The 144,179-nt window shown below is 43.6% G+C and overlaps 2 protein-coding genes across 3 annotated transcripts; both read left to right on the forward strand.

Annotated features, from left to right (window-relative positions):
- The first annotated feature begins 578 nt into the window (after positions 1–578).
- On the forward strand, positions 579–57,018 carry LOC120991832 (sialic acid-binding Ig-like lectin 16). 2 transcript variants are annotated; one of them, XM_040420588.1, is made up of 13 exons: positions 579–707; positions 5,599–5,707; positions 9,710–10,060; positions 15,736–16,029; positions 17,146–17,175; positions 17,619–17,669; positions 28,608–28,856; positions 39,373–39,414; positions 39,891–40,139; positions 44,655–44,945; positions 45,889–45,991; positions 53,899–53,986; positions 56,013–57,018. In XM_040420588.1, exons 2-13 carry the CDS (start codon positions 5,647–5,649, stop codon positions 56,187–56,189), a joined length of 1,986 nt encoding a protein of 661 aa, XP_040276522.1. In that variant the 5' UTR covers positions 579–707; positions 5,599–5,646; the 3' UTR covers positions 56,190–57,018. The 2 variants fall into 2 exon arrangements, with proteins under 2 accessions (XP_040276522.1, XP_040276528.1); XM_040420594.1 differs by lacking the exon at positions 17,619–17,669.
- A 24,070-nt stretch (positions 57,019–81,088) lies between these two features.
- Positions 81,089–118,686, forward strand: LOC120986790 (sialic acid-binding Ig-like lectin 8). The gene is made up of 8 exons (XM_040415496.1): positions 81,089–81,187; positions 83,854–83,961; positions 85,117–85,482; positions 105,275–105,568; positions 114,728–114,929; positions 115,426–115,474; positions 117,061–117,123; positions 118,426–118,686. The coding sequence occupies exons 2-8, from the start codon at positions 83,877–83,879 to the stop codon at positions 118,540–118,542; spliced, it is 1,176 nt and encodes a 391-aa protein (XP_040271430.1). The 5' UTR covers positions 81,089–81,187; positions 83,854–83,876; the 3' UTR covers positions 118,543–118,686.
- The last annotated feature ends 25,493 nt before the right edge of the window (positions 118,687–144,179 follow it).

Raw genomic sequence — 144,179 nt, forward strand, 5'->3', positions numbered from 1 at the left:
GAATATAACTACTATAATACTGCTCCTATGTACAAGAATATAACTATTATAATACTGCTCCTATGTACAGAAATATAACTACTATAATACTGCCTTCTATGTGCAAGAATATAACTACTATAATACTGCTCCTATGTACAAGAATATAACTACTATAATACTGCTCTTATGTACAAGAATATAACTACTATAATACTGCTCCTATGTACAAGAATATAACTACTATAATACTGCCTCCTATGTACAAGAATATAACTACTATAATACTGCTCCTATGTACAAGAATATAACTATTATAATACTGCTCCTATGTACAGAAATATAACTACTATAATACTGCCTTCTATGTGCAAGAATATAACTACTATAATACTGCTCCTATGTACAAGAATATAACTACTATAATACTGCTCCTATGTAGCAGTATAGAAGTGATTGTAATGAAGAATTTGTCTGATTGGATTTGCTGTGTAAATCCCCTATTGCTTTGTTAGGTAAGGCAGGGGGTGGGCTTGTGGAGAGATTACTGACATATAATCTTTACATTGAGTAACACTTCAGTCTTTGGAACTTCTGCTTTTCTTCTTCTGTCCCTTAAGCCCATTATGTTAATAGAGCAGACAGAGAACTTTTTGTAATTGTACTGACAGAGCTGCGAGGAAACGCATGAGGATCTGGACGTCCATGGACCCCGTTTTACAGAAAAGGTAAAGAATCTTGGGATATTTATTGCATCGATCAGATCCATTCTGAGTGTGACTCTGAAAAGCAAAGTATCTCCTGAAATGTCTTCTCTTCTTCCTGTGTTTTTGAATAATTTTCTGTATTTGTTTGCCATTTTGTGTGATTTTCTCCTCCTTGATGATTTTAAGTGTTTTTATTAACTTTTTTTTAAATCAAAATAATCCTATGTAAAAATACCTGATTTGACGACTATCTGATTGTTTTGGACTCGACTTCTGGATCCCCCGGTGATCCACTTACAATACAATATTTCTTTGGGTTGTCTTCTTTGGCCAGAGACACCAGGCAGGTAGCCGAGAAGCACTATTACCATTCTGAATGCAAACCCTTTCCATATTGAAGCTGGGCTGATTATTCTGCTGATAGCCCTGAGTCTGGCTTCTGAAATCCCTAGCGATCAATCATCAGGTGGCCAGCCATGCACTTTCCCTGCAGTGGCCACTACAGGGTAAATGTAGTATTACAACCTGGCTATTCAGGTGAATGTTCGCACATCTAATGCATGTACGAGCCAGGTCCACCAGAGCTGTAGCAATGGGTAGACTTTATAGAATAGTTTTTATGTAATTTCCTGATATATTACTGTTAGTTCATCACAGGTGAGCCTTTATTGTACTTCTTTCTGTGCTTCCTCCTTGGCTGCCAGGTTTCAGCTGTACATATCAGGTATCAAGTGAGTCAACAAAAAGTCCTCCTTAGCCAAGTTGCTTGGACTACACACTAATCCATGACATTCTTTACAAGGTTGAAGTTATCATTAGAAATAGAAGCAGTCGTTCCTCATTCTGAGTACTTAAAGGAACAATACCACTAGAAGTACATATAGCAAAATACGGGTGTAATTAACTATGTGACAGGGAGGAACCAGAAACCAGTAATAAGATCAGGGTCACTTATAGAGGGTGACAAAAACTAAGAATACATACCAAGCCGAGAAGCAGAAGAATATAGAGAAGGTGGCTGTAAGGACTTATAGCACTGTGTATTGGGGGTTACAGAGCTTGCATTTCACCTGCGCTGTTGAGTACTCTGTGCAGTACTGCTGTCTATAGGTGCATGCTCCATGGTCTACAGTATGTCTACATTTTGTCAGATAAATTGAGAGAACTAGGACATCCTGAATTATTCCTAAACATAGAGTCCAATGATTGTCAACCCTCCAGAACCATTGCAGCACGCAGAGACTCTAACCATATACTGGACTTTCAGTACCTTGTCAAGTTAGAGATTGCTACCTCTGTATATCCTTCATCCACTCATTCCTAAAGTTGAACAGATTATAAAACGAGACTGGCTGTTATTGCGGAGAGGGTACACCAATAGACTTGCCTTCCAAGAACCTGCCATGATGTGCTTTAAACAGTCTACCAACAAGAGACCAGGTAAGATAAGTAGCCCGAGGAGACAACTGGCCAACAATTTCTTTAGTCTCGGCACCTGGGCACTTTCTCCTACCTATGGTGTAACTGCTGCTCCAACATCATTAAGGAGCAAATTCCACAAGGAGATCTTAGTCAATATAAGGCTCTTTTAGGTGTGACTCCAGTAATGTGTCTCTGAAGGCAGGGATCTCTGTATCTCAAACCATAAATCTACAATTAGATATGGCAAAAACGGCTTCCTTCTCCCAGATCGTTTTTCTTACTGCAATGCCCTCCATGTCCCATTTGAGGTTTCAGGTGGTTGAGCAGGTTCTCGTTCTGAGGAGGAGGGGACAATCAGATTCAGCAGCTTAAGCAATGAGAGTATTGTTGCATCCATAGTTTTGTCATCCATCTCAACTTAACCATGATTTTGATCTCCTGCTTTGTCCCTTCATCTTGGCTTTTAACTTTTTTGTAGATTACTTCCCTTGTGGATCTTCCTCTAGACAGCAGCCATGAGGCGTTATTTATCCCCGACCCGACTCCTTTATACTTTGTTTCTATTGCCTGTATATTTGTTCTCTGATCATTCTAGTACTCCAGACCATGTCATTCCCATACCTCTGGTCAACCACATCCTGTTACCCCTATTAGTGATGTGGACCTTACACTGTGTGGTTACTTCTTGTAATTCAGTAGGTGAAAAAGTTTATGTGCAATGGTGTTTCATTATATGTAGCAATACCGATGACACAATATTTCCACACAATCCTCTGTAGCTTTCTTTCTGTCCTCTGTTCCTTTACATTTAGCATTGTATCACTTTACCTGCTCATTTTATATGTTTATTTTGCTGCCTTTATGTCTCCTAATTGTAAATGCTCTGATCATATCCCCAAACTAACGTGCACTACTTGTTCAAATGTCACTCGTTACTGATCTTTTTTCAAACTCACACCTTCATAGAGTCAGTGAGTCGAAAAGATTTCCTTTACTCTGTGCGGCTGCTAGTTTTAATCAAAGAAAAGGAAATTTTAGGGATTACATCATCCTCTCCATGAGATTATGCAGAACTAGGACAGTTCTACAATAATACGTCCTAACAAGCAACATCTCAAATCTCAGCTTCTGCCTGAATGTTGAGAAAATGCACATCCTGATCAGGTGCTAGTTTCCATACCATGATGGACATGTTGGTCATGGACATCTCATGGGTGCGCTTATACGTTACACAACCCTGTTCTGGCTCCAACTAACAGACCAGGATAGGAGATAACTCCAATCTCAGCAGGTTAACATATTCCATGCTGCGGCATCTAAGTGGCTACAAAGAGAGAAGTGGGCTCCCTCTGAAGAAAAAAAACACACAAAAAAAGCATTTTTCCAGTAAAAACTATTTATTATGTCATAAAATGTATACAGATAATTGATATTGCTGAATCTGTAATGACCCAAATCTAATATATAAAGCTGAGTGCATGTGTGTGTATGTATGTCCGCTAAAGGAATCCGCACCGTCGCATTTACAATCACAAAATTTGGCACACAGGTACATCAGGTGTCTGGGAAGGTTATAGACCAGGTCTTACAACATACGTAATTCAATACCAATTAGATGGAAGCCTTTATTATTCTAGTGCCAGTGTGCCAACCCCCCTTAGGGGCGCCAGGTATTAATGATGACCATCCTCATGTTTTGCTGGCTTTGCTTCTTCCAAATCTTCCTTCTTGGTCTCCATGTCCTAGAAAAGTCAGCAAGATGCAAAGAGAAGAGGAGCTGGATGTTCCTGATGACATATTCTCATCGATATTAGATGATGTGGAAGAGGAGGAAAAGGAGATGGCAGAAGAAGGGTGCAGTAAGGCCATTAACAACAAAGACCGACTATACAGTCGATGAAAGACAGCTGCGGGCTAATATGGCCACAACCCAGCCACAGAATGGCTGCTTGTATGGCCTTACCTTGAGGCAGTGGCTCGGGTATAACTGATTTACAGCAATTTTTTACAAATTAATTCATAACTAAACTAAATCCTTGTTGAAATTCTGTGAAGCTGCCAAATCAAATTTTTCAAAACTTCGCCCATCTCCACTGGCGACACAAAATCAAATGATTGTATTGTGCAAAAGTAGCAAAACCTAATCCACCATACAATTTTGGCATCACCGTGACCATACTGACCCACAGAAGAAGTTACTGTGTGATTTGAAAATGAAACAGAAAAAAAGGACGCTCTACAAAAAAGAATAATAAAAATTAATAAATCATAGGTACCCCAAAATAGTGCCAATGGACAATACGGCTTGTCCTGCAAATATTGTGCCCCTGTACAGCTACATTGACAGAATGATACAAAAATGATGGCATCGCGAGGATGAAAAAATAAAAAGAATTGCTTGGTTAATAAAGGTGTTGTCCATAATTTTACTATGGATGGCTGAGTATTGGCCATCACTATATGCGTCAGAAATTCACTGTGACTTCCGTGACATTATGTAGTGGAAGGAGCTGATTACCGTTCACTTCATTGGGAGCATCGCGGCAGTAACCAGTCCTGTCCACTGCACAATAGCAGGTGCCAGAACCACTGCAGATCAGAGCTGATTAGCGGGGGGGGGGGGGGGGGTGTCAGACCTCCACCGATTAGGTATTTAGGACAAAATCCTGGACAACCACTTTAAGCCCAAAATACAAGTGAATCATAACGAATCGGGCAGTGGGTGTGAACCCGCTGCGTCAACTAGCCAGTTTGACTTTGGCCCAAACCTAAAGGCGTTGTCCTTGCGGTTCCCTGATATTCATCCTTTAATCCCGAGATAGGGATATGGACTTCAGTCCAGGTGTAGTTGGCACTGACTCTCAGGGGTCAGAGACACTGGTGCGAAGCACCAAGGGCTCAGGCAAAAAGCATAGTCTGATAGTCTGAACGCAGTCCAAAGTCAGGTCAGGCTGAGTACTTGCATATTCCAAATAGCAATTCTAAGTTGGGCAAGCAAAAAAAAAAGTGTAGTCTAGGTCACAGTTCCAAAGTCGGAGCAGGCGGCAAACAGCAGAATCAGTAGACAGGCAAGGTACGGTGCAGGGTTATTCAGAGAAGAGATCACCTTCGCTGGTTACTAGAAAACCTCAAAGCTCAGGCAAGTAGGTTGATCCACATCCCAGCTAAATAGGAAGACTGGCCATCAACTGAGACAGCACCTGGCCAGGGGCAGGAGGAAAGCATTAACACTAAGTACTGAAGGAAAGTTCACTAAGCACTAGAGTTGGACAGTCTTTATAGCCGTTCTCTGCTCTAGCAAATTTAGATACCCTCTTCCCAGTAACTCTTAAATCAATGAGTCTTTAGATAGCATCCAACTAAGGGTCATATCTGTGCCAACCATGCCCATTAGTTAGGTATCTCCCTACTTCTCTTTTGGACATGTCTTTGATTCTATTTGACGCCTCTTCTCTTATGCGTTGCATTAATATTTTTTATTCTGTTACAGGGACATTACGCTCCAGTAAATGCCGACCAAGCTAGGCTGGATGCCAGGATGATCTTGTTTAGCCTCGAGTATTATTTGGTTCTTACCTTTCTGATACTACAGATACGGGGTAAGTATTGCATAAGTCAAGATAAAGCTCCACTTACAAATCCACCTTATTGCAATCTAATCAGACTATAATTTTTTGCAAAGTGTATTTCCCACTGAAATCCTCATTCCATCCGCATGCTCTGTCTCCCCGGCCATCACTGACCACAATTTCTATAGACGCTTTATATTTGGTGGTTGTTTTCTGCAGCACAGTGGATTGGCCCACTGTACAGGACATGGAGAAATACATGAAACCATCATATATTATCATGGGGAGAGTGAGCTGTTCCTCATCTTCTAGCAGCCTCATCTTCTACTTCTCCTTTCCCACCTACAGGCCCTCAATGTTCAGACATTGAGACAAGGCCATTACGGAGGAAGGAGATGGAGCTGCAGCTTCTCATTTGCAGAGGGAAGTGGCAGGAAGAGATGTCTGCAGATAGAATGACTCTGACATGACACCAGGAAGAACTGGATGATTTAGTATTATCAAGACTCGTTGCCCCATTTCTACCATCACCACCCTTAGGACCTCCATGACTTGCAAAACGAAGGGGCAATGACATTTATTGGACTGCTGCAGAACCTCCACTGCAGTACCTGACACGGCAATCCCCATACAAATGTGGTTGCATCTGTTATTGCAGATCAGTGGATTCAAGTAAATGGGCTGATTTAGGGCCACATCTATGGACCTGGCTGTGTTGGTATCAGTATAGCAATGAAAGAGCCATGACACTCCAGTGAGCTCTGCTACCCTTTCCTACATAGGTACCTCTACCTATGTTTGATGACATGGTTAAAGCCAAGCTTAGTCACTATAAATGAATTAAAGGTTTCCCAGTCCTTCCAGGCTGTGGTCAGATGAGGTGGGTAGAGAGGTAGTCCTGATTCTCTTGGGGAGCAAATAGAGGAGAAGCTTTATGAGGTGACCTGTGGTAGGAAGGGTACATTGTAGGCAAATATAGCTTTGGATGAAACATGTCTTGTCTTGATCACTTTCCACTGTGTCCCCACATTCAAACTACATGGTCCATTCACATGGAGTCTTTTGCCAGATGAATTTGTCATGGATTGCGTGAAGTGGCGTACACAAATCTCATAGGACCCACAGCAAAAGTTAGTATTGGCCCTTCTGCAGCCACCTATTCCCCAGTCATTCCTATGCAATGCTGAATCCAAAGTGCAACATCTCAGATTTCAGACATCATATAGTCCATGACAACCTCTTTCTAACAAAGCTAGAACCAGCCCTGTACCTCACATGGATCCAGAGATCTCCTCATTCATTGCTCTGCTAGATTTATATCAAGCTGACAGCTAAGGGGAGTGTCTTTTCTGCTGCAGCTAAGGGGGCGTGTCTCAGCTCTTCCTATCACAGCTCAGGAGGCGTGTCTCAGCTCTCCTTATCACAGCTCACGAGGCGTGTCTCAGCTCTCCCTATCACAGCTCAGGAGGCGTGTCTCAGCTCTCCCTATCACAGCTCAGGGGGCGTGTCTCACCTCTCCCTATCACAGCTCAGGAGGCGTGTCTCAGCTCTTCCTATCACAGCTCAGGAGGCGTGTCTCAGCTCTCCTTATCACAGCTCACGAGGCGTGTCTCAGCTCTCCCTATCACAGCTCAGGAGGCGTGTCTCAGCTCTCCCTATCACAGCTCAGGAGGCGTGTCTCAGCTCTCCCTATCACAGCTCAGGGGGCGTGTCTCACCTCTCCCTATCACAGCTCAGGAGGCGTGTCTCAGCTCTCCCTATCACAGCTCAGGGGGCGTGTCTCACCTCTCCCTATCACAGCTCAGGAGGCATGTCTCAGCTCTCCCTATCACAGCTCAGGAGGCGTATCTCAGCTCTCCCTATCACAGCTCAGGGGGCGTGTCTCACCTCTCCCTATCACAGCTCAGGAGGCATGTATCACCTCTCCCTATCACAGCTCAGGAGGCGTGTCTCAGCTCTCCCTAACACAGCTCAGGAGGCGTGTCTCAGCTCTCCCTAACACAGCTCAGGAGGCGTGTCTCAGCTCTGCCTATCACAGCTCAGGAGGCAGTTGAAGGATGAAACTGAGCATGTGCGGCCTTCTCAGTCAGCAGGTCAAAGAAATAAGAAAAAAACAAACAGCAGGTGGCGCCATACAGATTATTGTATTTTATTGAATAACTCAGGGGCTATACTAAATGTTTAATTACATGCAATTACAAAATAATTCAGATTAGGTGCTGGTTTGAAAACTGTAGAATATTTTTTTGTGAGACAACTCCTTTAAGGCTACTTTCACACTCGCGTTTGGTGTGGATCCATCATGGATCTGCGCAAACGCATCCGTTCAGACGATACAACCGCATGCATCCGTTCAGAACGGATCCATTTGTATCATCTTTAACATAGCCAAGACGGATCCGTCTTGAACACCATTGAAAGTCAATGGGGGACGGATCCGTTTTCTATTGTGCCAGATTGTGTCAGTGAAAACGGATCCGTCCCCATTGACTTACATTGTGTGTCAGGACTGATCGGAAATGGAGGCGGAACGGAGCCAAACTGATGCATTCTGAGCGGATCCTTATCCATTCAGAATGCAATAGGGCAAAACAGATCCGTTTTGGACCGCTTGTGAAAGCCCTGAACGGATCTCACAAACGAAAACCAAAACGCCAGTGTGAAAGTAACCTAAGGGTAATACATTTTCTTTAAAAAAAAAATATAAGAAAAAAGTCACCCTTGGCCTCAACCAACTTTATCTGATTTCTATGTCAGAGAAAGTTGAATGGATGCTTCTACATAGAGAGCTCATTCTGAAGACCGTATTTCTCAATGTATTTACGCCAGACACCTGGTATAACTACACTGATAAATCCTCTGCTTCCCTTCTATTAGAAACTTAGCCGCCTGCAGCCACCACTAGGGGGAGCTCAGTGCATAGGAACTAATTGTAATAGAAGCATGAATAATATGTGTGCACTAGTGGAAGCTGTGTGAAAATGCTGTGTTTTTACATCGGGAAGAGAAAGAAGGCGTTCAGTGGCCACCCACCGACCCCTGGCCACAAAGCGGTTCCATTGCAGGTATGCCACTGATTTCAGACCAAAAAGCAGCCAGCAGCTGTCGCTCAATATGCCCCTATTTTCACTGAGAATCTACGCTGCAGTTTATGCAGCCTCGGTTTATACCAACCCCTGCACCCAGAAAGGACATGTGGATGTCACAAGAAACCGCGCCGTGCGTCCTCCTGTGAAGGAGTCCTTGACATTTAAATGGGAAAAAATGGATTAAAGCCTCATGCACACAAATGTATTTTCTTTCCGTCTCCGTACGCATTCTGTTTCCGTATGTCTATTTCCTTTCTGCAAAAAAATATTACATGTCCTATAATTGTCCGCATTACGGACAAGGATAGGACTGTTCTATTAGGGGCCAGCTGTTCTGTTCCGTAAAATACGGAATGCACACGGACATCATCCGTATTTTTTGCGGATTTCAAAATACGGTCATGTGTATGAGGCCTAAGGGTCCATTCACATGTCCGCATTATGGATCTGCATCCATAACAGGCATTTCTATTATAGTGCCGGCCATGTGCGGTCCGCAAAATGTGGAACGCACATGGTCGGTGTCTGTGTTTTGTGGATCCTCAATTTGCGGACCGCAACACACTTGCGGACATGTGAATGGACCCTACGTTTCAGATTTTGCCTTTGCAAAATCCACCGTGGGAACTGGTCCTTATAGCACAAATTAACCCTTAAATTAGATTGAAGGAAGGAGGGGTCTATTTGAGAGACGGAGAGAAAAGTGCGCCCGTCTCGGCCCCCGTGTCAACACTGTTTCTCTTTACAAAGATGAGCAGCTTGGGCGTCACCAACCATTTATAAAGCTGAGCGCCCCCTGCAGGGGTTCACTCCTTGGGGTGCAGAGGATGCAGTTGTATCACATACGTGGACTAGGGCACTGTGTATGACGTGTCTGGACGTGGCACCCCCCCCCCCCCCGTGTTGTAGATAATTGAGCATATCATGTTTTTTCTCTCTGCAGATAACGGCTGTGAAGCCAATGGATATCAGATAACTGTATCCGGGGAATTCAGGGCACAGGCCGGACTCTGCGTCCACGTCCCGTGCACATTCACCAGCGCTAGAACAATAAGCAGGTCGGCCAGAGGACTTTGGTACAGACCACGATCATCTGAAGAACTTGTGGCCTCGACCACCTGGAGACCAGAAGGACGAATGTTCTTCACTGGAGAAGTCTGGAAGGGAGACTGCTCCCTGTTTATCAATGACGTCCGGCAAAACGATGGAAACTCCTATCAGTTCAGGCTGGAAGATGATGAGATGAAGAATCGTTACAATTACTTTAATGTCATCCCCCGCCTGACAGTGACAGGTACAGGAAGAAACAACGTAACTGTCTATTTCTAAATGTACTATTGTGACATACAACGTAGCAGAGCCGATGCTGTCATCCTGGATGTGCTCTGACCTGAGAAGAGACTTTACTAGACCAAGACTGATAATCCAGGATGTCTGATAATACTACCACCGATAATCCAGAATGTCCAATAATACTACTACTGATAATACATTTCACTGTTAGTAACAGCAGAGAGGTTTTAGAAATAGAAATAGTAGTAGTGATAGCTGCAGTAGCAGTATAAATAGTAGCAGTAGTAATAATAGTAGCAGTAGTACTAATAGTAGTATTAGTAGTAATAGTACCCATTGCCCAATGAATTCAGTTTAAAATACTAACAAATCGCTATCCGTTGTCTTGTCTGTCCTCCCAGCACGTATTCTAAGCTAGGGACTGCCGTCCAGTTGTCCCCTGTAATTAGGACTTGCGAGGCAAGTAGGCAGGGCCAGGGGTGAGGGTGGAGCGCAGTGGTCACTATCCTCCCCTCTGCGTGTGTGTGTACGTGACCATGACACCAGCTTTTTCAGTGTCAGATATTATCACTGACTTACTACATAATTATTACATAATATTGGCTATATTGCTATATATTCATTTTTTTAGAATATTTGTAATAAAAAGGTCTTCTAACAAGAATATTTGTCTCATCATAAGACTGTGAAACCAATAGAGGGCGCTGTTCATAACTCAATAGCGCCATCTATTGGTTTTCATAGTCTTATGACAGCTGAAAAACAAGGCAGATTCTGCTCATTTGCATGTCTTTCCCATATGCCCATGTTTATGCAAATTAGTTTTTACATGACAAAACTGTATAGAAAGGTTATTGAATATTATGGTAGGACAATCAGAAAACTTTTTGTCGCCCTAATGATATTGATCTAGGTGTGCAGGTCCACCCAAGCCACCCAACAGATGCAAAATTAATTTAAAGGTTTACTGGTTCTCAGTCAGATGAGAGTCGGTTTGGAATATCTCATAGTGCACAAGGCTGTTATCTTTCTCATGGATAGGTTGTTGTCTTGCACATACCTGGCTTTTGGCATACAGCCTTTGTGTGGTTGTCTATTGTATGTTGTACATAATAGGAGTCTAAGACACATCCAGCTATCCTCTTAATGCTGTTTCCAAACCATTTTGATGGGGTTTCCATTAAGTTCTAACTTTTTTTTATGAACCAGACACCCTCTTCTCTTCCGAGCAGGGGGTGCCTGGTTGTCTCCCATTGACTTCCATTATACTCGGGTGCTCAGCCCAGCACACAAATATAGCAATGTGTTTGGGCCAAACACCCGAATACTTTGGTGCTCGCTCATCACTAAATATAATGCTATGTGACCCCCGGCAGCGCTGGGAGGTCAGGCCAGGAGATGCGTTGCGGACTCGCTGCGGGAGGAACACTCGTCTGCAAGGGGCCTTAGAGTTAAAGGCTGTAGTTTTGGCAGTAATGGAGCAGTATGAGCAGCAGTGCAGTGTTTGGTGGCAGTAGTACTTACAGTAAAGTTAGTAGCACTCATAGAAGCTGTAGGTAGGAAGTTGCTGTACAGTTAATAATTGTGGCTATGGTAGTAATGGTGGCAGTGTTAGCACAGTAGTAGTAGTGGCATTACAAGAGTGGTCAAGTAGAGGTAATCATAGTAGTAGTGGTAATAGGAGTAGAAGTAGTGGTGGTAGTAGTAGAATAGCGGTAATATAAGTAGTAGTGGCAGTAGAGGTAAAATAGTGGTAATAGGAATAGTAACATAGTAACATAGTAACATAGTACATAAGGCCGAAAAAAGACATCTGTCCATCCAGTTCGGCCTGTTATCCTGCAAGTTGATCCAGAGGAAGGCAAAAAACCCTGTGAGGTAGAAGCCAATTTTCTCCACTTTAGGGGAATAAAAAATTTCTTCCCGACTCCAATCAGAATAACTCCCTGGATCAACGACCCCTCTCTAGTAGCTATAGCCTGTAATATTATTACGCTCTAGAAACACATCCAGGCCCCTCTTGAATTCCTTTATTGTACTCACCATCACCACCTCCTCAGGCAGAGAGTTCCATAGTCTCACTGCTCTTACCGTAAAGAATCCTCTTCTATGTTTGTGTACAAACCTTCTTTCCTCCAGACGCAGAGGATGTCCCCTCGTCACAGTCACAGTCCTGGGGATAAATAGCTGATGGGATAGATCTCTGTACTGACCCCTGATATATTTATACATATTAATTAGATCTCCCCTCAGTCGTCTTTTTTCTAAAGTGAATAACCCTAATTTTGATAATCTTTCAGGGTACTGTAGTTGCCCCATTCCAGTTATTACTTTAGTTGCCCTCCTCTGAACCCTCTCTAGCTCTGCTATGTCTGCCTTGTTTACAGGAGCCCAGAACTGTACACAGTACTCCATGTGTGGTCTGACTAGCGATTTGTAAAGTGGTAGGACTATGTTCTTATCACCGGCATCTATGCCCCTTTTGATGCAACCCATTATCTTGTTGGCCTTGGCAGCAGCTGCCTGACACTGGTTTTTGCTGTTTAGTTTGCTGTTTATTAAAATTCCTAGATCCTTTTCCATGTCAGTGTTACCGAGTGTTTTACCATTTAGTATGTACGGGTGACTTGCATTTTTCCTTCCCATGTGCATAACCTTACATTTATCAGTGTTAAACCTCATCTGCCACTTATCTGCCCAAGCCTCCAATCTATCCAGATCCCTCTGTAGTAGTATACTGTCCTCTGTAGTATATATACAGTATACTGTCCTCTGTAGTATATATATACAGTATACTGTCCTCTTCAGTGTTAATTACTTTACACAGTTTAGTGTCATCTGCGAAAATTGATACTTTACTATGCAAGCCTTCTACAAGATCATTAATAAATATATTGAAGAGAATAGGGCCCAGTACTGACCCCTGAGGTACCCCACTAGTGACAGTGACCCCTCCAGTACTGACCCCTGAGGTACCCCACTAGTGACAGTGACCCCTCCAATACTGACCCCTGAGGTACCCCACTAGTGACAGTGACCCAATCTGAGTATGTACCGTTAATAACCACCCTCTGTTTTCTATCACTCAGCCAGTTACTTACCCACATACAGATGTTTTCTCCCAGTCCGAGCATTCTCATTTTATATACTAACCTTTTATGCGGTACAGTGTCAAATGCTTTGGAGAAGTCCAGATATACGACATCCATTGATTCGCCGCTGTCAAGTCTAGAACTTACCTCCTCATAGAAACTGATTAAATTAGTTTGACATGACCGATCCCTCACGAAGCCATGCTGATATGGCGTTATTTGCTTATTTCCGTTGAGATGCTCTAAGATAGCATCTCTCAGAAAACCTTCAAACAGTTTACCCACAACAGATGTTAAACTTACCGGCCTATAGTTTCCAGGCTCTGTTTTTGGCCCCTTTTTGAATATTGGCACCACATATGCCACGCGCCAATCCTGTGGGACATTCCCTGTCAGTATAGAGTCTGCAAATATCAGAAATAAGGGTCTGGCTATGACATTACTTAATTCCTTTAGGATACGGGGGTGTATGCCATCCGGTCCTGGCGATTTGTCTATTTTAATCTTTTTAAGCCGCTGATGTACTTCTTCCTGGGTCAGACAGGACACTTTTAATGGGGAATTTATTTTTGCATTCTGCAATTCATCTGACAATTTATTTTCCTCAGTGAATACATTGGAGAAAAAAATATTTAGCAGCTTTGCTTTCTCCTCGTCGCTCTCTGCGACTCCTCCCTCATTACTCTTTAAAGGGCCAACACCTTCAGCTTTATACTTTTTAACATTTATATAATTGAAGAACATTTTAGGGTTGGTTTTACTCTCTTTCGCAATTAATCTCTCGGTCTCTAGTTTGGCCGCTTTTATTTGTTTTTTACATGTTCTATTTTTTTCCTTATAGTTTTTCAGTGCTTCCGTGCAACCCTCCTGTTTTAGTGTTTTATATGCTTTCTTTTTGTCATTTATTGCTTTCTTTACAGTTCTATTTATCCACATTGGTTTCTTTTTGTTCCTTAACCTTTTATTACCATACGGTATGTACCTCTGACAATGAGTTTTTAGGATGTTTTTAAAGATATCCCATTTTGTGTCTGTATTTGTGAGGACTTTGTCCCAGTTAGTTTGGCCTATGGCCTCTCTTAGTTGGCTAAATTTAGCTTTTTTGAAGTTTGGTATTTTTGTTCCTCCCTGTAGAAACGCTCTTTTGAATGATAATTGGAAGGTTATTACTTTATGGTCACTATTTCCCAGGTGTCCCCCGACCTGCACGTCTGTTGTTCTGTCAGGTCTATTGGTTAATACTAAGTCCAGTATGGCCGTCCCTCTAGTCGGGTCCTGAACCAGTTGGGAGAGGTAATTGTCTTTGGTTATTGCCAAGAACCTGTTTCCCTTATGAGATATACAAGTTTCAGTTTCCCAGTCTATATCTGGGTAGTTGAAGTCCCCCATAATAACCACCTCATTATGATTTGCCGCCTTGTCTATCTCGTTTAGTAGTAGATTTTCTGTGGACTCTGGTATATTAGGTGGTTTATAGTAAACTCCTATTAGTAATTTATTGTTGTTTTTAGCTCCATGTATCTCTACCCATAGTGACTCCACATGTTCATGTCCCTCACTTATATCTTCTCGGACTGTGGGATTTAGACAGGACTTTATATAAAGGCAGACCCCTCCCCCTCTCCGGTTTTGACGATCCTTTCTAAACAGACTGTAACCTTGTACATTAACCGCCCAGTCATAGCTATCATCCAGCCATGTCTCAGTTATTCCCACTATGTCATAGTCCTCCTCACACATCACTAATTCCAGTTCACCAGTTTTATTAGTCAGACTTCTGGCATTAGTATACATACATTTGAGAGGTTTATGTATATGTTTTACCCTACACCTTTCCTTCTGAATTGTTCTAGTCCCTCCTTCCATTCCTCCCCCATTCTTATTACCTTGCCCCCGGTCTCTATCTGCACTATCTTCCCCTCCTATAACGTAATTACCCTCCCCCCAGTCCCTAGTTTAAACACTCCTCCAACCTTCTAGCCATCTTTCTCCCCAGCAAAGCTGCCCCTTCCCCATTGAGGTGCAGCCCGTCCCTACGATAGAGCCTGTTGCCGATAGAAAAATCGGCCCAGTTCTCCAGGAACCCAAACCCCTCCATCCTACACCAGTTCTTGAGCCACTTGTTAATCTCCCTAATCTCCCATTGCCTTTCTTGTGTGGCTCGTGGTACAGGCAGTATTTCGGAAAATACTACCTTAGAGGTCCTTGCCCTCAGCTTTTGACCTAAATCCCTGAAATCATTTTTAAGGACTCTCCACCTACCTCTAACTTTGTCATTGGTTCCGATATGGACCATGACCGCTGGATCGTCTCCAGCCCCTCCCAGTAATCTGTCATAGTAGTGGCAGTACTATCGGTAGACTAGTGGTGATAAGAGTAGTAGTGGTGGTGGTGGTAGTAGTAGTGGCAGTAGAGGTAAAATAGTGGTAATAGGAACAGTAGTAACATCAGTCATATGTACCTTCCAGGCTAGTAATCACCCCCCTCTGACACGGCTCTGCTATGTCTACTGATACCTCTTTGGATATTGTCTTATTATAACTAATTCCAACCTGTAAATGCTCATTTCTGGAATAATTTTTAGGATTAACAGACAAACCTGAGGTCTCTGTGGAGAAGTTGGTGGCTGGGAAAATGGCGACAGTAACCTGCAGAAGTCCTGGAACATGCGCTGGATCTGCTCCTCACATCACATGGAATAGAAAGAATGGAGATTTATGGAATTACCTAAATAATTACCCAAATAAAACCAGTACTTACTTCTCCAATATTACATTCACCCCTACAAAGGATGACAACAGATCACCCCTGGTCTGCAGAGTGGATTTCCTGGAAAACACGGCTGTAACAGAACAGACGATCATCCTAAATGTGGAATGTAAGTCTCTTCACAGATATTACTCCCTTGTCATCATTGTCACCACAGGATTGCCTCAAAGTGCAATGATGAGCATTAACTGTATGGGAAATAGTGCCCCCCGCTGGTTGGTATCAGCATACTATGTAATAATGAATAACAACCAGCAGAGGGAGCTATAAATTGTGCAGACTTGCAGGGGCTCAGTGTCAAGCCCTCTTGGGTATTTATGCACTGACCATACATGGACCATGTTTAAGGTCTGATGATCACTAAGTGGATGAGATTTAGGCAGAATTTGGTGGAAAATTGGCACAGTCATGCAGATTTTGTCGATTTTGTTTCTTGGGTGATTTAACATGAATTTGAAGATTTGAGAATAAATAGGCTTGCACACGCGAAGTGATAAAATTATTTACTAAACGTGATTAAATGAAATATATATTATAGTGAAACAGACAAATCATTACAAATCACATATGGAAACAGTAAAGGTAAATAATATCACCTGGCGTGCAATACAATGGGGGAAGCCTCCTGTTGCCACACTACCCACGTAGCAACCTGGCCGACATCCATGGTAATACAAGAGAGAGATTAGTAACCTACAACATCCTACCTGGATGATGTTCTCAGCGTAGCTCCGTTCTTTGTCTTTGTGAGCAACGGTTATACCTCTCAGCCCCACCTCCTAGGGATGTCCAGAGTGGAGAACCCACGTTCCCAATGAGTTTCCCCTCTGGAATGTGGTCTAGTGGTCATCTGACATAGAAACAATGGCTTTGTATATGCTAACTAACCTATCCCTAACTCACTACGTAACAAGTAATATAAGAAGGTACCGTAATATAATTATTAAAAGGGAAGAACCAATTAGTTCTTAATTACGTATAATACCCTTACAGCACTTTCTGTAACTCTTTGATGCTATATTACTTATGCACCATAACAAACCCTAAAATAGAGTAATGTGGGCTGCAGTCCTATGCAAATCCACAGTTAAGGTGAGCCACTAGTAAAGTCAGCACTGCTACATCTGTATTCTGTCATAACATTGGAGACAGCCTTTTGTGATCTGATAGTCATAATGTAAAGGAGACCTTTTTAACCTAACCTATTTCGATCTTTTTCTTGCAGACCCTCCTGATGTGACTATCACCATTGAAGGTAATGACATCCTACACTAATGGTTGAGATCCCCAAAAACTATCATTAGTGGGGTGAGATCCTTCCCCTTGAGACCCCTAACTATTAGACAGAGTGGAGAGCCAATCCATAAGAGAAGCTCCTGGTCTGTCCGGGTCAAGTTGTCCAAGTTGTATTATATGGATAGTCATTCATCTAAATGGCCATCATGTAATACTACACTCCCCTGTAGTTGCAGCTTTAGGGGAAAATTCTGGATTTAGATAAAAGCCACTGATTGATGAGGTTCCAGGAGCCGTAGCAGCTTCCATCCACATGCTGCTACCTCACCAGCAGAAGGCACAAAGAGGGTCTTTAATCCGTCGGGCATCTTGGGATTCATTCAACATACTGTATGCACCAGGGGTCTTGCTAAACCTGTTATGAACAAGTCCCTAAACTCCCTTATTTATGTTCTCTCTTAGGTTCCTTCACCAGATCTTCTGCACCCCAGGCAAGACCTTCAGACTTTTCAGGTAAGTTTATTGTATAATATTTTATCTTCTTCATTTCTACCTACCTACCTACCTACCTACCTCATATCTATCAAATTCAAATCAGCTTTATCGGAGAGACTAGATACATATAGCATTGCCAAAGGAAGTGTGAATAATTGGGTAGTGATGGGGAATGAGGATAGGGACACATCCAGGGTGTGGTTTAGGAGTCCATGGCATATCACACTCCTCTCATTCTACGGCAGGTACTTACATATTGTGCTGCTATGGTCGCCCTGTTCTCCTCCTCCGCCAGAGATCAGACAGTCTCCTGACCTTACTGTCCCTCACTGCTGGAGTATTCGGGGGACCATAGTAGGAAGTGGGCCTCATCCTCCACAGCACCTGATAGCACTGTTGGCACAGACTGCTTTCCCTGGGCTTGTAGTTCAGTCGGTGCTGACCGGATTCGATGAGCAGGCTGTGAGGGCTCAGTCTGTACCAGCTCAGAATCTCTCGGTCTCTGGGTTTGGGTAGTTTCTCCAGATATGGTGACTGTTTGTACTTCTTCTAGTATATTGTCAGCTTCTCTTATGTCGTTCCTCCAGATGCTGATATATTCCTCTTTGCTCTTGTGCACTGTCCTCAGGATTTCACCTTTTGTCACGATGTATTAGTTGGCTTGTTCAGGCTGGGTTTGAGTGAGTTGTTCCGGGGTGCTTTGTTTTCCTGTGTTATCTTGGTGTAGCAAGGTTTTGTGACGGCAGGAACTTGGAGTGCTGCTATGTAGAAGGCCCCTGAATAACAGCGCCATCTTCTGGACATATATGCCTGTTCAGCATTGAATTAAAGCTGGTCATACCCATGAGACAATGATCAGTGGCAATACAGCCAGTGAATTGTCCATGCAATGGTTCGCACAAATGATTCAATCAGCAACGTGTCATACTAAACTGGCCAACCAAGGAGTCATTCATTTTTTTAAAGGAGTCCTTGAGCATAACGAAAATGATTGACCTAATATGGCCAACTTAATCTCATATGTATAGCCAAATTAAGTTTCTTGCACCCACCAGAATACATGACCCCTGAGAGTCCCCCTGTCACGGATGGTGTTGCAGAAAGCTGGAACTTAATAAATAAACATCCGACTGGCTTGATCCAAACTAAGGAGCATATGGGTGAGGCCCTATAAAAAACCCCAAGAGCTCTCGCTGACTGCTATGCCCATGCAAAGGTCTTTATGGTAGACGATTGCATGCTCACGTACCTAATTCTGTGTGACACCTGAAAACCCTATAATAGTGAGGGGATACGACCACCGGCTCCCTGCACTTAATACGGACGGAGTCAGGGTCACCTAGAATCATGCCAGCAAGGAAACACAAATAAAGGAAAAAGACTTATCTGAGGAATCAGCAGTAGCAGCCTCCAGCAGTGAACAACTCATCCAGGAAGTAGTATAAACTGCAAAGTGAGGCAGTATGGGAGGGAATATAAAGGGAGACAATTAGTGTAAATAGGTGACAGCTGGGAGAAGGAAAGGAGATGACAAAGTGAAACCAAAACAAAGAACGTCATGCAAGAGGTAGAGAAGAACATCTAACAGACCTTCTCACAGAACTGGCGGTGACACTGCCCTTCATCTATACAGAACATGCATACATCCAGTTCTGTTTTCATCATTGTCTTGGTTACTCGTCCCTAGTGACAAGTGATTGTTCCCAAGACATCTCCAAATGGGACTGTCTTCTGTTGGATCTTTGGGGCTCATTATTCTATCAGTACCCGTGCACACTGGAGCATTCACTTGTACTCTGGTGGGTCAGTCGATCCTTTTCTCAAGATTTATTATGCACCTATAATAGGTGTGGATGTATAATTCATTAATTTCATAAAAATTATTCTGCCAAAAGAATCCGAAATTTTGGTGAATCGTGCCAACCATTTTATTGATAAAATGCAAGGGTAACGTGGCAGATGCTAACTCCTCTCAGTCACAGCAGAATGATGTTGAGTTCACCACTGAGTCTGACACTGTGCTTTGGAGACAGGGGTCACATCATTCCTCCTTCTCCTCCTTCTGCAGTCCTAGAGGCAACATTTCTGTCTTCATAGTTCCCTTCAAGTTAGGGTGCCTTCTTTTTTCCTAAGAAGGGACAACAAAACCCCATGTGTTATGGAAGACACTCAAGAAAGTCTTCTTGATGAGTTGTGTGAGAAGCATAAGTGTTTGAACTGCCATGAGAAGGAGGATCAGTCAGAGGTGGGGGATCCAATGCATAGCTGTGTTAGTGGTGTTAAATGTAGTAGTGACACTTGTAGACACGGTGGTGGCGGTTGGGGTAGTGATTCCCATAGCGACAGTGGCATTTGGGGCAAATACAGAGCAGAGAATCGGAAGGGGGGCCCAAGGAGCCCCTGATGACATATCACAATCTGATAAGAATGATGGGGAGGGTGAGGACTATGATAATGATTGTGTTTGGGACCTGGGAGCCAGATCTGGGTGCCGAGGAAGTGGTAACATCAGAGGAGGAAGGTGGTGGCTATGACAGCAATAAAGAGCAGAGGCAATGTAACGTATGGCAAGAACCCTCCAAAGTACTGCCAGAGCCTGATTTTCTATTGTGCTCAGCTCAGGAACTGGTGATTAGAGATGGCCTTGTGGTTCACCCAGTGGTCGTTTCGCGGCAAGCTTTTCTCGTTCGTGATTCGGCAAACATGCAAACATATGGCAATATTCGCACGCTCCATATTTTTTTTGCATAGCGCCGAACTTTGACCCATGACACATCCATCAGGTGGGACAGGACAGCCAATTGAGACGTTTCAGCACATGGACATACCCCCTACCTTATAAATAAACCAGATCTGGCCGCCATTTTACATTCAGTCTTTTTCCAATGTAGGGAGAGGTTGCAGTGTGGAGCAGGGACAGACTGTTAGGAACACAAATCGCTAGCTAATAGGGCCACAAAAGTCCTTTTAAGGACTGGTATAGGTGTGCTATAGATAGGTGTGACATACTGAGGGGTGTAATATACTTATAATATACTTTATAACATAGAAAGTATATTATAGTGCAATTGTATTGTGCAGCAGTCGTGTGCGGTTCTGCTGAGATACCGCAGCTATATAGAGGGACAAACGCTATTGGAGTAACTAATTGCAACTGGTGTGATATACCTGCTTCCACAAAATATTGATTGATGGGTGTGATACACTGGCTTCCACCAAATATTGATTAAGGGGTTCTATATACCTGTTCCCACAAAATACTGATAGAGGGTATTTATATACCGGCTTCCACCAAATATTGATTGAGGAGTTTGATTTACCAGCTTCCAGCAAATACTCATTATTAAGTTCTATATACCTATTTCCACAAAATACTGATAGAGGGGATTGATATACTGGCTTCCACAAAATATTGATTGAGACCTGCAATATACCTGCTTCCACAAATACTGCTTTTCTATAGGTACATTGTCACAGGGTAATTTAGAAAATGACAGGCAGAGGAAGAGGCAGGCCATTCTGCAGGGTTGGTAGGGGTCGGGCAGAGCACCAGGCCGGAGTCTAATTGTGAAGTTGGAGAAGGTGAGTGCGATTACGTCAAAGGACGCACTAGAGTTGGTTGAGTGGCTCACTCAGCCTTCCGCTTCTGCACCCTCCTCATCCTCTTTATCTGCACCCTCCTCACTCTCTGCTGTGTGCACCCCCAAAGACACCACCACCACCTTAGCCCCTCCACTCGAGTCAGAGGAATTATTTTCCCCTCCATTCCCAGACCTTACCGATGCGCAGCCATTCTTGGCATCGGATGAGGAAGAGGAGGTAGCAACGGCCGCCACTCAGTGGTCTGACGACAGTACCCAGATCAGCCTAAAGAGGGTGGTCCCTGCTGTTGCTGCCTACTCCAAGATCTCTAATGTCAGTGGTGGTGAAGGTGAGGATGATGATGTGTCGATGGACATCACGTGGGTGCCCACAAGAGAGGAAAAGGAGGGGAGTTCAGAGGTAGAGAAGGAGCAGCAGAGAGGGAGGAGAAGCAGGCAGAACTTACAGTGCACGGGAGGCAAAAAGCAGACTGCAAATGTATCTGGAGCGAGCCATTCACCATGCACGGTTACATCTTGCGCTCCCAGGACGCCGGCACATGGCTCCGCAGTGTGGGCTTTTTTTAACGTGTCAGCTGCTGAAAATAGTGTTTCCATCTGCAGCCTGTGCTGTCAACGCATAAGTCGCGGTAAACCCAACACTCACTCTGGGGCGACTGCCTTAAGAAGTCATCTGGCCTCCCATCACCGAGCCCAGTGGGAGCAACACCGTCAGAACCCACAAAGCCACACTCCCGGCGCTCCATGTCCTGCCTCTTCTCCTTCTCCTCTCTTCTCCCATTTGTCCTCCACTCCACCTTCCACCGTGCCGTCGTCGCGTTCATCTGGCAAATGTGGCCCAAATGTTCGAACGTAAAAAGTTGATGATGCCAGATAACCCGCTTGCCCAACGGCTGACCACGGCTTGTCAGAACTGCTAGCCCCCCAACTACTGCCATATAAACTGGTGGACTCGAAGGCGTTTAGAAAATTTGTGGCCATTGGCACATCGCAATGGAAGGTCTCCAGAAGGAAATATTTCTCCCAGAAGGGCATCCAAGAGCTATATGGCCCTGTTCAGCAGCAAGTAAATGTATCTCTGGCACAAAGTGTCGGTGCAAAGATACATCTGACCACAGACACGTGGTCTAGCAAACACAGGCAGGGAAGGTACATAACTTTTACTGCCTACTGGGTGAACCTTCTGACGTCAAGCATTTAACCTGTGGCACCCATGTGGATTTGGTGTTACCGCCATGGATTGCATGCAGGCCTGCCTCTTCTTCTCCTCCTCCTACTCCATCCTCTGTCTCCTCCTCGGCTGACTCCTCCTTTTCCACTGCTACTGCCTCTTCCGATGCACCCCCCCAGCTCCCCAGAACCTTTTTGATGTGCCGGGTGAGATGTTGCCATGCTGTGCTGTGGCTGTTGTGCCCAGGATGTCTTGCAGCAGGCCAGGAAAATCTCTGGCCATTTTAGAAGATCTTACAAGGCCATCGCTCGGTGACACCACTTGCCCGTTAGACGTCTGATTTGTGACTGCCCGAAGTGCTGGAACTCCATCTTGTATATGCTTGATAGGCTGCTCCAGCAGAAACGTGCCGTTAACGACTACCTGTACGAACTCTGCTGCAGGACAGGTTCTGGGGAGCTTTTTTTTTTTCACCGCGCCAGTGGCTGCTCATGCAGACTTCTGTGGTCATTTGATGAGATCACCAAACTGGTCAGTCACAGCCAGGGCGCAATCAGTGACATCGTACCTTACACCTTCTTTCTGGAGCGTGCAGTGCGTTGTGTAATTGATCAAGCCGTCGAGGAGCAGGAGCAGGAAGATGAGGAAGTCGCAATGCTGAATTAATTCCTAAGGGGGGCTACTCCATCTGAGACAAGTCAGCATAAGTCTGAAGAGGAGTCAGAGGAAGATGGTGCCTGGGGGAAGGAGGAGGAGGAGCAAGAAGAGCAGGCTTTAAACTTTTCGGGGATCCCTGGTGTTGTCCGTGGCTGGGGGGAGGAGCCCGAGGACGACATTCTCCTGGGCGATAAGCAGGAGCCAGGCCGCTCCACCGCTTCCAATTTAGTGCAAATGGGGGCCTTCATGCTCCAGTGTTTGAAGCGGGACCCCCGTATAAAAAGCATAAAGGGCAAGGACCAGTACTGGGTAGCAACATACTTAGACCCCCGGTACAAACACAAAATGGCGGACATGTTACCAGCATCACAGAGGGCTGTCAGAATGCAGCATTTCTAGGCCTTGCTTCGAGAGATGCTGCATTCTGCTGTTGCGGGCGCTGGCAGAGGAATTTCCACTCACAGAGAAACAGTTGTGGGTACCAATCCTACAGCGCATGCAAGAAGAGGGCGGTTTAAAGATGTGTTGGTCACTTTGGATATGAGATCATTCTTGCAGCCAACCCATCGACAGCTGCCCTCCGGATCCAGCCTCAGGGAATGACTAGACCGACAAGTGTCCGACTACATCGGGTTAACGGCAGATGTGGACGCTCAGAGAAGCGAGGAACCCCTTGACTATTGGGTGTGCAGGCTTGACCTGTGGCCAGAGCTGGCACAATTTGCCATGGAACTCTTGGCTTGCCCCTCGTCGAGTGTCCTGTCCGAAAGGACGTTCAGCACAGCAGGGGGTTCATGACCGATAAGCGCACTCGCCTAGCTCACAACAGTGTGGACTACCTCACATTTCTAAAAATGAATGAGGCATGGATCTCGGAGGAATTCAACACCTGTGATGACCACGTTTAATTGAATTTCCGCATGCCAGCCCACACATATCCACCAACACCCAGAACAAATAATGGTCCCTGTCTTATGTAAATACAGCAGCATAAAAGGAATTTTCTGTCCGGTGAATGCCTAATGTTTAGGACCTCTGAGAAATTCAACACCTGTGATGACCACGTGTTATCGATTTTCAACTATTATCATTTTGTTTTTGTTTTTTTCAAGAGGGGGGATTTCTTTAGCCATGTTTTTAATCCAATTTTATATTTTTTGTTCTTTTAAACATATGTTTTTCACATGTATTTGTAAAATTTATATTTAATGACTGTCTAATATACAGTTGTGTTCAAAACAATAGCAATGTGTTTATGAAAGTGAATAAAGCTCAAAATCCTTCTAATAGCTTTTATTTCCATACACACAAATTCATTGGGAACAATACACATTCTATTCCAAATCAAAACATGAAGAAAAAATTTGTGTTTCTCTAACAAAAAATTACAAAAAGTGAATATTAGACTGAAAAAAATAGCAGTGTTTGTATTCTTCTTTACAAACTCAAACATTCACTATATAAACAGAAAATTTTTTGAAGATTTTCTTTCCTCTGAATCCCTTCACTAATATTTAGTTGTATAACCGCTGTTTCTGAGAACTGCTCTACAACTGTGTTGCTCAGAGTCAACCAACTTCGGGCCCCTGTGAACAGGTATTCCAGCCCAGGATGATTGGACTACATTCCAGAGTTCTTCTCTATTTCTTGGTTTTGCGTCAGAAACTGCATTTTTGATGTCACCCCACAAGTTTTCTATTGGATTAATATCCGGGGATTGGGCTGAACACTCCATAACGTCAATCTTGTTGGTCTGGAACCAAGATGTTGCACGTTTACTGCTGTGTTTGGGGTCGTTGTCTTGTTGGAACACCCATTTCAAAGGCATTTCCTCTTCAGCATAAGGCAGCATGACCTCTTCAAGTATTCTGATGGATTCAGACTGATCCATGATCCCTGGTCTGTGATAAATAGGCCCAACACCGTAGTATGAGAGACATCCCCATATCATGATGCTTGCGCCACCATGCTTCACTGTCTTCACAGTGTCCTGGGGCTGAATTCAGTGTTTGGGGGTCATCTGACGAACTGTCTCTGGCCACTAGACCCAAAAATAACAATCTTACTTTCATCAGTCCACAAAATGTCTCTTCAGGCCGTCAATGTTCTCTTTGGCAAATTGTAACCTCTTCAGCAAATGTCTTTTTTCCAACAGTGGGACTTTGCGGGGGCTTCTTGCAGATCGCTCGGCTTCACATAGGCGTCTTCTCATTGTAACAGTACTCACAGGGAACTATACACCTTCTTTGATCTTCCTGGAGCTGACTGTTGTTTTTCTGAGTCCTCGCCATTTTGGCTATTCTTCTATCCATTCGAATGGTAGTTTTTCTCTTTCTTCCACGTCTTTCAGGTTTTGTTTGCCATTTTAAAGCATTTGCGATCATTTTAGCTGAGCAGCCTATCATTTTCTGCACTTCTTTAATCAAGGTACGCTGTTCTTCTGAACAATGTCTGGAATGACCCATTTTCTTCAGAATTTCAGAGAGAAATGCACTGTAACCAGCATGTACAACATTTGCTGCCTTCCTTCCTTAAATAAGGAATGAATGACCTCACTCATTGAACTCCACACTGCTATTATTTTGAACATGCACCTTTCAATAAGTGCTTGAATTACAGAGAATCAGCAGCACGCATGTCATGACTGTTGAGTCTGTTGGGTTTCTTTTACTCTACTACACCTGCTAGTAAATTATTTGCCATGTAGAAATATCATTTCTACCAAAAACAGTGATTGATCAGGAGTGTAATCTCCTGTGAATTAATATAGTTACACAGTTGTTAAGGTTGGAAAAAGACAAAAGTCCATCAAGTCCAACCTGTTCTCCTGCTACATTGATCCACGGAACAGATCCCTGGATCAATCAATGTCCATCTTCCTTTTAAAAAGGGGTTGGGCCAAAGGGAAAGGGTGTGTAGAACAAGATTTCTATACATTGTCATAGGCGTCAATGTTATTTTAAATTAAAAAGTAATCTAAACCTTTTCTGAAGCACCTCCTGTATTTGCTGTGACCGACTCCTGCGGCTCTTCCAGAGAATCACAGATCTTACTGTAAAGAATGCTTGTCGCTTTTTACTGTATGACCCCTTGTTTTTTTAGGGCGCTGGTACGGCGCTGGTAGCGCTGTGCAAGAATGATGCCCACTCGCGCGTGCAGCGGGCGTCACGGCCGGCAAGTCTCTGCTGTTTCAAGCAACAGAGACCTGCGCAATAATGCCGATCGCGGTAATTAAATGCTTTAGATGCCGTGATTAAGTGAGATCACGGCACCTGAAATGAGACCAATCGGGACATCAGTACATGCGCTAAATGCTCTGAGTCTCTATGAAGAAATTCAGAGCATTAATGCCGAAATTCTTATTTTGGCCACCAGATGGCAGGCCAACGTAACAAATGAGCAAAATGCAAAGAAATTGTCATTTTTTTAATCCCTTATAGGTGAAAATTAAAAATTAAAAAACATCATTTATAAGGTCATTTCTGAGCCTTAAAATGATGATAAAAAATTAAAATATATATAAAAAATAAAAAAAATATAAAAGTTTAAATCACCACCCTTTCCGTATAATAATAAAAAAATAAAAAATAACAATAAATATAAACATCCTGGGTATCACCGAGCCCATAATATTAAAATCGAAAAAAAAAAATCCTATACGACAAATGGCGTAACAAAAAAAAGGGTCAAAATGGCCGATTGTCATTTTTTCATTGCTTCTCTTACCCAAAAAAATGAAATAAAATGTTATCCAAAAGTCATGCACACTCCAAAATGGTATCTATAAAAAATGTCAATTGTCCCGCAAAAAAAAGCCCATAAACAGCTCAGTAGACATAAGTATAAAAAAGTTATGGGGGTCAGAATTTGCTGATGCAAAAAAAAAAAAATCTCAAAGTTTACATAAATTTTTACACTATTTACACATAAAATCCTATACATATGGGGTGTTGTAATCGTACTGACCAAGAGAATGAAGGGCATGGGTCAGTTTTGACGTGGGAACAAAACCCGTAAAACGGTGGAGGGATTGCACTTTTTTGCCAATTCCACCCCATTTGGAATTTTTTCCCGCTTCCCACTACATTTTATGCCATAATTAATGGTGGCATTGGAAAGTACAACTTGTCCCTCCAAAAATAAGCCCTCATTCAAGAAAAAAAAAAAAGTCAGGTAGCCAAAGGGTTAACACAGAATAGCTTCCCTTGATATTTTGTTGTATGGTCCGTTTATACATTTCTACAGGTTAATCATGTCCTCCCTTAGACGTTTTTTTTTTTTCAAGGCTAAACAAATTTAGTTCATTTAATCTTTGCTCATAACTAAGATCTTCCAGCCCCTTTATGAGTTTAGTTGATCTCCTCTGTACTTTTTCTAACTCCAGGGCATTCTTTTTATGGACTGGTGGCCAGAACTGAAGTGCGTATTCCAGTTGAGGCCGCCCAAACGCTTTGTACAGTGGCAATATTACATCCCTGCTCCGCGAGTCCATACCTTTTTGAATACAAGACAACATTTTATTGGCCTTAGAGGCAGCTCACTGGCATTGGATGCTGTTATTTAGTCTATGATCTACTAATACACCCAGTGACTCTCCCAATTTTACTCCCCCTAGGGCATATGCCGCATGCAGATTATTAGCCATCAAGTGCATAACTTTACATTTATCTATAGTGAACCTCATTTGCCAAGTGGAGGCTCAAACAGTCAGCTTGTAATATATTAACATCTTCCATAGACTGGACTGTATTACAAAGTTTGGTGTCATCTGCAAAAATAGAAACAGCACTACTACTCCCATCCTCTATGTCAATAATAAATAAGTTAAATAATATGGGACCCAGCACAGAACCTTGGGTACACCACTTATCACCGGGGACTATTCAGAGCAGAAATCACTGACCACAACTCTTTGGATACGATCATGAAGCCAATTTTCATTCCAATTACAAACTTTCTCTAAAAGAATAGACCTCAATTTACCCATTAGTCATCTGTGTGGGACAGGATCGAACACCTTTCCTCTGTCCAGGCTTCTACTCACCTCCTCATAAAAACAAATCAGGTTTTTATCAGGTCACTTATTATATTATTGACAGTTACAGAATCTTGTATGTAGTCCCATAGGAGGCCCTCAAACATTTTTTCCACTATGGATGTTAAGCTTACTGGTCTATAATATCCTGGTGAAGACCTAGCACCCTTTTTGAAAATGGACACCACATTCACCTTGTGCCAGTCTCTTGGTACAACGCCTGTCATTAAAGCATTTGTAAATATTATGAACAGAGGCAAAGCAATAACTGAACTGAGCTCCTTTAGAACTCTAGGGTGTAATCCCTAAGGACCATATCTACAGTCAGCCAGGTAAGTATGTGGCACCACCCTCATGAAATGTTGATGGACTATACTGAAAATAATCATCAATACTAATGTCCTGACAAACACTTTTAATATGTAAGATTCTTCCTATCATTTCTTTCTCTATTTTGTTACCTCTGTCACTGATTTTTTATATTTTTTTAGCTGGTGACACAAATGATACGTTTATAGTCAAAGAAGGAGACACCAAGATGATAAACTGCCTGGTGGACAGTAACCCAGTGGCGGAAATTACTTGGTTTGTTGGAGATGAAGCGAAACGAGGACCAACTAGTGGAAGCACGCTGGTCTACAGTCTTCACAATATAAGTCTTAGTGATGCTGGGAAATACTGGTGTTCGGGACAGAATGATCATGGGACCTCCAACAGGACCATTCAAATAATTGTTCACTGTGAGTAATTCCTAAGAAACCATGGGACATTCAAATGGATAATTACTTGTCTGCCATTATCTCATTTTTCTGTTGTTAAAGGGGTTGTCCAAGGTATAATTTTTTTATTAGGTGACACTGCCGGGAAACTGATACAACAGTAAAAACACTTAAGCTCCTCCCCCTCTATTCCAACCGGGAAGAGGAATTTACAGGTTGTTACTATTTTATCAGGCTCCTCGTAGTGTACTCTAATAAAAATATATTTTTGTACAACCCATACCTTTTTTTACCATGAGGGCAATTTTAAAATCTTCTTTGCTGTAATTTGTCCCAAATGTATCAAAGGTTTGATACATTTAGTGCATTTTTACCAGTTCTGGGTTAGGGCTCATGCACACAGCCGTTGTGCAGCCGTTCCGTGCATTGGGGACCGCAATTTGTGGTCCCCCAATGTACGGGCAACATCCGTGCGGTGGCCGGGACGGATCGAGACCCATTCAACTTGAATGGGTCCGTGATCCGTCCGCACCATAAAAAAATAGAACATGTTTTGCACTCCGTAGTGCTTCCGTGGGCTTCCGATCCGTGCTTCCGCTCCGCACCGCATCTCCCGGATTGCGGACCCATTCAAATGAATGGGTTCGAATCTGTAATGCGGGGCGCACATGGCCGTGTGCATGAGCCCTTAAATCGTACCTGAGTTTTCAGAAAAGTTTACATAATGGCTGTGCTTCTTTGTACAATCATAACTGTGAAGGAAGAGGTCTTTTTTGGGCTTACCTAATCTATATTTTAGCCTAAATATTCAGAATCCAGGCACTAATGCCGAAAATAGGCCGGATCCCCACTGGGTCCCATTTTAGTCAATAGACTCTAGTGGTGCAGGCAGCATCCCGCTATGCCGGAGAAGCCTGCTAGAAGATTTTAACGCTAGTGTGAAATTAGCTTTAAATCTCCATTAAAGGGGTTGTCCTGCTATTTATATTGATGACCTATCATCAGGATAGGTCATCAATATCAGATCGGAAAACGTATCTTAGCTTGTCACTGTAGAGTGATCAAGCTGGTAGACGATCATAAGGCGCATTACCACGACCCGGTACAGGATGCAATTAAGTTTATTTTGAGACAACGCTTTTCGGGGTCTCGACGGCCCCTTTATCAAGTCTACATGGAACATAGATAATAGGAAAAGTACATTAAAAAAAATAATAATAAATAAAAACATATATATGTACGTTTCAAAGTTGTATATTGAATTTGGTATAGACAGATGTGTACATGTATATGTATGTTTAAGAGTCGTATATGGAATTTAGTATATAGTTATATATTTGCATGGATGAATATATAGATGAAAAAAGAAAACGAATTCCAGCTCTTCACAATAAAAGGCTTCTTTATTCCACTTCTTTAAAAACAGACATCAAAAGCAGAGTAGTATGCTGTGACGCGTTTCGGGCTGTTATATCTTAGCCCTTCATCAAGACAACTAAACAAAACTTAAAATCTCCTTTTTATACACAGTGAGGAACAACCCTTCCCATTTGATTGGTCAGTTTCCATGCTCCAGAACAGCATCAGGTGTTCCTGACCTGTTAATTACTAAGAGAAACACCCCAATCAAGTGGGAAGTGATCCACAGTTTCAGAAAAGACAGAAAATACTTCATTTATATTGTAAAGTTAGGTCATGTTTCCTATTCAATCCTCTAGGTATACATGTTCCTAAATTAAACATCCAGTATGTTTCACGACTGTACCATTTTTGCCTACGGTCTCCTCCTCTAATTGGAGCCGTGACTCTCTCAATTCCTTGCACACAAAACGCAGAGGTATCGCCCTTATGTACTACCGCAAAGTGTGATGTGGCCGCTGAGACATTGCGTGTTGCAATATGTGTGATATCGCTCAGATGCTTCCGAATTCTTATTTTTAGCTGGTTGATTGTGCATCCCACATATTGCAGCATACAAGCACGGCATGTGATGACATAGATTACATATTCAGTATTGCAGTTGATATATTGCCGCATTTTGTGTATGCTATTGTTCGATGTAGATGCAATATCTTTACTCACTGACATGTATGTGCAACATATGCATTTTTTGCTTCCACATTTGAAGTTTCCTTTCGTGCTCAGCCAGACTGGTTCACACCCTGCATTTTCCATATACAAACTAGGACTGACTTTTTGTCCTACAGTTGGTGCTTTTTTTGCGATGCATCTAATACCTGCCTCCGCGATGTCCCCCCAACCTTCATCAAAACCTATAACCGGGAAATGTCTACGTAAAATGTTACAGATAAGGGGATATTCTTCACTAAAATTAGTGACAAAAGTCGCAGGGTTGCTCAAATTTCGACTGCGGACCTGCGTGTTATCATTTTTTCCTCTATTTTTTCTTTTCTTTTTATTAGCATTCTTAGCTTGAGTAAATATGAGTGACTTTCTGTTCACCAAAGTTGCATATTCCTTGGCTTTTCGAATATTTTCTCTCGAATATCCCCTGATCTGTAACCTGGTTGAAATGTCAGATGCCTCCTTCTCAAACAGATCGAAAGATGAGCAATTTCTACGTGCCCTCAACATCTCCCCTTTGGGTATATTCTTGGCCACATGTGGGGGATGGCAGGATGATGCATGAAGTAATGTATTCCCAGCTGTAACCTTACGATGGGTACAGGTGTCAACTTTTTTGATCATATGATCAGCTGATAATACTAAGTCCAAAAAGACAATTGAAGTGGGATCGCTGGTCATAGTCAGTTTAATCGATGGAATTCAACCATTCAGAAAATCCACAAATATTATCAAGTCTTCTGCATCACCCTGCCAAACCCACAACATGTCATCAATAAAACGCCCATACCATTTCAGAGATGTTAGATATGAATTATGGTCCGCTAATAAATATATAGATGTAACGGATCTCCTGGCACCCCGACCGGGTACCTCCGTCGATAGGTGCTACTAGTGCTTTCCGAGGACTCCAAGCACTCCACTTGACACCGTACGCACTGCAGACCCCACGAACCGCCGAAGCTTGGTTGAGGTCTCACCGTCTCCTACCCACCCTGGACCTACGACAAGGCTCCAGGCTCCAGTGGGTGAACCTCTCCTAAAACCAGAGAGCAGGAACAGCTCTTACAAGAGCTAGTAGTAAAGCCAGGGGAGTATTGCAATCCCCCAGTGTTGATCAGTTATCCAAACACCAGCCTCAACATGATGAAGGATAAAACAGGCACACTTTATTGAGGGCTACCCGCCCGTATTTATGCAGGTCCCCATCTGGTGGACACGCCCCTAGGGGACCAGAAGGAAGACTGTGACACAGGACAGATACGTAGCAACTCAGGATACACAGACACAACACATCCCCACAATGCATCATGGTTTCCTCCTCTCTGCCCTGGAGACACCCGAGGAGCAATTCAATTATCTCTCAGGACAAAGGGAAATCGCCAATACACATGTGGAGACAACAGAACAGAAATCACCACCCAAACACACAATGTCACACCCCCACAGCAAACAAAGACATTTAACATATTCCCAGATAGCTCAAGTCTGAGTGCATATCATTAGGTGAATGGCACTCAGAATACACAAATACAATACAATTAGCTATCTGGGTACCCTCACATAACATAAAATACAATTCCAAAGACAGATTTAAGCTGTGCGGCCGGTCTGTCTTCTCCTTTAAAGTTAGTATGGGCCATAATCCTGAGGCAAGAGGCTGGTAAACAGGCCTCTCCAAAACCCAGTGGCGAGGTTGGTTTTGCCACAATATATATTGATAAAACATATAGATATCGATAAAACAGGGGAAAACACACTCCATTGGGTGGGCGGGTGCATCAATAATTATAAGAATATATAAATATATTAATATATATAAAAAGAAGGCTGTAAGAAATCTCTCTGTATACATTCATAAATAAATAGGTTAATGATAATTAAAATATATAAAACATAGATGATAAAATATTCAAATACTCAGTTAGGTGAGTAGATATCTCATTGGTACTGATTTATTAGTACATGTGAAAATACCGTATATATATAATTAGCTGACGTATATTATTGGTAAGACTGTCATATGTTGGCACATATTTGGCAGGAAATATTTGCGTATTAAAAAATACCTGTGTCACCCTAGTTTTTTGTGCAGCTGGGTGTGTACTGCCTGGTTTCTTCTAAAAAAGGCGCATGTCCGTACCTGTGGGGTCATGTGAAACAAAAGAAGGGGGGGGTGGTGGGAGGGGGTTCATTTAAGACTTTGGCTAAAATGGACCAACCAGTAAATATATATACATTATGACCCTCTGACCCTATTTTTCTTCTTTTCTCTCCTTTCCCTCCTCTCTCTCCTTGTTTTGTCCTTCTTTCTCTCCCTTTCTCCTCCTCTCCCACTTTCTCTCTCTTCCCAACTCATTTCACTGCTCAAAGACACCAACTAAGACCCCACTTACCGCTGGCTGACATAGGACGTTGCCTCCCTCTACTCAAACATCCCGCACGAGGCAGGCATTAATACATCAAACTATTATCTGGACACTGATGACCAATTGTCCCCCAAACATAAGATTTTCATAAGCGAAGCAATTAGGTTTATCCTGACACACAATGTGTTCATGTTTGAAAAAAACATCTACAAACAGCGGAAAGGAACCGCAATGGGGACGCGTTTCGCGCCAAGCTTCGCAAATTTGTATATGGGTCGCTTCGAGGAGGAATTCATCTATAACCAACACAAATGGAGAAACAAGATTGTGTTCTATAAACGCTACATCGACGACTTGATCATCATCTAGAAGGGAAATGATGAGGAAGCCGAGGCCTTCGTGTCGTACCTGAACTCCAACGAGTGGAACCTTAATTTCACGGTTAACAGCTCAATAACCTCAATCGAATATTTGGACTCCTTTTATACACTGATGATAAAACTATCCTGACCAAAACATTTTTTTAACTGGTGGATGGAAACAACTATTTAGACTTCAGAAGCGCACACTATAGTAAGTGGAAAAAGAACATACCCTTCAGCCAATTCAAACGAATACGCCGGAACTGCTCAACCACAACTGATTTCACAACACAAAGCGAAATATTAAGATCTAGATTCCAAAATAAAAAATACCCAAACGGAATTATAAATGGGGCATATGAACGTGCAAAGAACCTCACACAAAACGAATGCCAAAGGAATAGAGGAATCGAAGTACAGACCTCCGTTTATCACCACCTATAATTCAAATCATGCCAAACTTAGGAACATTCTAACAAAACATTGGCATATTCTGAAAAACGACCCCTACCTCAGACATAATATTCCGCAAAAACCACGGATTACGTTCAGGAGAGCGAGGACCTTGAAGAATGCACTGGCCCCAAGAAAGCTGAAACAGAAAGAGCCCCCTACAAAAATCAATGTACATTCTGATACTGTAGGCAGTTACAAATGCAATAACACTTTGTGTAAGTGCTGTAATAGTATAACCCATCGTAGAAAAGAGTTTAGGAGCAACTTCACAAAAGAAGAGTTTCACATCAAAAGTTTTGTTAACTGCTCCTCATCATATATAATCTACCTCCTGGAATGTGAGTGTGGACTACAATATGTAGGTCGCACGATACAAACACTCAGAGAACGCTTAAACAAACATAGGTCAAACATCGTGAAGGGCTTCATGAAGCATAGCGTGTCCCGACATTTTCTCAACGTCCACAATAAAGACCCTACAAAGCTGACGATTACTCCAATTGAACAGATCGACGCAAACTGCTCAGCGAGATATAAGACTCTCCAGAGGAGAGAAATGTTTTGGATCTTCAAATTGTATACATTAGAACCACATAAACTCAATGAAACCCTGGAAAGCAAATGTTTCTGAGTCTGGGTCCCCCCCTCCCCCCCCCCGTTTTGTGTTTATTTATTCCACCCCCCCCTTCCTCCACTAACTCTTTGCTCCTTATATATACGCAAATGTGCATCCATCCTTTTGGCTGCAAACCTACAAACTCGGAACTCAATCCCAGAGTAACTCCATCGCATGTCCTGATAATAACTAATCTTACATATTCATCTCATCATTACACCTGAGTAGTATTATCACCAAGCACACCAACATAGTTCACCATTTAATTATAGCACATTGCTTATATCACTACCTCCCTCCAATTTCATTCATACTTCCCCCCCCTTTGTCTTCCCCTCCAATCACATCAATCATCCCTCCAATATTTCATATATCAATACACACACCCACTCTATTTAATATCCTCCCACCAGGTCCTGTCACCCTTAATACCCAGCATGTCCCATTAATACTGCCACCCCCCTTTAGATAAAGATCCTACAATACATAATTTCTCTTCCCCAGACCAATTGCTTCTATAGAACTGCTCTGGCTAACAAGTACATCAGCCGTGCCGCTCAAAGAAGCGTCCGGCACTCCCGCATTTGCATAACCACGCCCCCGACCTCCCGATATCAATTCCCTCACAGCGCGCGCAGACCTCTCTGCCTGCGCGCCCTTTCTACACGTGCCGCACATAGGACTGTAGAGGTGAACCGCTACACTCACTCAAAGTGTAACAAGAACAAAATTAAGGTAACCAACCTAAAATAGATACATTTGTGTATGCTTATTTGATAACCTATCTCCTTTTTTTTAATGTATATAAGGCATGAACATATAAAGGGAGAATAAAAAGATTAATATATATATATATATATGGGATTGAGAAGAAAAAGATATTGGAGGAATGGAGGGAAAGAAGAGGGGAAGAGAGAGAAAGTGGGGGAGGAGGAGAAAGGGAGATAAAGAAGGAGAAAGCAAGGAGAGAGAGGAGGGAAAGGAGAGAAAAGAAGAAAAATAGGGTCAGAGGGTCATAATATATATATATTTACTGGTTGGTCCATTTTAGCCAAAGTCTTAAATGAACCCCCTCCCACCCCCCCTTCTTTTGTTTCACATGACCCTACATGCGCCTTTTTTTAGAAGAAACCAGGCAGTACACACCCAGCTGCACAAAAAACTAGGGTGACACAGGTATTTTTTAATACGCAAATATTTCCTGCCAAATATGTGCCAACATATGACAGTCTTACCAATAATCCACTGCTCAAAAAAATAAAGGGAACACACAAATAACACATCCTAGATCTGAATTAATTAAATATTCTTCTGAAATACTTTGTTCTTTACATAGTTGAATGTGCTGACAACAAAATCACACAAAAAAAAAATGGAAATCAAATTTTTTAACCCATGGAGGTCTGGATTTGGAGTCACCCTCAAAATTTAAGTGGAAAAACACACTACAGGCTCATCCAACTTTGATGTAATGTCCTTAAAACAAGTCAAAATGAGGCTCAGTAGTGTGTGTGGCCTCCACGTGCCTGTATGACCTCCCTACAACGCCTGTGCATGCTCCTGATGAGGTGGCGGACGGTCTCCTGAGGGATCTCCTCCCAGACCTGGACTAAAGCATCTGCCAACTCCTGGACAGTCTGTGGTGCAACGTGACGTTGGTGGATAGAGCGAGACGTGATGTCCCAGATGTGCTCAATTGGATTCAGGTCTGGGGAACGGGCGGGCCAGTCCATAGCATCAATGCCTTCGTCTTGCAGGAACTGCTGACACACTCCAGCCACATGAGGTCTAGCATTGTCTTGCATTAGGAGGAACCCAGGGCCAACCGCACCAGCATATGGTCTCACAAGGGGTCTGAGGATCTCATCTCGGTACCTAATGGCAGTCAGGCTACCTCTGGCGGGCACATGGAGGGCTGTGCGGCCCTCCAAAAAATGCCACCCCACACCATTACTGACCCAATGCCAAACCGGTCATGCTGGAGGATGTTGCAGGCAGCAGAACGTTCTCCACGGCGTCTCCAGACTATGTCACGTCTGTCACATGTGCTCAGTGTGAACCTGCTTTCATCTGTGAAGAGCACAGGGCACCAGTGGCAAATTTGCCAATCTTGGTCTTTTCTGGCAAATGCCAAACGTCCTGCACGGTGTTGGGCTGTAAGCCCAACCCCCACCTGTGGACGTTGGGCCCTCATATCACCTTCATGGAGTCTGTTTCTGACCGTTTGAGCAGACACATGCACATTTGTGGCCTGCTGGAGGTCATTTTGCAGGGCTCTGGCAGTGCTCCTCCTGTTCCTCCTTGCACAAAGGCGGAGGTAGCGGTCCTGCTGCTGGGTTGTTGCCCTTCTACGGCCTCCTCCACGTCTCCTGATGTACTGGCCTGTCTCCTGGTAGCGCCTCCATGCTCTGGACACTACGCTGACAGACACAGCAAACCTTCTTGCCACAGCTCGCATTGATGTGCCATCCTGGATAAGCTGCACTACCTGAGCCACTTGTGTGGGTTGTAGACTCCGTCTCATGCTACCACTAGAGTGAAAGCACCGGCAACATTCAAAAGTGACCAAAACATCAGCCAGGAAGCATAGGAACTGAGAAGTGGTCAGGTCACCACCTGCAGAACCACTCCTTTATTGGGGGTGTCTTGCTAATAGCCTATAATTTCCACCTGTTGTCTATCCCATTTGCACAACAGCATGTGAAATTGATTGTCACTCAGTGTTGCTTCCTAAGTGGACAGTTTGATTTCACAGAAGTGTGATTGACTTGGAGTTACATTGTGTTGTTTAAGTGTTCCCTTTATTTTTTTGAGCAGTGTATATGTCAGCTAATTATATATATATATATATACGGTATTTTCACATGTACTAATGAATCAGTACCAATGAGATATCTACTCACCTAACCGAGTATTTGAATATTTTATCATCTATGTTTTATATATTTTAATTATAATTAACCTATTTATTTATGAATGTATACAGAGAGATTTCTTACAGCCTTCTTTTTATATATTTTTATATATATTTATATATTCTTATAATTATTGATGCACCCGCCCACCCAATGGAGTGTGTTTTCCCCTGTTTTATCGATATCTATATGTTTTATCAATATTTATATATTCATCCATGCAAATATATAACTATATACTAAATTCCATATACGACTCTTAAATGTACATATACATGTACACATCTGTCTATACCAAATTCCATATACAACTTTGAAACGTACATATATATGTTTTTATTTATTATTATTTTTTACTGTACTTTTCCTATTATCTATGTTCCATGTAGACTTGATAAAGGGGCCGTCGAGACCCCGAAACGCATTGTCTCAAAATAAACTTAATTGCATCCTGTATCGGGTCGTGGTAATGCTCTTTATGATCGTCTACCAGCTTGATCACTCCACAGTGACAAGCTAAGATACGTTTTCCAATATATACCCGAGTGGCGACTTGGCCTTCGTCCCAAGGGGCTTCTTGACGCATCTGGCAGCACCGACCTGCACCTTTTATACTTCACAGCTCACCTGCAATACGGTTGCACTTAACTTCGGTGCAACCATAACAGGTGAGTCTATCGCATCCACCAGCTCTTTGAAGGAAGCTGTTGTACCTCAATTTACTTACCCTATGAGCGCCTTTCTCACCCTTTGGCCGTTACCTTACATCAGTATCAGATCGGCAGGGGTCTGACATCCAGCACCCTCGCCGATCATCTGTTTACAGAGAGGTGCCGCTCCATGCAAGCATTGCTACCATTTCATTACACTGCCAGTCGTCTCCTTATATATTCGTAGCCTTCCTTCTTAAGAAGGGCTGGTGCAAGGATTTTCGCCACCCTAGGCAAAAGCTAATTTTGCCGCCCTCCCTTGACTCTGCCCATTGACCATGCCCTTTGACCCGCCCACAGACCCCCCATCAGACCTCAGATCAGCCCAAAGACCAGCACTCAGCCCCCATTCAGACCTCAGATAAGCCCAAAGACCCCCCACTCAGCCCCCAATGCCCCCCATCAAAACTTAAATAATTGCGGCAGGTAGAACGCTGCAGCTCCTCTTCCTCGCGCTCCCGTCTTCCCACCGGTGCTGTCACCTGACAGTGTGAAGCATCAGGTCATAGTGTGCGTACTATGTCCTGACGCTGTACGCACTAAGGAGGATAGTGGAGCGCCGGGGCCACCGCTGCCAGGGAGCTGGGACAGTGTAAGTTTAAAGGGGCGGGGCTGGCAGCGCAGGCGTGCGTGTTGGGTCCGGACCGGGATCACCCCATCAGACATGTCACCCGGTGTGGCCCGCACTCGTCTCACCCCCCTCGCAATGCCACTGCTAGTAGCAGTCTGCTACTGTGACTTCTATTGCGGCCAGACTCCAGAGCGCCTGCCCCCAGCAAGAGTGCGCTCTACGCGGTGGCCTACTCTGCTTATGGGTGGCGCCGGCCCTGTTAAGCGAGGCAGTATGCAAAAGAATAGATGTGGTGACCCCACTACATTCACTGACTTCTGGAGTCCTGGAGTGAATGAAATGATCCCTCTCGGTCAGCCATGCAGAATATATGGGTGTATTTATTACCTCTCTTAGTGCCTTCTGCATCATTCTAAATTTACTAACATACTTTTATACATGTATTTTATTCAGATCCTCCCAGAACACCAAATATAATCTGTACAGCAACTAAAGGTAACCCAATCTCTTTATGGATGATTCTGCACTCATTAGTTCTACCACTAGATGGTGATGTAGATTATGTTTTGTGTGGTAGTGATTTTTGTAATCTAGATTACTTTTGTGCTGTAGTTTTCTGTTGTAGACTATTTTCTTGCTTGATAAATTGATCATTTTGTGTTATAGATATTTTTTTCTGTAGGGTCTGGCAGATCCCGAACCCTATTTTTTTATAAAATTTTTATGTTGTTCAATAAAACCGATAATTCAATAAATTCAATAAAGTGTCCTAAATATCACATCATTTCTATCTGGAAGTCCTAACTGTATTGTCTATGGACCTACTGTTTCCAGCTTCATATCTAGACTAATGACTACCATCAAGTACAATGAGAAATATCAAAAATGTTGCCAGTTTTTTAGGATTCAATTTAAATAAATTGTGCCATTCAATATTACTTACTCCTTAATTTTTCTTTCTTTATCAACAGATTGTACCGTAGTCAAGCAGCAGATGATATATGTCTTGGAGAAATCCACAATCTCTTTACTCTGCACAGCGGAAAGTCTCCCGGAGGCTTCACTGTCCTGGGCAACTTCTGGTCCAAGCACTAACCAAACCAAAGTCAATGGCCTTCTCACGCTTTCCAACGTATCTCTCAGCGATGAAGGACAGTTCACTTGTGAAGCCACTAATAATTATGGGAAGTCATTGTCCTTGGTCAACATCAAAGTGACCTGTAAGTAAAGATAATCAAGATAAACCCCAAAAAAATAAATCACAAAATTGTACCTCATGGTGGAATGTCAGGGTTCATTACTAACCACTTGACACCGCAGCCAGTTTAGTCTTCTTTCACTGCCTTCCGAGAGCCATAACTTTTTTTTTTTACTTTCCATTGATGTTGCCATTTGAGGGCTTGTTTTTTGCAGGACGATTTATATTTTCTAATGACATTTTACAGTCATAAACATTTTGTTAAGTTTTTGTTTAAATTTTGGGGGGCATAGGAAAAAAACTGCAATTTCATAACTTTTTTTATTTTTTTCCCTGCAGTTTATAGCATTCACTGTGCTCTATACATGACGTTATCTTCAATCAAAATGTATATAGTTTTTTATGTTTTATTATATCTATTTTGCACAATACAAATACCTTAAAAATTCATCGCACTTACCTCATCATATTCTCTCGACAGCGCTGTGTAAGGGAATGTTTTTTTGCGGGACAGTCAGTTGCTTTCATTGGTCCCATTTAACTGTGCATACAACTTTTTGATTACTTTTTATTCGGTTACTGGGGAGGTGGGATGGACAAAACACAGAATTGGTTTTCACCGTGCAGGTTGAATAACATGATAACTATGGTGGGGTAGCATTGTGGTCTTGACTCTGGTTAGATGGCGACTGTTGGGTTCGTGCCACCACCATGCCATACAGCTGTGTCCTCACTTACTTTAGCTTGAATTTGGTTAAGGACTCAGATTTCTCATTAAACAAATTTAACAGCCTCGACAGGCTGCAGTTCACATCACAACCACTAGGTGGCCGCATATAGACACATATAAAAGACATCTTGTGACGCAATATCACTGAATCATATGTTATGAAAAAGCTGATTATCTCTCTTTACACATCTCTGGATATGTTAAGCCAAGAGAAAGGGTGAGAAAGGATACTACATGTACTAATGGTTGTATCAGGCCAAATATTGTTGTGTAGGTTTCTAATAAAAATAATTTCTCCATCATTCTTCCTTTGCATGGTCTCTCCGGTCTTCTTCAGAATCCTAAAAATGTAAATCTCGCTGCAATACAGATGAGCAAATTTCTTAACACCTAGAGTTCTGAGGAGTTTTCTTGTTTGCGTTTTTATTTTAGCACATTCCTCCCTGCCTTCTCAGAGTCATAACTTTTTTACTTTTCTGTTCCCTTACCCCTTAGCTTTTTTTTTGCAGTACAAGGTGTACTTCTAGTGACACCACTTAATATTGCATAAAATGTAGTGGAAAGCAGGAAAATATACAAATGGGGTGGAATTGGAAAGAAAATGCAGGTTTTGACTCTATGAAGTTCCCTATGCAGTAAAGCTGATCCATGCCCTTCATTCTCTGGGTCAGTATGACCACAGCAATACCATAATTATATTGATTTTCTTGTGTTTTAATACAGAAAAAAATAAAAACGGATAAAAAAATATTTTCTGTTCTTTTCGTCGCCATATTCTGACCCCCCATAACTTTTTTTTATAGTTATGTCTACGGAGCTGTGTGATTCATTTTTTACGGGATGATCTGTAGTTTTTATCATTTTGGAGCATGTGTGAAATTTTGATCACATTTTATTAAATTTTTTTGGTACCTGAAGCGATGAAAAAGCAGCAAATCGTCCATTTAGATTTTTTTAATGTTATACCATTCGCCATATGGAATAAATATTTGTATATTTTAATAGTTCAGGCATCTTGGAAAATGACGATGCCCATGAACTCTATGTTTTTTATTGTTTATATATTTTTTTCATTTCTGAGGAAAGAGGGATGATCTAAATTTTTACTTTTTATGAACTTTTTTCTCTCCCCTCTTCCCCTCCTAGGAGGTGAGAATATGCAATCTTGAGGTTGATTTTGGCTTACATGCTTCAATTGCCGTTATCCTATAGAACCCTGCCACTTGCAGGCCTCTATAGGAATTACAGCTCTGATATGCTGGTTCTTTTTGTTCCCCCTCAGCCTTTCCTGACCCAGAAGTGCATGCTTCCGTTTGCGATCAGCATTTGGCCTCTGGTGTTTGAAATAGCAGAGACCAGGCATCTTTGGCGCCCCTGAACAGGCTCCATATTTGAAGCCCCATATATGGTGCTGAGACGGAAGGGATTTAAGTTTATTTTGTGTCCAATTCATACAAATTTGCCAGGCGATTCAATTTGTGTATGAATCAGTTCTACCCGAATGTGCATGGAAGGTGCTCAAATGTACGCAGAATTTTCAAAATTCAGAATTTCAAAAACTTTGAATAAAAAAATAAATCTTGACAAAGTCTGGTTTGTTAGAATCGATTTGCTCATCTCTAGACTGCAGTTAAAGTGTCTGTCTGGGCCACAGATATTGATGACCTATCCTAAGGATAGATCATCAAGATCTGACACCTGGGAACCCTGCACTGGAGGCAGACAGCGCCATACACTGTGTAGTGGCCGTGTTGGGGTACTGCAGTTCAGTTCCTAATTACAGTACAGACCAAAAGTTTGGACACACCTTCTCATTCAAAGAGTTTTCTTTATTTTCATGACTATGAAGGCATCAAAACTATGAATTAACACATGTGGAATTATATACATAACCAACAAGTGTGAAACAACTGAAAATATGTCATATTCTAGGTTCTTCAAAGTAGCCACCTTTTGCTTTGATTACTGCTTTGCACACTCTTGGCATTCTCTTAATGAGCTTCAAGAGGTAGTCCCCTGAAATGGTCTTCCAACAGTCTTGAAGGAGTTCCCAGAGATGCTTAGCACATGTTGGCCCTTTTGCCTTCACTCTGCGGTCCAGCTCACCCCAAACCATCTCGATTGGGTTCAGGTCCGGTGACTGTGGAGGCCAGGTCATCTGGCGCAGCACCCCATCACTCTCCTTCATGGTCAAATAGCCCTTACTTTCAAAGTTTTCCCAATTTTTCGGCTGACTGACTGACCTTCATTTCTTAAAGTAATGATGGCCACTCGTTTTTCTTTACTTAGCTGCTTTTTTCTTGCCATAATACAAATTCTAACAGTCTATTCAGTAGGACTATCAGCTGTGTATCCACCTGACTTCTCCTCAACGCAACTGATGGTCCCAACCCCATTTATAAGGCAAGAAATCCCACTTATTAAACCTGACAGGGCACACCTGTGAAGTGAAAACCATTTCAGGGGACTACCTCTTGAAGCTCATCAAGAGAATGCCAAGAGTGTGCAAAGCAGTAATCAAAGCAAAAGGTGGCTACTTTGAAGAACCTAGAATATGACATATTCTCAGTTGTTTCACACTTGTTTGTTATGTATATAATTCCACATGTGTTAATTCATAGTTTTGATGCCTTCAGTGTGAATCTACAATTTTCATAGTCATGAAAATAAAGACAACTCTTTGAATGAGAAGGTGTGTCCAAACTTTTGGTCTGTACTGTAGGTAAATAGGTGCTGAGGTGCAGTAAGACGGCACCAGAAAGTATAAAATATAATATAATTAGAGATGAGCATCAAATAAAGTATTTGAATATTTGATTCAGCTTCTTTGCTGAATTTTGCAAAAAAAATTTGCTTTGTGACTAATCACTTTGTCGCAAAGTGCATTTCTTTGTAAGTGGTGGGTGCAGTGACGGGAGCGGCGATTGTGCCGCCCCTGTCATTGTACCCCTCAGATGTTGTGTTCATAGCTGATCGCGGCCTATAATAGTAATAATATAGTGTAAAATAAAATAAAACCATACTTACCTCATCCATTTGATCACGAAGAATCGGCTGCCGCCATCTTGATTAAAAATCTAGCACGAAATCTTTCATGGCCCATGATGGCGTTGGCCGGTGTGGTGACATCATATGTCACCGTGCACAAGATTTTGTGTGAGATCATCAATCAAGATGGTGGTGGCCGGCGCTCAAATGGATGAGGGAAGTAGGATTTGTTTTAATTTTTTTGTTTACGGACATTCAGGGAAAATCTATATGCTACTTGGAAGCACAAGGACATTTAGCTTTGCGGCGAATTGAATTTTCTATGAAATTCGGATTCGCTCAACTCTAAATATAATGGAGAGTTTCTGGCACCACGACTACCAGAAACAGCTGATCAGTGGCGGTGCCGGGTGTCGAAACTCAACAGATCTGCTACTACTGACCTATCCTGAGGACAGGTTATCAAAATTTGTAGCTTGGACAACCTATTGAAACTGGAATTTCCACTTCTACAAGTTCTGGAAGCTGATATATTATCATACTGTGAATTCAGGGTTTACGAGTCATAATTCAAAGGAAAAAACACAAATATTACTGAGGAAAATATTTTCCAATAATTTATTAGAAAAAAAGGGCCTTGGGGTCGCCCATTCTTGTGACGTTTTGCACGCATTGGCCATAACATTATAATAGCTGAGGTAACAACTTTTCGTACTCCCATTGACCGAAGAAACTGAGATCCTTTATTCTACAGACTGGGTCAGAACATTTCATATCTACTGTATCTGTAGATCGAACATTTATATATTTTCATTGCAGATAAACCCAGAACAGTTACTGGGAAAATTTCCAGCTGCTGGAGTTATGGAGGATTCGTCGAATGTGCCTGTATAATCCAGTCATTTCCAACCGCAAATATTGAATGGGATATTGATGATAACTTATATCCTTCCAACCACAACAATAAGGAACTTAATATTTCTACCGTGACAGTAAATGCAATGACCAATAGCACGCTGATCCTTACGTCGAGCCGGGCGAATATCCGGACTATCCAGTGCATTGTCTCTAATAAACATGGACAACTTAAACTACTATTGTTAGATTACAGTAAGTATTAAAATTATTTTCAAAAATTCTCAAACATTTAAAAAAATAAAATTCCCAACAATGTAATGCTTTTTTTATTTTCTGCTTTGTATATATATGATTTAGAGATAAGGGTTCTCACATTGGAAATAGTGTTGAGCGAGTCAAACTCCATTTCAGGGAAAATTTGATTTGCCACAAAGCTGAATTTCCTTGTGCTTCGTGGTAGCGAATCTTTTTTCCCCCAAATAACAGTAAAAAAAAAAAAATCATACCTCATCCATTTGAGCGTGAAGAGCCATCTGGATTGAAGATCTCAGATGAAATCCCGTGCATGGTAACCACGCTTGGCCATCTGATGACGTCATCACGGGCCAAGTCCGATTTCGTTCTAGATCTTTAATCAAGATGGCGCCGGCCGGCTCTTCACGATCAAATGGATGAGGTAAGAATGTTTATTTATTTTATTTTACATAGTAATATTGCTATCAGATTCTGTGATTAGATATGAAACGGTATCTGAGGGGTACAATAATGGGGGGGGGGCGGCACAATCACCGTTCCTTGTCATTGCACCCACTAGTTACAAAGATATGTGCTTCATGACCAAGTAAATAATCACAAAGCAAATTTTTCAGCAAAGCAGCCGAATAAAATTTTTCAATACTTCATTTATCTCTAATTGGAACATTGTCTCATTGTAGCCTAATGCTTTTGTCCACCATTGACCTAACCATGGTATGATGGGCTGCATGGTCTGTTTGAATGAAGAGACTCTAAAATGTAGGAACTGACCATAAGCTGCTTTATTTTCTGAAAGAGTGCAACTCATGTCAATTGGCTTTGTCTGGCACTAGACCTGAATTGCACTTACATCAATGGGGCTGCATTACCAAACACAACCTCTAGGCAAGGGTGAACTGTTTCTGGAAATAATATCTATTATTTTTTCTCTTTTCCCCAGCTCAATCAAGTGCCAACACTGTGATGATCACTTCCGTCAGTTGTGTAGTTGTCATTGTGTTGCTGCTCTTTGGAGGTTTCCTAGTCATGCATCATTTCAGAAAGTAAGTTTCGCTATCGTAATAGTATTTTGTACAAAGAAAAAAAAAGAAAAAAAAAATATATATATAATAAATTGCAATAAAGTGGACCAGAGTTAGAAACAGAAACAGTGGCACTTATGTCCATGGCCATGGCCAGTGTGTGGTGTTCCAGCTTACCTTAATTTAAATAAACTGAGCAGAACTGCAATACCAGAGTCTGTGGGGAAAGCTAGCATTTCCCTGTTAAAAACATTTCATTGCAATTGACTAAACTCCCCATAGCTAAACTCAAAATGGGCCCCACCAACACTGAGAGCTTCACCAAATGTCTTTATTAGTGTTGATCGAGCACCAAAGTGCTCGTGTAGAACACTTTTCAATGCTCGGGTGTTCTACCGAGCACCAGAGCACAATGGAAGTCAATGGGAGAACCCCAGGCACCCCCTCCCTCTGCTCGGAAGAGGGGAGGGTGTCAGGACTCTAGTTCGGCTTAGGAGTCCCTGCTCTGACTCCATATATAGCTATATCCATATATGGAGTCAGTGCTTGGGGACACCCAGTGTTTTTAAATCTAATTTTTGAAAAGTTTCTGACAGGATTTGAATTTCCAACGTTGTACATTAGAGGCAAGGACCTTATCCACTCAGCTATAAAGCTGACTGCTAAACTGTGTCAGAAAAACCTCATAGTAGTTTCTGATGTAGTGAGTATTCCTATTCAGCAGAAGGCTTATTTTATATTTCTTGAGAAAGGCTTCATGTTGGAGTCGAAACGTCGCGTCACCACTGGGTGAATAAACAGCTTTCTTTTTTTCACCATACCGGAGTGCTGCTCTTTTTTTCATTGATATTATCCTGGGACGCTATTCCCATTGGAGCTTGCACCCAATCTTCAACATTTTAAGGTTGGTGCTGCCATTTATTACATTTTATATATATATATACAGTACAGACCAAAAGTTTGGACACACCTTCTCATTCAAAGAGTTTTCTTTATTTTCATGACTATGAAGGCATCAAAACTATGAATTAACACATGTGGAATTATATACATAACAAACAAGTGTGAAACAACTGAAAATATGTAATATTCTAGGTTCTTCAAAGTAACCACCTTTTGCTTTGATTACTGCTTTGCAAACTCTTGGCATTCTCTTGATGAGCTTCAAGAGGTAGTCCCCTGAAATGGTCTTCCAACAGTTTTGAAGGAGTTCCCAGAGATGCTTAGCACTTGTTGGCCCTTTTGCCTTCACTCTGCAGTCCAGCTCACCCCAAACCATCTCGATTGGGTTTAGGTCCGGTGACTGTGGAGGCCAGGTCATCTGGCGCAGCACCCCATCACTCTCCTTCATGGTCAAATAGCCCTTACTTTCAAAGTTTTCCCAATTTTTCGGCTGACTGACTGACCTTCATTTCTTAAAGTAATGATGGCCACTCGTTTTTCTTTACTTAGCTTCTTTTTTTTTTGCCATAATACAAATTCTAACAGTCTATTCAGTAGGACTATCAGCTGTGTATCCACCTGACTTCTCCTCAACGCCACTGATGGTCGCAACCCCATTTATAAGGCAAGAAATCCAAATTATTAAACCTGACAGGGCAGACCTGTGAAGTGAAAACCATTTCAGGGGACTACCTCTTGAAGCTCATCAAGAGAATGCCAAGAGTGTGCAAAGCAGTAATCAAAGCAAAAGGTGGCTACTTTGAAGAACCTAGAATATGACATATTTTCAGTTGTTTCACACTTGTTTCTTATGTATGTAATTCCACATGTGTTAATTCATAGTTTTGATGCCTTCAGTGTGAATCTACAATTTTCATAGTCATGAAAATAAAGAAAACTCTTTGAATGAGAAGGTGTGTCCAAACTTTTGGACTGTACTGTATATATATATATATATATATATATATATATATATATATATATATAAAAAACAGAAAGGAAAGAAGCAGCACACAAAAAAACGTGCGGGTGCAAAAAAATCCTCCTGAGGGACCTGCGACCAAGATCCCAAGTATGAATAATGAAGCAAAGGAAGGCAGCACTCCAGATGATAATGAAAAAGTGGACGGTTTATTCACTCATCAGCAACGTTTCAGTTCTCTCTATGGAGCTGGAATAAACCGTCCACTTTTTCATCATCATCTGGAGTGCTGCCTTCCTTTGCTTCATTATATATATATATATATATATATATATATATATATATATACACTGCTCAAAAAAATAAAGGGAACACCTAAACAACACAATGTAACTCCAAGTCAATCACACTTCTGTGAAATAAAACTGTCCACTTAGGAAGCAACACTGAGTGACAATCAATTTCACATGCTGTTGTGCAAATGGGATAGACAACAGGTGGAAATTATAGGCAATTAGCAAGACACCCCCAATAAAGGAGTGGTTCTGCAGGTGGTAACCACAGACCACTTCTCAGTTCCTATGCTTCCTGGCTGATGTTTTGGTCACTTTTGAATGCTGGCGGTGCTTTCACTCTAGTGGTAGCATGAGACGGAGTCTACAACCCACACAAGTGGCTCAGGTAGTGCAGCTTATCCAGGATGGCACATCAATGCGAGCTGTGGCAAGAAGGTTTGCTGTGTCTGTCAGCGTAGTGTCCAGAGCATGGAGGCGCTACCAGGAGACAGGCCAGTACATCAGGAGACATGGAGGAGGCCGTAGGAGGGCAACAACCCATCAGCAGGACCTCTACCTCCGCCTTTGTGCAAGGAGGAACAGGAGGAGCACTGCCAGAGCCCTGCAAAATGACCTCCAGCAGGCCACAAATGTGCATGTGTCTGCTCAAACGGTCAGAAACAGACTCCATGAGGGTGATATGAGGGCCCGACGTCCACAGGTGGGGGTTGTGCTTAAGCCCAACACCGTGCAGGACGTTTGGCATTTGCCAGAGAACACCAAGACTGGCAAATTCGCCACTGGCACCCTGTGCTCTTCACAGATGAAAGCAGGTTCACACTGAGCACATGTGACAGAGTCTGGAGACGCCGTGAAGAACGTTCTGCTGCCTGCAACATCCTCCAGCATGACCGGTTTGGCATTGGGTCAGTAATGGTGTGGGGTGGCATTTCTTTGGAGGGCCGCACAGCCCTCCATGTGCTCGCCAGAGGTAGCCTGACTGCCATTAGGTACCGAGATGAGATCCTCAGACCCCTTGTGAGACCATATGCTGGTGCGGTTGGCCCTGGGTTCCTCCTAATGCAAGACAATGCTAGACCTCATGTGGCTGGAGTGTGTCAGCAGTTCCTGCAAGACGTAGGCATTGATGCTATGGACTGGCCCGCCCGTTCCCCAGACCTGAATCCAATTGAGCACATCTGGGACATCATGTCTCGCTCTATCCACCAACGTCACGTTGCACCACAGACTGTTTAGGAGTTGGCAGATGCTTTAGTCCAGGTCTGGGAGGAGATCCCTCAGGAGACCGTCCGCCACCTAATCAGGAGCATGCACAGGCATTGTAGGGAGGTCCTACAGACACGTGGAGGTCACACACACTACTGAGCCTCATTTTGACTTGTTTTAAGGACATTACATCAAAGTTGGATCACCCTGTAGTGTGTTTTTCCACTTTAATTTTGAGTGTGACTCCAAATCCAGACCTCCATGGGTTGAAAAATCTGATTTACATTTTTTAATTTTTGTGTGATTTTGTTGTCAGCACATTCAACTATGTAAAGAACAAAGTATTTCAGAAAAATATTTTATTAATTCAGATCTAGGATGTGTTATTTTTGTGTTCCCTTTATTTTTTTGAGCAGTGTATATATATATATATATATATATATATATATATATATAGAGAGAGAGAAGGAAAAAATCCAGCGGGAGCACCAACCAAGGTTTGGGTGCAAGGTCCAGTGCAGGGTAACGGCTATACCCAATATTGTAGAGACGAAGAAAGTAGGACTGCACTCCAGAATAATGGTGAAATAAAGTGTTTAATCACCCATAGTATGGCAAACTTGCGACGTTTCGGCTCACAAGAGCCTTCCTCAAGCTTGAGGAAGGCTCTTGTGAGCCGAAACGTCGCAAGTTTGCCATACTATGGGTGATTAAACACTTTATTTCACCATTATTCTGGAGTGCAGTCTTACTTTCTTTGTCTCTCTCTCTCTCTCTCTCTCTATATATATATATATATATATATATATATATATATATATAGAGGAAAAATGGCGGCACAGACTGCAAAATGATATATATATATATATATTTATTTTAGTAATTACACATTTATTTTGTGTCATAGAATATTAAATATATAAATTAAAACTCTATTTCTGAAAGGATTTGAACTCCCAAACTTGTACATTAGAGGCAAGGACCTTATCCACTGCTAAACTGTGTCAGAAAAACTTCATAGTAGTTTCTGATGTAGTGAGTATTCCTATTCAGCAGAAGGCTTATTTTATATTTCTGTGCAGGTTAACATGTAGCTCTATAGTGTAGTGGTTAACATCCGTGCCTCTAATGTACAAAGTTGGGAGTTTGAATCCTGGCAGAACAGTTTCAGAAATAGATATTATATTAAATTTTTTTTTTAGTAATAGTAAAAAATGTATATAAAAGAAAACGGCTGCACACCATTATACATACAAACAATAGAGCTAAGAAATGGGGATCATTCTAAATAAAAGTGGTACAATACCGACTATAAGTGAGTCAATGGAAGCTCTTAGCGCACATATTTGATCAAACGTGTGTCGGGCCCATCTACCAGGCGTCAAGGTGGCTTCCGCAGATGGGTCCCTAACACTAGTATACTGCCTCTCTTTGGACTTACCTAAGCCTACAATATTCAGGGCAGTGTAGGAACCAGCTACATATGTACTCTGCTCAGAAGCCCCAGGTATATAAAAAAATAAATGTGTAATTACAAAAAAAATATATAATTTAAAATATTTATTTATAAAGCAGAAAAATAAGGCAGCACTCCGGTCTTCCAGTGACTAGGTGGATACTTTATTACACCCACCAGCAATGCAGCATTTCAGCTCTCGCAATGGAACCTTTGTCAAGCTGGCTCCATTGAGAGAGCTGAAATGCTGCATTGCTGGTGGGTGTAATAAAGTATCCACCTAGTCACTGGAAGACCGGAGTGCTGCCTTATTTTTCTGCTTTATGTCATTGTTCCACATCCTAGGAACGATTGGGGATTTGCACCTGCTTTTATATATATATATATATATATATATATATATATATATATATTTATATAAAAAATTATACATCTGATATATATGAATGAATAATATGTGGTAAACTACTACTGATGTTTTTAGCCATAATATATGCATATATTATAATATATTATATATTCTAAATATATAATAATATATGTAAATATATTATGGCTACAAACTTATATACAGTCAGGTCCATAAATATTGGGACATCGACACAATTCTAACATTTTTGGCTCTATACACCACCACAATGGGTTTAAAATGAAACAAACAAGATGTGCTTTACCTGCAGACTGTCAGCTGTAATTTGAGGGTATTTACATCCAAATCAGGTGAACGGTGCAGGAATTACAACAGTTTGCATCTGTGCCTCCCACTTGTTAAGGGAACAAAAGTTATGGGACAATTGGGTCTCAGCTGTTCTATGGCCAGGTGTGTGTTATTCCTTCATTACATCCATTACATTATTTACATCCAAATCAGGTGAACGGTGTAAGAATTATAACAGTTTGCATATGTGCCTCCCACGTGTTAAGGGACCAAAAATAAATGGGACAGAATAATAATCATAAATCAAACTTTCACTTTTTAATACTTGGTTGCAAATCCTTTGCAGTCAATTACAGCCTGAAGTCTGGAACGCATAGACATCACCAGACGCTGGGTTTCATCCCTGGTGATGCTCTGCCAGGCCTCTACTGCAACTGTCTTCAGTTCCTGCTTGTTCTTGGGGCATTTTCCCTTCAGTTTTGTCTTCAGCAAGTGAAATGCATGCTCAATCGGATTCAGGTCAGGTGATTGACTTGGCCATTGCAGAACATTCCACTTCTTTCCCTTAAAAAACTCTTTGGTTGCTTTTGTATTATGCTTTGGGTCATTGTCCGTCTACACTGTGAAGTGCCGTCCAATGAAGCATTTGGCTGAATATGAGCAGATAATATTGCCTGAAACACTTCAGAATTCATCCTGCTGCTTTTGTCAGCAGTCACATCATCAATAAATACAAGAGAACCAGTTCCATTGGCAGTCATACATGCCCACGCCATGACACTACCACCACCATGCTTCACTGATGAGGTGGTATGCTTAGGATCATGAGCAGTTCCTTTCCTTCTCCATACTCTTCTCTTCCCATCACTCTGGAACAAGTTGATCTTGGTCTCATCTGTCCATAGGATGTTGTTCCAGAACTGTAAAGGCTTTTTTAGATGTCATTTGGCAAACTCTAATCTGGCCTTCCTGTTTTTGAGGCTCACCAATGGTTTACATCTTGTGGTGAACCCTCTGTATTCACTCTGGTGAAGTCTTCTCTTGATTGTTGACTTTGGCACACATACACCTACCTCCTGGAGAGTGTTCTTGATCTGGCCAACTGTTGTGAAGGGTGTTTTCTTCACAAGGGAAAGAATTCTTCAGTCATCTACAACAGTTGTTTTCCATGGTCTTCCGGGTCTCTTGGTGTTGCTGAGCTCACCGGTGCGTTCCTTCTTTTTAAGAATGTTCCAAACAGTTGATTTGGCCACGCCTAATGTTTTTGCTATCTCTCTGATGGGTTTGTTTTGTTTTTTTCAGCCTAATGATGGCTTGCTTCACTGATAGTGACAGTTCTTTGGATCTCATCTTGAGAGTTGATAGCAACAGATTCCAAATGCAAATATCTCACTTGAAAGTAACTCTGGACCTTTTATCTGCTCATTGTAATTCGGATAATGAAGGAATAACACACACCTGGCCATGGGACAGCTGAAAAGCCAATTGTCCCATTACTTTTGTTCCCTTAACAAGTGGGAGGCACATATGCAAACTGTTGTAATTCCTGCACCGTTCACCTGATTTGGATGTAAATCCCCTCAAATTAAAGCTGGCAGTCTGCAGTTAAAGCACATCTTGTTCGTTTAATTTCAAATCCATTGTGGTGGTGTATAGAGCCAAAAATGTTCGAATTCTGTTGATGTCCCATTATTTATGGACCTGGCTGTATTTAAATGTTTCTGAAATGTCTCTGCTGGGATTCAAACTCCCAACCTTGTACATTAGAGGCAAGGATGCAAACCACTACACTATAGAGCTACATGTTAACCTGCACAGAAATATAAAATAAGTCTTCTTCTGAATAGGAATACTCACTACATCAGAAACTACTATGAGGTTTTTCTGTCACAGTCTAGGATCCAGCTTTATAGTTGAGTGGATAAGGTCCTTGCCTCTAATGTGCAAGGGTTTGGGAGTTCAAATCCCAGCATAAACTTTTCAGAAATAGATGCTAAATTACATTTAAATACACTGACTTGAGCATCGCGCTTGAGCACACACGATGTTCGTCCGAGCATAGCGATGCTCGAGCCGAACTGGTGTTCGACCAACACTCGTTTTTATTAAAGTTTATGTCCACCATTCCATATATCCAATGTGAACCTTCTCTCTGGAGCTTCCAAGTATGAGACTATCATTAATTATCTTCTGCCAGGGGGACCCACCATTTGAGAAGGTGTTGATGATATATAGGAGAAGCGGAAACCCAATCACTCCAGTCCAAAGAAATGGAGCTTTTGCTTCTGGCAAGAGGATTGGATGGAGCTGCTGTCATCTTATAGCTGTTCCAGTCTTTTATATTTGTGCTTGAGTTGTGGAAGATTTGAATGAATCTTGATGCTCCTTGAAAAAAATGATCATTTTAAGTTTATCAGGTTAACATGAGCTTCTAATTTTATTTAGGAAGAACTTGTCAAAGAAACCAGAAGACAAGATGGAGATCAATGCTGATGACTGCAGTGTGATTTACAGCAACTCAGATGTGCACCTTTATGTAAGTGATCCTGATGGGTGTTAATACCATAGAATGTAGAACCAAGAAGTTCTCAAGATAACAATGCTTTTGACATTAAATATTGTTGCATGCAGCCCAGAATGTTTCCTCCAGAAGTTTTTACAACTTTTATATACTTATTGATGAGGACTAATAGAATAAAAGCACAAAGTCTCTGTATAGGAAATAGGTCCACTCAAGCGCTGCAGATCCCAAGACAATGTGGGTAAAAGTCTGTTAGATAAAGTGATAGGAGAAAGGATTGCGCTGCAAGAGAGGATTCTTTTGAATGTTCCTATTATTTTCTCTTTCTTACATTCGGAAAAATCTTCAGTTAGATGGACCACATTCAATCATAGATTTTCAACAGATGCATGGAAACCTAAAATGCAGTGAAAAAAAATGCACTAAAGTGTAGTATGTTCAGACACCTGTCGCATCAGATGTATGCAATACACTCATAAGGATCACTTGTAATGCGCATAGAGAGAGACCGGTGTGCCTTCAGTCAAGGAGCTCAGGTTGTAGGGCAGGTCAGGACCAGAAGCCGTCAATTCAGAAGATCTTTGTCTGAACTAGGATCCTACCAAGAGAGCGTCACTCCAAGATATCACCCGTCTCACACTTCCATATGGCTCAAAAAAGGAAGGAAGGCGCAAAGATGGTGAAGTACGTACCAGTGGTTGCAAATGAAAAGGGTTTATTGTACTTGCAAAAAACACAGGAATAAAATCGTGTTAAAAACAATGTATGCTGCCCGACCCGGGTTTCGCCATTATTTTAAGAAAGAGAAAATAATAGGAACATTCAAAAGAATCCTCTCTTGCAGCGCAATCCTTTCTCCTATCACTTTATTGATGAGGACTGTTGTCCACTTCTTTGCTCACTGCGAGGAATGGGGTACCCTCAATCACGGATGACGTTTCGACATGGTCTGGACATGTGACATCTGAAGCCTACATTGGACACCACTTAGGTCACTGTCCATATTGAAATGTTATCATGGGAGCCCAGGATACAGAGAATAGTGGAGACATGGCAAGGGGTGGCACAGGATAGTAGAGGACCATTACAGTAAATTTTTGGTCAACAATTTCAAGGGGCTGGACTACCTCATGCCTCAGTTCTCCTTATGTATCATGTTTGTATACCTAGATTGTTGGAGTCTTTGTTTGCATGCAATTTTCATGTAAGGGGCAAAAATACCTAATTGTTAAAGCTTCTGCATCTGCATAAATATTAGTACCTGGGGCTCCAAAACCAACAATTACCATTCATATTTGTTGTGTTACTGACCAAAGACATTTAGAGAACACAAGGTATACCTTAAACGTCTTATATTCAAGCTACCACCTTCATGCACTTATCAGGAAAATCGGGGTTCTGCAACACCTGGTTTGCAATTTTACAACCAATCATGGTCGAAATTGGAGAAGATAAGGAAAGCCAGCCACATATGTCTGTGGCTCTTATTGAGGTCTAAGGTAATTGTGAATCTGCCATCAATATGAGTTGGCTTGACTTGGAATTGGCCTTTAAGGCACCAGAGTCTAGACCACTTGTAAAATGCAAAAACAGCATGTCTAATCATCAGAGGTATAGAGGTTGTGGTTAGTCTAACCAGATCTACTGCATGCATTTTAAAAGTTTTGCCTAAATGTCCTGGATTATTATTATTATTTTTTTTTATTCTTACTTTTTTTAGATTCTTACTGTAAATTTCCTGTGACAAAATTGGTTCTAGTATTTAGTAAACGCTTGATGTAGCGTAAGAAGAGTTATTCTGGTTTGGACATAAGTGGGTGTTGGTTTTGATTGGGTGGGGGCACAATTTAATCATTCTCTCTGGCTAATAGAGGCAGGGTATTAGCGGGAGACCTTCCCCTCTAGAACACTCATATGTACATGCACAATCTTACAAGGGACTCTCTGTCCTAAACAGCCCCTTTAGGACTTTGCTGTGACCATAGAAGAGACAATTAAAAAAATGCTCTACAATTTTAATTGTGCCTTGTGTTTATTGTAGGGTAACCAGAAGATGGAGAATGGGACCAACTCAATCAATTCAGTGCTGGACAACAGCGACACCTCTTTATATATGAACTTTGGAGATGTGCAATATGCGACTATTAATTTTTCGAATCTGAAGCCTAAAAATGCTCCAGAAACCATGGAAATTGAATATGCAGAAATCAAGAAATAGCATGCGGTCAACGAGAATCTGTCCATTTACCTACTGTACTGTGTACATTTTATTACGGTTTTTATGTTGTTATACTATGTATTATCAGTGGTTTTAAAGGGGTCTTCCAGTGCAAAAATTTAACTCCAATAGAAATCCTGTCCCCAAATGTACATTTTAGTAACTTGCCTTTATTTAAAATGTTACAGTTTTCTCCACCTTCTTGGAGGCTTTTCCTGAGACATGAAATGTCTTGTAGTTCTATTGTTCTTGACACTAAGGAATATTCTGTGCCTTCAGCAGATTATGCATCCCCCAAAACTGACCTCCCATTCGACCCTCCCTGACCCTCTCACTATGTTTTGTCCTCACTGCACACTTTCAACTGCTGATGAAAGAGAAAGTTTGGTGACCCCCATGCACCACCAGTACCTGTAGATCTGTCCACAGATGAAAGAACTGCTGCAGGCGTGGATATTCCAGTGTAGTGCAGCCACAGAAAATGTGGTGGGTGGGTGGGTGGTGTGGGGGGTGGATTCTAATGAGGCAGTGGGTGGAAGGACCAAGGGGGAGAGCCTAGGAAACTGTGTCAAACTCCTTTGGTCACTTGATCAGATGGCGTCTTGACATTGTCTCAGGTAAAGACTGTCAGAAGACAGGAAAACAAATTGTAAATGAAGCCAAATGACTAAAATATATATATATATATATGGGGAAGGGGTGTCTATTAGAATATCATTTTGTGCACTGGAATATCCTTTTAGGAATGAGACTGTATATTTATTTTTATCTTAATTTATTATAATTTTTTGTTAACTTTCCTTATTAAAATAATAAAAGATGTACAAAAACAATAAAACATAAGTCTAATAGATCAAAGACTACACAATACAAGGGGATACTATGCAAAGTTTATGTTTATCTTCCAAAAGTTCCTTGCTTTTCAACACCTCTTTCATTTTACATTAGAAATAGGGTTGAGCGAACCCGAACTATAAAGTTCGGGTTCGTACCGAACTTTAGGATTTTTGGACCCCGGACCCGAACATTTCAGTAAAAGTTCAGGTTCGGTGTTCGGCGCTTTCTTGGTGCTTTTTGAAAGGCTGCAGAGCAGCCAATCAACAAGCGGTTAACTGTCTGACCTTAGAAGCCATCGCAGCCATGCCTACTAATGGCATGGCTGTGATTGGCCAGTGCAGCATGTGACCCAGGCTCTACACTCACCTGAAGAATTATTAGTGCCCCCATACTAATACGGTGTTGGACCCCCTCTTGCCTTCAGAACTGCCTTAATTCTACGTGGCATTGATTCCACAAGGTGCTGATAGCATTCTTTAGAAATGTTGGCCCATATTGATAGGATAGCATTTAGCAGTTGATGGAGATTTGAGGGATGCACATCCAGGGCACAAAGCTCCCGTTCCACCACATCCCAAAGATGCTCTATTGGGTTGAGATCTGGTAACTGGGGGGGCCATTTTAGTACAGTGAACTCATTGTCATGTTCAAGAAACCAATTTGAAATGATTCGAGCTTTGTGACATGGTGCATTATCCTGCTGGAAGTAGCCATCAGAGGATGGATGCATGTTCTCATTCTGTTTACGCCAAATTCGGACTCTACCATTTGAATGTCTCAACAGAAATCGAGACTCATCAGACCAGGCAACATTTTTCCAGTCTTCAACAGTCCAATTTTGGTGAGCTCGTGCAAATTGTAGCCTCTTTTTCCTATTTGTAGTGGAGATGAGTGGTACCCGGTGGGGTCTTCTGCTGTTGTAGCCCATCCGCCTCAAGGTTGTGCGTGTTGTGGCTTCACAAATGCTTTGCTGCAGACCTCGGTTGTAACGAGTGGTTATTTCAGCCAACGTTGCTCTTCTATCAGCTTGAATCAGTCGGCCCATTCTCCTCTGAACTCTAGCATCCACAAGGCATTTTTGCCCACAGGACTGCCGCATACTGGATGTTTTTACCTTTTCACACCATTCTTTGTAAACCCTAGAAATGGTTGTGCGTGAAAATCCCAGTAACTGAGCAGATTGTGAAATACCCAGACCGGCCCGTCTGGCACCAACAACCATGCCACGCTCAAAATGGCTTAAATCACCTTTCTTTCCCATTCTGACATTCAGTTTGGAGTTCAGGAGATTGTCTTGACCAGGAGCACCCCCCTAAATGCATTGGAGCAACTGCCATGTGATTGGTTGACTAGATAATTGCATTAATGAGAAATAGAACAGGTGTTCCTAATAATTCTTTAGGTGAGTGTATATAAGCTGGAGTCACGTAGCGCTGCACGTTACTCTGCTGTTACTAGTGTAGGGAGAGGATGCTGCTGGAGATTTCAGGGAGAGAATAGGACAGAATCTTTGCTCAAAATCTGAATCTAACCCAGTGATCATCATACATTGTGTTTTGTGGGTGCAGGGCACAATCTTTTTATCCTGCCCTGAGCCAGTGATCGAAAAAAAAATAACTTTAATAAGTCAGTTAGGTGGGTGGCGGCGGCGGCGGCCATTTTATACAAGCTCAGTGCACCAGCACTGCATCTGAGCTTTTGGGACATTGAAAATCACAATTTTTTGGGCAATTTACAACATCTGGTGCATTTGCAGACTTAGTCAGTGTGCAATTTAATCTAGAAATACAGCCATCATTTTCTGGGTTTTTAAAAACACACTTTTTGTACCAAAAAACACTATTTTCCAGATCTGCAAGTGTTAAATTCTAGTTTAATATATACAGCTTTCATATTCTGTTACCAAGAAAACACTTTTTTGGCAATCTACAACATCTGGATTAGTCAGCGTGCAATTTAAGCTAGAAATACACCCATCATTTTCTGGGGTTTTAAAAACACACTTTTTGTGCCAAAAACACTATTTTCCAGATCTGCAAGTGTTAAATTCTAGTTTAAAGGGAATCTGTCACCTATTTTGACCATATAAAACCGTTAACATAGCAATGTGCAATAAAGTACCTTCATTCCTGCATGTGTCTTCTTTCTTTTATTCAACTTTTCATTCTTATTAAAAAGCGATTTTTCTGATTTGCAAATGAAGTCTCAAGGTGCCCAGAGGGGCGTTATTACTCTGCTCTAGTGCCCAGTAACGCCCCCCTGCAGTGCCCAGCCGGCCTTTCTTCTAAGCCCAGCACGCCTCCTAAGAAATAAATGTCCTCCCACATACTTGCTGAACGGCGCTGCCCCCTCCCCACTACATCATTTAATTTATTCACTGCACCTTCGTGGCTTCCTCGTCTCTTGTCCTCCGAAAATCCAGCACAGGCGCAGTATCGCTGAGTGCCTGCGTCTGTAAGATACTACTGCTCCAGAGGGCAACAGCCTCAATAGTGTCACTGGGCTCGGCGCATGCCCAGTGACGTAATCAGAGCGCTGTTGCCCTCTGGAGCAGTAGTATCTTACAGACGCAGCAATATTAGAAGCATCATACTTACCTGCTGCGCTGTCTGTGACCGGCCGGGAGCTCCTCCTACTGGTAAGTGACAGATCATTAAGCAATGCGCTGCACAGACCTGTCACTTACCAGTAGGAGGAGCTCCCGGCCGGTCACAGACAGCGCAGCAGGTAAGTATGATGCTTCTAATATTGCTAAGTAACCATGGCAACCAGGACTGCAGTAGCGTCCTGGTTGCCATGGTTACCGATCGGAGCCCCAGCGATTAAACTGGGACTCCGATCCAAACTCTCCGCTGCCACCAATGATCGGAGGGGGGGGAGAGGGGAGGCCGCACACTGGCCACCAATGATATTAATACAATAGAGGGGGGCCGGGGGGGCGCACACTGGCTACCAATGATAATACAATAGAGGGAGGGGGGGGGGGGGGGGGGGGGGGGGCGCACACTGGCTACCAATGATAATACAATAGAGGGAGGGAGGGGGGCCGCACACTGGCTACCAATGATAATACAATAGAGGGGGGGGGGGGGGGGGGCCGCACACTGGCTACCAATGATAGTAGTAGCGTCCTGGTTGCCATGGTTACCGATCGGAGCCCCAGCGATTAAACTGGGACTCCGATCCGAACTCTCCGCTGCCACCAATGATCGGAGGGGGGGGGGGGGGGAGAGGGGAGGCCGCACACTGGCCACCAATGATATTAATACAATAGAGGGGGGGCCGGGAGGGCGCACACTGGCTACCAATGATAATACAATAAAGGGAGGGAGGGGGGGCCAGGGGGGCCGCACACTGGCTACCAATGATAATACAATAGAGGGAGGGAGGGGGGGCCGCACACTGGCTACCAATGATAATACAATAGAGGGAGGGAGGGGGGGCCGGGGGGGCCGCACACTGGCTACCAATGATAATACAATAGAGGGAGGGAGGGGGGCCGCACACTGGCTACCAATGATAATACAATAGAGGCAGGGAGGGGGGGCGGGGGGGCCGCACACTGACTACCAATGATAATACAATAAAGGGAGGGAGGGGGGGCCGGGGGGGGCCGCACACTGGCCACCAATGATATTTAAACTGGGGAGGGAGGGGGGTCTGCCCCCTGCTGCCTGGCAGCCCCTGATCTCTTACAGGGGGCTATGATACGCACAATTAACCCCTTCAGGTGCGGCACCTGAGGGGTTAATTGTGCGTATCACAGCCCCCTGTAAGAGATCGGGTGCTGCCAGGCAGCAGGGGGCAGTCATGTACACAGTTCGTAGTATATTCTAACTTGAAGCATCCCCATTACCATGGGAACGCCTCTGTGTTAGAATATACTGTCGGATATGAGTTTTCACGATGTAACTCAAATCCGATGGTATATTTTAACATAGAGGTGTTCCCATGGTGATGGGGACGCTTCAAGTTAAAATATACCATCGGATTGGAGAAAACTCCGATCCTATGGTATATTAACTCCTGACTTTACATTGAAAGTCAATGGGGGACGGATCCGTTTGTAGTTGCACCATATTGTGTCAACGTCAAACGGATCCGTCCACATTGACTTGCATTGTAAATCAGGACGGATCCGTTTGGCTCCGCACGGCCAGGCGGACACCAAAACAACATTTTTTTCATGTCCTTGGATTCGTCCAAAAATCAAGGAAGACCCATGGACGAAAAAACAGTCACGGATCACGGACCAACGGAACCCCGTTTTGCGGACCGTGAAAAAATACTGTCGTGTGCATGAGGCCTTAGTCAGTGTGCAATTTAAGCTAGAAATACAGCCATCATTTTCTGGGGTTTTAAAAACACATTTTTTTGCCAGATTCCACTATTTTTCAGGGGTTGCAGCATCAGCACGTGTGAAATTCCAGGGTTATATACTGCTGTCAAATTCAGTTATTAAACAAACACCCGTTTGGGCAAAAAAAGTTTAGTTGGCAGCCTTTGCTGCAGATGTCATTGTGAGATACCGCCTGGTGCACAAATCTTTAATTGAGGCCTAGTGTGGGTCAGGCCGTGTGCGATACACCCTGTGTATACAGGGCTTATATTCTTTCATTAATAAAACACCCTTTTTTGGGCAAAATACACAATATTTCAAGCCTTGCAGCATCTTGACGTTTTAAATTCCAGGGTTATATACTGCTGCCATATTCAGTTATTAAACAAACACCCGTTTGGGCAAAAAAAGTTTATTTGGCCGCCTTTGCTGCATATGTCATGAGGAAACACCCTTTATACATTTGGGTTATATTCAGATATTTGAAATACCGCTATTTGGTGCACAAATCTTTAATTCAGGCCTACTGCGGGTCAGGCCGTGTGAGATACACCCTTTAAATACAGGGGTTTAATTCAGGTTTTTGAAATACAGCAATTTTGGGCAAACAATCTTTAATTGAGGCTTTATCTGGAACAGGCCGTGTGAGATACACCCTTTAAATACAGGGGTTTGATTCAGGTATTTGAAATACAGCCATTTTTGGCAAACAAATCTTTAATTGAGGCCTACAGTGGGTCAGGCCGTGTGAGATACACCCTTTAAATACAGGGGTTTGATTCAGGTATTTGAAATACAGCCATTTTGGGCAAACAAATATTTAATTAAGGCCTACTGTGGGTCAGGCCGTGTGAGATACACCCTTTAAAAACAGGGGTTTGATTCCGGTATTTGAAATACAGCCATTTTGAACAAACAAATCTTTAATTGAGGCCTACTGTGGGTCAGGCTGTGTGAGATACACCCTTTAAATGCAAGGGTTTGATTTAGGTATTTAAAATACAGCCATTTTGGGCAAACAAATCTTTAATTGAGGCCTACTGTGGGTCAGATCGTGTGAGATACACCTTTTAAATACAGGGGTTTTATTCAGATATTTGAAATACAGCCATTTTGGGCAAACAAATATTTAATTCAGGCCTACTGTGGGTCAGGCCGTGTGAGATACACCCTTTAAAAACAGGGGTTTGATTCAGGTATTTGAAATACAGCCATTTTGGGCAAACAAATCTTTAATTGAGGTCTACTGTGGGTCAGGCCGTGTGAGATACACCCTTTAAATACAGGGGTTTGATTCAGGTATTTGAAATACAGCCATTTTGGGCAAACAAATATTAAATTGAGGTCTACTGTGGGTCAGGCCGTGTGAGATACACCCTTTAAATTCAGGGGTTTGATTCAGGTATTTGAAATACAGCCATTTTGGTGGCGCTCCTGTTGCAGGGACAGGACGTGGTTGATCTGTACCAGCTACACGCACAAGTGCAAACCCTTCCTCAGGTGCGAGTAGGCGACAGAACCTGCAGCGGTATTTGGTCGGGCCTAATGCGGCTCTACGAATGGTGAGGCCTGAACAAGTACAGGTGATAGTAGATTGGGTTACTGATAGTGGATCCAGTTCTTTCACATTGTCTCCCACCCAGTCTCCTGCTGAAAGACCACAGTTGGCACCTGCAGCGGATGTCCCAAGTGATGCAGCAGTCTCCTCTGCTTTTTGATAACTCTGCTAGCAGGGTTTCCCAGGGCCATCCACCTAGCCATGCCCCAGAAGTGGAATAGATTGAGTGCACCGATGCCCAACCACTTATCTTTCAAGATGAGTACATAGGAGGACCATCGTAGCACGTCTTGGATGATGACGAAACACAGGTGCCAACTGCTGGGGCTTTCGAAAGTTTGCAGACCGACAAGGAAGGCAGGGGTGAAGACTGGGTGGAAGATGATGTGGAGGACGATGAGGTCCTCAAACCCACACGGAATCAAGGTCATGCGAGTGACCTATGTAGTTCGGAAGAAGAGGTGGTGGTTGCAGAGAGCCACCAGCACAGCAGAAGAGGGAGCAGGGTGCAAAAGTATGCCTGCTACTGCCCACCACAGCAAGGGACCGAGCACACTCAAGCCAGCTCCAAGGAGTTCCCTGGCATGGCAGTTCTTCAGACAATGTGGTGACGACAAGACACGAGTGGTTTGCACGCTGTGCAATCAGAGCCTGAAGCGAGGCATAAACGTTCTCAACCTGAGCACAACCTGCATGACCAGGTTCCTCTTGTGCTGCAGTCTCGGCCTCTTCATCCACCTCTGGAGTGATAGTGCCACCTGCCACCCCGCAAACAGAGGATCTGTGAGCAACACCAACACCTGGGTCACCAAGCATCTCCACAATGTCCCACGGAAGCATTAAGCTCTCCATCTCCCAAACGCTGGAGAGAAAGAGTAAGTACCCCCCTACCCACCCGCGATCCCTAGCCCTGAATGCCAGCATTTCTAAATTACTGCCCTTTGAAATACTGTCATTCCATCTGGTGGAGACGGATAGTTTTAAAGGCCTTATACAGTACGTCATGCCCAGCCACCATTACTTTTCCAGGAGAGCCACCCATTCCCTGCACAACCAAGTACGGGACAAAATCAGGTGTGCACTGCGCAACGCCATCTGTGGCAAGGTGCACCTCGCTACGGATACGTGGACCTGTAAGCATGGTCAGGGACGTTATATCTCCATAACAGCACACTGGGTAAATACAGTGGCGGCTGGGTCAGAAGTGGATAGCAGTTTGGCGCATGTCCTTCCACCACCGAGGATTGCAGGGCGCTTCAGTTTGCCTCCTGTTCTTCCTCCTCCTACTCTGCTTCCTCATCCTCTACCAGCTCCTCATCCGGTCAGCGTAACACCTTCACCACCAACTTCAGCACAGCCAGGGGTAAACAACAGCAGGCAGTTTTAAAACTTATCTGTTTGGGGGACAAACCCCACACCGCGCAGGAGCTGTGGACGGGCCTTGAACAACAGACCGATGAGTGGTTTGTGCCAGTCAGCCTCAAGCCCGGCCTGGTCGTGTGCGATAATGGGCGAAATCTCGTAGCAGCTCTGGGACTAGCCGGTTTGACACAAATCCTTTGCCTGGCGCATGTGCTGAATTTGGTGGTGCAGAGATTCCTTAAAAATTCCCCCGATATGTCAGAGCTGCTGCATAAAGTGCGGGCCGTCTGTGCGCGCTTTTGGTGTTCTCACCCTGCTGCTGCTCGCCTGTCAGCGCTGCAGCGTAACTTCGGCCTTCCCGCTCACCGCCTCACATGCGACGTGCCCACAAGGTGGAACTCCACCTTGCACATGCTGGCCAGACTGTGCGAGCAGCAGCAGGCGATAGTGGAGTCTCAGCTGCAGCACGCACACGTGAGTCGCTCGGCGGAACAGCACCACTTCACCACCAATGACTGGGCCTCCATGCGAGACCTGTGTTCCTTGTTGCGCTGTTTCGAGTACTCCACCAACATGGCCAGTGCCGATAACCTCGTTCTCAGTGTTACTATCCCACTTCTATGCCTCCTTGAAAAAACTGGGTGGCCACGCTGCTGGATCCCCATTACAAGGACAACGTACCGTCCTTAATTGCCTCACTGGAGCATGATCGTAAGATGTGCGAGTACAAGCGCACGCTGGTAGACGCGCTGCTGGTGGCATTCCCACCTGACAGCGGGGGCACAGTGGAAGCACAAGGCGAAGGCAGAGGACTAGGAAGAGGTCTCCAACGCAGCTGGGGCACCACCAGCACCTTAGAAGGCAGGGTTAGCATGGCCGAAATGTGGAAAAGCTTTGTCAGCACACCACAACAACCAGCACCACCAGCTGATATGGAACATCTTAGCAGGAGGCAGCATTTAACCAACATGGTGGAGCAGTATGTGTGTACACGCCTACACGTACTGAATGACGGGTCTGCCCCCTTCAACTTCTGGGTCTCCAAATTGGGCACATAGCCTGAGGTTGCCCTTTACGCCTTGGAGGTGCTGGCCTGCCCTGCAGCCAGTGTATTATCTGAACGTGTGTTTAGCACGGCAGGGGGCGTCATCATAGACAAGCGCAGCCGTCTGTCCACAGCCAATGTGGACAAGCTCACGTTCATTAAAATGAACCAGGCATGGATCCCTCAGGACTTGTCCGTACCTTGTGCAGAATAGACATGTATATCAGCAATAACCAGCCATTGTTATACTGCAGCGCAATTGCTCATGTTTGTATTTTGGATATTTCACACTATTTTAGAGTACCTGACGGTAAAGGTGCAGCGCGGGAGGCATCCGGGCCTGCGCCTTCGACAGGCGATTGGTCGTCACCCAACATAGGGGAAGAGGAGGCAGTGGTGTGACCCGCAGACACAGATTGTGGACGCAGGCGTTCCTCCCACTTGGCTGCCATGTACGGTACTTGGCTGCCATGTGGCGGATCATGCTGGTGGTGGTGAGGTTGCTACTGTTCACACCTCGGCTCATTTTGGTGTGGCACAGGTTGCAAACTACTATTCTTTTGTCGTCTGCACTTTCCGCAAAAAAGCGCCATACCGCGGAACACCTACCTCTTGGCAAGTGAGATTTCCGCAAGGGGGTGCTCCGTGGAACACTTGCGGGCCTGTTTGGCATGGCCCGCCTTCTCCCTGTTGCCACCCCACTGCCTCTTTTATCCTGTTGCGGTGCTGCAGATCGCTCCCCCTCGGGACTGCTGTCCTCGCTTGCGTTTCCGCCTTCCCATGTTGGGTCAGTGACCTCATCGTCCACCAAGTCCTCTTCAAATTCCCCACTCCAATCATCCTCCTCATTTGCTAACCCCAAGACAACTTTAGTGATTGACAACGGTATATTATCCTCTTCATCAACCTCTGCAGACAGTAATTGTGGTTGACTTGATGGCAACTGTGTCTCGTCATCATCCACCTCCTTAAACACATCATCTTGAGAGTGTTAAGGCTCTAGAGGTTGAGAATCAGGGGAAAAGATCTCATGTCCCTCTTCAAGAGTGCTTGGGGAGAGGGCCAAATTAAGTGATGGGGGTGAAAATAGCTCCTCGGAACATTAGAGTACCGGATCGCTTGTTTTGACAGACTCTACATGGTGGGAGGAAGGATGATCAGGGTGAGGATTGTGTTGTTGACCAGACTGTTGGCTACTGAGACTGGACTTGGTGGAAGACAGGGTGGTGCTTAACCCAGTGGAAGCATTATCTGCTGCAATCCAACCGACCACCTGGTCGCACTGGTCTGACTTCAAGAGTGTTGTCTTGCGACACCCTGCAAACTGGAACATGAAGCTAGGTATCGTGGATGAATGTTTTCCTTGTGCTCTGGCAGCAGGCACAGTTGCAACGCGCCCTGAGCCACGACCTCTGCGTGAACCATCAGAATCACGTCCACTTCCCCGTCCCTTAATACTCGCCTTCTTCATATTAACACTGATTGTAACTGATATTTGGATTAAATATAGGCCTCTCACACTGTCTAGAATCAAGTGTATATTTGCTTCTCACTGGTCACAGCAAGCAGAGTTTGAACAATACAGAAACTGACTGTAACTGCAATTTGGATTAAATATAGGCGTCACACACGGCCTAGATATCAGTGCTGATTTGCTTCTCACTGGTCACAGCAAGCAGCGTTTGTAGAATGCAGAAAATTAATGTCACTAACGGTCGCCCTGACACAAAAAAAGAATTCCCCCAAAATAAATTTTGCTGCCACCTCTAACAATAGTCCTTAAAAATACTTTTGGGTCTCTGAAAGGTTTGAGATCAAATTCGCTCTACACTCGCTCTGTCCCTTCCTAACAGCAGCTCTCCCTGACTCACAATGAGCCGAACCCGCGTGACCGGGTGCTATATAGCACCCGATGACGTGTTCCGGCCAACCAATCACTGTAATGCCAGTAGGAAACATGTCTAATGGCATTACAGTGATGGCAATACTTACCTGCATGTTTATTGGCTGCTTAGAAGGCGCCAAACATCCGGGGAGGAGACTCGAGCATGGCGCTCAAGCACATGTGGTACTTGGCAGAGCTCTCGGATCTGCCGAGCATATCGATGCTCGAGCCGAACCGGTACTCAGCCGAGCATGCTCGATCATCACTACTAATAACACATACTTATTTTTGCTATTAATACAGTGCAACAATGTCTGTATGACAATGTAAATTCACAGCAGACCGGCTAATAACATGTACTTATTTTATCCATTAATGCACCCCAACAATGGCAGTATAATAATGTCGGTTCACTGCAGACTGGCTAATAAGATGTATTCTTTTTCCTATTATTACACCCAAAAAATAATAATATAACAATCATAATTCACTGCAGAACGGCGAATAGGACGTACGTATCTATCCTATTAATACACCCTGTAAATGGCTGTTGTACAATGGAACTTCACCGCTGAACGGCAAATATATTTTTCTTTTGCCACAATTACGCGACAAAAAGGGCTTTATAACATATAACTGTACGGCTGTACAGCAATATATTTTTCTTTCTCCACTAATACACGCCACAAAAGGCTATAGAACATATAACTGCACCGCAGAACGGCAAATATATTTTTTGTTTGCCACTAATACACGACAAAATGGGCTTTAAGTTTAGCACTTCACCGCACAAGGGCAGTTCTTTTAAACATATAACTGCACTGCACAAGGGCAAATAAGATGTAGAAAGATTTCCTTGTAATAAACCCTGTTAATGCCTGTTCCAATCAGCACTTGCCCCCTAAGGCCTCATGCACACGACCGTGGTGTGTTTTGCGGTGCGCAAATCGCGGATCCGCAAAACACGGATGGCGTCCTTGCACATTCCGCAATTTTGCGAAAGGGCACGGACAGCCTTTAATATAAATGCCTATTCTTGTCCGCAAAGCACGGACAAGAATTGGACATGTTATATTTTTTTAGCGGGGCCACGGAACGGAGCAACGGATGCGGACAGCACACGGAGTGCTGTCCGCATCTTTTGCGGCCCCATTGAAATGAATAGGTCCGCATCCAAGCTGCCAAAATCGTAAGGGCTCTCACACAGGTTGTCAACAGAGAGACTCTCTTGACTACCTGCCGCAGGGTGTGGGGCTTTCTTGACACTTCCTAGTAAAAAGAAAGTGAAGACTGAGAGAATTCCACTGAAAGCCTTATTTAGGGCAGCAAGGAGGAACGCTGTGACCCCTGGCTCCATGTCACGGTGTTGAACTTGATGTCCCCTCCATGTCCTCCAGCTGCAACTGAGAGGAGGAGTGAGCGATCCGATCCACATTCTCGTCCTCTTTCTTCTCAACTATAATATTGTGCCTTTCCAAAGCCACCAGGGACAACGGGGCCTACTACTACCACTACTTCTGGCCGGATAGTTGGTTCTGCTAATACCCACATTCTGGCTCTAGGTCTTTCGCTTGGAACCCTTCTGTAGCCCGGACTTTTTTGGGCCTCTCAGATAATATTGTGCATTAGTGTAGTAATGACGTATTGATGCTGTTAATTTGAATATAATAAACGATCCCCACCTCCACAAAAAAAAAAAAAATGTGAAAACGTGTGATGACTGAAATAAAGGGAAATGGTTTTAGGCTTTAATTCGTTATCACTCCCAGATACTTCTATGTGCTACCATGTCTATTGGTATATTAATCGCATGTATATGCTGCTAATTTGAATATAATCAGTATCCAATATAAAAAAAAAATGATTTGAAACATGTTTGGGAACATAGAGATAAAGGGAAACTGATTTAGGACAAGAATCCCAGGAGGGAAAAGAATGGGAGATAAAACTTAACTTTTACTAATAACTAGAGATGAGCGAATTAAAGCTGACGAAAAATTTCATTCTCACCAAAGCCGAATTTCCTCGTGCTTCGTGGTAACGATTCACATTTTTTTTCTAAAATGGCTGCTGCACGTGTAAGGACTAGTGTTGAGCGCGAATATTTGAATAGCGAATATTAATCGTGAATATCACAACTTTGCTAATTTGCGAATATTTCGAAAATAGTGCTATATTCGCTATTTCCAATATTTGTCATTTTTTAACATCTGAACACATGATTCCTCCCTGCTTCTTTCTTGTGGGTCAATGAGTCATTGGCCCACAAGCAACTTAAGCAGGAAGGAATCATGTTTTCATATGGAAAAAAAAGACCAATATTCTAAATAACGAATATATTCGCTATATTGCTATAACTTCGTTTTTTAGAATATTCGTCATATTCTAAAACAAGAAATAGTTTACACTAGTAAAAAAATACTATAGCACTATATTAGCTAAATGACAGTCTATATGGCATGCCGAAACGCGCGTTGGGGTAGCGCCATCCTGGTTGGTCCCCTCCTGGTCTGATTCTTTGGTGAGTCCTGTTTCATTTCCCCACATCCCGGCTTTCTTCCATTTGGCTCTCTATTCTATTGTCAGGTATCCACCTGCAGGCCGGGTTTGTATGCTCATGGGTTGTGAGCTTTGCACCTTCCAACTTTGGACTCACCGTTCTTATCATATCCATTGTGTATCCGCGGTTGAATTATTCTCTCATCATGTATCCATCCCGCTGATTGCATATACTATTACTCTTGACCGGAGTGCCCCTCCCAGGGTGGTGCCGTTTTCTCTTCTCCCTGCTCCTTTTTCTGTTCCCTGCCCTACTGCATTTTTTTAATGTATTTTTGATGTCTCTTTATGTCCCAATAAAATATTTATTACATTTATTATCTGGCTTTTTGAGCTCCATTTTCTTCTTTGTTCTAAGAAATAAAAGAGAAGAGACTGGGCAGGATGAGGAGGCAATGCTCAGCAGAAGTCTACAATGAAGCACCGTGTCTGACTCTTGAAGGAGGTTTACCTTTCCTTACACAAAAGAGCTTGATACATGTGCTTGATGCAAGCGAATTTCTACAACACTAGTCCTCTTTGTGGCAGCCAACGTACATCCCCAAGCAATACACAATCTTTGTCACCCCCTCCTTCTCCTGCTAAGACTCCTCCTTGTCCTCTGCTGCACTGTGACACATGTATAGCAGAATGTTAGACCATGAAAAAACTTTTCTCTACCATCAATTAACTTGTCTACAAGTTTAAACCCCCCTTGGCCACGTTGCTGGTGGTGCAGTCACTGTAGTACCATTGTAGTAGTGCCTTCTACTTTCACATGGCGGAGAATACGGGCCACTCCTTTCGATTCTCAGTGTGCAACAAGCTGCACTCCACGGTGGACACCTGGAGCAGCTTTTACAGGCAGAGACAGTACATGTCTTTCATGGCCCACTGAGTCTATGGGGCACATTTATTAAGACCAGTGTTTTAGACGCCGGTCTTAACAAAGGCCTATATTTGGCTCAAGGATCCCCCAAAGTTATGAAGAGGTGCAGGCCTCTACAATAACTTCGGCAATCCCGGCGCCAGTTCTAAATGTAAGACAGCATCCATGCTTACGCCCCCTTCCCTGCCCATGCCATGCCCACAATTTTAGACCTGGCATGAGCAGGGAAAAGTGCAGATAGCTGTTGACGGCTATCTGCACCTGAAATACGCCTAATTTGGGCATATTTCAGATTAGTAAATGACCCCCTATGTTTTGGAGGTTGAGGAGAGGCAGCACCCGAGTAACATGGCTAGGTCCTTTCCACCTCTCCCAGTATATCATGAAGCTGACTCCAACACCAGGCACTATTTTCCATCCTTCACCTCCTCTTCCATTGACACGGTCCCATTCCCATCAGCAGCAGAGCTGAACGGCCCGGGAGAGAGTAGCCACACAGGCAAGCAGCTGCTCAAGTACATCAAGCAGAAAATATACTGCTGGATGTCACCTCACTTACTCCAACTGGGCAAGGTGGTCAGCGACAATGGGCACAACATCCTGGCCGCCCTGAACCTGGGGGAATTAACAAATGGTCCCTGCATATAACTTAAAAGGCACTGGCTTGCACAAGGTGCTGGCAATGCCGAGGGGACTGGACCTATTTTCAGCCATTCTTATGTGGTAAGGAACGCTCTCCTGGACTTGCAGCATCAGAATGGTATGCAGCTATACTGCTTAATCTGTGATGTTCCAACTCGCTGGATTTCAACATTGCAAATGCTCTAGCATCTGTACGAGCAGCAGATAGCCATGAATGATTTGGTCATGCAGGTGGACCTGTAGCTGTTGGGGACCTGTAACGCCCCAGAGTGGCATTACCACTTCTTCACACGCTACTGTCTCTAATAGGCTAATATATTGTCATCTTGTGTATTTATTTCAGGTCCACTACACTGTGCATTCCTATTTCTAATGCAACTGTTGTGTTCAAATGTAATGTGCCTGGTTCACAAGCAGGTGGCAGAAAACACGGCAGAGCTAAAGTAAGGTAGAATGGAGCTTTCCATTCCATTCTAACCCCCCTCTGTGGAAAAGTGGGAGAGTCCCATTTCCTGCAGGAAGGGTGGGGACCAGAGTTAGTTAGTTCCATCTTACCCCCTTCCAAGGGAGGGTGTGCTTGGCATGTCTCTACTGGACATGCCCAAGCCAAGCCAGCCAGAGTACCCTAGGCTCTGCTGGTCATGGGGGCAAAAGCCTGAAGCCTCAGGAGCCGGGAGGAAATTTCCCAGGCCTAATCTTTAGACAGACAAAACTACAAAAAGTGAAGTACAGCATACAGCAGAGGCAAAGTCATACAGTCAGCCTGTCAGTACAGCAGAGTTTAGAGAAAGCAAGCAGAGTAGTTGAGCAAGCCTGCCAAGTTTAATGCTAAAGCCTGCTGGGACCAAGAAAAAGTCTGAAAACTGGTTGAAGGAACATTTATCCAAGTAAAGCTGCTGTTCAACTTTATACAAAGTCTGGACTCAAAATATTTCTTTTTAATCCCTCAATTATTCCCTCTTCGGAGCCAAAGCCTGGGGTCCAGCTGAATCCAGGTAGAAGCACCGTGACACACACAAAGGGACATTTTAGGCCATACCACTATACCACTCGGTATTCCTACGTCTGGGTCGTGTCTTAAAGGGCCCTAATAGGAGGCGCCCTTTGCAATTGGCGTCACGAACATAATTTATTTGAGTGTCTTTATACTACAAGGCCTACAGAATTGACAGAAAACACACTAAAAATGACTTTATTACGTTTACTGCAGAGCGACAGGAGCAGGAAAGTGTGCGCTGGCATCCGAGGGGTTAATCCGCCATCTTTGCCTATGATGGCGTATCTTCTTCTTGCACCCCAAGAGTGGGAAAACAAGGGAATGCCTAGCCCTAGAGCAGGAAAATACAGCCCTGCCCACAGGGAACAACCCAGTGCAAATGTACAGAGCGGAAACTCCACCCCTTAAGCTCCTCCTCCCTCACCAGTTTGTTGTGATGAAAAAGAAGGCAAGATGGCACGGCCTAAGCCGAACTGGAGTGAGATGATGTATGGAGATGACATGCCCGAATTGAGCGCTGCTGTGCAGGAGATCCTAGTATCCCAAATCCTGCGGAGACCAGAGAAAGGATCTGGGGCGTTTCACCGCGCTAGATGGTGTGGTGGAGGCGGCCAGAGTATCCAATCCACCTCCCAGGAAGAGCAGGGCCTTCATTGGCCTCAACCCCAATCCACGTTCTGGATCGACCACGGCCAGGGGACCCAAATTAGGAACGGCGAGGAGGCGCCGTCATCTGGTTTTCGGTCGAGAGGAAAAGTGGCTTAATCATGGACAACGAGACCGGTGAGGAGCTATTTGTGGGACGTCGCTCCATCAAGCGCCACTACCTGCCCCAGGCCCGGCACAGCTTGTACAAGGGGGACCATGTGAAATATACCCCCATGGAGGCCCTCAAGGGACCCTTTACTGTTGGAGTGACCCTCCTGGAGAAGCCCCTGGTTCCACTGCCGACACCGGCTGGAAGATCCAGCTACTAAGGAGTCAGGTACGCTGCCTGCTAGAAACCGAAGGGGGAGTGTTCTGCTTCTGTGAGAAGCCTCAGCCAAAGCCAGAGCTTCTGATACCAGAACTGCATGAACCACCCACCTATCAATTAGGATGTGCATCCACCACTGCGTTTACATACAGTCCGACGGTGATGAATTACCAATTGCTCTGAAAGATGGTGTCAGCGAAGGAAAGAGCCTCCTAAGATTCACTACCACGACTGGAGTATTGCCTACCACCGCCTCTTCAGCCGGAGATCCTAAATCCGTTTCCCATGGCAGGAGGTCCCGGTCCAGTAAGGCAAAAAGTTGCAGCAGCAGTGGCGAGTGTGACCACCAGGTCACTACTCAGATCAGCCACTAAAGGTCAGTGGAGCTCCACTACAGCATCAAGTTTGGCTTACAGAGGGTGCCTCTTATGAGCTTCAGCAGTTCCAGCAGCGGAGAGAATGTCAGCTCCTTCCTCTAAGGAGCTCCTCCGCTGCATTCTCCTTCAAGTATCTTAAAGAAAAGAACTTTGGACTACCGGGAGCCACTTCATGGACTGGACTTGACGGGTGAGGACTTGTTGGCTATGTTTTTTATATGTTTTTATTGCCCCTTGGCGGCATTGAAAGGGTTAAAACAGATATGAGGGGTGGGAATTACATTCAGTAAATGTCACGCTGTGAAAGTAAGTGGATCCACAGTTTGGCACCAGGAGAATCAGGAGATCAAACTATTTGCATTCAAATAGAGACATAGACCCTATGTAATAATGGGCTGGGAGGACGTATAGTGAATAGTGGTGCGCCCCTATGTTTTTTGGAGCAGACACTGCAGGAATGATTATGGGAATGGGAAACCTATTTAACCCCCAGGACTTGTACCATGAATCATCCCTGACGAAGGAACCCGTAGGTTCAGAAACGCGTTGGATGGAAATTTGTCCCTTGGAGGCACCCAGAGCGAAGTTGTGACGTCACACAAAGACACTCCTGAACTCATCCCTGCAGGCTCCTCCACGCTTGCGCTAGCTACCGGCCGGGGCAGCGCGCGAGGTGTGAGTTAGAGCAAGAAGCGTCCTATTAGATCTATACAGCGCTTCTTGGAACAACGGGATCACACCACATCACGGAACGATCATCTATCAGATACAGGTAGAGACTTTTTAGTTAGTGTGCTGTATATATGTATTGCTTTTTACCCTCCCCTACCCTCTCTGTGCCAGCGCCGGTATTCCAAAAATATTTATAGTAATTGCATTATGTATTTGCACTATTTCTGCACTGACCTTTTCAAGTTGTCAGCAACGTTTAAAGTATTGTGACCATTGTGTTTGTTCCTTTATAGGTACTGCAATGTGATATTATGCACTTTTCAATGGATATTTGCACTAAATGTTGTTATCCATATAGTCAGCACCTTACTCTAGCTAATATGGACTGCCTCTGAGGCCGTCAGGTTACGTCACAAGCAGATCTAACATCGTCAAGGGTAACCTCACTTCTAATGTATGTTTAGAGGGATTAATCTTCCTGGAGTACTTAGAGAGCACCGGCTTCTCCTCCTACTTTGTTTATGTCCTAAGGCCTTGGATACAGACCGGCGCTCCTGCACATCTATTTTTGCGATACGCTTCCTACTTACTATGCAGCGCCATGATGACAATGTGGGTCTGCGCCAGGTGTACCAACACCACCCACCCCATTGCCTTCTGTGATTCTATTTTAACAGGTGAATTGTTTTATCAATTAATTATGTAAATATACAGTCAGGTCCATAAATATTGGGACATCGACACAATTCTAACATTTTTGGCTCTATACACCATCACAATGGATTTGAGGGTCAGCTTTAATTTGAGGGTATTTACATTCAAATCAGGTAAACAGTATAGGAATTACAACAGTTTGCATATGTGCCGCCCACTTGTTAAGAGACCAAAAGTAATGGGACAATTGTCTTCTCAGCTGTCCCATGGCCAGGTGTTTTTTATTCCCTCATTATCCCAATTACAATGAGCAGATAAAAGGTCCAGAGTTCATTTCAAGTGTGCTATTTGGAAAAAAATAGAACATGTAAAAAACAAATAAAAGCGGCCAAACTAGAGACCGAGAGATTAATTGCCAAAGAGAGTAAAACTAACCCTAAAATGTTCTTCAATTATATAAATGTTAAAAATTATAAATCTGAAAGCAAAGCTGTTAAATATTTTTTTCGCCAATGTATTCACGGAGGAAAATAAACTGTCAGATGAAATGCTGAATTTAAAAATACATTCCCCATTAAAAGTGTCCTGTCTGACCCAGGAAGAAGTACAACATCGACTTCAAAAGATTAAAATAGACAAATCGCCAGGACCGAAATTACGTCGGTCGGGGTGATCTGCATAGCCAGTCTCGCATTGAGGTGGTGTTTTCAAGTTCAACTGAATACTTTACCACAGCTCCAGCTGATGAGTCACGTGAGACGTCACGTTCAGACTCTATACCACGTGGGACGCCGCGTTCGAGCTGTGATCGGCTGTTTCCTTGATTCACCACAGTGAGCCTAGTGAAGGCATAGGGTAAGAGACGTTTGTTACTATTTTGCTACAACATCCGAAGAGAGATTCCTCTCAGGACTTGACACAATTGTCTATCCTCCCACCTTGGAGGTTTGAAGTTGGACAGTGTTTGATATCTATACCCTCCGTTTGACGTAGTCAAACCATGCGCTTTTGGAGCCTTATCTAGGTGTATCGAGACCTGCTGGGACTGATTTCATTGCCGGGAGTGTCTCATGAACCCTTGAACTTTTATTACCATCAGGTTTTTCTAGGACCCTGCTTTCATTCACCTATTTTATTGTTATTTGATATGATGTTTTTATGTATGACTATCTGATGCGATGTGTGTTATTTTCAATTAAATTTTAATCCTCAACTACCGTCTACTGTTCCCTTATACGGAGTGCCCCTCATATTTCTATTACCATTTTTTGTCTACAGTGCGGTCTGGGTGGACCGAGAGGTGAGCACCCACTTCCTTTCGGTCTATAGGTTGAGCCGCTGGTCTGTATCATTTGTTATTCGTATACTGTATATATACTACAGAGGACAGTATATATATATATATATATATACTACATAGGAGAGTATAATGTATATATATACACTACAGAGGACAGTATACTGTTACAGAGGGATCTGGATAGATTGGAGGCTTGGGCAGATAAGTGGCAGATGAGGTTTAACACTGACAAATGTAAAGTTATGCACATGGGAAGGAATAATGCAAGTCACCCGTACATACTAAATGGTAAAACACTGGGTAACACTGACATAGAAAAGGATCTAGGAATTTTAATAAATAGCAAACTAAGCTGCAAAAACCAGTGTCAGGGAGCTGCTGCCAAGGCCAATAAGATAATGGGTTGCATCAGAAGGGGCATAGATTCCCGTGATAAGAACATATTCCTACCACTTTACAAATCGCTAGTCAGACCACACATGGAGTACTGTGTACAGTTCTGGGCTCCGGTGAACAAGGCAGACATAGCAGAGCTGGAGAGGGTCCAGAGGAGGGCAACTAAAGTAATAACTGGAATGGGGCAACTACAGTACCCTGAAAGATTATCAAAATTAGGGTTATTCACTTTAGAAAAAAGGGGACTATATCAGGGGTCAGTACAGAGATCTCTCCCATCATCTATTTATCCCCAGGACTGTGACTGTGACGAGGGGACATCCTCTGCGTCTGGAGGAAAGAAGGTTTGTACACAAACATAGAAGAGGATTCTTTATGGTAAGAGCAGTGAGACTATGGAACTCTCTGCCTGAGGAGGTGGTGATGGTGAGTACAATAAAGGAATTCAAGAGGGGCCTGGATGTATTTCTGGAGCGTAATAATATTACAGGCTATGGCTACTAGAGATGGGTCGTTGATCCAGGGGTTTATTCTGATGCCTGATTGGAGTCAGGAAGGAATTCTTTCCCCTTTAAGTGGGGAAAATTGGCTTCTACCTCACAGGTTTTTTTTTTTTTTGCCTTCCTCTGGATCAACTTGCAGGATAACAGGCCGAACTGGATGGACAAATGTCTTTTTTCGGCCTTATGTACTATGTTACTATGTTATTTGCATTTGGAATCTGTTGCTGTCAACTCTCAAGATAAGATCCAAAGAGCTGTCACTATCAGTGAAGCAAGCCATCATCAGGCTGAAAAAACAAAACAAACCCATCAGAGACATAGCAAAAACATTAGGCATGGCCAAAACAACTGTTTGGAACATTCTTAAAAAGAAGGAATGCTCCGGTGAGCTCAGCAACATCAAAAGACCGGGAAGACCACGGAAAACAACTGTGGTGGATGACCGAAGAATTCTTTCCCTGGTGAAGAATACACCCTTCACAACAGTTGGCCAGATCAAGAACACTCTCCAGGAGGTAGGTGTATGTGTGTCAAAGTCAACAATTAAGAGAAGACTTCACCAGAGTGAATACAGAGGGTTCACCACAAGATGTAAACCATTGGTGAGCCTCAAAAACAGGAAGGCCAGATTAGAGTTTGCCAAACGACATCTACAAAAGCCTTCACAGTTCTGGAACAACATCCTATGGACAGATGAGACCAAGATCAACCTGTACCAGAGCGATGGGAAGAGGAGAGTATGGAGAAGGAAAGGAACTGCTCATGATCCTAAGCATACCACCTCATCAGTGAAGCATGGTGATGGTAGTGTCATGGCGTGGGCATGTATGGCTGCCAATGGAACTGGTTCTTTTGTATTTATTCATGATGTGACTTCTGACAAAAGCAGCAGGATGAATTCTGTAGTGTTTCGGGCAATATTATCTACTCATATTCAGCCAAATGCTTCAGAACTCATTGGACGGCGCTTCACAGTGCAGATGGACAATGACTCAAAGCATACTGCAAAAGAGTTTTTTAAGGGAAAGAAGGGGAATATTATGCAATTGCCAAGTCAATCACCTGACCTGAATACGATTGAGCATGCATTTCAGTTGCTGAAGACAAAACTGAAGGGAAAATGCCCCAAGAACAAGCAGGAACTGAAGACAGTTGCAGTAGAGGCCTGGCAGAGCATCACCAGGGATGAAACCCAGCGTCTGGTGAGGTCTGCGTTCCAGACTTCAGGCTGTAATTGACTGCAAAGGATTTGAAACCAAGTATTAAAAAGTGAAAGTTTGATTTATAAAGTATAATGATGGAGGGCAGGCACTCAATTTATGGGTTCATGAGAAAGTGAGATTTTTATTTAAAGTACAATTAAAAATGCGTAACATTCATAAAATTCATAAAACAACAGTAATATCAATAGTAGCAGTCTTAAAAAAATGGCAATAATAGTGGTGATTACAGTTGGTCGCAATGACTATGGTAATTTTGTAGCAGCAGTTAGTCACAATAACAAAAGTAATTTTGTAGCAGCAACTAAAATGATTTTGTAGCAGCAGTTAATTTGATTTATGATTATTATTCTGTCCCATTACTTTTGGTTCCTTAACAAGTGGGAGGCACATCTGCAAACTGTTGTCATTCCTACACCGTTCACCTGATTTGGATGTAAATACCCTCAAATTAAAGCTGACAGTCTGCAGTTAAAGCACATCTTGTTTGTTTCATTTCAAATCCATTGTGGTGGTGTATAGAGCCAAAAATGTTTGAATCGTGTTGATGTCCCAATATTTATGGACCTGACTGTATATACTGTGCACATTGGTTCTGAACTATGGACCCCTGAGGAAGCCAGTCTGACCTGGCGATACGCGTGGGGCGTACTTTACCTACACACCATGCCCGCTGACCTGCCTATTTTAATAAGTAGCCCGCAATTTTTGATGCCTTATTTATGATGTTATATCTATATACTCTATAATACTCTGGTGGTGTTCATGTGTTTCCATTTAGAAACTGGTGGTTGTAGGTATGTGTGTTGGACTTATATTTAGTCCACACACAGTTCAGTAATTGTATACAATGATATTATTCTGTGGGTTTTGTGTTTTCTAATAAATGATATACTTTTACAACAAGGGGTACAGCCTTGTATGCTTTATTACAATTTGTGTTGACACACAATTTATTTTATGCAAATCTATTTTTGGTGGCGGGAAGATAAACATTTACTGAAGATTTAAGTTTCTAAAGATAATTTTTTGGTTGATGATGCTTTAATTTCTTGGAAGGATGAGAGGTCACTTTTTGATAATTTTGTTCTTCTATTAAACATGGATATTAATTGAATCACATATCTATTAAACAAGGTGGACACCCTAGTAGCAGTAACATTAGAATGCTTATTTACCCCAGTTTGAGAATCAAGGCCTAATAGAAGTATTAAACAAGGTGGGCACCCCAATAGCAGCAGAATTAGACAGCTTATTAAAGGGGGTTCACCAGGCTTTTACTATTGATGACCTATCCTCAGGTTGCTATGTCTATGGCAAAGCAGCAGCGAGCAGGTAGAGAGATGGGAGATGACACTGCTCACGCCTTCCCTTCATACAACTGGTACCGGGTGTCGAACCCCCACCGATCGGATATTGATGACCTATCCTGAGGAAAGGTCATCAATATTAAAAGCCTGGAGAACACCTTTAACGCTAATTTGAGAATCAAGGTCTAATAGAATTGCTTATCTATTAAACAAGGAGGACACTGAGTAATTAGATAGCTCTCTGCCCTATACAGGGATTGATGCAAACGGCGCTGTCTCCTATGGATCCCTTCAGCTTACGTCCCTGGACTGTCCCTGCAGTCTCCCTATACTCACCGCTGCTTTCCCTATGCTCTCTCTACATTGCATAAAAGCTCTCCTTACAATGTCCTTGTACTGTCCCTGCAGTCTCCCTATGCTCACCGCTGCTCTCCCTATGCTCTCTCTACATTGCGTAAAAGCTCTCCTTACAACGTCCTTGTACTGTCCCTGCAGTCTCCCTATACTCACCGCTGCTCTCCCTATGCTCTCTCTACATTGCGCATTGCGTAAAAGCTCTCCTTACACTGTCCTTGTACTGTCCCTGCAGTCTCCCTATACTCACCGCTGCTCTCCCTATGCTCTCTCTACATTGCGTAAAAGCTCTCCTTACACTGTCCTTGTACTGTCCCTGCAGTCTCCCTATACTCACCGCTGCTCTCCCTATGCTCTCTCTACATTGCGTAAAAGCTCTCCTTACAATGTCCTTGTACTGTCCCTGCAGTCTCCCTATACTCACCGCTGCTCTCCCTATGCTTTCTCTACATTGCGTAAAAGCTCTCCTTACACTGTCCTTGTACTGTCCCTGCAGTCTCCCTATCCAATAGCAACAATGTCCATATCACTTGTCACGTCTCTCCATGTGCTCAGCTCACAGTGAAATAGCGGAGACCGCGCGTAGTACGACTTTTAAAAGGCTTTGACATTAGAGGGGCTGGCTAGCTGGTGATTGGCTGTCTGCACAGTATTATGGGTGATCTTGCATTTCTGGACTTCTTGCTTTCACTTTAGTGTAGCTGCCATTTTAGGAAAACAAAATGATTCTTTACCCCGAAGCGAGAGGAAATTTGGATTCGTTACAAATCGTTTTTTTTCCTAAACTTTGTATCGAATTCCACTTGAGATGCTTTGATTCGCTCAACACTAGCTGAGTACCTAGAACAGATTTTAGTGTAGGACTTAAAGAGCATATAGAGGAACGTAGGTGAAATCAAAGACTGCAAATAGACAGCTGCTGTGGTGCATCTGATTCTTGTGTAGTTCCTTCTGGTTCTGAAATTAAGCTGAATAGTAAGAAACAAAGGAAACATCTTTTTTCTCAATTTACTTCTGCATTTAATATATATGTAACTAAAGAGTTCCTGCATAGATTAGCAAAACAGAGTTTAGCGATCAGACAAGTAGCTGGACATTAAAGAAAGGGAACTATAAGAGGACGCACCACATAGGAGAATTCAAGGTGAGAAACCAACGACCCTGAGGACACGGGGTATAGGGGGATTGTTCATAGCACTGCTCACTGCCCCGTGCAGGACTGAATGGGTTAAAGAGGATTTCCCACTATAGATGCTTATGGCTTATGTATTTGCAACTAGAGGGAAGTGGGGAAAGTGTTCCACCCGGGTGCTAGAAGACACCTACAGTAGAAGCCTTTCTGTTGTGGTCCGGATTTCAAAATTCAGGACTAGGGCAGCAACATTTGCCCGACAGAAAGGAAAACCTAGTTTTAACTTTCAGTTCATCACAACTAGAAATGAAAGAATTTCTTGAAATTAGTTTTGAGGACTGATTCTAATGAATTGGTTGGAAAAATGGATTATGTACAAAGTAACTTCTCAACCAGCAGAATAAAGAGTGCAGCTGTGGAGTATGATGGAGGATGTAACTCAGGATAAGTACAAAATAAGTAATGCAATGTATGTGCACAGTGTCTCACCAGCAGAATAGTGAGTGCAGCTCTGGAGTATAATACAGGATGTAACTCAGGATCAGTACAGGATAAGTAATGTATGTACACAGTCACTGCACCAGCAGAATAGTGAGTGCAGCTCTGGAGTATAATACAGGAGGTAACTCAGGATCAGTATAGGACAGTGATGGCGAACCTATGGCACGGGTGCCAGAGGTGGCACTCAGAGCCCTCTCTGTGGGCACCCACACCCTGGAAAAAGTCTATGGTGTACCAATATGCCTTAGACTTTTCCTGCCATTCAGCAGCGCAGGGCGCACTATGAACAGCACAGGCAGCACACTGAATGTAGGCAGGATATTGTAAATAAATGATAAAGTACATGGAAGAGATTCTATATTGGCCTGTAGTATTCAAGGTAAATTGCTGTGTTGGCACTTTGCGATAAATAAGTGGGTTTATGTTGCAGTTTGGGCACTCAGTCTGTAAAAGGTTCGCCATCACTGGTATAGGATAAGTAATGTATGTACACAGTGACTGCACCAGCAGAATAGTGAGTGCAGCTCTGGAGTATAATACAGGATGTAACTCAGGATCAGTACAGGATAAGTAATGTATGTACACAGTCACTGCACCAGCAGAATAGTGAGTGCAGCTCTGGAGTATAATACAGGAGGTAACTCAGGATCAGTATAGGATAAGTAATGTATGTACACAGTGACTGCACCAGCAGAATAGTGAGTGCAGCTCTGGAATATAATACAGGAGGTAACTCAGGATCAGTACAGGATAAGTAATGTATGTACACAGTGACTCCACCAGCAGAATAGTGAGTGCAGCTCTGGAGTATAATACAGGATGTAAGTCAGGATCAGTACAGGATAAGTAATGTATGTACACAGTGACTGCACCAGCAGAATAGTGAGTGCAGCTCTGGAGTATAATGCAGGATGTAACTCAGGATCAGTACAGGATAAGTAATGTATGTACACAGTGACTGCACCAGCAGAATAGTGAGTGCAGCTCTGGAGTGTAATATAAGATGTAACTCAGGATCAGTACAGGATAAGTAATGTAATGTATGTACACAGTGACTGCACCAGCAGAATAGTGAGTGCAGCTCTGGAGTATAATACAGGATGTAACTCAGGATCAGTACAGGATAAGTAATGTATGTACACAGTGACTGCACCAGCAGAATAGTGAGTGCAGCTCTGGAGTATAATGCAGGATGTAACTCAGGATCAGTACAGGATAAGTAATGTATGTACACAGTGACCGCACCAGCAGAATAGTGAGTGCAGCTCTGGAGTATAATACAGGATGTAACTCAGGATCAGTACAGGATAAGTAATGTATGTACACAGTGACTGCACCAGCAGAATAGTGAGTGCAGCTCTGGAGTATAATACAGGATGTAACTCAGGATCAGTACAGGATAAGTAATGTAAGTACACAGTGACTGCACCAGCAGAATAGTGAGTGCAGCTCTGGAGTATAATACAGTATGTAACTCAGGATCAGTGCAGGATAAGTAATGTGTGTACACAGTGACTGCACCAGCAGAATAGTGAGTGCAGCTCTGGAGTATAATACAGGATGTAACTCAGGATCAGTACAGGATAAGTAATGTATGTACACAGTGACTGCACCAGCAGAATAGTGAGTGCAGCTCTGGAGTATAATACAGGATGTAACTCAGGATCAGTACAGGATAAGTAATGTATGTACACAGTGACACCACCAGCAGAATAGTGAGTGCAGCTCTGGAGTATAATATAAGATGTAACTCAGGGTCAGGACAGGATAAATAATGCAGTGTTACGTGTACATTTTTTCTTTCAATATAAATTTGTACAAATGTGGTTATTTGATTTACAAATGCAAAATTATGCCTGTGACATCACATGTGCGTTGTGCCATAGTCTGTGGCCACTGGTGTCTTCCTGCAGCAAGTACTTACCTGTGTCCCCACTACTGTGCTCCGTAGGCGTCTCGTGGCTCTGTTGATTCCACGCTGCTCTTGGCCTGCAGTGTAGTGGCACAGTTGATCCACATTGGTATTAGATGTAGCCAGCATTATCTTGGCTCCAGGCATGACAGGATAGTCTCTTTGTTCTATTACTGTAAAGATATTGTGCTGCAATGGGTTCATGGTTTGTTTCTTTTTGCTCTTATCTCATTCTTAGTATATTTTCACCTATACTTTTCCCTAGGTCTTAGTGAATGCACCAACATAATGCCAATTATGGGAATGAAATCATTTTGTTGTTTCATGGATTATTATTTGACTGTAATTCTGATTGGATCTCAGCTGTGGAGCAGTGAGTATGACCTTATATTCACCGTACTTGGTATATTACTGTGTGTGTTACTATGAAAACTGTCTAAAAAATGTTTAACCCTGGCTAGGAAGGAGGAAATGAGACATGATGCAACATTCTATGGTTAAAAACATACAAAAACATCTCCAACATACAATTTTCTATATTTCTTGCTAAATTTGACCTAAAAGTACATTACATTTTCAAACAATTCCTAAAATCAGATAAAGCAAACCATTTAAAAAAAATGAGTCAAAAATGTCAGCCTTGGTCAGTTATTGATAAAAAATTATCCAATATTTCCATAAGTTAGGAATTTTTCAACTTGAAAATCATTTAAAAACTTGGATCTAAAGTCTGCTTCGGTAACTATTAGTACCTGAGTACCAAAGCCAACTTCAGATCCCAGTTGAATAATCGATGTACGAAGATAACGAATTTCAGCTCGGAGGAGCCCATACATTTGAATGCTGTATGCAGACGAATCTCTGTACAGCATTCAAACAAAGTTTTGACTGAAGCGACTTCGGATCTACACTACTGCATGACTCGTTCTCTTAAGATTTAGCTTTTTTAGAATGTGTACTAAAATTCTGAATTCATTGTTCCATCAAGGATGACAAGGCGCCCTTGTCCAGATGCATGAAAACAGGCTCCAACCATGATCCTACCAGGAGCATGTCTCACAGATGGGGTGAGGTTTTTATGCTGGAACGCAGGGTTTTCTTTTGTCCAAACATAACTCTTCAAGTTCTATTTTGGTCTCATCTGTCCACAAAACATTGTCCCAAATATCCTTCTGGCTTGTCTAGGTGATCTTCAACAAATTGCAGATGGGCAGCAATGTTCTTTTTGGAGTGCAGCTTCACTTGGGTGATGAGATATATCTTCTGCTCTTAAACACAAAGGGGTAGATTTATCAAACTGGCATAAAGTAGAACTGGCTTAGTTGCCCATAGAAACCAATCAGATTCCACCTTTCATTTTCCAAAGGAGCTGTGAAAAATGAAAGGTGGAATCTGATTGGTTGTTATGGGCAACTAAACTGGTTCTACTTTAGACCAGTTTGATAAAACTCTCCCAAAATGCTTTTATTTGCAATTCATACAGCTAAAAGGACAATTCTTCTACTAATCCCTATTTTTTTCCATACAGATATTGTCTGTCAACAGCTCCCTGGATATAATATTTATACATGTCCATCGGTGACGGTGCAGCGCGGTCTATGTATCCATGTTCCATGCTCATTTACCGTGCCCAGTGATGTACAGTTATCCCTATCTACCACTGGTACATGGTTTCTGATACAAAATGGAGATGCATACGTTGCTGCTTCTAAAAATAATGCTAAACATCAGACAAATGGACGCTTCTTCCTGACCGGAAATGTGTACAGAGGAGACTGCTCATATTCCATAGAAGACCCATTGCCTACAGATGAGGGATTATATTTTTTCCAAATTGAAGATGGTGCCACAAAGGTCCTCTATACTTATATTATACCTTATGTGGATGTAATCGGTGAGTGTAAAATATTGTCAATAGCTATTCTGATGTATCCCCAATGTGTAAAACTATAGTATTTTGCAATATCTACATAAGCATGGCTATGTAAAGGAAAAATGGTCAAGGGGTCTAAGCACCTTAATTCTTTAGATGCTTGAGGGTGCCTGCAGTCATGCACCCAGGGATTTTAGGGTACCCTAACTGATGCCATAACTACCTATTGGTCGCAACGAGAGATGAGCACATTTTTCAGAAATTCGATTCGGTCTGTTCGCTGAATTTTTTGAAAAAATGTGGTTCGATCCGAATTTATTTGCGGGGAATTGCGTTAAAACGCAGCTATTTCCTGGCTGCAGAGAGCCTGTATAGGGGTGTAGAACACTGTGCCTTGCAGTAGCACACATAGGGAGTCTGCTGTGGTAGTGAAATTATACTGTGAGTCAGTATGAAATGCAGACGACAGGCGTCGCTCTTAGAATCACTACACACTTCACTTATTTGGGCAGTCACAGGGGGCCAAAACTGACCAAATAACTCAAGTATGAACTCAGACTTACAGGTCGATGTTAGCATCAAGAAGAAGTGGATTCCACATAGATTTCTACAGAACCTGTTCTATTAAACGCTTAAACAAGTAGAGCCCCCCCGACAGAGTGGAGAGGGTGTCAGCAGTAAGTTTGAGGTCACTGATTTTTTTGCCCTTTCTCTGATCCATCAGAACAATAACCCCCAAAAAACGGATCCTGTCTGTGGAGCATACGCCTTCACTCGGTCAGCATTTGGTCAGTAATCCATCAGTATTGCTAATGCAAAAAAAAAAGGAGTGGATCCAAAACAGAGATGACACATGAATGGAATATTAGCATGTCTTCTGTGTTTTGTACCCACTCCTGCTACTAAATCACAAGCCAATTCTGATGGGACCATACAGGCCTTACAGCTGCTACACTAACAGGATCCGTTGTGCGTCTCATTTTTCTTTCCTTCTGACAGATCAGAAGAAGGGTCAAATAAATGATGATGTCAGCCAGGCCGAAAGTCTAAATAGTGGCCCAGTCATGAATTGGGGAGGGTGGGAACAGCATAAAAAGTCCACAGAGTGTCCCTATGACATAGTGGTGAGGTGGAAGCAGCATGAGGAGACCACAGAGTGGCCCAATGACAGAGTCTGGAGGTGGCGGCAGCATCAGGAGGAGGCCACAGTGTGACACAATGACAGTGTGGAGGTGGTGGCAGCATCAGGAGGCCACAGAGTGGCAAGGTGACATAGTGTGGAGGTGGCAGCAGCATGAGGATGCCACAGAGTGGCAAGGTGACATAGTGTGGAGGTGGTAGCAGCATGAGGAGGCAACAGAGTGACAAGGTGACATAGTGTGGAGGTGGCAGCAGCCTCAGGAGGCCACAGAGTGGCAAGTTGACATAGTGTGGAGGTTGCAGCAGCATCAGGAGATCACAGTGGCAAGGTGACATAGTGTGGAGGTGGCAGCAGCATCAGGAGGCCGCAGAGTGGCAAGGTGACATAGTGTGGAGGTGGCAGCAGCATCAGAAGACCACAGAGTGGCAAAGTGACATAGTGTGGAGGTGGCAGCAGCATAAGGAGACCACAGAGTGGCAAGGTGACATAGTATGGAGGTGGCAGCAGCATCAGGAGAAAACACAGAGTGGAAAGGTGACATAATGTGGAGGTTGGTGGCAATACCAGTACCCACTGAAGAAGGTGGGTGAAAGAAGGAGCACTTTGCATCAGATGTGTGGCATCAGGCGAGTGGCACACATCTGGCACCCTAAGTGTTCGGGTGGCACCATTGATGATCTATTCTGATGCATCAAGCATTGGTGGGTGGAAATCCTGGCTGATCCACGCCTGATTCATCTTGACAAAGGTCAGTCTCTCCATATTTAGGGTGGACAGGCGAGTTCTTCTTGGGGTAACTATGGCCCCCGCTGCACTAAACACCCGCTCTGATGCCACACTACTGGCCGGACAGGCTAGCTTTTCCAAGGGCAAACTCTGCCTGTTGCGGCCACAAATCCAGTTGTCCAGCGGATATTCAACTTGAGGTGGCAGGGTGCTGTCCAAGTATGCCACCACCTGCTGTTTCAGGTTCTTCTCCATATCTACCTGCTGCTGCTGGTGAGTAGTTTCTTCAGTAGGCAGGTGAACAAAACTGATCATCAGCGACTCTAGACTTAAGTTGCTGCTGATGGAGCTGGTACTGCTCCTGCACCTCCCACCCCTCTCCAGCAGCCATGGCAGTGGAAAGTGAGTGCAGAGGGCCCCCTCCGTCAGACTTGCGTGAGGATGGGTGATGGCGCACATAGGCAGCGACCAACTGAATACATGGGATGTCTCTATAGTAGTTCAGTTTGTCATCCCTCTCAGTGGGTGTAAAAAAAGCCCCCATTAAAGATCGGTAGCAAGGGTCTAACAAGGTGGTGAGCCAGAAGTCATCCCTCTGCCTAATGGTGACAATTCGGCTGTCACTACGCAAGCAAGTGAGCATGCAGTGGGCCATTTGTGCAAGTGACTCGGAGGTACTCCCTGCCTCCATCTCCACTGCATACTGCCACGGTGTGTCTGGGTCCTCTGCCTCGTCTTTCTCATCGCCCTGTTGGTCCTCTGGCTGCTCCTGTTCCTCCTCTCCTGTCACCTGTGTATAAAAACCACCCATTTTGCTACACATTGCTTGTGCTCCAATGTTCTCCTCCTGCTCCTCCAGTTCAGCCCTCACAGGCCTCATGTGGTCATGAGATGTAGGCGCAACATCTCCAGTCCCATAACCCGCCAGATTTACCAGCATCTGTTCCAGGACATGAAGCAGTGGAATGACATTGTTCATCCCGTAGTCCTGGCGAATAACATGGCCTCCAAAAAGGGCCTGAGCAAATGGCAGGTGTCACGCATGAGCTGCCACTGGCTGACATCGAAGTTACCCAGGGGAGTACTCCTGAGCGCTTGGATCATCAAGAAATCGTTTATGGCCTTTCTCTGTTCGTACAGTCGGTCCAACATATGGAGGGTGGAATTCCAATGGGTGGAAACGTTGCATATCAGCCTATGTTGGGGGATGCCGTTGTGCCGCTGCAGCTGAAGGATGCATGCAAAGTTTCCTGTCCATTTTTAGGATGTCTTGCAGATGGGTGGAAGAATTCAGGAACCGCTTGACATCCAGATTGAACACGTTTGCCATGCAGGGTGCATAACTCAGCCCTCCTTGATGCAGCACCAACACCATGTTCTTCCAGTTGTCGGTCACCATGGTTCCGATTTTCCGTTGTCGAGGAGATAGCCAGGATATGATTTCTTGATGAAGGACACGGAGCAGTTCCTCCCCTGTGTGACTCCGTTCGCCCAGGCAAATGAGGTGTAGAACAGCCTGACACCGCCGTGTCCTGCACATTAGAGATGTCCCAAACTGTTCGCCGGCGAACAGTTCCCGGCAAACATAGCTTGTTCGCATTCGCCGCGGCGGGTGAACATATGCGATGTTCGGTCTGCCCCCTATACATCATCATTGAGCAAACTTTGACCCTGTACCTCACAGTCAGCAGACACATTCCAGCCAATCAGCAGCAGACCCTCCCTCCCAGACCCTCCCACCTCCTATTAAAAAGCAAGGACAGCATCCATCTTAGATTCATTCGGAAGCTGCAGTGTCACAAATTTGATTAAGTTGTAATCGCAATACGATTAATACAGGTTATATTAATCGCATTGCGAATTCAACTTAGAGCTGGGTTCCTAATGGTTGTATTGCTAGAATATAGTGCTAAATTCACCTGTCTATTGAAGTCTATGGCGGTTCGCCCCCGGCTTGCCTGTTCGCGAACATTCGAATTTTATGTTCGCGACATCTCTACTGCACATGTGGTATGCTTGAGGAGCTCTGTGAATTGTCCCTGAAGTGGAAGCTGAGGACATGGTGGAGAATGAGGAGGCAGAGCTGGACATTGTCGCAGGACCAAAGGCATGACAATGTGGAGGTGGCGTCACCTGGCCAAGTTGCTGGTGTGGCTGTGCAGGAACCACATTCACCCAGTTGTCCGTAAAGGACATGTACTGTCCCTGACCGTAGTTACAGCTCCACACGTTGGCGCTGCAGTGCACTTTGGCAGACACCGACAGGCTCAAGGACTGGCCCACCTTCTGTTCTACATATGTGTGCAGGGCTGGTACTGCCTTTTTGGCAAAGAAATGATGGCTTGGGACTCTCCACCTCGGCTCGGCACAAGCCACAAGGTGCAGAGTCCAACACTTTGAAAGGGAGGGACTGCAGCACCAGCAACTTGGACAGGAGCACATTCAGCTTCTGCGCTGTTGGATGAGCGCACGCATACTGTTGTCTCTTGGCAATCGCTTCGGTGATCGATTGCTGACGAAATGACTGATGATGAGGAGGAGGAGCAGGAGCATCAGGACCGTCAGATGATGGGAAGTACAGACAGCTCCCTTCGGCTTAGGTGGTGGAGCCTTGACTGCTTGCCATTGGGTGATGCAGCGGTTGCTGTGGCAGGCTGGACCACATCAGAGCCACGGTTCTCCTAGGCCACTTTATGGTGATGCTGCATATGTTGATGCAGGGCCATGGTGCCAACATTGGCACCCTGGCCACGCTTCACCTTCTGCCCACAGATTCTACATATGGCCATGTTCACCTCCCCCGGCGGCTAAACAAAAAACTGCCACACCGCCGAGTAGGTGATTTTTAACCCCAACACTACGCACTGACTGACTGCTACCACCGCTGCCTCTGTGAACCTGTGCACCGCTACTTCCCAGGCATGTTTGGCTCCCGACCTCCCACTGCTGCCACCCTGCTGACTGCCGTCCAAGCTAGCGACTTGCTGGCTCCGCCACTGCCTAACGGGCAAGCTACCACCCTCTTCTCCCGATGATGTTAAAGCCCCTTCGTCACCCGGCTCCCAAGTGCGATCAGCTACATCATCATCATCATCGAGTACTTTCTACACGTCACTGATGTCCTCTTCAACCGTCTCTGGGTCAAGAGCCTGACCGCTCGCAACACCAGCTCCCACGCTACTCTCCTCATCACTACTTGCATGTCTAGTGGAGGAAGCGGCGGATATGTCCTCAACATTTTGGCTTGCCAGCAGCTGCTGACTGTCTTCTAATAGCTCGTCCTCACTGTATAGTGGCGCTGAGCCCAGAGCATACAATACTTATCTGGCTTATTAAACAGAAAGGGACAGAGGCATGTTGAGGACAGGTGAGGGCACAGGGCCTGCTCCCGTGCCATGCCAACTAAGGGTTGTGTGGTGGAACTTTTGTCTGGGGGTGTCTGATGCCACTTGTGTTGAAGTGGATGACCGAGTCAACCATTCAAGAACCGCTGGGTTGCTGGTCAAGACACAACCGCTAGATGACACCGGGAGCTCAGGCCTCTCGCTGCGACCCCTGCTGCCACACCCCCTTACTCTGCTCTGACCTGTGCCTGCTCCAGAAACATTTAGGCCTCTGCCACTCCCCTGTGCAGGGCCTGGCACTTCTCTGTCTGACATACTGTTAGATTAAATAAAAAAATAAATTAAAAAAAAAGGAAATTAAAAAAGTCTTTAATTTTCTCAATTCACCACACAACACCTCATAAGCCTCTTTTTACCCCAACTAATACACACATAAAAGGGCTTTAGAACATATAACTGCACTGCTGAACAGCAAATAGGCCCTTTTTTTCCCACTCTTACACGCCACAAAAGGCTTTAGAACATACAACTGCACCGATGAACTGCAAATATATTTTTTGTTTTTCCATTAATACACGACAAAAAGGGCTTTAGAACATATAACTGCACCGCTGAACAGCAAATATATATTTTCTTTTTCCACTAATACATGCCAAAAAAGGCTTTAGAACATATAACTGCACCGCTGAACAGCAAATAGGCCCTTATTTTTTTCCACTCTTACATGCCACAAAAGGCTTTAGAACATATAATAACTGCAAAGCTTAACGGCAAATCTATTTTTTCTTTTTCCACTAATACACGCCTCAAAAGGCTTTAGAACAGGCATGCTCAACCTGCGGCCCTCCAGCTGTTGCAAAACTACAACTCCCAGCATGCCCGAACAGCCTACAGCTATCAGCCTACAGCAGGGCATTGTGGGAGTTGTAGTTTTACAACAGCTGGAGGGCTGCAGCTTGAGCATGCCTGCTTTAGAACATATAACTGCACCGCTGAATGGCAAATATATTTTACGTTTGCCACTAATACATGACAAAAAGGGCTGTAATTTTAGCACTTCACCACACAAATGCTATAATAAGCCCTTTTTTTCCACTAATACAAGCCAAAAAATGCTTTAGAAGATATAACTGCACCGCACAAGGGCAAATAAGACGTAGAAATATTTCCTTGTAATAAATGGCTGTATCACAGAGCACATGCACCCCAATAATAATAACGGTTTGCTGAAATTACAAAGCTGTATAATGCCAATTTGGATCCGCAGTCAGTGCAGCAAGGTGTAATAGGATTGTTCCTATTCCCCAGGCTGTAATCTCCCCTACTGAACCCTGTTCTACATAAATGCTGTGGAATGATGCCTCCCTATCCTTTCCCTACACCTTGAATAATCTTTCCCTGCACTTGTAAATCATTTTTTTAGCACAATAAAGTCTTTCCTAGCACTGTCCCTAGCGCCTGCTGAAGTCTCTCCCTGCACTAAGTGCACTGGAAAATGGCAGAATCCAAGATGACTGAGGCAATTTATAGGGCTGTGACATCACAGGGCTGGCTGCTAATTGGCTGCATGCATGACATTACGGGTGATCCCGCATTCCCAGAGTTCTTTGCTCTATGTCCTCACACGTGTAGCAGCCATTGTAGGAAAAAATTTGATTCGTTACCACAAGGAAATTCAGCTTTGGTGCAAATCAAACTTTTCCTGCAATTCGGGTTGAATTCCACTTCGTCAGCTTCGATTCGCTCATCTCTAGTTGCAACACTAGGACAACTGGTGAAATGTCAGTCTACAATGACGTCTACAAGGACATTTGAGTGCTTAAAGAGGTTGTCTGGTCCCAAAATTAAAATTCTTTTTATGTGCTCCTAACACCCCTCACCATCCATACATATGCCCCCAATACCTGTTTTTCATGTCTGAGCTTTCCTTTTCCCCTGGAAGACATCACATTATCCTGGCAGATCTGTTTACTTTCTCCCCTTCTTGTTTTGTTGAATACATAACTTTATTGATACACAATCCTGGCTGCACTGCACAGAGATGAGTCACAGGCTGGACACGCCCCCACACTGCTCTGTCTGCAGCAGCCACACCCACTACACCTCCTGTGTCCATGTTACTACACCCAGACAGGAATCTACTTCTCACCCAGTGTCTGCCCTCATGTGTATCTAATCCTATCCTGTGTGATACAGCCTGCTGAGCTGTGTATCTAATCCTATCCTGTGTGATACAGCCTGCTAAGCTGTGTATCTAATCCCATCACTGACCGTCCACAGGCTCTGCCCTCACATGTGTATCTAATCCTATCCTGTGTGATACAGCCTGCTGAGCTGTGTATCTAATCCCATCACTGACCGTCCACAGGCTCTGCCCTCACATGTGTATCTAATCCTATCCTGTGTGATACAGCCTGCTGAGCTGTGTATCTAATCCCATCACTGACCGTCCACAGGCTCTGCCCTCACATGTGTATCTAATCCTATCCTGTGTGATACAGCCTGCTGAGCTGTGTATCTAATCCCATCACTGACCGTCCACAGGCTCTGCCCTCACATGTGTATCTAATCCTATCCTGTGTGAGACAGCCTGCTGAGCCGTGTATCTAATCCCATCACTGACCGTCCACAGGCTCTGCCCTCACATGTGTATCTAATCCTATCCTGTGTGATACAGCCTGCTGAGCCGTGTATCTAATCCCATCACTGACCGTCCACAGGCTCTGCCCTCACATGTGTATCTAATCCTATCCTGTGTGATACAGCCTGCTGAGCCGTGTATCTAATCCCATCACTGACCGTCCACAGGCTCTGCCCTCATGTGTATCTAATCCTATCCTGTGTGATACAGCCTGCTGAGCTGTGTATCTAATCCCATCACTGACCGTCCACAGGCTCTGCCCTCACATGTGTATCTAATCCTATCCTGTGTGATACAGCCTGCTGAGCTGTGTATCTAATCCCATCACTGACCGTCCACAGGCTCTGCCCTCACATGTGTATCTAATCCTATCCTGTGTGATACAGCCTGCTGAGCGGTGTATCTAATCCCATCACTGACCGTCCACAGGCTCTGCCCTCATGTGTATCTAATCCTATCCTGTGTGATACAGCCTGCTGAGCTGTGTATCTAATCCTATCCTGTGTGATACAGCCTGCTGAGCGGTGTACCTAATCCCATCACTGACCGTCCACAGGTTCTGCCCTCACATGTGTATCTAATCCTATCCTGTGTGATACAGCCTGCTGAGCGGTGTATCTAATCCCATCACTGACAATCCACAGGTTCTGCCCTCACATGTGTATCTAATCCTATCCTGTGTGATACAGCCTGCTGAGCTGTGTATCTAATCCCATCACTGACCGTCCACAGGCTCTGCCCTCACATGTGTATCTAATCCTATCCTGTGTGATACAGCCTGCTGAGCTGTGTATCTAATCCCATCACTGACCGTCCACAGGCTCTGCCCTCACATGTGTATCTAATCCTATCCTGTGTGATACAGCCTGCTGAGCGGTGTATCTAATCCCATCACTGACCGTCCACAGGCTCTGCCCTCACATGTGTATCTAATCCTATCCTGTGTGATACAGCCTGCTGAGCGGTGTATCTAATCCCATCACTGACAATCCACAGGTTCTGCCCTCACATGAGTATCTAATCCTATCCTGTGTGATACAGCCTGCTGAGCTGTGTATCTAATCCCATCACTGACCGTCCACAGGCTCTGCCCTCACATGTGTATCTAATCCTATCCTGTGTGATACAGCCTGCTGAGCTGTGTATCTAATCCCATCACTGACCGTCCACAGGCTCTGCCCTCACATGTGTATCTAATCCTATCCTGTGTGATACAGCCTGCTGAGCTGTGTATCTAATCCTATCACTGACCGTCCACAGGCTCTGCCCTCACATGTGTATCTAATCCTATCCTGTGTGATACAGCCTGCTGAGCGGTGTATCTAATCCCATCACTGACTGTCCACAGGCTCTGCCCTCACATGTGTATCTAATCCTATCCTGTGTGATACAGCCTGCTGAGCTGTGTATCTAATCCCATCACTGACCGTCCACAGGCTCTGCCCTCACATGTGTATCTAATCCTATCCTGTGTGATACAGCCTGCTGAGCCGTGTATCTAATCCCATCACTGACCGTCCACAGGCTCTGCCCTCACATGTGTATCTAATCCTATCCTGTGTGATACAGCCTGCTGAGCTGTGTATCTAATCCTATCACTGACCGTCCACAGGCTCTGCCCTCACATGTGTATCTAATCCTATCCTGTGTGATACAGCCTGCTGAGCGGTGTATCTAATCCCATCACTGACCGTCCACAGGCTCTGCCCTCACATGTGTATCTAATCCTATCCTGTGTGATACAGCCTGCTGAGCTGTGTATCTAATCCCATCACTGACCGTCCACAGGCTCTGCCCTCACATGTGTATCTAATCCTATCCTGTGTGATACAGCCTGCTGAGCGGTGTATCTAATCCCATCACTGACCGTCCACAGGCTCTGCCCTCACATGTGTATCTAATCCTATCCTGTGTGATACAGCCTGCTGAGCGGTGTATCTAATCCCATCACTGACAATCCACAGGTTCTGCCCTCACATGAGTATCTAATCCTATCCTGTGTGATACAGCCTGCTGAGCTGTGTATCTAATCCCATCACTGACCGTCCACAGGCTCTGCCCTCACATGTGTATCTAATCCTATCCTGTGTGATACAGCCTGCTGAGCTGTGTATCTAATCCCATCACTGACCGTCCACAGGCTCTGCCCTCACATGTGTATCTAATCCTATCCTGTGTGATACAGCCTGCTGAGCTGTGTATCTAATCCTATCACTGACCGTCCACAGGCTCTGCCCTCACATGTGTATCTAATCCTATCCTGTGTGATACAGCCTGCTGAGCGGTGTATCTAATCCCATCACTGACTGTCCACAGGCTCTGCCCTCACATGTGTATCTAATCCTATCCTGTGTGATACAGCCTGCTGAGCTGTGTATCTAATCCCATCACTGACCGTCCACAGGCTCTGCCCTCACATGTGTATCTAATCCTATCCTGTGTGATACAGCCTGCTGAGCCGTGTATCTAATCCCATCACTGACTGTCCACAGGCTCTGCCCTCACATGTGTATCTAAGCTGAGCTGTGTATCTAATCCCATCACTGACCATCTACAGGCTCTGCCCTCGCCATCTCCAGAGTGTGATAAACACATCATATCCAATCACATCTGTATCTAATCCTATCCTGTGTGATACAGCCTGCAGAGCCGTGTATCTAATCCCATCACTGACATTGCTAAAATGTGTATCTAATCCCATCTTGTATGATCCTGCCTGCTGAGCTATGTATCTAAACCCTTATGCATAGGACCGTATCCATTTTGCGATCCACATTTTTGCAGTCCCATTGAGTTCGATGGATTTAAGGTGCTCATTTTGAAGACCAGAATAGGACATGTTCTGTTTTTACTGGAGCTGACACACGGATGTAGATAACACACTGAGGACGTCCCTGTGCTCTCCACATCCGTACGTCAGTTCTGTGACAGATAGAACACGTCCTATTCTGGTCCTCACAATGCAGATCTAAAACCCATAGAACTCAATGGGACTGCAAAAAAATTATGTGAATCGCACACTAACAGTAACCACATTTAGTGTATCCGCGACTTGCAGACCGCAAACAGATACGGTTTTGTGCACGAGCCCTATCACTTATACTGAGCGTCCATAACAGTGACCTCCACAGATCCTGCATATCAGTGTCATCCACAGATCCCTATAACAGTGAGGTCCACAGTGCATCCATAACAGTGATGTCCACAGTGCATCCATAACAGTGAGGTCCACAGTGCCCCCATAACAGTGAGGTCCACAGGTCCCCCATAACATTGCGTCATCCGCAGATCCCCCATAAAAGTGTGTCATACACAGATCCCCCATAAAAGTGTGTCATACACAGATCCCCCATAACAGTGACATCCACAGCGCCCCCAGAACAGTGACATCCACAGTGCCCCCCATAACAGTGACATCCACAGTGCCCCCCATACCAGTGACATCCACAGTGCCCCCCAGAACAGTGACATCCAAAGTGCCCCCCATAACAGTGACATCCACAGTGCCACCATAACAGCGACCTCCACTCCGCCCAATAACAGTGACATCCACAGTGCCCCTCTTGTGCCATTCTGTGCCCCTCTTGTGCCATCCAGCACCCCTTGTGCCATCCTGTGCCCCTTTTGTGCCATCCTGTGCCCCCTTGATCCATCCAGTGCCCCCCTTGTGGCATCCTGTGCCCCTATTGTGCCATCCTGTGCCCCTCTTGTTGCATCCTGTTCCCCTTGTGCCATCCAGTGCCCCCTGTGACATGCACAGCATAGTGATCGATATTCTGTCACTCCGGCACTGCACTTACATCGCGCTATGCAGGAGTCAGTACAGGGTTCACATAGAAGCCTGTACGATACAGACGGTGGTACTGCGCATGCGCACCAACATTCAGCCTAGTGCGCTGTGTAGACGGCCGGGCGGAGCTTTCTCCAGCAGGAGGAAGTGACGTCATTAGTAACGAACTGTCTCCTGCTGGAGAAAGGAAGAGAGGACCGGAAGACGAGGAGACGGACTACGTCCGGAAGAAGAGAAAGGATGGCTAGAGGGACCACGTGACCAAGATCCAGATCGCAAGAACAGCTGCACTGTGGAAGGTAAGTATATTAGTAATACTCTTTCCTCCACAGGTCAGTTCTTTTTAGCAAGACTTCTTTCAGGCAGAGGGGAGGCATTGTGTGGAAGTGTCCTGGATTGTGTGGTTATTTCCAATTGGTCTGTGTGTTTGTCACCCAGTTCTCCATCAGATCCAGAGGGGAGGTCCACTTGCATGGCCAAGTGTGGCACCAATAAAGGTGAATCTTCTTACCCTCAACTCGCAGCCTTGTCTCATGTTGTAGGGAACAGTTATATTACTACTAGCTCTTGTAAGAGCTGCACAGTTACTGGGAATCACAACTCGGTCTTGGAAGTCGGTGGAGCAACTCTACAGCGCCACTCTGACTAGGGGAAAAGGACGTCGCCAACGGTTGGTACCATTATAATTGTATAGACATTTTTGTGGTGTATTAATAAGAAAAAAAAGTACGTCTAATTAGCCGCTCAGAGGCGAACATACATTGTTTTAATGACATTTTTGTGGTGTATTAAAAGGAAAAAGAGTATGTCTAATTAGCGTTCATATTTTTGCGGTGTATTAATATGAAAAAAAGTGTATGTTATTAGCCGTTCAGCGGTGAACCTACATTGTTTTATAGACATTTTTAGTGTATTCATAAGAAAAAAAAGTATGTCTTATTAGCCATTTAGCGATAAAGATTCTTTGTTTTATAGACATTTTTGTGGTGTATTAAAAGGAAAAAGAGTATGTCTAATTAGCCGTTCAGCAGTGAACGCACATTGTATTATAGATATCTTTGCGGTGTATTAATAAGAAAAAAAGTGCGTGTTAATAGCCGTTCAGCGGTGAATGTACATTGTTTTATAGATGTTTTTGCCGTATATTAATAAGAAAAAAAAGTGCATGTTATTAGCCGTTAAGCGGTGAACGTACGTTGTTTTATAGACATTTTTGCTTTGTATTCATAAGAAAAAGAAGTATGTCTTTTTAGCCGTTTAGCAATAAATATACATTGTTTCATAGACATTTTTGTGGTGTATTAATAAGAAATAAAAGTACGTCTAATTAGCCGTTCAGTTGTAATGTGTATTGTTTTATAGACATTTTTGCAGTGTATTCATAAGAAAAAAAAAATACGTCCTATTAGCCGTTCAGAAGTGAAAGTACATTGTTTTATAGAGATTTTTGTGGTGTATTAAAAAGAAAAAAAAGTATGTCTTATTAGCCGTTCAGCAGTGAACATACATTGTTTCAAATACATTTCTGTGGTGTATTAATAAGAAAAAAAATACGTCCTATTAGCCGTTCAGCAGTGAAAGTACATTGCTTTATAGACATTTTTGCGGTGTATTAATTTACTTTTAATTTAATTCTTTTATTTTATAGTATATCAGACAGACAAGTGACAGGGCCTTCAAAGGGAACGGGCAGTGGCCAAAATGTTTCTTGCGCAGGCACAAGTAGCAGCAGAAGAAGGGGGGGGGGTGGCAGCAGGAGTCGCAGTGAGAGACCTGAGTTCCCAGTGTAATCTAGCGGTCGTGTCTTGACTAGTGATGAGCGGCAGGGGTCATATTCGAATTCGCAATATTTCGCGAATATTTTGTAAAATATTCGTCGAATATTCGCAAATTCGAAAATTCACGATTTTTTTTTTACTCAAAAAATCGGAAAGGTAATGATTGCGTAATATGCGAATTTTCGTAATTTGACTTTTCGGATTAGAATTTTTATTGCTAATTTTTCAACTTACAACTATTAGACAAAGAAGATTATAGCACTATATTAGCTAAATTGCTCTATATATTCTATATTGCTCTTTTTCGAATATTCGCTATATTGCTATAACTTAGTATATAGCGAATATTCGAAAAAAAAACGAATATAGAGCAAAATTCGCAAATACTACTACTCCTAAAGTCAAATATATTGCAGCCTTCTTATTGGCCCACAAGCTTGAAGCAGTGTACTGATAAAAAAAAAAAAAAAAAAAATTGAAAAAAAAAAAAATATTCGAAATTACGAATATATATAACTATATTCGAAATATTCGCAAATTTTCGAAGTACCTATATTCGCGATAAAAATTTGAAATTCGAATATTCGTGATCAACACTAGTCTTGACCAGCAACCCAGCAGTGCTTGAATGGTTGACTCAGTCTTCAACTTCATCGCAAGTGACATCAGATGCCCCCAGCCAAGAGTCAGTGGGTTCAACTGACATGACGCTTAGTTGGCATGGCCCGGGAGCAGGCCATGTGCCCTCACCTGTCCTCAACCTGCCTCTGTCATTTTCTGTTCCCTCAGCACGAGAAGTATTACATTTGTGTTCAAAATAATAGCAGTGTGTTTAAAAAAGTGAATAAAGCTCAAAATCCTTCTAATAGATTCTATTTCCATACACACAAATGCATTGGGAACACTACACATTCTAATCAAAATATGAAGAAAAATATATCAAATTTGTGTTGTTCCTCTAAACAAATTTAAGAAAAGTGAATATTAGACTGTTCAAAAAAATAGCAGTGTTTGTATTCTTCTTTAAAAACTCAAACATTCACTATATAAACTGAGAAATGTTTGAATATTTTGCTTTCCTTTGAATTACTTAACTAATATTTAGTTGTATACCCGCTGTCTCTGAGAACTGCTGTACATCTGTGTTGCATGGAATCAACCAACTTCTGGCCCCTGTGAACAGGTATTCCAGCCCAGGACGATTGGACTACATTCCACAGTTCTTCTCTATTTCTATTTCTGGTTTTGCCTCAGAAACTGCATTTTTGATGTCACCCCACAAGTTTTCTATTGGATTAAGATCCGAGGATTGGGCCGGCCGCTCCATAACGTCAATCTTGTTGGTCTGGAACCAAGATGTTGCCCGTTTACTGGTGTGTTTGGGGTCGTTGTCTTGTTGGAACACCCATTTCAAGGGCATTTCCTCTTCAGCATAAGGCAGCATGACCTCTTCAAGTATTCTGATGTATTAAAACTGATCCATGATCCCTGGTATGCGATAAATAGGCCCAACACCGTAGTATGAGAACCTCCCCATATCATGATGCTTGTCCACCATGCTTCACAGTCTTCACAGTGCACTGGGGCTGAATTCAGTGTTTGGGGGTCGTCTGACAAACTGTCTCCGGCCACTAGACCCAAAAAGAACAATCTTACTTTCATCAGTCCACAGAATGTCTCTTTAGGCCATCAATGTGCTCTTTGGCAAATTGTAACATCTTCAGCACGTCTTTAATTTTTTTTAACAGTGGGACTTTGCTTGGTCTTCTTGCAGATAGCTCGGCTTCACATAGGCGTCTTCTCATTCTAACAGTACTCACAGGTAACTTTAGACCTTCTTTGATCTTCCTGGAGCTGATTGTTGGCTGAGTCCTTGCCATTTTAGCTATTCTATCCATTCGAATGGTAGTTTTTTGCGTTTCTTCCACGTCTTTCAGGTTTTGGTTTCGATTTTAAAGCATTTGCAATCATTTTAGCTGAGCAGCCTATCATTTTCTGCACTTCTTTATATGTCTTCCCCTCTCCAATCAACTTTTTAATCAAGGTACGCTGTTCTTCTGAACTATGTCTGGAACGACCCATTTTCCTCAGAATTTCTGAGAGAAATGCACTGTAACCAGCATGTACAACGTTTGCTGCCTTCCTTCCTTAAATAAGGGCAATAATTGCCACCTGTTTTTCAAATAATGAATGACCTCACTCATTGAACTCCACACTGCTATTATTTTGAACATTCCCCTTTCAATTAGTGATTCAATTACACAGAATCAGCAGCATGCATGTCATGACTGTTGGGTCTGTTGAATTTCTATTACTGTACTACACCTGCTAGTAAATAATTTGCCATGTAGAAATATCATTTCTACCAAAAATAGTGATTTTTGAACAAAACTGTATATGCCGTAGGCTCGGCTACACTTTTTTTTAGCAAGGACGAAGTACTAGAGGACAGTCAGCAGCTACTGCCCAGCCATGATCTGGAAGAGACATCTTCCACTTCCTCTGGTAGGCAGGCAAGTGGTGATGATGAGAGTCGCATTGGAGCAGGTGATTCGAGCGGTCAGGCTCCTGGCCCTTAGATCATTTAGGGGGACATCAGTGACATGCAGACAGTAGCGGATGATGATATAGCCGATCACACTTGGAAGGCGAGGGAAGAACGGGCTTCATAATCATGAGGAAAAGAGGATGGCAGCTAGCGCGTGAGGCAGCGGCTGAGCCAGCAAGGTGGTAGTGTGGCCGTGAGTCAGCAGGGTGGCAGCAGTGGGGGGTCGTTTCTACCCGTTGGAACTCTACCCTCCATATGTTGGACCGACTATATGAACAGAGAAAGGCCATAAACGATTTCTTGATGATACAGGCGGACAGAGGTACTCTCCTGTGTAACTTCCATGTTAGCCAGTGGCAGCTCATGTGTGACACCTGCCATTTGGTCGGTCCCTTTGAGGAGGCCATTTTATTTGTCAGTTGCCAGGTCTACAGGATGAACAACGTCATTCCACTGATTCATGTCCTGGAACATATGCTGCTAAATCTGGCTGCCAGGGAACAGGAGAGGTGGCAACTACATCTCACGGTCACATAAGCCCTGTGGGAACTGAACTATAGGAGGAGGACATTGAAGCACAAGGTTGCTTTTTTACACAGATGACAGGAGAGGGCGAGCAGGAGGAGCAGGAGCAGCAGAAGGAGCTACAGAACGATGAGGAAGATGACGCAGATGACCCAGACACACTGTGACTGTATGCAGTGAAGATGGAGGCAAGTAGTCCCCCCGAGTCATTTGTGCATATGGCCCGATGCATGCTCAGTTGCTTGCGTAGTGACAGCCAAATTTTCACCATTCGGCAGAGTGATGACTACTGGCTTTCAACCATGTTGGTTCCTTGCTACCAGTCTAAAAATGGGGGCGTTTTTTCCACCCGATGAGAGGGAGGATAAACTGAACTACTATCGAGACATCCTATGTAGTCAGGAGGCCGCTGCCAATGTGCGACATCGCCCATCCTCATGCAGGTCTGACCGGGGGGCCCCTCTGCGCTCACGTTCCACTGCCATGGCTGCTGAGAGGGGTGGGGGGACTGGAGCAGTACCAGCTCCATCAGCAGCAACTTAAGTCTAGAGTCACTGATGAGCAGTTTTCTTCACCCGCCTAGTGAAGAAACTACTCACCAGCAGCAGCAGGTAGATATGGAGTAGAACCTGAACCAGCAGGTTGTGGCATACTTGTAGTGCACCCTGTCAACCCACATTGAAGATCCCTTGGACTACTAGGCAGCCAAACTCAATTTGTGGCCACAACTGGCTGAGTTTGCCCTGGACAAGCTTTCCTGCCCGGGCAGTAGTATGGCATCAGAGCCGGTGTTTAGTGCGGCGGGGACGATAGTTACCCCAAAGAGAACTTGCCTGTCCACCCAAAATATGGAGAAACTGACCTTTGTCAAGATAAATCAGGCGTGGATCAGCCAGGATTTCCACACACCAGTACCTGATTCATCAGACTAGATAATCCATAGTGCCACACCTAAACTTTGTCAAAAGAGACCTGTTTCTTCTGGCTTCCTTCTTTAGCTACTATTCTGATGCTGCCTCCTGCCTGATCCCACACACCTGCTGCCAGGTGTTCCTACTGCCACCCACCACCATCATCTGGTACTGGTATTGCCCCCCCCCCCTTCCCCACACTGTTACTGGGCCGCTCTGTGGTCTTCTCATGCTGGTCCCACCTTCCCCACTCCATGACTGGGCCACTATTTTGCCTTTTTGGCCTGGTTGACATCACCATTTTTTGACCATTCTTCTGATCTGTCAGAAGGCAGGAAAAATGAGACACACAATAGATCCTGTCTATGTAACAGCTGTAAGGCCTGTATGACATGGTCCCTATTTTGCATCAGAATTGGCTTATGATTTGGTAGCCAAGTGCAGGAGTGAGTACAAAACACAGAAGACATGCAAATATTCCATTCACGTGTCATCTCTGTGTTGGATCCACTCCTGTGTTTTTTTTTGTTTTGTTTTTTGGGCCATAGCAATACTGATGGATTACTGATCAAATGCTGACCGAGTGACTGCAGATGTTCAACAGACGGGATCCGTTTTTTTGGGGAGATTGCTCTAATGGATCAGAGGAAAGGCAAAATAATCAGTGACGTCAACACAAACTTACTGCTGACACCCTCTCCACTCTGTCGGGGGGGGCTCTACTTATATAAGTGTTTAATAGAACAGGTTCTGTAGACATCTATGCGGAATAGGCTTATGACGGTGTAAAAGGAGTGCGTTCTTTCACTCTATAGTAGGATCTTGGGCCTCTGCACGGTTCATTATACCTGGCGCTAACATTGACCTGTAAGTCTGAGTTCACACTTAAATCATTTGGTCAGTTTTGTCCCCATAACTGCCCAAATAAGTGAAGAAGTGCCCCCATAGTGCCCCCCAATAATGGGCCAGTAAGATGTGCCCCCATAGATACCCCCATAGTGTCCCCCAATAATGTGCCAGTGAGAACTGCCCCTAGATGCCCCCACAGTGCTCCTCTCCTGCATTGTGTGCCATAATTAAAATAAACACTAATACTTACCTCCATGTCGCTTTCAGCGATGCGATGCAGGCCTCTTCTGGCCTGTGTCCTGGGCTGTACGGCCAAGTGGTGCGATGACGTCGTCCACAATAGAAGCATTCATCTCCACTCCTGCTGCCCTGCCACTGCCACCCCCACCTGTCACCAGGGTTGCGCCTCCTTAAGCAATTGCCTCACCTCAACTAATTGGCGGTGCGGTCATAACCGGGACCATCATGGAGGTGCGACTAGTGAGCCTTTGGCTAAGTTCATCCCCACTATCAGGGGTTTAGGGCACTTTCACACTTGCGGCAGAGTGATCCGGCAAGCAGTTCCGTCGATCCAATCTGCATGCAAACGGACAGCATTTGTAGACGGATCCGGATGCGGATCTGTCTCACAAATGCATTGCAAGAACGGATCCGTCTGTCCGTTTGTCATACGGACAAACAGATCCGTTTCAAATTTTTTTTTCACATTTTTACCTGTCTGCGCATGCACAGACCGGAAGGACAGATCCGGCATTGCGGTCTTTTTAATGCCGGATCCGGCACTAATACATTCCTATGGAAAAAAATGCCGGATTCAGGCAAGTGTTAAGTTTTTTTGGACGGAGATAAAACCGTAGCATGCTGCGGTATTATCTCCGTCCTGAATAGTCAAAAAGACTGAACTGAAGACATCCGGATTGCTCTCCATTCAGAATGCATGGGGATAAAACTGATCAGTTCTTTCCGGTATTGAGGCCCTAGGACGGAACTCAGTGCCGGAGAAGAAAAACGCTAGTGTGAAAGTACCCTTAGCCCTAAGTCAAACCGGGGCACTTTATTTAGTGGTATTTCTGCCACTATACATTTACCTGCCGTTCCAGTCTCCAAGTACTCGTTTTTGGTCCTTGCCTTGTTGTATGCCGGAGAGATGTTCTAAGGGGTCTGTTTGACCCCCGGTAGAACATCATAACCGCATATGTCCTTAAAGGACATATAAACACATGTATAGATATATATTTTCATTGTTTTTGAATAAATCAAAGGCAGTGATTCACTTAAGTCATTGCAGGAAATGTCCCTAGAACTGGTTGTGGTTTCCCCTATAAAATCAGTAGAGGAAACGATTTAAAGAAAAAGAAAACTACAGCATGACTTTAATATCATATGACTTCTTGGCATGCGGGATATCATAGTTCATTACCATATAGCAGTTGCCAAAATGTAAAATAAATGGCAGGTGTGAAATTAAAATGGGTTCAACCAATTACACTAGGGGTATAGATTGTACGTCCTAGTCCCTTCTACTCTTTATCATTATATAATTTTCTATTTTTTTTTTAGAGCTCACAGATACACCTATCATCTCCTCTACAAGGCTGGTGAGGGGGGAGGAGGTGACATTGACCTGTACAAGTCCTGGTAGATGCTGGACAACACCACAGATAACATGGGAAGGAACCTTGACTGATACAAGACAGAAGAAGTATGATTTAATCTATGGAGATGGCAGGAGAACCTTCCATTCCAATATCACATTCACCCCAAGGAAGTCACACAACAATTCTCTATTATTCTGCAAAGTGACCTTCAAATCAGGAGTGACCACAGTGAAGCAGCGAGTGTTGAACGTTGAATGTAAGTCAGACTCATCATACAATTAAATATTCCTTACCAAACTAACAAGAATGTGGTGATAAAGGAACAGCCTAGGGGTGTTATGGGTACATCGGCTGCCCCTGCTGAAGAGGGCATCAGAGATGGCCTTGTACCTAAAGCCTGTGGACACCATGAATTATTGCATCAAAGCAACTTTTAAACATGGTATAGACCTAATATAAGACATCTTTTTGTATGGAAATGTGTGATCGCTTTTTTCAGTATATGGAGGTGGCAGCACTGTATAGACTTTTATATTCCCAGTATATGGAGGTGGCAGCACTGTATAGACTTTTATATTCCCAGTATATGGAGGTGGCATCACTGTATAGACTTGTATATTCCCAGTATATGGTGATGGAGGCACTGTATAGACTTTTATATTCTCAGTATATGTAGATGGAGACACTGTATAGACTTTTATATTCCCAGTATATGGTGGTGGAGGCACTGTATAGACTTTTATATTCCCAGTATCTGGAGGTGGAGGCACTGTATAGACTTTTATATTCCCAGTATCTGGAGGTGGAGGCACTGTATAGACTTTTATATTCTCAGTATATGGAGGTGAAGGCACTGTATAGATTTTTATATTCCCAGTATATGGATGTGGAGGCACTGTATAGATTTTTATATTCTCAGTATATGTAGATGGAGACACTGTATAGACTTTTATATTCCCAGTATATGGAGGTGGAGGCACTGTATAGACTTTTATATTCCCAGTATATGGAGGTGGCATCACTGTATAGACTTTTATATTCCCAGTATATGGTGGTGGAGGCACTGTATAGATTTTTATATTCTCATTATATGTAGATGGAGGCACTGTATAGACTTTTATATTCCCAGTATATGGAGGTGGAGGCACTGTATATACTTTTATATTCCCAGTATATGGATGTGGAGGCACTGTATAGACTTTTATATTCCCAGTATATGGAGGTGGCATCACTGTATAGACTTTTATATTCCCAGTATATGGTGGTGGAGGCACTGTATAGATTTTTATATTCTCATTATATGTAGATGGAGGCACTGTATAGACTTTTATATTCCCAGTATATGGAGGTGGAGGCACTGTATATACTTTTATATTCCCAGTATATGTAGATGGAGACACTGTATAGACTTTTATATTCCCAGTATATGGAGGTGGCATCACTGTATAGACTTTTATATTCCCAGTATATGGTGGTGGAGGCACTGTATAGATTTTTATATTCTCATTATATGTAGATGGAGGCACTGTATAGACTTTTATATTCCCAGTATATGGAGGTGGAGGCACTGTATATACTTTTATATTCCCAGTATATGGAGGTGGCATCACTGTATAGACTTTTATATTCCCATTATATGGAGGTGGAGGCACTGTATAGACTTTTATATTCCCAGTATATGGTGGTGGAGGCACTGTATAAATTTTTATATTCTCAGTATATGGAGGTGAAGGCACTGTATAGACTTTTATATTCTCAGTATATGGATGTGGAGGCACTGTATAGACTTTTATATTCCCAGTATATGGAGGTGATGGAACTGTATAGACTTTTATATTCTCAGTATATGGATGTGGAGGCACTGTATAGACTTTTATATTCTCAGTATATGGATGTGGAGGCACTGTATAGACTTTTATATTCTCAGTATATGGATGTGGAGGCACTGTATAGACTTGTATTGTCACACCGGTGACAGGTCTTAGAAGGTCTGAAAAATTATCTGCACATTAGTGATCTGACAGTCTCTTTTGGTTTCACTTTGTCTGTGTGTTGCCGGTATGTCCACACCTCCTGTTCAGGTGTGGATCATGTGACCTTTACCTATCCCTATTCAGTCTGACTTTACCCATCACTCCTTACTCTGGATAGCTTCATTTGGTTTTGGAAGAGCTGGAGTGTGGTTCTTGTTGAAGTCCTGTTCATCCATCATCCTCAGAAGTTAACTGTTCCGCTTGTTGTGTTTGGATCCCCCCCCCCTCCCTGGTTGTTTACTAGGCCTCAGCGTGACGCTGGTTCCTTCACCAAGGAAAGAACGGGTTGTCTCTGCCTTGTCATTACCTTTAGGGCATCCGAGGGTCACCAGGATTTTCTAGGTTCCTGTGTATGGGTATCTCTACCATCGAGAGGTACCCATACAGATAGGAGTTAGGGCCAGGAGCAGGGTTTTATAGGTGGTGACTAGAGTTGAGGGGAAACCCGGATGTTCGGGTTTGGCAGGTTTGGCCGAAATTGAAAAAAAAGTTCGGGTTCGGGACACGAACTTGACCCGAACTTGACCCCGAACCTGAACCCCATTGAAGTCAATGGGGACCCGAACTTTTGGCCACTAAAATGGCTCTAAAATAGCCCTGGAAAGAGCTAGAGGGCTGAAAAAGGCAGCAAAATGTGCTTAAGAGCATGGCAAATGCTCTGAAAACAAATGTGGATAGGGAAATGAATTTAAAAAAACATAAAAGACGTTAAAAAAAATAAAAATTAGGAATGATGTAGGAGGAAGAGGTTGGGGAGGCGGTGAATGGGTGGATGTGGCAATGTAGGCTCACGTGGTGGTCTAGGTGGAAGCGGCAGTGGTAGGCTCACGTGGTGGTCTAGGTGGAAGGAGGAATAGGTAGCCAACACAGATGTGTGTTATTTAGCATTTTTACATAGTGGTATCCCCCAAAATATTAAAACATATATATAAAAAAAAAAAAGGAATAAGTGCACTTGAGTACAAGGATGGATGGTTGAGGCTGTTAGAACTGCCTATTCTGCACAAGGTACAGACAAGTCTTGTGGTATCCAGGCCTGGTTCATTTTAATGAACGTGAGCTTGTCCACGTTGGCTGTGGACAGGCGGCTGCGTCTGTCTGTAATGACGCCTCCTGCCGTGCTAAATACACGTTCAGAGAGCACACTGGCTGCAGGGCAGGCTAGCACCTCCAAGGCATACAGAGCAAGCGCTGGCCATGTGGACAATTTGGAGACCCAGAAGTTGAATGGGGCAGAACCATCAGTCAGTACGTGTAGTCGTGTGCACAGGAACTGTTCCACCATGTTGTTCAAATGCTGCTTCCTGCTAACACGCTCCATATCAGCAATTGGGGCCGGTTGTTGCGGCAAAATGACAAAGATTTTCCACATGTCGGGCCATGCTAACCCTGCCTTCTGAGGTGCTGGCGCTGACACAGCTGCGTTGGCGACCTCTTCCTCTTCCTCCTCCCCTGCCTTCGCCTTGTGCTTCCATTTGTCCCCAGGCGTCAGTCGGGAATGCTCTCAGGAGCACGTCTACCAGCGTGTGCCTGTAGTCGCGCATCTTCCGATCACGCTCCAGTGAGGGAATTAAGGACGTCACATTGTCTTTGTAACGGGGATCCAGAAGGGTGGCCACCTAGTAGTCACACGTTAAAATGTGGGCAACTCTGCTGTCGTTGCGCAGGCACTGCAGCATGTAGTTTCTCATGTGTGCCAGGCTGCCCAGAGGTAAGGACAAGCTGTCCTCTGTGGGAGGCGTATCGTCTGCGTCCTCCGTATCCCCCCAGCCACGCACCAGTGATGGGCCCAAGCTGCGTTGGGTGCCACCCCGCTGTGAACATGCTTCATCCTCATCCTCCTCCTCATCCTCCTCATCCTCTAGTAGTGGGCCCTGGCTGGCCAAATTTGTACCTGGCCTCTGCTGTTGCAAAAAACCTCCCTCTGAGCCACTTCTAAAAGACTGGCCTGAAAGTGTTAGAAATGACCCCTCTTCATCCTCCTCCTCCTCGTCCTGGGCCACATCCTCTTCCATCATCGCCCTAAGTGTTTTCTCAAGGAGACATAGAAGTGGTATTGTAACGCTGATAACGGCGTCATCACCACTGGCCATGTTAGTTGAGTACTCGAAACAGCGCAACAGGGCACAAAGGTCTCGCATGGAGGCCCAGTCATTGGTGGTGAAGGGGTGCTGTTCCGCAGTGTGACTCACGTGCTGCAGCTGAAACTCCACTATGGCCTGCTGCTGCTCACACAGTCTCTCCAGCATATGCAAAGTGGAGTTCCACCTGGTGGGCACGTCGCATATGAGCCGGTGAGCGGGAAGGCCGAAGTTACGCTGTAGAGCAGACAGCCGAGCGGCGGCAGGATGAGAACGCCGGAAGCGCACACAGAAGTAATGGCGGCTGGGAACGACGTACTGTGGGACAGCAAGCGACATGAGCTGTTTGAAGCTGTCCGTCTCCACCAGCCTGAATGACAGCGTTTCAAAGGCCAGTAGTTTAGAAATGCTGGAATTCAGGGTCAGGGATCGAGGGTGGCTAGGTGGGAATTTACGCTTTCTCTCCAAGGTTTGTGAGATGGAGAGCTGAATGCTTCCGTGTGACATGGTGGAGATGCTTGGTGACGGATGTGGTGGTGTTGGTGGCACATCCTCTGTTGGCTGGGTGGCAGGTGCCAACGTTCCTCCAGAGGCGGAGGAAGAGGCCGAGGCAGCAGCAGAAAAGGGAGCAAGAGGGGCCTGAGCCCTTTCTTGGTTTTGAAGGTGCTTACTCCACTGCAGCCTCTGTCTAACATGTAGATGCCTGGTCATGCAGGTTGTGCTAAGGTTCAGAACGTTAATGCCTCGCTTCAGGCTCTGATGGCAAGGCGTGCAAACCACTCGGGTCTTGTCGTCAGCACATTGTGTGAAGAAGTGCCATGCCAGGGAACTCCTTGAAGTTGCCTTTGGTGTGCTCGGTCCCTGGTGGCGGTGGCCAGTAGCAGGCAAACTGTTTTGGCGACGGCTGCTTTTGCACCCTGCTCCCTCTTTTGCTACGCTGTTGGCTCGGTCTCACCACTGCCTCTTCCTCCAAACTCTGAAAGTCAGTGGCACGATCTTCATTCCGTGTGGGGTCTAGGACCTCATCGTCCCCTGCATCGTCTTCCACCCAGTCTTTCTCCCTGACCTCCTTTTCGGTCTGCACACTGCAGAAAGAATCAGCAGTTGGCACCTGTGTTTCGTTATCATCAGAGACGTGCTGAGGTGGTATTCCTATGTCCTCATCAGATAACATAAGTAGTTGTGCGTCAGTGCATTCTATGTCTTTCACCCCTGAGGAAGGGCTAGGTGGATGCCCTTGGGAAACCCTGCCAGCAGAGTCTTAAAACAGCATAAGAGACTGCTGCATGACTTGAGGCTCAGGCAGGTTCCCCAGGGGTGATGTGACAGACTGATGTGCATGGGTTTCAGGCGCCACCTGTGCGCTTTCTGCAGAAGACTGGGTTGGAGATAATGTGAACGTGCTGGATCCACTGTCGGCCACCCAATCGACTATCGCCTGTACTTGCTCAGGCCTTACCATCCTTAGAACGGCATTAGGCCCGGCCAAATATCGCTGTAGATTCTGGCGGCTACTGGGACCTGAGGTAGTAGGTTCAGTAGGACGTGTAGCTGTGGCAGAATGGCCACTTCCTCTCCCTGCACCAGAGGCTCCACCAACACCACCACCACGACCATGAAAGCGTCCCTTATTAGATGTTTGCCTCATAGTTAGCATTCACCAAGCAAAGTAAAAAGTGGTTGAGTCTGTTAAAAATGATTATCCGCCAATAAAAACCCTGATGTAGGGTATTGCACAAAAAAAATAATTTAACTCTATATGACAGCGGTATTTGTGGCCTAAATGTCACAGTAACTTATGCATGTCTAATCCCAGATGTGCAGTATATCAGATTTTTTTTTAACCCCAGTAAGCAAAAGCCGTTTTTGTGGCCTAAATTTCACAGTAATTTATGCACCTCTAATCCCAGATGTGCAGTATATAAAACACAGTGTTTTTTCAACCCCGGTATGAGAAAGCCGTATTTCTGGCCTAAATGTAACACTCACTTATGCAGCGATAATCACAGATGTGCACTATATGAAACAGAGTTTTTTTTTTTCACCCTAGTATGCCCCAGTATGAGAAAGCCGTATTTCTGGCCTAAATTGAACAGTCACTTATGCAGCGATAATCCTAGATGTGCACTATATGAAACAGAGGGTTTTTTAAACCCCAGTGTCTCAAAGCAGTATTTCTGGACTTGCAGACATGCATATATCCTGTGCTGGTGCACTATCGTTGCATAAAATGGCTGCCGATTATGTATTGACTAACTGAAGGGAAAAAAAGTTAGTTTTCAGCAGTAGTTGGCTCAGGGCAGGCTTAAAACAATTGTGCACTGCCCCAACAAAACACATTTTCTGTAGATCGCTGAGTAAAGAAGCAGTTCTTCATAAGATTCCTCCCTGATCTCTCCCTCACAGCAGCTGCAGCCTATCCCTACACTAATCCGAGCAGAGTGACGTGCGGCGCTACGTGACTCCAGCTTAAATAGAGGCTGGGTCACATGCTGCAGTTGGCCAATCACAGCCATGTCAATAGTAGGCATGGCTGTGATGGCCTCTTGGGGCAAGTAGTATGATGCTTGTTGATTGGCTGCTTTGCAGCTTTTCAAAAAGCGCCATAAAAATCGCCGAACCCCGAACCCGAACTGTTATGTAAATGTTGGGGTTCGGGTCCGGGTGCCGAAAACCCTAAAGTACGGTACGAACCCGAATTTTACAGTTCGTGTTTGCTCAACTCTAGTGGTGACCCTTTTCCTTCCCTAGCGGTGAGGCCTAGTGTCTTTCCCCTTCTTTTCTGTTGTCTTTTGGTGTTCTCCCCTACTACATTCGTGACATTTATATTCCCAGTATATGGAGGTGGAGGCACTGTATAGACCTAAATTTTTTTTCAGTATATGGAGGTGGTGCCACTGTATAGAATTTTATATTCCCAGTATAAGGAGATGGCGGCACTGTATATACGTTTATATTCTCAGTATATAGAGGTGGAGGCACTGTATAGACTTTTATATTCTCAGTATATGGAGGTGGAAGCACTGTCTATCATTTTATATTCTTAGTATATGGAGGTGGAAGCACTGTATAGACTTTTATATTCTCAGTATATGGTGGTGGCGACAAAGTATAGACCTTTATATTCCCAGTATATGGTGGTGGAGGCACTGTATAGAATTTTATATTTTCAGTATTTGGTGGTGGAGGTTGAGATCTTCAAGCAAGATGGAGGCTGGCGGCCTGTCGCTAGCAAATAGAGGCAGTAAGTTAGAATTTTTTTGTTTTTTATACTATTTCTGGTTAAATCGATTTGCTGATAAGAAGCACGCGTAAATTCGGCTTCTAGGCTTATCGAATTTATCCTGAAATTCAGAACAAATTCCACTTCGTGGGATTCGATTCGCTCATCTCTATTTATAATTGTATAGCACAATTATTTGGGCCATAGAAGAGAAGTGGCACAATGTAGAGCTCAAAGAACAGATGCTCCAGAACGGTTATTTCATGTGGATAATGAGTATTTATCAAACTAAATACGCCATGGAGAGCCGACAGGTCTTCTTCAAATCAAAACTTTAAGCCCCATTTTTCAAATCTGATGTGTCACTGTATTTGGTGATAACTTTGGATGGAATCAATTTTACTTATCCAAGCCATTCTGAGATTATTGTTTGTTTTGTGATACATTACACTAATGGTAGTGGTATACTTTGGTCAACATATTTTGTTTTTACTTAAAAAAATAAATCTAATTTGAATTTTTGAGTCAGTTAAATCTCACAAAATAATTAACAACTAAAATGTATCACTTGTCTACTTTTTGAAGGAATAATTTTTCATACGTTTATTTGTTTGTGAGGCTTAAAACATAAGTTTAGAGGTTTTGGATACTAAACTCCCCCAAAGTAATTTAGCTAGAGGTGTAATGTTGGTTTTGGCCCCACAGGTGACAGGTGATGAAGCAGTACACTCTTTTCAAAAGTACATTTTTTTAAGCTCCACATTTCCACAAGGGTTACGGTATTTGGAAAATTGTAATTCTATCAGTGATATTTAATTTTTGAGGGATTCTCTATGAGGTATAAATGGCATGTTAGGGTCAATACAATTAAAACAATACCAAAATAATTATATATTTTTTTTATGTTTCATTACGTTTGCTTTTTAAAATTGCTGTAAGAAAATCAATGTTTTGTGTCTCTATAATCCAAGAGCCATATTTATGCAGATTGGTGTTTTACAGCTCTACTTCTGGCTGTGCCACGATTAAGAGCTGAATATCTGTGCATGTCCATGCAACAAAATCGAGCTGATGTAGATTTCCGCTGCAGTTTTCTGTCACAGAGGGATGATAAACCTCCCCCATATTTTTATTTTTTATTTTTATTTATTTCGTTTATTGCTGTTTCGGGACTGTTTCTCTTGGTACCATGTTGAGACGTGATATGACTTTTTGATTTCTTTGAGATAATCCAAAAATATAAGCAAAAAATACATATTGATCGATATCTTTTATTTACGATATACTTCTTGGGGGGGGGGCATCGTCGTGCGGTACAGATGAGAGTAAATTTATTCTGTATTTTAATGACCATGGTGATACCAAATTTATATAGATTTTTTTAAACTATTTTTGCATCAAAATATCTATTTTTTTTATTGAAAATCATTTATTTTTCGAAAAACAGCAATGACTTTTTTTGTGGAGGCAGTTGAGTGGGGACTTGTTTGGTACCGTTTTGGGGTACACATGGCTGTGTGATAATTTTGTGTTTTTATGTGAGGCAAATAACATAATAACTATCATCTGTCAGTTGATATGATTGTTATATAATTGTTTTATGTTTTATTAATTTTAACTTAAATTACAATTGTAACTTGTGTTGCCATATTTTAAAAGCCATAACTTTTTCATTGTTGTTTTTGTTAGCATAGTGTAGTTTTGCAGAATGACTTGAATTTTCCATTGGTGCCATATTGGGGTACAGATTTCATTTGGATCGGAGGCGAGGTGGCCAAATAATAGCAACTCTGTTTTCTCCTCTTTTTTTTTTTTACTTATGGGGTTTATATAATAAAATGAATTGTAAAAGAGAAGTCAAAAACAATATAAACACACATATAACATTGAAATGTTCATTAAACCAGTTACTACAACACATACAATATCAAGATCAATTTCAAATTAAAAAGCACTAGGGGTTGGTGGATACCCTCAAGTGAAGTACAGTACCGCACCAGCCCTTAGATATGATATTGGCTGGAGAGCTTCCTGTTAAGGTATATATTATAATCTTGTCTATGTATCTTCTTCTCTAGATGGAGAAAAAAAATTCTATGACCCTTCTGTCTATGTACCTTCAGCTGTAGAAGAAGATAAAAGTTTCAGTGACCCTACTGTCCACGTTCCTCCAGCTGTAGATGAAGATAAAAGATTCACTGACCCTACACTGCTTATCCTAGCGATAATCGGACCAATCTGCCTCCTGCTGCTTGCATTGCTTGCATTTGCTTGTTGGAGGTAATGTATACTAATAATTAATATTTCATCAATGTGTATTTATATCTGCTAATCCTGAATGCCCCCCCTTCACTGCACATGCAACAGACACATCTTCATATATGCATTGTCGGGTGTAGCTGTTTTCAGACACCCTATTAAGAGTAAATAGAGGGGCCTTCTATTTGTATCCTCCTTCAGACAGTGTGGAGACCAGCAGCAAAATGTCTCCTGCTCTGGAGGACTCTTTAGCTAATGCACAAAAATTACATAGACGGCCTTAAAATATTCATGAGTACAATATAATGCCTCATTTCCCCTTTGCGGCCACTTTAGGCTACATGAGTAAGGGTTCCTCTTGTAGATGAAAATTGATTGCTGACACTTTTTTGAAAATATAGCTACTGTATAATGACAATTTCTCTAAATGTTCCCTGAGAAGTTTTTCTTCTTTCTTTTTCTTTGCATCTTATCCTCTTCTTGCTGTAATAACTAGGGCATAATTATTTTTCCATAGGAAAAGGCAGGGGAAGCCGACAATGGCTGAGAAGCCGACAAGCGCTGAGGTGACATGCAAATTCTTTCTAATAGGCCATATGGATATCATAAAGAGGGTCCTGGGATTTCTCTGATGGAGCAGAGAGATGATAACAAAAAGGAGCTTTGATGTAGCCTACCGGTTATCGCCTCTTACATGGTTGTCCATTCATTTAGATGATTTGTAATATTATGCTTCCCAATGTTGCAAAACCATAGACTCATTGGGTCAAAGTGGCATCTAGAGGGGTAGACCTCTAAAAGTGATCGCCAGTGAATCGATTCTAAAATTTGTAAATTCAAATAGAATTTTTCAAAAAGTTTTGATTCTTCAGAATTTTGTGTGATTTAGTTCCAGAGTAGAGTTGAGCAAAGTCTTAAAAATTGATTCGTCATAAATTAATTTGTCACAAATTTCATTCCATTGTATGGACGGGGCTCAATGATGCCCCCCACATCAGTTAGCATTTAGCCCCTCAGATGCCTCGTTCAATGCTGAGTCATCTTCAGCCTATCAGGGGGTTAATCAGGGGTCAAAACATATATATATATACTGTATATATACAGTACAGACTAAAAGTTTGGACACACCTTCTCATTCAAAGAGTTTTCTTTATTTTCATGACTATGAAGGCATCAAAACTATGAATGTGGAATTATATACATAACAAACAAGTGTGAAACAACTGAAAATATGTCATATTCTAGGTTCTTCAAAGTAGCCACCTTTTGCTTTAATTACTGCTTTGCACACTCTTGGCATTCTCTTGATGAGCTTCAAGAGGTAGTCCCCTGAAATGGTTTTCACTTCACAGGTGTGCCCTGTCAGGTTTAATAAGTGGGATTTCTTGCCTTATAAATGGGGTTGGGACCATCAGTTGCGTTGAGGAGAAGTCAGGTGGATACACAGCTGATAGTCCTACTGAATAGACTGTTAGAATTTGTATTATGGCAAGAAAAAAGCAGCTAAGTAAAGTTTTGATGCCTTCAGTGTGAATCTACAATTTTCATAGTCATGAAAATAAAGAAAACTCTTTGAATGTCCAAACTTTTGGTCTGTACTGTACACTATATACACTCACTTCATCCATTTGATGGCGGAGAGGCCTCCAAGCCATCTTGATTGAAGAAAACACACCAAATGGAGTGAGCGCTGCCACGATGACGTCATCTCGATGGGTGGACGCTTTGACGTCATCACTGATGGCATCACCATGCCCGGCCAACGTGATGACGTCACACGTCAGCGTGTGTGAGAATTGGTGCGTTTCCTTCAATCAAGATGGGCGCAACGGCCTCTTCATGCTCAAATGGATGAGGTGAGTATGTTGTTTTTTTACTGCCGTTACAACGAAGCGCCAGAAAATTTGAATCATGGCAAATCAAATTTTTCCTGAAATTTGGATCAAAGTCAATTCGTTTAGCTTCAATTTGCTCAACACTATTCCAGATAATCAGAGGGAGAGAATGGGAGAGACAGAGAGAGACTTTTCCAGGCAAAGTACTTTCAATTTGGGTGGAATTTGGTTATATTGGACCTGAATCGAATTTTAATAAATTCACGCATCAGTAATTTCTTTTAACTAAATAAAATTTCACATTTTTGTTTCTTCAGCCTGAACCCATATATGCCAATCTAAAGTTGTCAGATATTACAAGTGCATACGATCAGCTGGAGGTAACTATGATGACACAATGACACATGATAATGTAGATCTCTGTGTATATTCATAATCCACTGTGGAGATGACTGAAGGTGACTTCTGCCCGCACATCTGATTGGCTCAGTCCTGTCTGGCAGTCTGATTGCTCAGAATACACAACCATGCTGTTTAAAAGAGGTTGTCAGACAAGGTTTCCTCAGCAACCAGTCTGTCTCAGATTATGTCAGGCAGAATTAAACTTTCAGATATGTACATGCTTGCCTTAGTTCAAATTTGGTCAAAGACTCCACTTTGCCACTATACAAATTCAATACAATACTGGGACATGCTAGGAAAAAACTCTTGACAGGCTGCAATTCACATCACAACCACTGGGTGGCCTCATATAGACACATATAGGATAGTCATCTCATGACACTGTGTCGCCAAATCATGTTTTTTCAAAGCTGGTCATTTTGTGCCACACATCTCATGCTGAGTCAAAAGGAAAGGTAAGGAAGTTCATATCTGCAGTTGGAGGCAGAGAAAGGATGAGGAGGTGGGTCTTAGCCAAAACCTAAGGCTAGAAATGATGGTTCCTTTTGATGCTCAGCAAGTAAATTGTTTAGAATCATCACTTGATCCTCATTTTACTTTTAGTAAATTCAATAACCTTCAAAATATAGAGCATCAAGTACTAAACATATGGGAGAATGTTCAAAAGAATATTATATATATATATATATATATATATATATATTTGTCAATAGTTCTGATTTTGTGGGAATATTTTGTAATGTGAACTGCAAATGGGGTGGAGTACATTCTCTTTTGCATTATAGGAGTGATTTTGGGCAGTTCTGTAGACAATCCTTTTAGGAAGGGTTTAAAAACTCCATGTCCAGTCCAGTTTAAGAAAATTACATACCAACAATTTACAATGGTGTTGCATTAATGGGGAGGGAGTTCAGGTGGGTACAGGTTATCTCCTATCCACATGTGCACGGCAGCTGCATTCATCTCTATGGGAGCTCTTGAGATAGCGGAGTAGAGCGCTTGGCTATCTCCGGAACGCCTATAAAAATGAATGGAGTGGCGGCGCACATGTGCGAATGGCCACTCCGATCATTTTAGGGGAGCAGCAAGGGTCTTGTGATTGGTGGGGGTCCCAGCAGTAGGATCCCCACCGATCGGATTGTCTAAAATGTTTCACAGTTTGGAATTCAGACTAGGTTGATAACTAGTAATTGTAATTATTGTTATGTTTTTCCTAGAGAAATTTTATCATTTCTTCATATTTAGATGATATCATTGACTGTATCTTTTTTTTTTTCTAGCCTGAAATCCCCGCATATATCGATGTTCTAGGATCAGATGTGGGCCCAGCTCTCTATTATGAAAATGAAAAAAAAAAAACGAAAAAAACAAACAACATTTTTAAAATGAGAACATAATCATTAGTGTTAATCGCGAATATTCTAATCGCCAATTTTTATCGTGAATATCGGCACTTCGAGAATTCGCGAAGATCTAGAATATAGTGCTAGCTCTTCGTAATCGCAAATATTATAGATTTCTTTTTTTCAACTGTACCCTCACTGCTTCTTTCTTGTGGGCCAATGAGAAGGCTGCAATATCTTTGTCTGAGCTTAGCAACATCCCTAGCAACTAATAGCAAAGTTGCCTATATAATACAGATAGTTAGTGGGAGATAGTCAGTGTAGGTTATATCCTGATATAGTGTAGCTGATAGATTTCCAGTGCAGGGTGTTAGGTAGTCTGATAGGAAGTACTGTGCTGTGATAGGGATTAGTGTATTTGGCTTTCGTCTTAGTAATATCTACTTAGACCTGATAAAATGTGAAGTTGCATGTATTGCGCCAAAAAATATGCCCATCATTAGTGCCGATTTGCGCAATTGCGAATATATTGGCGCACTCTACCTGCATATAAAGCTATTGTTTTGGCATGCATGCAAAATGTAATTAAAACAGTGCTGTAATGTAAAATTACTTACAGTGATCAGGAGTTCTTCCTCACAGTCACGAAAGTTGGTGCCAACCATTTTCTTCAGTCTCAGGAAACTTCTAGCAGCTTAAAAAATTTTGCAAAAGTGAGCCACGCCTGTATTGCTCGCGCAATACAGGCATATTACATTGCCGATTTTCGCAATCTAGAAAATAATGACTGGAGATCACGAATTCTAGAATTTGCGAATTTATGCTGAATATTAGGCCAAAAATTTGCGAAATATCGTGAAAACAAATATTGCCTATGCTGTTCATCACTAATAATCATCTTTGATAACTTTGGGGTACACATTTTTACCTTTTATAAAGCGTCTTGTTTTGAAAGCCTCCTATTTCTTGTAAAATATGGGTCATTCAAAAATATATAAATGCCCCTGTGGCCTAGGAGAGGTAAACAGGTAAAAACTATAGGCCAAGTTATGTAGGATCCTAGAGACAAACTCAAAATCGTTTTAGTAATTTAGTCATGTCACCATGATTGCCCATACTGTATATGTGTAACTTGTTTACATGTGTCAATCCTTTTTGTGAATCACTGCCCCGATTATGGTAAGTGATGATGTCTGATTTCAAAAACCCATTTTGCTGTATCCTTTTGGATAATTCCATATTATCTATTGGGGTTTCCTTTTTAGGACCCTCATTTATTAGAGAAAGAAGCAGCTATAAAGTATCTCTCACTCTGGAGGACCCAGCCCATCTAGGTACTGTATGGACAGCCCATTAATTTCCATGTGAATTGCGGGATGTTTTGTTTCCTCTGTGGAAGCACTGCAAGGGGACTGAACACTTTACACCAAGTCCAACAAATGGGAGATAGAACAGGTGAGCTTGCCACAACTTTCAGGCAACACCATCTCTATCACCTTCTCCCACCTCTTTGCCTGGCTTCCGGAGCAAAGATTATTACAGACAATCCTTGTAGAAAGGGTTAAAAAGTAGAGATGAGAGAATCGAAGATGACAAAGTCGAATTTGTTCCGAATTTCAGGAGAAATTCGATTCTGAATGAATGCAAATTTCCTCTCGCTTCGTGGTAACGAATCTAAATTTTTCCTAACATGGCGGCTACAATGGCGGCTAAAATGGCGGCTACACATGTGAGCACATTGGGCAAGGAACACTGGGAAGGCAGGATGACCCATAATGCCATTAATGCAGCCAATCAGCAGCCAGACAGCCCGGTGATGTCACAGCCCTATAAATACGGTGGCCATCTTAGATTCTGCCATTCACCATGAAAAACAAAGCGTTTTATAAGTGCACGATAAGGATAAGTAGGAATCATTTCACAGCATATTAGTGCAGGGACAGACGTTGCAGGGGCTAGGGAGAGTCATACAGAAAGAATCATTGGGAAAAAAATATAATTTACATGTGCAGGGAAAGATTATTTGGGGATCCAAATGTAACACCCCAGAGTTGTGTTACTACACGCCTCTACCCCGCTACTATCTCCTAAGAGTCTTTATACTGTCATCTGATATAATTTACATTATGTCCTCCACAAATGTGCATACAAAACTATGTTAAAAGTAATGGTTCATGTAATTAGCCTGGTTACCAGCAGGTGGCAGCAACTCATTGGCAAGTACAGCTTAGTGTATCTGAGCTGAAATGGTTTATTCCAGCTTAGCTCCCTCTCTGTGGAGAGGTGGGTGGACCCACATCCTGCAGTATGGGTGGAGAAGGAAGTTAGAGTCAGAGTGTAGCCTCCCCCCTGCTAGGGGAAGGCTGTATGATAGTGTTCAGGAGTCCCCCTGCATAGGGAAGACATCAAGGACATAGTCTCGGCTGAGACATGTCCAGATATATACCCAGTCTGAGAACCTTCAGCTCTGCTGGATGAAAAGAGCAGAAACTACAGCCAAACTCCAGAGTTCCAGGAAGAAAGCATCCCCTGAGAATCCATCTGTGAGATAAGTCCAGAGTCCTAGGAAAAGCCTATTCCTCATCAGCTAGTCTGTCCCCACACAGCAGAAGTTACAGATAGGTGCAGAAGCTAATCCTGCCATAGTTACAGAGATACCAAGCAGACGTTTATCCTGCAAGCTCCACATTTAAAGCAGAAGTATTCATTCCTGCCAATCATTGCCAAAACCTGCTGGGACCAAGAGACCAAAGCTGTATACTGTTTGGATGCAAGTTACTTCAAGTAAAGCAATATTTGAACTTCATCTAAAGGTCTGGACATCATTTATTCTGCAAAGTTCCTATATTACTCCTACTATCACTACACTCAAATTTATTGCAAGTGAGTCCAGCCGTACCCAGGTAGGAGACACCGTGACACAACTACCACAAAACTACAGAGACATTGTAGGCCATTACCCCACTCTGGCATTCCTAAACTGGGAGGTGCATTATAACACCTTGTAAGGGCCCTGGGATAGTACCCTGCGCACACTGCAATTGGCGTCATGACAAATACAGAATATTATACACCCGTACCTGGCCACTGCACAAATAGCCATTATACAGCTCTGTCATTCCAGCAATTTGTTGTAGGTGTGCAAGTGTTATGTTAAAAAGCCTTTAGTGGCTTATATCTGTAGATAAAGAGAAATATATACTCTGTTCATTTCTGCAGCTATATATGGTGAAAGCGTTTGGTGCCCTATTACACTACAGTACGAGAAAAATAGACGCTGTTCACATTTGGTATTATTTGTGCTAAAAACATTTATTGTCAGTTCAGTACAAAACGAGAAAAACAGACGCTGTTCACATTTGGTGTTATTTGCGCTAAAAGCGTTTCTTGTCATATTTCCATAGAAAAAGAGAAAAATACACGCCATTCACATTTGGTGTTATTTAAGTTAAAACCATTTATTATCATATTTCTTGAGAAAAACATATAGACATCTACGTGGAATCAGCTGACGAGGGTGTAAAAGGAGTGCGCTTCTTCTTAGCGCTAACATCGACCTGTAAGGCTGAGTTAATACTTGAGGTATTTGGTCAGTTTTGGCCCCGTGACTGCCCAAATAAGTGAAGTGTGCAGTGATTCTAAGAGCGACGCCTGTCATCTGCATGTCATACGGACTCACAGTATTATGTCACTACTCCAGAATACTCCCTATGCGTGTTACTGCAAGGCACCGTGTTCTACACCCCTATAAAGGCTCTATGCAGCTCAGAAATAGCAGTTTTTGTAATGCGATTCGTCACAAATTTATTCGGATCGAAGTGAATTTTTCCGGAAAATTCTGCAAACCGGCCGAATCGAATTTTTGAGAAATTCGCTAATCTCTATTAAAAAGCTCCATGTCCAGTCCAGTTTAAGAAAATTAAATAGTAACAATTTACAATGCACATGTGTGCGGCCGCTCCATTCATCTCTATGGGAGTTCAAGAGATAGGAGAGTAGAGTGCTTGGCTATCTCTGGACCTCCCATAGAAATGAATGGAGTAGCGGCGCACATGTGCGACTGGACACTCCGGTCATTTTCTGTTCTCATGATCGGTGGGGTCCCAGCAGTAGGATAGTTATGTCCTTTACTATGGATAGGGGATAACTTGTACCTACTGGAATACCCATAAGAATTTTCCAAAGCCGCACTGTGAGATTTACAGAGATACAATAGCAAGAAAATGTAAGTGAACTTTTTGGAATTACCTGGATTTCTGCATAGATTACTGATAAAATGTGATCTGATCTGATCTAAGACAACACACAATCTAATGAAACAAACCACATACAAAAAGTGTACCAGCCATATTTTTTGTTGAGCATGTTGAAAAAGTAAGTGGCTTGAATTTAATAGATTGTAGATAAAACTTTAGCTGCAATCACCTCCACCAAATGTTGCCTGTAGTTGTAAATAAGATTAGCACAAGGTTGAGATGGAATTTTTGACCATTCCTCCACCAAAAAATGTGTTTCGAGGATATTTCAAAGGATCTCAATAGGGTTAAGGTCTAAATTCTGACTTGGCCATTCCAAAACAGAAATCTGATTTACTTTCATGCTTTGGGTTATTGTTATTGTCACTGTCTATCAGCTTGTGGCTATTGACAGCTGCCCTTAGGTATAGTGATAGACTAACATGGCCGGGACAGTTCAAGAACGCGCAAACGCAATCAAATGTTCGCGAACCGCAAGTTCGTGGCGGGCCCCATTCACTTTACTGGCAGGCAAACCTGGAAAACCTTCAGGTCATATTTGCAGCCACCAAATACTTACTAGAAGTGCACAAATAGTCCAACATCATGGACAGTGACATACTAGAGAGAGATCAATAACAAAAATTCCCACAAAAAATATGGATTTTAATCAGGGGCCATTTTTATTCATCTTAAAGGGAAATTCTCAAAGATGTGCCCTGCTGAAGCCTAGAAAAATTTCATTTTAGGTCATGGAATTCAGAGCCCTAAAAATTAGACATTCACCTGACATAAAAGAACAATTGATTATGTGGCTGGAGTTACATTAGGCGGTCAACGTATAACAATTTTACTGTTGGCCAGTTAGATTACAGGCCCCAAACATTAGGAATTCACCAGACAGAAAAGATCAAGCGATTATGTGGCTGGAGTTATATTAGACGGTCATTGGATAACAATTTTACTGTAGGCCAGTTCAAATAAATGTCAAATACATATATTTGAAAAAACTAAAAATATAAAATTGCAATTAAAACACGGCTAATGGGGGGGCGGAGCTAGCGCCTGAATAGCATGGACGCTTGAGGGCACAGCTCCGTTACAAGAATCACCACCGAAGCTCTTTTCTATTAAACTGGCGCACCGATCATGGTGAAAATCGGAGGTCCACGGACCAGAGAGCAAGATACACAAGCCAGGAGAAATCCTACCTCCGGAGAAATGGATAAATATATAAAAAAAGCGGCGACGCTGCAAGAGCCCAGGGAACCTAAGATGGCGCCGACCCCTACCCGTGCCCCGCGCTTTAAACAAACCGAGCTACTGGATCAAGCTGCAGGCGGCGAAGAGGACACAGACGATCTCTCTGTTTTGCGCACCTTCCTGAAGGAACTTCTGTCCTCCTCATTAGCCTCTGCCCTAGAGCCTCTGAGCTCAGATCTAGCGGCCATTAAACAAGAAATATTACAGATGAGCTGCCGTGTTGAAACGTTAGAGGACACGCAAGAAGCAATCATCCGCCACCAAACAGAAGTGTCCCAGCGATTCCTGAGTATCCAACAGAAGATGAACAGCCTATGTAACTCCCTGGAAGACCAGGAAAACAGAGGTAAGCGAAACAACTTACGGTTCCGTGGTGTCCCTGAATCTGTGGACACGGGAGACATCCCAAGCACTGTGGTGCAAATATGCATGTCACTTCTTGGCCCAGAAACGACCCATGAAGTCATCCTAGAGAGGGCCCACCGAGCCCTAAGGCCTAAGCCTGCTGCCACAGCTCCACCAAGGGACATTATCTGTAAACTTCTCAGCTTCCCGGTCAAAGAGGCAATTATCACTAAAGCTCGTCAATCTGGCAAAGTGACCTGGGACGGTCATGAAATACAAATTTTCCAGGACCTGGCCCAATCCACCCTGGATAAAAGAAGAGCTTTGGGCCCACTGACAAGATGGCTCAGGGACCATAGGATCCCATACAGATGGACATTCCCTTTTGGCCTGTCATTTATGTTTGAAGGACGCAGACTCTCAGTATCTAAATATGCAGATTTGAGCTCAATCTTTGATCATTTGCAGATAGATCACCTGGAAATAGAAAATTGGGATCCCATCCAGGACTTTTCCAACCTTCCTGATATTCCACAACCAGGCATCTGGGAACGCCAACGCACCCCAAAACGCCAAAAGAGTGTCACTACCAGAGCTTAAAGACGTTCTCACAGCTCTGTTTCTCCACCCCTGTGATGATGTCACTACTAGAGCTTGGAGGAGTTCTCTCTGCTCTGTTTCTCCGCCCCTGTGATGAGGTCTTTACTTTCTGTTTCCTTCCTCCCAGCTGTCCCTCCTGTGTTTGATTTCTCTGCCTTTAAATCACCCCTCCTCCTTTCTAGGGTGCGGATTATATTTTTCATTTGAGTTGTATCTCTCGCTTGAGTATCTTCACTTGTGTGATTTCATTTCACTGGACCTGTGTTCTGCTGATGCAAGTACCTCGGATATTGTCAACTGACTTTGGATCTGTTTACACTGCTGCTGCAGCTCCTTCAGTTAAGTGTGAAGACATTGTGTGTATCTGTTTGTTTGCTGACTGGATCCGAGGGGACCCCGGTTCCCTCCATATACTGAGCAGGGCACCGGTGGCCGTGCCCCTTCCACTATTGTAGGGGTTACAGTGGTCATCAGCCTTAGGCACGCGGGCATGTCTCGATCCACCATTTGGATCCGGACATGGGCTTAGCAGCATAGGGAGAGCTTTTAGGGTCTGAAAGGGGTCACCCTTTATCCTCCCAAGTTTGGGTCCGGTCAGTAGCTATATTCACTGTGTATGCTCTTGTTGCTCACATACAGCCGTGACATTATAATCCGCCAAAACCGTCCTTTTTGACATGGATCCGCTTTCTGGCCTGGTTGACCGCATGCAGGGTCTTTCTTTGGAGGTAGCGGATCTCCGTCAATCTATGACTCAGCTTCAAGCATTGGGCTCTGCTCCGACCCATGGAGTCTGTTGCGAGCCAAAGGTCTCACTTCCGGATACGTTTTCCGGGGGCAGTGAGAATTTTGTTCGCTTCAGAGAGGCATGCAAACTCCATTTTTGCTTGTGTCCCCATTCCTCTGGGAATGAGGAGCAGAGAGTGAGGATTGTCATCTCACTGCTCAGGGGTAATGCTCAGACTTGGGCTTTTTCGCTGCCATCGGGGGATCCTTCCCTTCGATCTGTGGAAAGATTTTTTGTGGCCCTGGGGCAGATATATGATGACCCGGATTGTGTTGCTCTGGCCGAATCTAACTTACGTTTTTTATGCCAGAACAAACTGTCTGCTGAGCTTTATTGTTCTGAATTTCGGAGATGGGCCGCTGATTCAGGTTGGAATGATGCTGCACTCCGGAGTCAGTTCTGTCATGGTCTCTCAGAGAGATTGAAAGATGCGTTTGCTTTCCATGAGAGACCAACGTCCTTAGAGACTGCCATGTCATTGGCGGTACGCCTTGACAGGCGTCTAAGAGAAAGAAACAAGACCTCTCTGTCCAGCCATTGTCAGTCTAGGGGCAGTGGTGCGGACTCATTCAGTGTGCAGGGGCCTCATCCTGTTTCGGTCCCCTCTGAGGAGGAGCCCATGCAGCTAGGTCGACTTGCTCCTGATAAAATAGGATTTAGTCCTCAGAGTATGGTGTGTTTTTGTTGTGGGGGCATAGGTCATTTGGCAAATGTTTGTCCGTCTAGGAGATTCTTGAACTGTACTAAGAGTGATAATAAGAGAAAAACCTCAAAAGGTAAATTATCAAACTCTGCTTCATCTGCTACTTTGGGCAAAGTTGATGTAGGAATTGATGCTTTTCCTCTGACCTGCAGTTCTCATTTTCTCCTTTCTGCCAGGGTGGCGCTAGAGAGCAAAGTCATTTCTTGTGAGATTTTTGTCGATAGTGGAGCGGCCGTCAATCTTATTGACACTCAATTTGTAGCCATGCATGGTTTTCAGGTTTGCACATTAGAAAAGGATATACCTGTTTTTGCTATTGACTCTGCTCCACTCTCACAGAGATCCCTGAAGGGCATTGTTCACAATATCCGGTTAGCTGTAGGTGACACTCATGTGGAGGAGATATCTTGTTTTGTCCTTAACGGATTGCCTTCTCCTCTAGTTTTGGGGTTACCCTGGCTCACTAGACATAACCCCACTATTGATTGGCAAGGAAGGCAAATAAATGAGTGGAGTGACTTTTGTAGAGAGAATTGTCTCACAGCGACTTTTGCAGAGGTGTCTACTAAAACTGTGCCATCATTTCTCTCTGATTTCTCGGACGTGTTTTCCGAGAGCGGTGTTCAGGAGCTACCTCCTCACCGGGAGTTTAACTGTCCCATTAACCTCATTCCCGGCGCCAAGCTGCCAAAAGCACGCCTCTACAATCTCTCACAACCGGAAAGAATCGCAATGCGAACCTATATCTCCGAGAGTCTCGATAAGGGGCATATTCGTCCCTCAAAATCACCTGTTGCCGCTGTTTTTTTTTTGTTAAAAAAAAAGATGGCTCTCTGAGACCTTGCCTAGACTTTAGGGAGCTGAACCGCATCACGATTCGCGATCCCTATCCCCTTCCTCTGATCCCGGACCTCTTCAACCAAATTGTTGGGGCCAAGGTTTTTTCCAAATTGGATTTGAGAGGCGCGTACAACTTGGTCAGGGTCAGAGAGGGGGATGAATGGAAAACGGCCTTTAATACCCCTAACGGGCATTTCGAGAATCTCGTTATGCCTTTCGGCCTGATGAATGCTCCGGCCGTCTTTCAGCATTTTGTTAACAGTATTTTCTACCATTTAATGGGGAAATTTGTATTGGTGTATCTTGATGATATTTAGATTTTTTCCCCTGATGTTCAGACCCATCAGGATCATCTTTTTCAGGTTCTGCGGATTCTGCGGGAAAATAAATTGTACGCCAAGCTGGAGAAATGTGTTTTTATGGTATCGGAGATTCAATTTCTGGGTTTTCTCCTCTCTGCTTCTGGTTTTCACATGGATCCGGAGAATGTCCGTGCTGAACTTGAGTGGGAGCTTCCTGAGAATCAGAAGGCATTGATGCGCTTTCTGGGTTTTGCGAACTATTACAGAAAGTTCATTTTGAATTATTCCTCTGTTGTCAAACCCCTCACTGACATGACAAAAAAGGGGGCGGATTTTTCCTCTTGGTCGGAGGAGGCGCTTGCAGCTTTTTCTAAGATTAAAGAGAGTTTTGCGTCTGCTCCCGTCTTGGTGCATCCCGATGTTTCCTTACCTTTTATTGTTGAGGTGGATGCTTCCGAGGTGGGTGTGGGTGCGGTTTTGTCCCAGGGCCCTTCTCCTGCGAAAACTCTCCCCGGCAGAGAAAAACTATGATGTGGGAGATAGGGAGTTGTTGGCCATCAAGTTGGCTTTTGAGGAATGGCGCCATTGGTTGGAGGGGGCCAGGCACCCTATCACCGTTTTTATCGACCATAAGAATCTGGCGTACTTGGAGTCGGCCAGGCGTAGGAATCAGAGACAGGCCAGATGGTCTCTGTTCTTCTCCAGATTCAATTTTGTCGTTACATTCTGCCCTGGGATCAAAAATGTGAAGGCTGATGCTCTCTCTCGCTGTTTTCCGGGAGGAGAAAACTCCGAGGACCCGGGTCCCATTTTGGCGGAGGGGGTAGTTGTTTCTGCTCTGTATTCTGATTTGGAGGCCGAGGTCCAGGCTGCCCAGACTGAGGCACCTGCCCGTTGTCCTTCTGGGAAGTTGTTTGTGCCTCCTGAGTTACATCACAAACTCTTCAAGGAGCATCATGATACTGTTCTTGCTGGTCACCCCGGGAGTAGAGCCACGGTAGATCTCATTGCTCGGAGATTTTGGTGGCCGGCTCTTCGTAAGTCGGTGGAGGGTTTTGTGGCTGCTTGTGAGATGTGCGCTCGCGCTAAGGTCCCTCGTTCACGGCCTTCAGGTCCCCTTCTCCCGTTACCCATTCCTTCCCGTCCTTGGACACACCTGTCCATGGACTTTATCACGGATCTTCCTCGTTCCTCAGGGAAGTCGGTGATCCTGGTGGTGGTGGACCGTTTTAGCAAGATGGCTCATTTCGTACCTTTCCCTGGTTTACCCAATGCTAAAACGTTGGCGCAAGCTTTTGTCGACCATATTGTTAAATTGCATGGCATTCCCTCTGATATTGTTTCCGATAGAGGTACGCAGTTTGTGTCCAGATTCTGGAAGGCTTTCTGTTCTCGCCTGGGGGTTCGGCTGTCCTTCTCTTCTGCTTTTCACCCGCAGTCGAATGGTCAGACTGAACGCGTCAATCAGAATCTGGAGACATATTTGCGCTGTTTTGTGGCAGAGAACCAGGAGGATTGGTGTTCATTTCTCCCTCTTGCTGAGTTTGATCTGAACAACCGTCGTCAGGAATCTTCTGATAAGTCACCATTCTTTGGTGCATATGGGTTCCATCCGCAGTTTGGGACATTCTCGGGAGGGGCTCCTTCTGGTTTGCCGGAGGAGGAGAGATTTTCCTCGTCTTTGTCTACCATTTGGCAAAAGATTCAGAGTAATCTTAGAAAGATGAGTGAGAAATATAAGCGTGTGGCTGATAAGAGACGTGTGCCTGGTCCGGACCTGAATGTGGGTGATCTGGTGTGGTTGTCTACAAGAAATATTAAACTGAAGGTTCCCTCCTGGAAATTGGGTCCCAAGTTTATTGGGCCTTATAAAATCTTGTCAGTTGTCAATCCTGTTGCCTTCCGTCTTGATCTTCCACGGGTTTGGAAGATACATAATGTATTTCACAGATCTCTCTTAAAACCATATGTCCAGCCCACGGTACCCTCCTCTTTGCCTCCTCCTCCGATTTTGGTTGATGGCAATCTGGAGTTTGAGGTTTCCAGAATTGTGGACTCTCGCATTGTCCGCGGTTCTCTTCAGTACCTCGTTCATTGGAAGGGTTATGGTCCTGAGGAGAGGATGTGGGCTCCGGTGTCGGACATTAAAGCCACTCGCCTCATCAGGGCATTTCATAGGGCTCATCCTGAGAAGGTGGGTCCTGGGTGTCCGGAGTCCACCCGTAGATGGGGGGGAAGGGGTACTGTCACTACCAGAGCTTTGAGACATTCTCACAGCTCTGTTTCTCCACCCCTGTGATGATGTCACTACTAGAGCTTGGAGGAGTTCTCTCTGCTCTGTTTCTCCGCCCCTGTGATGAGGTCTTTACTTTCTGTTTCCTTCCTCCCAGCTGTCCCTCCTGTGTTTGATTTCTCTGCCTTTAAATCACCCCTCCTCTTTTCTAGGGTGCGGATTATATTTTTCATTTGAGTTGTATCTCTCGCTTGAGTATCTTCACTTGTGTGATTTCATTTCACTGGACCTGTGTTCTGCTGGATATTGTCAACTGACTTTGGATCTGTTTACACTGCTGCTGCAGCTCCTTCAGTTAAGTGTGCAGACATTGTGTGTATCTGTTTGTTTGCTGACTGGATCCGAGGGGACCCCGGTTCCCTCCATATACTGAGCAGGGCACCGGTGGCCGTGCCCCTTCCACTATTGTAGGGGTTACAGTGGTCATCAGCCTTAGGCACGCGGGCATGTCTCGATCCACCATTTGGATACGGACATGGGCTTAGCAGCATAGGGAGAGCTTTTAGGGTCTGACAGGGGTCACCCTTTATCCTCCCTAGTTTGGGTCCGGTCAGTAGCTATATTCACTGTGTATGCTCTTGTTGCTCACATACAGCCGTGACAAAGAGTCCCAGGAACTCCAGAAGAACCTCGTCCAGAAGACTACCTATGGACAACTGAACACCTCCTTACAAGTTTGGCCAGACCCGCCAGATCTTTAACAATATGGTGATTTCTAACATGTTTTCTTTATTTCCCCCTTAATCTATAGGCCTTACCATGCCTATTACCTTTCTGTTCACACTAGATATATCACTTTCTAGTTATGTTGTTAACCATTTTGTTTTAGGATGTATTATGATCTATGGTCCCTCTAATCAACATGCAGAGAGGAACAATGACATGTATTTTTCTGTATTTTCTAGCAAGCTTGAGAGTGGTGCCCCTTCTGGGGAGGGACGGCGGGACAGCCCCAGTCTATTTATAATATAGTATGGCAGATATACAGATTACTTCCTATAATGTAAAAGGCTTTAACGCCCCTTCCAAACGCTGCCAAATTCTTTCAGAATTAAGGAAAATGGGCTGTTCCGTGGTCTTCCTCCAGGAGACGCACTTCAGGGTTCCACTGTGGTACTCATTCGTCCGCCTCCAAAGGGGTTAGTATAGGTTTTAATAAGAACACTCCTTTCACTCACATTGACCATATAATTGACCCTGAGGGTAGATTTATTTTTTTAAAAGGTTACATAGCAAACCAGATATACACATTTATTAATGTGTACGCTCCAAATGTCAGAGCGTACTGCTCCTTCTTCATTCCCACTGAAGAAGGAGCAGTACGCTCTGAAACGCGTATGGGGCATTGAGTAAGCCTATCCCATCTAGCTAGCAACAATCAGAAGAATCCTACAACTACAGATTAGCTCCGGAGCTATCTATCTTCTTCCCCCCTAAAGAAGCTGCAGCGTTTGCTTCCCGCCACCAGCCTCCACGTGGCAAGCTGTAACAGTATTGAGCGGGAGATCCTAGGAACGCAGGTGACGTCACCGGAAGTGACGACATCAGCAGCAACGAACGGCCTGAGCACACAGCGAGCGGGAACGGCACACGTGGACAACGCCGCCCAGGCAGGACCTGCTGACCAGCTCACCAACAGCCGCAAGGAGGGTAATGTACCTGCCTACAAAGCAGCCTTTATTCCACAGCCTACAAATATTGGATCTGTGAATAACCACCAAAAACAAAATCGGATTTGATTATTTCCACCCCATAACTTTGGGATCTAAAATCAAACCCTTATAGAAAGGTATCAACCTTTCAGCCTATATCAGGATACTCCATTTCCTTACCGGATTATATGTTATGAGACTGGACCTTCTTTTTCCCTAACAGGCTCACAAGACTGTCTCTCCTTCTTCTCTATTAAGAGGATTCTTTTTCCAGCAGGATTCAGCATAATTGACATTATATTGTACCAGGATACATTTTTATACTATCAGTCATCACAATATAAGATCAGACTTTTTTCCAACAGGCCTATAAGACTGTCTCTTTTTTTCCAGCAGGATTGCACTGAATTGACATTTATTATATTATTTTACCATCCTCATATGTATACTACTACTATGTCCTTTTTATATTGATTATATTTCCACATGTGTTTTCTATACAGATACTCTACTATGTCCTTTTATATTTGATATTTTATATACTTACTATCAGCTATTCCATATTAAATTATATTATTACTTTTCCATACACCCCAATTGTTCTGAGTGCCATCCCTCTACTTTTACTCTTAGAGTCTTAAATGTATTGCTTCATGCCTCAAAACATCACCTTCCTCTAGTCTTGGTCAGCACCGATGCCGAAAAAGCTTTCGACCGGGTACAATGGAACTATATGTATCACACCATGGAACATTTTGGAATCCCTAATACCTTTATAAGTTCTGTTCAAGCCATGTACACTAATGCCTCGGCATCGGTGCTGATCAACAACACTATTTCCCACCCCTTTCCCATAAATAATGGGACTAGACAAGGATGCCCCTTGTCCCCCTTGATCTTTGTATTGATTTTAGAACCCTTCCTTTCTCTCATACGTAATGAAGGCACTATTAAAGGGCCAAAATTGGGTGATCAGGAGCACAAAATAGCCGCCTTCGCCGACGACCTTCTTATTATGTCCTCTAACCCCGATGAATCTCTAAAATGTATATACATAGACCAAGGAATGTGGGCAGCACCACTGTCTAAAAAGGTACAGACGGAGTGCCAGCGGCTGAGTCGGCGATCCACCTCCAAACAATATAGAATAAATGAACTCCGCAGCACATCCGAGTAGTGAAGAAGTAAAAGAAGCTTTAATCACCAAGCATGCGACGTTTCAATCCTCTCAATGGGATTTTTCTCAAGCAGTGACATAGTGGGCAGTGCACAGTACATATTTAAACACATTGACATAATTAAACAATCAATGAGTAAATTACAATCATTAAAAGTGATATGTTAAAAAAATGTGACAACAGTAGTGTTATCATTGCAAAATAGCATTTCATAAAATTACATACAGTGTTACAGTGCAGACGATACCCGTATCAAATCCAACTTACAGTGTACAGGCAGAATACTACAATAACAATCATAATTAATTCAGGTGTATGTCATTATAATAGCCAAAATGTGCAGGTGTACCTCAGTAGAATGATGAGTTAGATCACAGGAGTGTGCGATGGAGTCAGAACACATGGGTCACGGCGTCTCAGACATGCCAATGCGCATGTCGCAGGACCTTCCTGGGGATTCCGGTCACATGATCACCCATTCTGGTCATTCGATGTAGTGCGCATGTCGCAGGACCTGTTAGCATGTGATCACAGCATGTGATCACTCCTCCGGTCATGTGTTCAAGTAAATCATCCGGTCATGTGCTTCAGTATGTCACATGATCGGAATAGACGAACTTACAGATTCAAGTGTTCAATGGTATTGAAAGCATGATTAAACATATCTATTTCCAAGAATCATTATAAGGGACATATATATAACACCTAAGGTAAGTTATGAATATCCAAAGTATAAAGAAATATATCATCTTAAAAACATAAGAATATGTAGGCAGGCATGAAAAGTAGCGGAGTACATATGGCAGTGTGGGCACCTGGTACAGGATCATTGCCGACCCAGGCGCATCAAATCACACGGACAGTACCATACATGAGTCACCCATCAATCAGGGAGAAAAAATAACTGTGTACAACTGGAAGTACCATTGTTGTGTACAGGAAAGCTATATGTACTGGGCGGGAGTACCGCCGCTTTCCTTACTATGTACGGACATAGTTTATTAGTTGTTAAATAGCCCCCTAGTCTAAGCGAGGAATTCAGTATATGCGACTTATGTGGTTATCACAAAGTCCCAACCTGACTTATCCCCCCTGTCCGTTGGATACCATCCCTGGAAATCCAACATGGCAGACCCGGGATCATCCTCTAGATTCCGGGGGCACATTGATATATATCCATAAAACATGTCAATCCTCTCCCCGAGACTGATGGCTCAAAAGGCCTGTCCATATGTAAATCCGAGCGCATGGGTATAGCAACCAAACTATCCCAGGTATTCCAACTTCACCTGTGTATAATCAAATGCCTACATACAAATCAGAAAAAGAAAAAAGTGTCAAGGAAATCAATATATCCGTGCACCTGTACGGAGAACAATCATATGTCATGCAATGCATAAGACATGACCGTATAACCTGCTGTGCACAGAGACATGATCCCACCAATCTTGTTATAAAAACATCTTTTTCTAAAGAAAAAACAAATAAAATTATATATAACAATAAGGTAAGCGGTGTATATATATAGGTCCCATCATGATCCAGTGGATGAATCTTCCAGCGCTCACCCTTTATTGTGCGTACACACAATATTAACCATAATCCTGAGGATAATAAAAACTATCTATAAGAACACCTTGTTATATAAACAAGGGGCACAACCACTTAAAACTCAACATAAGAGCAGGCGAGCAGAGTCAAGAGCACAATCACCTAGGACAATAACCAGGGCCTATAATCAACATTTAATCCCTGTGGTCTTAAAGTGTTCAGTTTAGCAATCCATCGCATCTCACATTTTTTGAGAAGGGCAAGTCTGTTCCCCCCCCTCCGTGGTGTTGGGATATGGTAGACCAGCATACATTTAAGGTCCCGCTCCTTATGGTCCATGTCAGTAAAATGCTTCGGGACTGGAAGATCCATCCGTTTTTTACGGATGGTATATCGATGTTGAATAAAATGTATATACTCCATTTTGGAAAAATTTAGTCTCCTTTCCAATTTTAAAATAAACATGAAAAAATCCCACATCTTAAGTGTAGGGCTAAGCCAGAAACAAAAAACTACTTTGGCTCTCTCCTCTCCCTTTAATTGGGACTCACCTTATATATCTTATTTAGGAGTCAAGATACACCCCGATATTGCATCACAATTTAAACTAAACTATATCCCCCTGCTTAGTTCTATTAAAAGCCAACTGGAAACCTTAAACCCCCCTTTACTTTCTTGGTTTGGACGAAAAAACATGGTCACGTCCCTCGTCCTACCTAGACTAACATATCTTCTCCAGGTACTCCCCATTCCTATACCGAACTCCTTTTTTCAATCACTGGGTCAATACATACGCTCCTTCATATGGAACGGTAAAAAGGCAAGGATCAACATTAATACCCTCCAGAGATCTAGAATTCACGGTGGCATTGGCCTTCCCAACCCCCTAATATACAATAAAGCCATACTTCTCTCCAGAGCCCTAGACTGGTTTAGAAACCCTGAACATAAATCCTGGGTTGGTATGGAGACCCCTCCTTATCTCCAAAACGTAAGGGCCTTACTAGTAGATCCCCATCATAACTTGTTATCACCCATCAAACACAATTTACTAGTAACATCCACCCTTGATGCATGGTAGTGGTTTCAAAACTCAAAATTGAGTTTTCCATCTCCCTCCCCTCTTGTCCAAGTCAGAGATGTGATGGGCTTGGCTCCCTTGGAGCTTAGACAAAGTGTTCCTAAAGGTTTACGATCCTCGGATATATCAATAATCTCCATCTTATTAAAGAATGAGGAGGGGATGGTAAACCAAGAAACTCTTATCTCTTCTCTCCCAGAAATTAAATCCCACCCCCTTATGCTCTCCTTTTTGATGACTTACATTAACAAACATATACCAATGAGTTCTCTCACTAGACCCCTCACATGGTTTGAGAGCCTTATCCATAGCTCTTCTCCCCCGAGGAAAGTTATATCACAACTATACAAATATCTCAACACGGCAATCCTACCTCCCAAACCTAGCTTCATAACCCTATGGGAAAGAGACTTGGATACTCATTTCTCATGCGGGAAACAACATACTCTTTTTAAAATACCTCACACATCCTCGAGATGTACCAGAATCCAGGAAAATGGATACAAAGTATTAACCAGATGGTACAAGACACCTGACATCACATGCCATTACAGTAACAATGGTTCTGACACCTGTTGGAGATGTGGAGAAGAACGGGGAACAATGTTTCACATCTGGTGGACATGCCCCCGGATCTTTGAATGGTGGACCAACATTTTCAAAAAATGCAATGAAGTTTGCAAATCAAATATCACCCCATCACCAGTACTAGCTCTACTGGGACTGCATACTGACCATAATGCAAAAATCCCTTCCATATTCAGGATCTTAATTATAGCTGCTCGACTCCTAATCCCTACACATTGGTTATCACCAAATATTCCCTCTCTGGAACATTGGTCTAATAAAGTTGACTCAATATATAGATTTGAGGAAATAGCTGCTTGGGAAAACAGATCCCATCACAAATTTATAAACCTCTGGGAAAAATGGAGATCCTACAGAGATTTCCATGGATAATTTTATCCTCACTGCCCTACCTTGACTTATCCTCACTGCCCTACCTAAAAATGTGGACTTACTCTTGCTTGCAAATATGCACTCCATACAATATAGCACTGTTTACAAACATCCTTTATTGTTGTTATGTTGCTTATTGCTTACTAATCGCCACTAAACAACCCATGTAATACAATTTATGTATATTGGGAGCTCACCTCCTCTTTTCTTTTTTAATGACTTAATGTAATTGTAACTGATATCTATTTTGCAATAAAGCTTTTAAAAAAAATAAATAAAAAAAAATAATAAAACACGGCTAATGAAATCCCCCCTCTTGAATAAACCCCAAATGATAATAGGTGAAATTTCGATAACACGTGGTCATCACAGGTGTTGAATCTCTCCAAGGCCCCAACAATTAGGCATTCACCGTACAGAAAAGATCAAGTGATTATGTGGCTGGAGGTATATTAGATGGTTATTGGATATCAATTTTACTGCAGGCCAGTGGCGTACAGGCCCCAAACATTAGGCATTCACTGGACAGAAAACATCAAGTGATTATGTGGCTGAAGGTAATTAGACGGTCATTGGATAACAATTTTAGTGCAGGCCAGTGGAGTACAGGCCCCAAAAATTATGCATTCACCATACAGAAAACATCAATTGATTATGTGGCTGGAGGTATATTAGGCGGTCACCGTATAACAATTTTACTGTTGGCCAGTTAGATGACAGGCCCCAAACATTAGGAATTCACCAGACAGAAAAGTTCAAGTGATTATGTGGCTGGAGGTATATTATACGGTCATTGGATATCAATTTTACTGCAGCCCAGTGGAGTACAGGACCCAAACATTAGGAATTCACCATAGAGAAAAGAACAAGTGATTATGTGGCTGGAGGTGCATTAGGTGGTCACCGTATAACAATTTTACTGTTGGCCAGTTAGATTACAGGCCCCAAAAATTATGCAGGCGTAAGGTACAATGTCACTGATGGCACCCTGGCTGCGACTGACCAGTTTGGTGATCTCATCAATCGGCCGCAGAAGTCTGCATGCGTTGCGTATGAGCAGCCACTGGCGCAGTAATAAGAAACCAAGCTCCCCAGAACCTGTCCTGCTGCAGAGTTCATTTAGGTAGTCGTTAACGGCACGTTTCTGCTGTAGCAGCCTATCAAGCATATACAAGGTAGAGTTCTAGCGCGTCGGGCTGTCACAAACCAGACGACTGACAGGCAAGTGGTGTTGCCGCTGAACGTCAGCAAGGCGAGCCATGGCCGTGTAAGATCTTCTAAAATGGCCAGAGAGTATCAGCGCGCTCAGCAGATTGGCATCGTTGTTGCACACCACTTTACCAATTGTCAAAATGAGTGGGGTTAGCCACTGATCGGCCCGAGACCGCACAGCTGAAAGCAGTGCAGGAGTGGTGTGGCTCTTGGCTTCCAGGCAAAACATCCGCAGCACAGCATGCCAACGTCTCACCTGGGATGTCGAATAGGTTCTGGGGAGCTTGGGGGGGGCGCAGCGGAAGAGGCAGTAGCAGTGTAAAAGGAGTAGTCAGCCGAGGAGGATACGGAGGATGGAGTAGGAGGAGGAGAAGAAGAGGCAGGCCTGCATGCAATCCGTGGCGGTAACACAAAATCCACACGGGAGCCACAGTTTACATGCTTGACGGCTGTCAGAAGGTTCACCTAGTGGGCAGTAAAAGTTATGTACCTTCCCTGCCCGTGTTTGCTAAACCATGTGTCTGTAGTCAGATGAATCTTGGTAATATAGCTCTGGGATGCAGTTCTGGGAGAAATATTTCCTTCCGGGGATCTTCCATTGCAGTGTGCCAATGGCCACAAATTTTCTAAAGGCCTCCGAGTCCACCAAATTATTTGGCAGTAGTTGGTGGGCTAGCAGCTCTGACAAGCCAGCGGACAGCCATTGGACAAGAGGTTATCCGGCGTCATCATCTTTTTACGCTTGAATATTTGGGCCACGGAAGCCTGCTATATGCCAGATGAACGCGACGATGGCGTGGTGAAAGGTGGAGTGTAGGACAAATGGGAGGAGAGAGGAGAAGGAGAAGAGGCAGGACATGGAGCACAGGGAGTGTGGCTTTGTGGGTTCTGACAGTGTTGCTCTCACTGGGCTCGGTGATGGGAGGCCAGGTGCCTTCTTAAGGCGGTCGTCCCTAGGTGAGTATTTGGGCTTACCGCGACTTATGGGTTGACAGCACAGGATGCAGATGGCAAAACTATTATCAGCAGCTGACACAGTAAAAAAAAAGCCCACACTGTGGAGCCATGTGCCAGCGTCCTGGAAGCGCCAGAATGGACCGTGCATGGTGGATGGCTAGCTCCAGATTCATTTGCAGTTTGCTTTTTGCCTCCTGTGCCCTGCGAGCTATGTCTGCTTCTCCTCCTTCTCCTCCCTCTGCTACTCCGTCTCTCCCTCTGAACTCCCCTCCTCTTCCTCTCTTGTGGGCACCCACGTGACGTCCATCGATACATCATCATCCTCACCTTCACCACAACTGACATTTGAAATCTCGGAGTAGGCAGCAACAGAGGGGACCTCCCTCCTTGGGCTGATCTGGGTACTGTCGTCAGACCGCTCGGTGGCGGCCGTTGCTACCTCCTCTTCCTCATCCGATGTCAAGAATGGCTACGCATCGGTAAGGTCTGGGAATGAATGGGAAAATAATTCCTCTGACTCGTGTGGATGGGCTATGGCGGTGGTGGTGGTGGATTTGGGGGTGCACACAGCTAAGAGTGAGGAGGGTGCAGATACAGAAGATGAGGAGGGTGCAGAAGCGGAAGGGTGAGTGAGCCACTCAACCAACTCTGAAACTTCCTTTGAAGTAATCGCACGTGCCTTCTCCAACTTCCCACTTAGGCTCCAGCCTGGTGCACCTGCCGGACCCCTACCATCCCTGCGGAATGGCATGCCTTTTCCTCTACCTGTCATTTTCAAAATGACCCTGTTCCTAAGTCCCTAGAGAAGAGCAGTATTTATGGAAGCAGGTATATTGCAGGCTTCAATCAATATTTGGTGGAAGCAGGTATATCTAACCCCTTAATCAGTCTTTTGTGGAAGCAGGTATAACACAACCCTCAATCAGTTTTTTTGGTAAGCAACTGGTATATCACACCCATTGTAATTTGTTGTTCCAATAGCGTTTGTCCCGCTATATAGCTGCGGTATTGCAGCAGAACCGCACAAAACTGCTGCACAGTTCAAATGCTCTGTATAGAAAGTATATTATAGGTATATCAAACCCCTGCCTTAATCAGTTTCTTTTGGAAGCAACTAGTATGTAGATCACACCCATTGTAATTAGTTGTTCCAATAGCCTTTGTCCCTCTATCTAGCTGCAGTATCACAGCAGAACCGCACACAACTGCTGCATAGTTCAAATGCACTATATAGAAAGTATATTATAGGTATATCACACCCCTGCTTTAATCAGTTTTTTGGGGGGGCAACTGGTATATCACACCCGTTGCAATTAGTTGTTCTAATAGCGTTTGGCCCTCTATATAGCTGTGGTATCGCAGCAGAACCGCACACAACTGCTACACAGTTCAAATGTACTATATAGAAAGTATATTATAGGTATATCAGACCCCTTCCTTAATCAGTTTTTTGGGGGGCAACTGGTATTTCACACCCATTGCAATTAGTTGTTCAAATAGAGTTTTGTCCCTCTATATCGCTGCGGTATCGCAGCAGAGCCGCACACAACTGCTGCACAGTACAAATGCACTATAATATACTTTCTATGTATATTACACCTATCGATAGCACACCTATACCAGTCCTTAAAAGGACTTTTGTTGCCCTATTAGCTAGCGTTTGGTGTCCCTAACAGCCTGTCCCTGCTCCACAAAGCAACCTCTCCCTACACTGGAAAAATAGAGAATGTAAAATGGCAGCCAGATCGGGTTCTGATATAGGGTGGGTGTGTGTCCATGTACTGAAACCTCTCAATTGGCTGTCCTGTCCTACCTGATGGATGTATCATGGGTCAAAGTTCGGTGCAATGCAAAATAATATGGCGCGTGCGAACATTGCCATATGCTCGAATGTTCGGCGGATTGCGAGCGCTCAAAGTTCACCGCGAACCTACTGCCAGGCGAACCGCAAGGCAAACACTAAAAATTACCCTGTGCCAAAGTCCCTAGAGAAAAGCAGTATTTGTGGAAGCGGGTATATCGCAGGCCTCAATCAGTATTTGGTGGAAACAGGCATATCAATCTCCTTAATCAGTATTTTGTGGAAGCAGGTGTATAGCAGGCCTCAATCAATATTTGGTGGAAGCAGGTATATCAATCCCCTTAATCAGCATTTTGTGGAAGCAGGTATATAGAACCCCTTAATCAATATTTGGTGGAAGCAGGTATATCGCACCCCTCAATCAGTATTTTGTGGAAGCAGGTATATCGCTCCCCTCAATCAGTATTTTGTGGAAGCAGATATATATGACCCCTTAATACATTTTTGGTGGAAGCAGGTATATCGCACTCCTAAATCTATATTTTGTGGAAGCAGGTATATCAATCCCCTTAAACAGTATTTTGTGGAAGCAAGTACAGTGCCTTGCAAAAGTATTCACCCTCTTATCTTTTTTTGTATTTTGTTGCCTCACAACCTTGAATTAACATGGATTGTTTGAGGATTTGCATCATTTAATTTACAGAACATGCCCACAACTTTGAAGATGTTTTTTTTTTTTTATTATTGTGAAGCAAACAACAAATAGTACAAAATAACAGAAAAAGTCATTGTGCATAACTATTCACCCCCCTAAAGTCAATACTTTGTAGAGCCACCTTTTGCCGCAATCACAGCCCAAAGCCGCTTTGGATAAGTCTTTATGAGCTTGCCACATCTTACCACTGGGATTTTTGCCATTCTTCCTTGCAAAACTGCTCCAGCTCCTTCAAGTTGGATGGTTTGCGCTCATGAACAGCAATCTTTAAGTCTGACCACAGACTTTCTATTGGATTGAGATCTGAGCTTTGACTAGGCCATTCCAACACATTTACATGTTTCCCCTTAAACCACTGAAGTGTTGCTTTAGCAGAGTGTTTGGGGTCATGGTCCTGCTGGAAGGTGAACCTCCGTCCTAGCCTCAAATCACACACAGAGTGGTAAAGGTTTTGCTCAAGAACATCCCTGTATTTAGCACCATCCATCTTTCCTTAAACTCTGACCAGTTTCCCAGTCCCGGCTGCTGAAAAACATCCTCACAGCATGATGCTGCCACCACCATGTTTCACTGTGGGGATGGTGTTCTTTGGGTGATGTGATGTGTTGGGTTTGCGCCAGACATAGCGTTTTCTTTGATGGCCGAAAAGTTCAATTTTAGTCTCATCAGACCAGAGCACCTTCCTCCATACATTTTGGGAGTCTCCCACATGCCTTTTCGCAAACTCACAACGTGCCTTTTTGTTTTTAGCTGAAAGTAATTGCTTTCTTCTGGCCACTCTGCCATAAAACCCATCTATATGGAGTGTACGGCTTATTGTCATCCTATGTACACATACTCCAGTCTCTGCTGTGGAACTCTGCAGCTCCTCCAGGGTTACCTTAGGTCTCTGTGCTGCCTATCTTAATAATGCCCTCCTTGCCCGGTCCGTGAGTTTTGGTGGGCGGCTGTCTTTTGGCAGGTTTGCTGTTGTGCCTTGTTCTTTCCATTTGGTTATGATAGAATTGATGGTGCTCCTGGGGATCATCAAAGATTTGGATATTTTTTTATAACCTAACCCTGACTAATTCTCAACAACATTGTCCCTTACTTGTTTGGAGGGTTCCTTAGTCTTCATGGCAGTGTTTGGTGAGTGATGCCTCTTGCTTAGGTGTTGCAGCCTCTTGGGCCTTTCAAAAAAGGTCTGTATATGTAATGACAGATCATGTGACACTTAGATTGCACACAGGTGGACATCATTTCACTAATGATGTGGCTTCTGAAGGAAATTGGTTGCAACAGAGCGTTTTATGGGCTTCCTAACAAAGGGGGTGAATACATACGCACATGGAAATTTTCTGTTTTCTATTTTTAAACAATAGTTTTATTTATAGGTTTGGTGGAGGCAGGTATATTGCACCGCTCAATCAGTATTTTGTGGAAGCAGGTATATCAGACCCCTTAATCAGTATTTTGTGGAAGCAAGTATATCGCAGGCCTCAATAAATATTTGGTGGAAGCAGGTATATCAATCCCTTTAATCAGTATTTTGTGGAAGCAGATGTATCGTGGGACTCAATCAATATTTGGTGGAAGCAGGTATGTCAATCCCCTTAATCAGTATTTTTTGGAAGCAAGTGTATCGCAGGCCTCAATCAATATTTGGTGGAAGCAGGTATATCGATCGCCTTAATCAGTATTTTGTTGAAGCAGGTATATAGAACCCCTTAATCAATATTTTGTTTAATCAGGTATATCGCAGGCCTCAATCAATATTTGTGGAAGCAGGTATATCTATCCCCATAAACAGTATTTTGTGGAAGCAGGTATATAGAACCTCTTAATCAATATTTGGTGGAAGCAGGTATATCTCACCCTTTAATCAGCATTTTGTGGAAACTGGTATATAGAACCCCTTAATCAGTATTTTGGGGAAGCTGGTATATAGAACCCCTTAATTAATATTTAGTGGAAGCATGTGTATCAAACCCCTCAATCAGTATTTTGTGGAAGCAGTTATATAAAACCCCTTAATCAGTATTTTGTGGAAGCAAGTATATAAAACCCCTTAATCAGTATTTTGTGGAAGCAGGTATAACTCCTTATTAAATATTTGGTGGAAACAGGCATACCGCACCCCTCAATCAGTATTTTGTGGAAGCAGGTATATCAAAAAATTTAAGCAGTATTTTGTGGAAGCAGGTATATTGCACCCCTCAATAATTCATTTTTGGGGCAACTGGTATATCACACCCGTTGCAAATAGTTGTTCCAAAAGCTTGTCCCTCTATATACCTGCGGTATCGCAGCAGAACCGCATACAACTGCTGCACAATACAAATGCACTATAACATACTTTCTATGCTAGAAAGTATATTATAAGTATATCACACCCCTCAGTATATAACACATATCGATAGCACACATATACCAGTCTTTAAAAGGATTTTTGTGGCCCTATTAGCTAGCGTTTGGTGTCCCTAACAGTCTCTCCCTACACTGGAAAAACACAGAATGTAAAATGGCTGCCAGATCGGGTTCTGTTATAGGGTGGTGGTGTGTCCATGTACTGAAACATCTCAATCGGCTGTCCTGTCCCACCTGATGTGTGTGTTATGGGTCAAAGTTTGGCGCAATGCGAAAGAATATGGCGCCGGCGGACATCGCCATATGTTCGCATGTTTGGTGAATCGCGAACGTGTAAAGTACTGTACACCACGAAATGACCGCCGTGCGAACTGCAAGGCCATCTCTTCTTCTGCCTTCCCGCTCACCGCACTATATGTGACATACCCACAAGGTTGAACTCCACCTTGCACATGCTGGAGAGACTGTGTGAGCAGCAGCAGGCGATAGTGGAGTTTCAGCTGCAGCACACATGGAACAGCACCACTTCACCACCAAAGAGTGGGCCTCCATGTGGGACGTGTGTGCCATGTTGCGCTGTTTCGAGTACTCCACCAACATGGCCAGTGCCGATGACACAGTCCTCAGCGTTACTATCCCACTTCTATGTCTCCTTGAAAAAACACTTCGGGCGATGATGGAAGAGGATGTGGCACAGGAGGAAGAGGAGGAGGAAGAGGGGTCATTTCCACGGTTATCAGGCTAGTCATTCACAAGTGTCTTGAAGGGTGGGTTCCTGCACCAACAGAAGCCAGGTACACAACTGTACAGCCAGGACACAGTTCTGGAGGATGAAGAGGATGATGAGGAGGAGGAACCATGTTCACAGCA

The sequence above is a fragment of the Bufo bufo genome, chromosome 1 (genome assembly GCF_905171765.1).
Source record: "Bufo bufo chromosome 1, aBufBuf1.1, whole genome shotgun sequence".
NCBI classification, from domain to species: domain Eukaryota; kingdom Metazoa; phylum Chordata; class Amphibia; order Anura; family Bufonidae; genus Bufo; species Bufo bufo.

Coding starts and splice junctions, on each gene's coding strand:
- LOC120991832 (XM_040420588.1), top strand. CDS start 5,647: ATGATCTTGTTTAGCCTCGAGTATTATTTGGTTCTTACCTTTCTGATA. Junction 10,061..15,735: donor CCCCCGCCTGACAGTGACAG/GTACAGGAAGAA, acceptor AATAATTTTTAG/GATTAACAGACAAACCTGAG. Junction 16,030..17,145: donor GATCATCCTAAATGTGGAAT/GTAAGTCTCTTC, acceptor TTTTTCTTGCAG/ACCCTCCTGATGTGACTATC.
- LOC120986790 (XM_040415496.1), top strand. CDS start 83,877: ATGCCAATTATGGGAATGAAATCATTTTGTTGTTTCATGGATTATTAT. Junction 85,483..105,274: donor ACCTTATGTGGATGTAATCG/GTGAGTGTAAAA, acceptor TTTTTTTTTTAG/AGCTCACAGATACACCTATC. Junction 117,124..118,425: donor GTGCATACGATCAGCTGGAG/GTAACTATGATG, acceptor TTTTTTTTCTAG/CCTGAAATCCCCGCATATAT.